The sequence below is a fragment of the Anopheles coluzzii genome, chromosome 3, assembly GCF_943734685.1.
Source record: "Anopheles coluzzii chromosome 3, AcolN3, whole genome shotgun sequence".
NCBI classification, from domain to species: domain Eukaryota; kingdom Metazoa; phylum Arthropoda; class Insecta; order Diptera; family Culicidae; genus Anopheles; species Anopheles coluzzii.
In genome coordinates, this window is record NC_064671.1 from 63,634,467 (window position 1) to 63,745,918 (window position 111,452).

At 43.6% G+C, this 111,452-nt stretch overlaps 1 protein-coding gene across 5 annotated transcripts; it reads left to right on the plus strand.

The window, feature by feature from the left end:
* The first annotated feature begins 21,243 nt into the window (after window positions 1–21,243).
* LOC120956355 (nephrin) lies at window positions 21,244–100,819 on the plus strand. Of its 5 annotated transcripts, none has more exons than XM_040377746.2 (25): window positions 21,244–21,468; window positions 23,825–24,567; window positions 29,575–29,633; window positions 64,332–64,481; window positions 64,602–64,781; window positions 82,452–82,604; window positions 87,179–87,352; window positions 87,452–87,742; window positions 87,836–88,003; window positions 88,089–88,220; window positions 88,812–88,948; window positions 90,252–90,405; window positions 90,507–90,644; window positions 90,810–90,974; window positions 91,079–91,225; window positions 91,384–91,518; window positions 92,527–92,607; window positions 92,960–93,160; window positions 93,297–93,887; window positions 94,028–94,222; window positions 96,761–96,831; window positions 97,030–97,144; window positions 97,303–97,478; window positions 97,573–98,206; window positions 98,645–100,819. In XM_040377746.2, exons 3-24 carry the CDS (start codon window positions 29,585–29,587, stop codon window positions 98,131–98,133), a joined length of 4,164 nt encoding a protein of 1,387 aa, XP_040233680.2. In that variant the 5' UTR covers window positions 21,244–21,468; window positions 23,825–24,567; window positions 29,575–29,584; the 3' UTR covers window positions 98,134–98,206; window positions 98,645–100,819. The 5 variants fall into 5 exon arrangements, with proteins under 5 accessions (XP_040233680.2, XP_049464369.1, XP_049464370.1 ...); XM_049608412.1 differs by having other exon boundaries at window positions 97,576–98,206; XM_049608413.1 differs by lacking the exon at window positions 94,028–94,222 and adding an exon at window positions 96,284–96,427.
* Window positions 100,820–111,452: the final 10,633 nt, after the last annotated feature.

Consider the following 111,452-nt stretch of genomic DNA (forward strand, 5'->3'; position numbering starts at 1 on the left):
TACAATTCTAAGCATGTTCGAACATTAGCGTATTTAAACAACGATGCTACAACGCAGCGATGCAGCATGCACACTCGACGTTTGAATAATTGAGATAAGATTCCAAGTGGGTGTGAGACGAGAGAAGGACAAAAAAACAGCAGAATTCTAACACGCCATCAGCAAACACACCATGCGTTAGTTATATTTCCTTTCCAATTGACGCATCCTAACGGGGTGCGCAAAACACATATACACACACACCGACCTCCTGAACCCTGTGTAGTGAGTATGTATGTGTGTGTGTGCGCGCGCGAATGTAAACATGATTTAGTAAATATTTAAACGCCGTATGATAAGTTGTCCGAATGCGAAGTCAGGGACGAAAACGGATACCCCCAGCAAAGCAAACCGACGGCAACACCAACAAGCACCAAGCCAACAGAAAAGAAACCTTGGAGAATTCGAAATCGGACACCAGCTTTCCATCCTGCGGGCGGCTGGTTGGAGTCGCGTGGCCTGCAGCTGGCGGCGCTGGGTTTTGGAACAGTGGCATGCCGGGTGGCATACCTATCCAAATGAGTTTTCGTGTGCCCGTTGTTCTTGTGCTGATAACACCGCACTGATGTGCTGTGGCTCATGTTGTTGTGTTCGGGGTGGGGAGGTCGAGTTTTTCGCCGTCAACTCAACGGTGCGAATGAAGAACATTGCATGCTCTTCTCTGTTCGCTGTGTTTCAATAAATTATGAACACAAGCGAGCTGAGCAGCAGCAGCAACAACAACAGAGGTAGCACATCCTCCAGAACGGCAGCGCCCCGTTTAGAGAAGAAGATAGAAGAAAAGGGCGCAAAGGCTAAAGGGGCACCATTTTCACACGAGCAAAGCTCAGGACCTTTGCGAACCCCGAAGAATGGCAGGTCGGGGCGTGTGGGCTTGGACGACTTTGGACCTCGGTAGAACGCAGCACACAGGCCATTGGGTAGGATTAGGATGTGCGTTCTACTCACCGATCCTTGGGTCCCGGGTTCATGAGCGATGAAAATGGGATGATATATTGTGCCTCATGCAAACAAATACACACACACACATGATTCGCTCGGTGGACATACGAAGGGAAGGTTTGCAAAAAAAAACACACCTCATGCCATCCCAAAAACTAAGTAAAGGATTACTGCGGGGCGAAAGTTTGCAGTGCTTAAGAAAGGCATCAAAGTTTCGCTTCATTGCGGAGATCCTCCCGGTACTGGGACTGGGTCCAAAATTTGTTTTCCCGCTCTGTTTGGAGTTGAGTAGGCAGAAGCCTCCGAACTCGTAGCGTGCTCCTGCGTATGAGGGCCGGGCCGGTGTGGCCGATGGAGCCAGAGGAACAGTGGTTTGAATGATTTATGCTCGAAATAAGAAGTTTGTTTGCTTTTTTGCATGCTTCGGGGGTGCCTTTCTTCATCGGCCTGTGCTGCTGGCAATTGTCTTCGAGTCTTTCCACTATCTTTGAGCTCGGTGTTCGCTCGAATGGAATGTTGTATTGGCACACGACCCAATCAGAATGTCTAAGAATAATATCTTGGACGACATTATTGTGAGCAGTGAGAGCAGGGGAGCAGCTTTTGTTGGTGTGTGTTTTTTTGTAGTTGTTTCGTACTCACACAAGATCACATAACGCAACCTGGATGCTGCTTTGAAGTGCACCGGTTTTCGGTGAAGCTGTCGATGCCTGTGCCTAGCATATGTGTAGCATCCAGCAATTGTATGGAACGGTGAAACGTGATCGGAAAATTTGCGTGTACTTGTGATCGGGTATGGGGCGATGAGAGTGAGGTAGAGAAGGAATTTTCCATTTCCTGAAATTTTCTCAACCACACACTCTTTCTACCACTCTCCCCTCTTGGGCCGCTTTGCTTCCCTCAGTATAGAGTGCATGTTTCCAATCGTCCATAGAATCTTTTGTCGTCCGTTCGATCACTTGCAATCAGATAATAAACGGATGATTGGGTAAAGCGAACAAGGAAAAGCGACAAAAAGGTCTTTCTCTACACACACAGAAAAAAATCTCTAACTGGAATGTGGACTACAGTTCGAGCATGATTGGTCGTGAGGCGAGGGCAAGAGGCTAGGTTCTCCGGTTGCGTTCCAAGATTTTAGCATGCTTGCCATCGCAACGCTCATTCTTCCTGTGCATTTCCGGAAGGTCCAGATTAATGCACCGAACGAGACAGAAGTGGCGTCGTGAGTGTTCTTCCATACACATGTGTTGTGTGTGTGGGTGTGAATGTGTGTCATGTGAGAAGAAGGATGTCAGCCATACCAGGATTGAGTGTATGGTGGTGTGAAAGTTTGATTGGATTTATCAATATTGATTGTGATAAGAAATGGAGCGTTCTGCATATTGGTCATTGTGTGTTGGTGTGCTTTTATGTGTGCAGTTCAAATCTGTATGATGGAGCTGGAGTGAAAGAGGAGCAATAGTTTAATCTCAATTTTTATATTTTGTTTATGGAGACGGTTCATTTGGAATGGAAAAAAAGGACGCATTGAGAAAATCTGTTTTTGAGGTGAATGAACGATGTTTTTTTATGAATAGTAGAATTGGATATTAACATTCAAAGCAGATTTTGTGTGAGAGCATTTGAGCATATTGAATTGAATAGATATGTTACATATTTAAGACAACATAAAATAACACTTTTCAATTGCTTAAATTCTTGCACTACTGTTATTTGTTTCATATTTTTTCTTTTTATAATAATGATTTATAATTGCGGTCTGGTGGTACAGTCGTCAACTCGTGCGACGTAACAACATGCCCGTCATGGGTTCAAGTCCCGAATAGACCGTGCCCCCATACGTAGGACTATCATATCCTGCTATGGTAACAATAAGTCATTGAAAGCCAACCTCACTTCATTAGCGGGTACAGGCAGGCCTTGACCGACAGCGGTTGTTGTGCCAAAGAAGAAGATAATAATGATATTAAATTAAATTAATTAATTAAATTTAGATTTCATTGAGGAATTTTTGTATTTGTAGTGTTCAAAAGAAGTGTATCACACATAATATACCATTAAAAAATATAATCATAACTGACTGTAAACAATGTCCTAATAAAGAAATGTAATCAAATCAACGAGCAAGCCAGCTGAAATTGAGTAAATATGACACAATACCGAGCGTTGTTTTAAGAAGCCCAGGTTGTAAACTCAGAAGCTCAGCACAAACTGTCTTCTATGAAGATCATTTAAGCATAATGTAACTTTGAGTTATCCAAACGAAGCTCTTTTTTTTGCTGCACAACAGTGAGATAGTCGCATAGCTCATGTAAATTGTCGTAGTATCGGCACCTCCATTGTCCTTTCACAGATACGGGGCCTTCTGAGGATCTTCTTCACGAACACGGCTAAGCGGGTTTCGTCATATTTGGACAATGATCCTTATCTCAGAGGCGTATGTGAATACGATGTAGCCTCAGTTTCGTCTGTCGCGACAGGTTCTTTAAGGTGAACTGCTTTACAAGGCTGTAGAATGCTCGGTTGGTTTTTTATATACTTACGCGCAACTCAGATTCCTTACTGTTGACCTTTGACCCGAAATAGGTGAAATGTGTGTTCATTTATCCCATATGGGAGAGTTGCCGGCCAATTATATCTCTATCATCAGCGTATACCATGAGCTGATTGACTTGGTTCCCGATATCTACAATCTCGCTTCCCTCTACAACCTTTGCCCAATTTACCTAATAAACTTATATTTACTAAATGTCAATGCGGTTTTTTAATGATTCAAAATCTAAATTTACGTAGAAAGCTGATCGGTAATGATTTCGCTTACATAATGACAGGAACTTTTAGTTATTCCAGCAACATTTACTGTTCCTCCTGCTTTAAAAAGTGATATTGAATGTTTCGTACAACGCAATTGGAATCTCAAAACTTGCATACGGTAGAGTGATATGTTTATGGTATTTAAACTCGAATATAATAAAATAATAAAGTATAAACAAATCGTACGATGTCCAGCTCTACATGGCTTGCCACGTCTACAATAAATTCTGATCTGATTGTGATCATTAAAATAATATTATTGTGTTTAGCTAAAGCTATTATTACATCTTTGATATTCTCTTATTCTTAACTATAAAACTTAAGATTTTTGGATTAAATACAAGCTTTTAATTTATTTACCTATCCTGAAACAACTCTTTTAAAATCTCTATAATAAAATTCTAGTAAAGTCTGATCAGTGTTACTTTAGAGCAATAAAAATAAAAAGGTTGGACGAATAAAAGAATGGCAGACGAAGCCGCGAGACCTTGAGCGTTTTTGGACACTTCTGAGGCAGACCAAGACCGCATAGCGGTTGTAGTGCCGGATAAGTAAGTAGGTATCTAAACATAATCATAAAAAAACTAAGCATAACAGTTTTTAATTTTTGAAACTGGTTTTATAATTTAATACGCACATAAAGTACCAAAAATCACAAAACATTTATTATTCATATTCTACTTCATAATGTTCACTATTGGGAAGGTAAGGGGCTGAGAAATGAAGATTGCCCGACTGTTGCAGGGGACCTCACATCTTTGCGCCTTTTTTTTTGTATATTTGAATAATTTACAATGATATTTCAAGATATCGGCGTATTTTTTACAGGAGCATATTCAACAAATATCATGTACGACGTGTAAAAAAATATTTTCCGATAAATTGTTCAAAAAACTGTGCATGAAATCTTAAGGTCAGAAGATAAGTAGAAATATGAGATATCCGGTTTTAGGTGGCAGCTAGTATAGATCCGGCTCTATGAAAAAGTCGCGGCAATCTTACTGCAATGGCAACATAAACAGAACTTTCTTTTTTCCTTTTGTATTTTAATGTGCATTTATTAGTCCACAAATCTTAGCTTTAGTAAGCGTCCCAATTTCCTGTTGCAAATAAACATACAGGAAAAAAATTTGCTAAATGGTCCATTCTAGGATTGAACCCACGAAGTGCATGTTGTTAGGATGTAGGAGTTGGCGACTGTACCACGGTATAGGCGCGTAATCTGTTCCAGGACTGTTATATAACAACGGGTTATAAAACGGGTTATTTAAAAGTTCTAGGATCTAATTTGTCTTAATATGGCTCTTGGATTTAAGAGACAACCTGTGATTGCGTTGTCTTTAAAAAAACCTTGACGCACATCCTGATAACACCCCAATTATATTGCATAGCTCTGAAACGGTGCAAAATTAACTAGTTCATTTAAAAATACTGGTTTAATGGTGTAATAACAAACCAAATTAATTTTTACTACAACCCACCATAACACCATACGAATCAGTACAGAATAGGGAAACCACATTCGGTACCATAGCAACGTGACCTGTGTCCCCTTGCCCATGATATTGCCATTTACACACCGCAAAAAGAAGCGGCAAAAAAGTGTGTGCAGTATTTTACCACCATAACCCATCATGTTGTATCGCCTGAACCATTAACCATTAACCACACTTTGTCCCTTTTTCTACGCTGGCTGGCGTTGGCTTGCTGTCTCGTCCCACTCCCAAGGCAAACTTCCAAATGTGTGCTATTTCGGGGTTGATTGAAATGATATTTATTCATCATTTCTGCCATTAGCAGTCAATGAGATGAGGCAGTAGAAGCCGGTAGTTTGCCGGGTTGGTTCGCATCGTTGCTACCGAACAAAAGGCGCGAAGAAAAGGAATCATCTTTTTTTTGTCGTGTGGTGTGGCGTACCGCTCTTCCTAGTGTCGCGCTTCTATGGATCCGGTGTTTTTTTGTGCATTTGACAGATCATTTGTACGCACATGAATTTTGGAGCGTCATGCCATGCAGTCGCATAAAGATAAGAAGCGTAGAGCATTGGATTGCTCGTGGGGAAGGAGACGCGAGCTCATCGTGAGCATGACGGAGGAGCTTTCTTTAATGTTCGGGCGATGCCTTGTACTGATGGGCGAACGGTGAACGGTGGTTGAAGGGACTGACTGGAGGTGGGTGTTATCTTTTAACCATGCGTCTTGTGCGCTGTTTGCCGTTCGCGTATGTTTGCGAAGCGAATATTAAAAGTCGAAAGCTGAAAGGATAATAGCGAACGACGCTTGACACACTGCACTGATGGGTGTCGTGCAATGTAGAGGGAAAACAATGATTATTTTGGCGTTCTTTGGTGGAATAAGATGAGGTGAAGGAAGACGCCTAAAGTATAGAGGGAAATCATTAGTAGGAATATTAAAAGATATGAACAAATAAAAGAGGTAAACTAAGAAAAAAACCAGTCACATATTGGAGCAATAATTAATAAACAAGACATAAAGATTAATGTTCAGGTCAAATGTCAAAATGTGTCAAAATTCGTATCCACCTCTGATGAGCCTGCTATCGCCCTGAGCTGTTAGATGTTGTATCTAACAGTGTTCTACCCCTGCACACACCAGCAGCACACATTCATCCGTGTATTTTCCACTTCACGAGCAACATAATAGAATAAACATAAAGAAAAGTGACGCAAAGTGTTAATGATGAGCCAGCAACTTCTGGCCGATGGCACAGAAGAAGGACTCGACTCCACCAGCCCTGTCCGGTCGGCATCTTCTGACGCTGAAACATCCAATCGATGGCAACCGAGTGTGACAGGAGTGTGCTGCTTTTGCTACTAAGCGCTCCCTTAGCAGCAGGAAAACGCAACATTTCGCCCGCATGCAGTACGGAGCAAACAGGGGATGGGGTGACACAGCCAAGCGGAAGTCATCCTCGGACGTCCTGCCTAGTGAAGAGAGTGCGCCGGGCGAAAGGAACGCGCCGAATCATTCCATACGCAAAGCGGCCACCCGCCACCATGATGGCTCGTGATATGGCAGCGTACAGCCACCGTTCGGGGTTGGGTTGGGAAGGAAGCACTGTGCGCTAGGAATGTGCTGGGTGTCATAGACCCTTTATAGCGTCCTTTGCAGTACAGGGTTTCGGGGTGTGTGCTTTTTCCACTTGGCATGGCATCGCACCAAATCGTGCGCATGAAAACGCGCAACTGGCAGTTCGTGTCATCTTCCCGGAGGTTGACTTTCACTGTGCAGTTTTACCACGCTGCCCTATCTATCGTACGAGCCCTTCAGCCCCGGTACGTGTGTCCTTATGAAGTGCCGCTTGTGTACGTGTGTGTATGATGCCGCATTGATGATGACTTTGATTTCTTATTCTCGGGCAAAAGCGACCGATTGGTCCTGCTGTTGGCATCGATACCGATGGGTTCCGGATTTCCCATTCCCGCACACACATACACACACATACAGGCATAAACACAGACCCTCTCTTGCACCTCTTCCGTGCGGTCTAATCGTGCACAATAACGTAAGGCAGTTGACCTACGACGTCCTAGTACACATTGATTTGCTTCCTTTCGCTAGGTGCGCTGTTGAAACCAATGGTTGAGCGAAACGGTGCGACGTGAAAGCTGCACGGCAAATACGGTGACTTCGTACGTGTATACTTGTAGGTGTGTGTGTGTGTGTGAGTGTGAGTGTAGCCGGCGAGATAAAGCTCCCTACTCTTCCACAAAACGCATACCTTTCATGCAAACAGCCCGCTCGCGCCCCGCCCGACTGTGTGCGCATCCCATTTGGGAGCGCTGGTGGTGAATGGTTCGAAAGATCGAAGAGAAAAGTTAATGTCTGATAATGATGCGTCTATTTTGCCATTCGATTAAACACAGCCTCCCCAGAGTGCCAGTTGCTTCGGCCCCGATCTGGAAGGTCGTACAATTCGAGACAGCATAATCATTTTCGGTTGACTCGAGCTTGTGTCCAAAGACGAAGCGGCGGTGCTTGTGTCGGGTGTGAGTGGTTGAGGATTGCGCGGCACGCTGCTTCCGATTGAATTCGCACGGAAGACAATCGCGTGATGATTGTCTGTCTTGGTTCACTGTTTCCCATCCCATCGTATTGGTTGAGAGCAGTATTAGTAGCTGTGTTCTATGAAGGGTATTTTCAGCTGTAGAATGATATTTTTTTTCAGTTTTTTTTAAGAAAGGAGTTGGTTTGCAGTTTGCGAAAGTTTAAGAAAAATAAATTATAGAAACGATGTGAAAACTCTGAATGATTAGAATAATACATTTAATGAAAATATTGCTTTTTAAGAAAATAAAACATATTTTTATTTATATTAGTTTATTTGGCCCATTTACAGGGATATGCAAGATAATTTCAAGAAATTTTGTAACTTTAAGGTGCGGGCAAAGGATTTTTAATAAGACAACGTCAATTTCTGGTGACTTTTAAGGCCCGGGTCTATGAAAATGTGGCGGGAACATTTGTTGCCAAATCGTGTGGACGAACTGTCAATGCGGGTCATGTTGCGGGAAGATTTATGTTGCAAGAGAAACAAATCGATTTGTTTCATGTTTATTTGTTGCAGGAACTTGTTTGCATACCAAAACGGATAAAAATATTTATTTAAGCAAAAACTAGCAAATTGTTTGAAAAAAAAAGGAAAATTCAGAAATGTTGGTATTGAAAAAATGTTGTCGCAACATGTTCATAGACCCGAGCCTCAGGGACACATACCGATTCAGAACCCATACCGTTCCTGGAATTTTACAGATCTTATACTAATGAAGGAAATTACTCCAATCCCATCTCAATTGAGATTGACTCTATACCGGTCCTGGACCTGCTTCTAAAGCCGCATCAGTTATGGAATTGATCCTGACCCTATACAGTTCCTGTAATATGTATCTACCGGTACTGGAGCTGATAACAAACACATACTGGCCCTTGAACTGATTAAGATTATATATCGGTCCTTCTGCAGGCCCTGTAACTGCTTCCTTTTTAATTTGGGTCCAAGAATAGTACCTACATCTTGCTCAGTTATGGAACAATCGAATCCAGTGGTTATCCTTTCTTGCATTGGGAGGTCCTGCAGTATTATCGTCAATTTGGCCTCTTAATAACATGCGTGTCCTGGGTATCCAAGCTGCAAATAAAAATTTTGATGAAACAATTTGATATGCAGTGGAGATCAGGCTCTCATATAAATTATTTTTTGCCTTAAAGACAAGAAACAAGTTATTTGCAAGCTTTTATTTTTATTTCATCGTAAAATGCTTGGATAAGGGAACATTTAATTCATTTCATTTATTCATTCACATTATTTAAGCCGTGAGGGTTGTACGTATGTTGAATCTTATTGGGAAATCTTACTTAACGGCCATTACAACTAAGAGAATGAGTGGCTAGAAAGCTATTGGGAAAGTTGCATGGGTTCAACGACATGATAAAATCTCAGCTTACCAGAATCATTAACGAACAGAAAGTGCAATTAAACAGATATAAAGCTAATAAATAACAAAAAAAGGTTTTCAATAGCATAATAATATGAGTTTATAGCTTGAATCAACAAAATCAATAAATAAATATATTATCAACAATAAACAACAAATAGAACTCTGATGGTAAAAAACATAAAAGATAAAATAATAGCCAGGCAAATCATTAAAAATTAAAATCCTCATATCGTTCATTGAATATATTTATGCAACGTTGCAAAGGATCATCAAATACAGATCGCCGGGGCTTTATATAGTATATAGGGCAGCTCAATAGGGCGCATAATTTCAGCCTATGTATTTAATTGTATTACTACGGAATATTCGGAGGAGTAGGAGCACAGACACACTGGGAATGGGGTCAAGCCCGGAATGGATCGTACCCTCGTAGTAAGGAATGACTATCCGGCTACGTGGTATTAAATAAAGTCTAGAAAGCCTGTATAGGCCGGCATGTCCGCGTAGGACGTTTACGCCAAATAGAAGAAGAAGAAAACAACAGGATCAGGCGTTTGTAAACAAATTTGATGGCAATTTCGATACGCTTCGGTATTTTGTCTATAATTTCGTAAAAAATGCTAGTCGTAGTGTTTCGTGTACGAAAAAATCACGAAATACTGAACCTTTATAGTTGATGGTTAAAATAAGATAACAATGAACGTTCTGTAAAATAAGTCTATATTCCCCGTATTTTTGGATACGTGGGCAACACTGGCTTTGGAGAGGATCTGCTAAGAAAAATGGCCACCAAGCGTGCCACGTGCTCTTCGAAACCATAGTTTACAGCGTATAGGGAACCGTGTGTTGTTCTCACATTCGACACACACATTCGTCACGGTTGTACTGAAATGTAATCGAGCCGAAACCTTCCCATTCGAAAGCTTTCCATCTTGTGGTCATGTTTCTTAGCTCAACCTATCCCCAAGAATGGTTCATGTAGACTTTTCGCTCGCACGGTGACCGATGTCGAAGCCATGTGTGGATATGCGTGTGTGTGTATTATTTTTGTACAGCGATAATACGACACTCCGTTGACCAATCTGTCCATTACTGGTTGGTCTTTTTTCCAAACGTTCTTGCTCGAGTTTTCCAACGGACGGGCACGACACATTGTGGCGGCATTCGAAATGGTGTGGAAAATTGTTCTCATGATGACCATTAGGAACCGATCATGCCGTAATAAATACACATTTTATTATGGTTTATGCTGGTGGCAAACAAATTTGTTATGGCGTTAGTGTTGCCCACCCGTGCGGGCAGTGTGTCGCTTTGCCCTTTCGCGCCATCGCTCACCCGGTGCGCTACGGTGCGGTATAGTGTCCGAGTGAAGAATTCTTTTATGTTCCGGGCTGGTGTTGTTTGTTGTGCTTCGGGTGGTGCTTTGTAAGGTACGGTTTTATAGTTACATTTTCCGAAACACATAAGAACCAGCGTTTTTTTGTATTGTGTTTACTTACCACCAACGTTAGCTTTTCTTTCTCGTCGACTTGCTTACCTTGATGGATTGAGTACGGGATTGTAGTTGGTTTTGTAGCTGGTGTTCCTGGAAGTTGTTGCAGCAGGAAGCTTTGCTTTGATTTTTTGTTCCCACTTGGGGATGTCGTTAGTCGATTGTGCTGTACGGTCTAGTTTCACCTCTTTTACAACAGACGGTAGTAGAGAGTGTGAAAAGTGTTTTGCACACTGTAGTACAAACACTACAAATTGGCCTTGTTGTTAAGGTGTCCAGTGAGGTAGTTTTTATGGATTAAATTCTACACAGACAAGTAGCGAAGTATTTAGCCAAAGGGGAAATTGTTTACACGTGTAGATGAAGGATAATTTGCTACTGGTATGTTTGTGTCTAATATTCCATACCTGATCGACGGTGAATATTTATTGAGGCGATTAAAAGTATTTTTGGTGTTATGGAGCTCACTAGAAACATATTAATATTTTGCTTCTTGTGTGAAACAAATTTACAGCGAGCAGCTTTCCTGGCAGCACAAATGGCAAAGAGGGGCCAAAGTGTACACTAAACACTCAAGGTTTGTTTTTCCGAAAAACTTGTACCAGTGAATATTTTAGATATCCTAATTGAAAATCCTATATTCTAAATAATCCATAATTAAGTTAGTTAATTATGTAAAAAAATATGTTTCATATAAATATTTAGTTTTTACTTATCCATAATCACAAATGAATGTTTGTATTTTTTAATATATTTTAAACCGATGAGTGGGTGGCGAACAATGGGGCCCTTTCTGTTTGAAGCTCGTAGGCTGAAATTTCAGCCTGTCAACTGTTTGCATTGTATAGCAGTTTTCGAGCAGCTATCTGAGGGAGTATAATATACAGGTGGGCTTATTCCAAGGTGTATGAATTTAGAAGACTGATTTTTATCGCTTCTGCTTCTGAATGCAGATTTTAAGAGTGTTTTGAATATTCGTCAAGCCTCCAGAATGCTCGTTGGAGCAAAAGTTTTCACTCGTTCTGTCAAAAAGTGATATTCAAATTTGATTATAAAAAAATGCTATGAGACCACCTGGACTTCATACACTTTGATTCCAGATTCGATCACCTGATTTCTTTAATGCACCTTGGGATTAATGTAAACAAAACCGTGTTTTCGAGCAGGTACTCGAATCTAATTCTAGCTTTTAGGCTAAAATTTTCTAGACTGAAAATCGCAGGCTAGTTTTTTGTGTGGTTTTGTATGGATTGTTTACATGATTTCAGCTTGCAACTGTCAAACTCCATACAAAAAACTAACTAGAATTGTGAAGGCCCCCAATGATAGTCATATTTGTTTTTTAAATGCATATTTGATACTTTATCTTTTTCGTGTGGAGGAAATAGTAAAGGGTAGGACAGAAAGTATAATAACGATTTTTAAAAAGTAGACAACAATTTAAAGAATTTTCAGAAACTGCATGATTATTTTATTACGATAAATTATCATATAACGGCAAATTTTGATCTGACACCGCCCATCAAGTTCAGCGCAGACTTGTCCCCGACGATTTTTGAAACTTTTGATTTACAGGAGTCCAGGTTTTCAACCTCTTTATTTTATTTAAAATTTAAAATAATGTACGATAATGTATTAATCGAGGGAGTCGTAACTCGGGGGACGCCTGTAGTTACAACTTATTCCTTATACAAGACATAATCGCCAATTCATCTGAGTTAGTATTAAAGTCTCCACAGATATTGCATGAGTAACATGAGTAATGAGGCATTCACAGTCGATTAAAAACAAAAAGAAACAAATAAAGAAATAATTAAACACACGATTTTAATAAAAAAAAAACTATATAATATAGTTTAATTATATTGCACTGTTTTATGGGTCAGTTTTCAAAGATAACATCAGTTTAGTGACATTTCAACAGCAAAACAGTATCTAATATATGATAGCTTGAGCATTGACTAATGCTGTTTGTAGTACTTTATACGCTAGCGAGAGATTATAACACCATATAAGACACCATAATTGCAGAAGTTTTCTTTAACATTATGTTCCATTCTAATCCTTGAGAGCACACGTTTGCCTCGCTTTCCATTTCCATTGTAAGCGACGCGTTGAATCTGTGCTCTCTCGCGAATCCACCCCAATAAACCCTTGTGCAGCTGGGTCACCTCGGCAGCGGCTACACATACCGTACACGTTCGATAAATAATGAAGTAATGGGTTTTATTTATGTTTTGCGATTGCTTAAATCTAGATTAACTGGATCTAATATTTGGCACGGATGCGTGAATAAGGGGAAACAGCAGCTCATGGATAGTAGGTTTCGCTGATTAGCTTTTTCTGCTCTGCTCAGCTCTGGTTCTGGTTTCTGGTCTGTAAGGAAAGGGATACAAAGCGAGCGGGCACTTCATCGACGGAAGAAACCACTTGGCATTGGTTGGCAGGCAATCCACTCGAGAGTTATTGCTGCACACCCGCTCCGCATCGTCCATTTGGCAAACCGGACGACCTCCTATCCTTAGCTCAGGAAGAAGGAAAAACAGGACTATGCTTTATTACCGCCCGCTAAACCTTGGGCCACACTGACTGGGGTAGTGGCGCGGAAGAGGGTGTTATTATAATGCTACCACACAGCCAATTGAACGTGTGTAGCTAACAGAAAGGAATCTATTTACTCACAGGCTGACAAGCACGTCGGAAGAGTTGCGCGTATCGTAATGGTATCAAGTGGTTGGCCACAAAAGGCAGACTGGGTCAAATGTAATGTAAAAGGGGTTCTGTGAAAATGGTCTTGGCTTCAAGGGGCCTCCACGACGCAATGCAAACGATTGTGATTGACTTCCGCATTGGCAGCCGGTACTTTTCCCTGTTTTTTTTTTGCTTTCATGGCATATCGATTCCTTTTTGCAGTGATATCGCGATAAGTGTTGAACTGTTGTGATTTTAGCTTTTGTATTTTTCACTCCTCCACCTTCACTGATCGGCTACCGATTTGAGTCCTTTGTACGCCTTTCATCTCGGGAGCTCTCTTGGATGCGAAGTGACGAATGCTTTATTTGAGCACGATTTTGTGCGGCGTGTAAGCTAACACCTGGAAAAATGGTTCCTTCTGCCTGGATTCACGTTCACGTCATCAACATCACGCTCTTCACAGCTGGCCGTACAGTCGGCTTGCGGTAAGTAGCTATTAGTGCCAACATGTGCGGACAACTTTCATCTTTTTCGATGTCAAAAGGTAGCTCAGCATCTGCTCGAGTTGCTTTTCATCCCAATTTCGTACGCACACGTACGTCCAGAAAGATGCAAATCGTCTCGTCGGTGCAACATTTTGTGTTGTGTTGTGTTGCGGTTTTGTGCAGCCGACTGCACCTTGGGTTGTGGACAATTATTGTTCGGCTCGGAGGCAGCTTTAAAGTACGGAACCGAGGAGGAGAGTGTCAAACTTTCCACAGCAGGTGATAGTGCGGCAAAAAATAATTTTCGGATTTTGTTTCTGGCTGCTGCAACGGGTGTGGTGTATAATATTGAACGTGAATATATTACAGATAATAGGATTGACCCGTTTTGTGTGTTGCGTTGAAATATAGGCGTATTACGATAGGTACCTTAATGAAAAAGCGTCTATAATTATTAAACTCTTTGTGGGTTTCAAAAGATAATTTTTTAAGAGCTTTGTTGTGCTGTTGTGCATAGAATTTGCATATTAAGAGTATTTGTACTGTCTGATAAGTTTGATCTGTTTATCAATGCTTTAAGTTTAAGTTCTTGTATATTTTAATTAATTATTGTAGTTAAAATTACATTTAAGTTCTTAAGTTTCTAATTTAAGTTCTTGTATATTTTATTGAAAATAGGGTGTTAAGCACGTACATGGCCAATTTTAGTAGAAACAAAAAATAATGAAGCCGAGGTAGTGAGGCATAAAATACATAAAATGTCCGATTAGATTTGGATTAAACATGATTTATTTCATTGTTCATTTTGTCGAAATGTTTTGATGTAAAACTCAGACTACGTTCCTTTTGACTCCTATTTTCATGAGTTTTTAGGAACTATTTTAGTCCAAAACAGGCATCTTTCGTTATTTAACTGTAGTCTGAGGCTGGCTGGTGAACTTTATATTACCATTAATTAATTTATTTATTTCGATGACTTATACATGAAGTCTAAGTGTCATACATTTTTTGACTTTGAAAATATTTTTGAAAACATTAGTCAAAATGCAATAGATAATGTTTGATGACTTTCCTGTTTTAGAATCAAATCAATGCACATAAAGATTATTTATCAAATGGAATATGTTTGGTCTTGCGTGAGAACTGGCCACGATATTTGCAAAAAAAAAAAAATGCGAACATTTTCAATCTCTCATACCTTTTAAGATATCACCGTATCCAAGCAGAAAATATAAGCGAAAAGGAATGAATAATGAAACTTCATTAAGAACACACTGATTTGTTGATATGTGTGTATTAGTTTAAATTATCATTACTGGCAAATATCAAAGTATTGTTAAGCAAAAGATACAGGGTAGTTAAAAGGTAATGAAATGACCTTACAAGGGAAATGGCTCTTCCATATATAACAGCTTTCTGAACCAAAACTGTACATTTGCGGAGGTAGAAAAAATGCACTGCATGATTAACAGGGATTTACAACAGTTGGCCTGGTATAACGTTGTTCGATGTCATAAACAGTGCTTTATGCCCGTCATGGGTTCAAGTCCCGAATAGACCGTGCCCCCATACGTAGGACTGACTATCCTGCTATGGTACCAATAAGTCACTGAAAGTCGAGCCCACTAGTGGTACAGACAGGCCTGGACGGACCACGGTTGTTGTGCCAAAAAAGAAGAAGAATTCTCCATTGAAGCTTGCTTTTCAGTGGTCATCATTTTGAAATCTGGCTTTTTTGTAAATTCATCTTAACTTTCCAGTTATTTAATGAAGGTTCCTAAAAAGATGACTCTTGACCATATTTAATCAGGTGCTGAAAACGGCGTTCAATAAATGAACTTATGAAAAACATCATCTTCAAAAATTTTAATGCCTAAATTATTTTGCAATTTTCTACTTTAATTAGATTTGTAATGTTTAAAAACTGTGTTCATCAAAATCATTATTCCAAAATAATCGTTTTAAAGCGCATACCATTAAAATTATAATTACTGTTCTATTGATCATTATTGTATCACGGAACAAAAAGTGCTTTACACTTGATTGACATATTTAAGCTCATCAGCCAATCTCTCTTTTACGGGCTGTCGCCACCAAGCTCAGACTTTAACGTTCCCCCCGAAATGCTCAATTTAAAGCTGTAAAATTATGATTAACAGCCCCGAACTCGTTTTAGCCATTTGGTTGAAATTGATTTCGAAACTCCGTGTTCCCGTAGTTTCAGCCTGTATTTTACGGAATCTTCTTTTCGAACAAAACAACTCTAACCCCATCCACAACCTTCTACCAGCTGCATCTGCCGTGTTGCATCCTTGCCCGATTGGCTCGTGCGTCCGAAGTCTCCGAAAAGAATGGAACAAGAGCGGGGAGGAGTAGGAGGACGAGCTGAAATGGGAAAAAGTTGGCTGTTTAATTGCGCACTCGTAAAACTTGCTCCATCGACCCACTGTCACCTGCACGACGATGTGCGCGCCAAAGTCCTCGAACTTGAGAGTTTTGGGCTCGTCGGCCCCGGCGGTTTGTTTTCACCTGCACGCTTTGGCAATGTGTGCACGATGGATGATAACAACAGCGAAAGGAGTAAGAGAAGATGGGAATGGAAAAAATAATAATAAAACACCACAGACGGCGAAGAGTTGTGTTTACAGTGCCGATCGATGACGCGGGCCTGCAAAATGGGTGCGATTATGCTCGACCACGGACACGCGCCACGCGTTCCAGTGCTGCACCTGCCGCGAGGTAAGTGACACTCGTGCAAGAAGGAAGCTTTTAGCTGTTTCTCAGCAGAAATACGATCGGAAAGGAAGACCGAAAGAGGAAAGGCAGCTTTTTTTGCTCATATTTTTGATAATCTGTCTTCTTCCTGCTCCTTCAATTGATGGACGGAAGTTTGGTTCGTTGCTATTTTTGACAGGTGAACTCCGGAAGACGCAAACGCTTGGCAGACGGGTATACGGAAGGAAATGGGAAGGAAGCGTTCCTTGCAGCCATCATCTGCGTGGTTGTTTCCCACGGTTTTGGAGATAAGTATGGGGTTTGGTATGGTGCTGGGAAGCAAATGTGCAAAAATGTGTACACGCACTCACTCCACACTCTCGAAAGCGTACCGGGGTCCACATGATTCAGGAGGCAATTTTTCGGCGGACCAATCTATCAAAATTCACATGGGCAACCGAGCAAACCCGGGGACTTTGTAATTGCTGGTGAGACTCGCTTCAAATGCGCTTACATCGGTGATCATTGGGTGTGTTGTTTCACTGGCCACTGGTTTGCCTTACCCTGTTCTGACGTCTTGTTATCATGCACACACAAACACAAACTGGGAAGAAAGCATGTGGACTGGAACGTAGCGCAATGTATCCTTCTGGGGGTACACGCAAAAATCAACGACGGCAAAAGGGACATGTTACGCTCGCCGTCTTGGGCAGCTTGTGCTGGATGAGAGCACACATTTGATGGTCGATTGTTTTCGGGACATGTCCCAGGGGTTCTCGATGGCGGTGCAGTTTTTCTTTCTTCTCTCTGGTCGATAAATATAGTGCGGTCGGATAGGTAATGTAATAATAACACGAGCGAAACGGGCAGCCATTTTTACTAAATAAGGTCAACGAGATGATGAAGTGAAATCACATCCGAAAACTGTGACTGTACAGTGGTAATGAGATGCATTATATGTAACGGAGATGTTAATTTTGGAAGCAATTGAAATTTGGGAAGCAAGCATGGGAAAATCATGCACCGTTGAATGGGAATTTCTGTCCAAGATGTTGCATTTTAGTTGATTAAATAATGAATTAATTGATATTTTAGGGGTTTCAAAACTGTAAAATCTAGTGGGGTAGCATTAATATAGCCGGGGCTCATAATATACTATTATACCTAACAGACGCAAACCTAGCTTACAGGATTTCTCTAGCTAGCTCGACATCGGAATCCCGTTAAATACATTTCAATATTAACAATGGAAATGCGAATGATCCATCATTAGTTGTTCGGTATAGGCTCGACATTCATTTGAAAATATTGAATAGAGATTTTACGGATTGGAAATGAATTTTACAATGTTGATCAGACTAGAGGAACACTGTATCGCTGTTCAGCACCAAAGTAATGAAACATTTGTAAAGAAAATGAATTATATGAATAAATATAAACTAGTACCACCGACAAACCGATGTGACACTTGCGTTACAAAACTGTCCCACATGAAAGTACTGTTTTTTGCAATGAAGGCGATCACTTTTGTCAAAATGAGCTCTGTTCGCAGCTGCTTAGATGGAAACAACTTTTCCAAGTACAAATGGCGGCGGAAGTGTTAGGCAAGATTTTATGAAAATAATTGGACAAAATACTCAGAAAAATCATTTGATGGGTTTTCAAATCAATAAAAATTATATGAGGAGTGGAGAAAATATTCTTCGTTGGAAGTTGGGGAGAGCAAGCAATCTAAATTAGTTAGTTGATTTGATTTCAACTGAAGATTAAAATTTTGTACCTTTTACATTTTAACCAAAAGGGAATTTATTTTGCTTTTAACATTTCATATGTCAAATCAGTACAATTTGCTCAAGGATGTTATAAGGTGATGGAATAACCCTTCTGATAGCTTGCCATTGGAGAACCCGCGTGTCACTTTTCCCAAGTTTGAATATGCAATTATTGAAATTACGTTCACTTTTCATTTATCTTACATTACATTAACATTATAAAATGATGTTTTTCATATAAATTAACCGTTTATTTCGTTAAATATATAAAAAATACAAACAAATGTTTTTACGAATTTTTAAGATGTATGGGATCTGACATAGCGACTCTTGCTGGATTGAGAACCCGCACTTCAAGAGGCGGTTTGTCAAATTGCTCTGTATTCTACCACCTGGTCTCTTTTAACATTCTTTTTTTTATTTGCTAAAAAAAAACTGTCAAATTAAAAAAATCGAGTTTGTCTGGGTATACCTGTATATCTTCTATATTGTAAATTGTTTTTTTTATTGAGAGCATTAAACTATTGGATATAGGATTGAACTATGATCTTGTAAGTATGACGTATGAGCGTGACATGGTAAGAATGGACGTATAAAAACCATTTCTGAACATAAATATCAAACAAATATTTCAAAGCATCGACTTAATTTGCGGGGTTTTTTTTTTTTAATTTTTCCCACGTTACTACTCAACATCAGAACAAAATCGAAAAATCCAGCAATTGCTACGCAGAAAACATTGATGAGGAAAGCTTAAGAGTCGAACCCATTATCGCAAGGAAAACTTGTAAAACATAATTACATTTAATGCTTCGAATTCAAATAAACTACTACTACTACTACTACTACAAAGCATCGACTCACAATTATTTACAAAATATACATGTTCTTTATTTTGAAAGTAAATCTATAATTGCTCTATTCTATGTATTTTTCTTTTTTTTTGTACTTTTTGTTGTTATTGTTACAATTACAGTGTTCGATCGTTGGCGTCTCTATAATAACTTCAAGTATAAAGAAAAAATGCAACGCCAAATATTTCCGATTTTATTTTATTACTACCAACCACACAAAGTTTATCAGCCATTCATAATCATCATAATCATGGCGATCATGGCGCAAGGTATGATACTTTTATGCCTTTTTAAATCATCCTTTTTTCATATTCATGGTGTCCCCGTTCGCTGCCCATGGTTAATGTTCTAAATAAACATTGTGTGCTACAAACGCTGTTTGTTTAATACTTTCACGTAAAATGCGTTACTTTAAAAATATAACTTGTATTTTTTGAATCTTGTTTCTTTGGGCTAGTTCAAGTAACTTATTAGGTCAAAATAATAACATCCATGTTTGTAGTTTGAAGAAGACAAGCCAAAACGTCCAGAAACTTTGTTCGAAGAATAATATCGTGAGAAGAGTACTTCATAATTGTATGTTCTTAGTTCTTTTTTGTAGACAACGTGATAAAAATAGAACACATTTCTAGGTAGCATAAAAAACATCCGTTTTTATCTTATCTTGCTTCACAAATTGAAATAAAAAAAGGTAATTTAATAACAGCTTGTAACATTCAATTTACGTCACACATTACATAATTTCAATCTCGTTACATTTAGCTAGCCGTAAAATTCATAGCTTTTTTCCTTCTCAAATTGATTGATCATATGAAAAAGTCAGGAAAAAGGGAACAATCTTGCAAACGGGGGGAAAGAAACGTTCAATCTTCATACAATACTGCCGCACACAAACCATCCCTCGGGCCGAATCAAACGTAATATTGTAAAGGCTACGGTGTGCTATGCGGACGCTTCCTGCAAGCTGTAGAAGTAGAGTGAAATCATTTTTCGACACACTTGACCTCCAATGTCAACGTACTCGCTCTTCCGGATGAGAAACCCGAACCCTCGGTTGAAGATGCGTACCTGCAGTAAGAAACCCTGGCTGCATCGAGGGAAGCAGAAAACGTATGGAAGGAACGCAGGCAACCAAAGAATTAACCGACCGGACCTTAAACGTCGGCAATCGCCTACCCTATCGCCGAAGGGATGAACCCTCCGCTTGTCCGCGTGGCAAATGTACGGTATTAATTATGATTCCGTTTCATTCAGCCCTCCTGTGGTGGAAGCCCTCGATTGTTGCGCTTCTTCGTCTGCTCTGCCTCAAACTGTTTCCCAATGCAATGCTGAATTGTAAAAGATGCGTAAAGGGCTGATAATAGTAATAATAATAACACACATAGCCACACCGCAAGGGGTGCATCACTTACGTTGGTGTTGGTGCAACGTAGCTGCTGCATTCACCACCGGTTGACCGGTTTTCTAATTGCTACCGAAAGCAGAAAACGCCTGAAGATGGAAAGAAAAGAAAGAAAAAAAAATACGCTCGGCCGGTGTTTGGCAGGTTGCATTCATAATAATTGCAGGTGGCCGGTGGTTTTCTGGATCTGTTTCGATGGTTCACGTTCCGGAGTTCATCGCTGTAGCGTTGCGTACAAGTTCATGCAACAACCGGGCATGGTAGCACCAGCTACAAGCCTTTAGCCTGTTTGCTGTATGGTGAGCCATCGACTGTTATACGGCGCTATGCTGCTATGCTTGCACCGGGCACAGCGAAGGAACGCACGATGAGAAGCGTAGTGAGACATCGGGCAGGGCTCGATTGCGCAAGCCCTCGCGAGTTCGACTTGCGTTCGCTCTGCTGAGTGCTCTCCGGATTGTCTTCCGCGCTCGCTCTCTCTCTCTCTCACCCAGTGTCTGAAGATTGAGACATCTCGCGCGGCAGCATAACGCAGTCGGCAGCATCGGCAGAGCAGCGAGTTCGCCCATCTCCGCCGAGACCGTGGTCGGGCAGTTAGTAAGAACTTCATCTCGGAACCGAACGGTTGGTCGTCGTGGAAGAATCGCCCGGGAACTGGGAAAACGCTTCCCACACTTCTGTATTCCTCTCGCCGCGAAGCAGTACGTGTGCGTGTGTGAGTACGCGTGTATGTGCCCGTGTGTGTGTTGTGTGCATCTACGTGCGTATGTGTCCCAACAGTGCGTGTGCGCTGCGGCAAATGTAAGCAAGCGAATCTCAAAGCAATAAAAGAAAAAGTCCACCGAATTAGTTTTTTAGGCTCTCTGGCCTATAAAACGACGCCAAACGTTGAAGGAAGGGAAGATACAAAAAAGTGACCAGTGCTTGATGTTTTTGTGACTCACCAGAGGCCCGCAGTTGACAGTGGAGTTGACGAAGTGTGCCTCCCCATATATCGGCCGTCTACGGCCCACGGTCTCTGCACGACCACGCAAAACAGCAGCACAAAACGAAACGCTGAATAATATGTGGAGTCTTTTCGGTCCGGTTTCGTTTTTTTTATTTCTTTGGTTCACCTTTTCGGGTGTCTGACAACTCATCCCAAGTGACCCGAGACCTCGGTAATACGGTTAAAGTGCTACAGCCATAAAATAGGTGAAACTCCAGGGGTTGAGTGCGTGAAGAAGCAAAGAAACAGGAAAGAATTTTGCGTCCCTTTTGCTACGGAAGCGAGGGAAGATCGACCGAGAAAAGGATACTGGGAAGAACGGGGAGTTAAAACGATCAGGTGTGTTTCAAAAAGCCTCTGGCCGTGCATCAGCCGTGCTGCAGGTGCTGGCGCAAGCGAATGCATCTAGTGCAGTAGAATAATGTTTGTGTGTGAGCTTTTTTTATTTTTTTCATTTGTTCCATTTCTGAAACTACTGTCTGGATATAACGAACGAAAGGCAATTCAACCAAACTGTGAATGTGAAGAACGCAATGATTCCAAGTTGAAGATGCCAGTGCCTAGCAACCGGACCAAGAGCTCAGCCTACGCCAATAACACGGAAGGACAAACTATCTCTGGCAAAATCCCAGCAAGCCGCCTACTATGCAAAAGGAAAAAAGTCATCCGAAACAGCCTCCCTGTTCGCTACGGACGGTGTCCTTTCATCGGCCTTTTCGCATTATTTCGAAGCGCTGTGTGCGTGCGGGAGCGTGTGTGTCTATGGTGTGAGTGCGTGTTTGTGTTGGTAGGTGTTTTTCCTTTGCTCCACGCGGTCACGAGGCCAGAAGCGAAAAAGTCGACGTTCCGTTTTCCGACATCTGTTCCAGATCCGTGGGGAGATTGAGGCTTAAAGCTTTCCAGAAAAAAAGACGATCAGTAATAAGCTGGCAGAAGTCTCAACGTTGCTATCAGGAACATTGTGTTCTCTACTTCAGATCAAAATATTACCAAAAACAAGGGTGGAAAACCTGACCGTGCTTGGATACCACCGTGTGGCCAAGTTACTGTGTGTGCGTACATCACTGCTTATTCGTCCCGTACCAACCCGTATCGTGATGTGTTAATGTCTGAGTCTGTGTGTGCGATTGATGCTTGCCAGTGTGCGTGTGTTTTCTGGGGGAGAAAAATCCTTTTTGCGGAGGAAAATCTAACAGCATCCCAATTTTTCCCGAACCAACCGAGGGCAGTTCTCCGAGGTTCGCGTCGTGTGTCGTGTGTTTACGGAGGATTCGGGTTTGGGTTCGTTCTCACGGAACGGAACGGCACTTTTCGTCCTCCGAACCTCGTGCTGGAGAGCATCGATTGGAGTGCAGTCTCTCTCTCTTGTGGTTTGTGTGAGCTTTTCGCAAATACAGAGGAAAAATTCCCCTTTTCGTGAGGAAATGCAGGCCACGAAAAACTAAAACGGTGATGAGAAAATCGGGCTGCGAATGAGCAACCATGTGAGTGTGCGAAAATGTTGACAGTGTTGCAAAAACAACAAAAAAAGAATGAGAAGAACGGAACGAACAAAAGTCGTGTGTGCCGTAGGTCCGGTGGAAAAATCCTAACCCATCCACCCAACTGTCCGGTGTGCGTGTGTATTGCTGAAGAGTGGTGCGAGGTGGAGCTCACACTCTTCCGCTGCAGCGTCCACGTTCGTCGTTGGGAGGAGGTTAGGATTTTTCGCTCTCGGAGGAACTCGGTGGACAGTGAAGGATGCTGTGCAGGAGACGTACAGCTAAAAGACCGTGCGTGGCAAACCGTTGGTGTGTGTTACCGCCAACCGCGATGTTCGGTGCTGGCTATAACACGGCCGCATCATAGTTACCGCCCCAGCCTACTCGAATGCCCTGGTGCCTGGTGGTTCGTTTGGCACACACAACCGCTGCGTTTGACAGCTGGAGGCTGGAAATACTGTCGATAGTGTTTTGTTTCCACTTATTTCGCTAGTCGTATTATCAATATCGTGGTGTGTGTTAGTGGGTGCGTTTTCAGCGTGTGATTTAGTTTGTTTTTGGAGTTACCCCCTGGAGTTAGCGAAACTTCATATCCATGACATGAGCTCCTTAGCTTCCACTTCAGCTCTTCAGTGCTTCCACATCTTCATCTTAAATTCTGTATTCCTTCCATTCCTTCTTTCGATAGGGGGTTGTTGCTGCGATGGATTGTTTAGCGAAGTGTAGAAAGTGAGTGAAAATTCCCTAGCGACCGCAACTTCATCTCCGGTGACACACAGACCCGGGTACATGGCGAGGAACAACAGCACTGCCTACCAACGCAGCACTAGCTAATGGGCAGCTGGCTCATATAAAAGTGTACCAGTATAGGGTGTGCGTGAGTGTGTATGTGTGTATATTGTTTTTCCCGGAGCAAAAGGTGTCGAATTTCATTATCACATCCCGGAAGGAAGGAACGACACCTCAATGGCTACTGCGTGGGGAATGCTTTTGCGGCAGTGTGAAAAGGTGCTTGTGGAGGCCGTGTGCTGAAAGAAACAGTGGAAAAGTCTCATCCGAAGCCCATTTATCTGCGTGTGCGGTGCGTTTGTGGAAGTGACATGAGATGGTGCAGTGTGAAATGATTTGCCTACAGAAGGAGGATGCCCGATAGCAACGTCCGTGCGGTGTGTTGATAGTTGCTTGGTCCCGGGAGGCCTAAACTGTGTGTTGTGTGTGAGTGTGTGTGTGTGTCGGTGGGTTGGTGTGTTTCTGCTGAACGAATCAATTGAAAAGGATAAAGAAAACGGGGGTCGAAAGTCCCCTGCATCATCGGGAAGTGTGTTTGTGTGCGTGTGTTTGTGTATATCGGGTGTGTTAATTTGTTTTACCTATCGTCAGGATATAGTCAATATTGCTTCTTCCGGTTGTAAACATCGAATTTTTAGATAGGTAAGTAGTGCACAGTTCGAAAAGGAGGATTCGCGTCGAAAAGCATTGAAAATAGTTGTATAAAAGTCCATTAGTGATTAAAAGGCGTTAAAATGTTCAATAAGAACAAGGCGTATTTTACAACTAATTGAATATAACTAAGGAACATTGTTGAAAATTTCTCATTAGTTTCCTTAATTTGGTAACTTTTTTTCTACCTTGGCATCGACCACGCAACAATGACAAGGAACGAAGCCTAGACTGCGCGGCGGCTGCATGCTTAAGCTAAGAAAACCTATAAAAATCTGACGCGACTGCGTTAGGTCGTTAAACCAACGGAGAAGTCCATTTGTATCTTCCCTTGTCATTAAAGACTGAATTTTTATCTCCAGCAAGGCTTTCGTGCGTCAGTGTTTTATTTCGATTGTGTTGATTTGTGTTGCGACGTGGATGTGCCCTCATGAATATTCTTTCACATATTTTCCGTCTCATCGAGCGGATCAAAATCAAACCATTGGTGTTGTGTAAAGTCATTGGGAAAATATCAAGATTTTCAAAACCGCGGGGAAGAAACTTAGCGTGACAACACAAAGAGATAGCAATTAATTCAAACATTTTGAGTTTTTAATGTTAGAGGATACAGGCAAAAATACATAAAATGGAAGTGAATGAATGAATGAATGAATAATCATTGGAATGATAACAAAATCGTAAAAGTAACTTGTAATTGTTTTGCAACAAGTTGTTCAATACAAATAGGCGAAAGAGAATCTTGAATTCTAAACAATTATGTACAATTGACAAGCACAAGAGCATATAAACAAGAGTTCAAAAGCTCAATTCATGTTGTTGTGAATGCTTGAAAGGAGGTAAATTAAACGAATGCTTTAACGAAATAGGTTGTCTATACAGAAGACTCATGGAAATGATAATTATGGCTTTAAATGGTTTTGATGTGCGTGAGATTCGAAAATTATTCAAATTATTAAAATATTTTTTTCCAGTTTTTAAATATTGCCTTTTTTAAATTCAGGCATTTGGAATACGTAGCCTGTGACACGAGTATTTTACAAGAAGGCATCGCCAAATGTAAAACCAGAAAATATTCTTATCTATTTGGCTACCTTTTTGTTACTGTACAAGAGAACGAGTGTGATTTACCGCAGCCTCTCATCAATTGTAGAAGCTGTCTGGCTTCTGGCCATCTCACGGTTACAGATACATGGTTTTTTTTACACCCATTGTGCAGATTAGGCCAAATATCCTTCAACCTTAATTACCACCAATCACGAGTTCATCAATTTTGCCGCACAGCATCGCAGCAAAACCATCGCTCATCCGCTCGCTGGTACCTTGGGAGGAGCCACTAACAACAGCAAAAAAAAAATGAAGAAAAACGAAAACTCTGAAAGGATATCCGTCCTCAACGTCCGCATTCGCCGTTGATTGGAGAGGCATGCAAGTTGATTTTCTGCTTTGCCGTTAACTCCTCGTTAGCGTATCGGGAGGCGTGTGCTTTCCCGGAAATGATTTATGGTAAGCAATGCTCACCATTTACACACCCACAGTGCCACGGCAATGCGGGGCAATGTGGCGGGCCAGACAGCACCGACATGTACCGTGTACATCTTTGGTGCTGTGTTCGCGTTGCCCCGTTTTTTCCCTCCACGTTCCATGCCGCTGTGTTGTTTGCCCGAATTGTTGCCTCCCTGACGAGATAAAATTATCCCATCCGATAGGGAGGTGTCCTTGGAAGTGTTCGAAAGATTCGCCATTCGCTCACTCCCAATTGGAAGACAAGCTCGGTAGGCGGCGAAGCTTCCGTACTTCCGTTGGTGCCTGGGCAAACAAACGGAAGCTGAAGTGAATAGATAATAGGAATGAATTTATCAAAAATAATTTTGACAATTCTTCGGGATCTCTCGCAGTCCTTGCTGGTGGCGGGATGATAATGTAGGCCAGGGCCGAGCTCGGGCTGAGTGACGGCTCCCTGCCAAAAAGGGCTTAGGAACTTCCTTAACGGCTCACACAGCTAGCAAGAGGAAAGTTCTAGAGACGTTAGCGGGGCTCAAACAGTAAAAAAATCGTAACAAATTAGATATAATTCTTATCAATCTAAAGCATCACTTAAACAAGCGTACTTCGCTTCGCATGTTTTGTACCTTTCCTTTGCGGGAGAGTGTTTCGGCAATCAACCGCTGCTTTGTCCTTGGTACATATTAGGGCGCTAGAAGCTACCGACCCTCCTTGGACCGAATTTTCCAAGATATACATTTTTTTCCATCTCAATGCGCTTCGAGGAGGCGAACTCATGGTACTGTGTTCGAGCGCGCGCGCGCGTATGTGTGTGTGTTTGCGTTATTTTTCTTTCACTCCGTGACCGTACTTATCGCTCGCTAGGTGGCACTGGAAGGCACGCAGGATGTTGTATGGAAGAAAAATGCCACGCGTTTCGAATTGGAGGGCAAAAAACGGGCGTGCCGCTGGGTGTAGATAGGTGAGGTGAATTGAAAATAGGAAAATAAGAAAGCAGCACACGCACAAAAGAACAGTAGAGAAATTATGAAGGCGAAGAATATACTGAGCTCTCCCACTGGCAACGACAACATACCCCTGGCTCCGACACAGAAGACGTCGACTGTTTATATTCTCCTGCTGCTGCTGCTGCTGCTGGCTGAGTGCGTTCGCGTTCATCTCCTGCCGAGCGTAAGCAAGCGTGTTAGACTCTGCTTTGCGGTGCACATGGTCCACTTATTAGTGTGTAGTGGTGTGTGCCTGGGTGGTGGGGGCCGCTTCTCGCTAGCTAATTTTACGCCTGTCGTTTTACTTTTCCAGCGGAATAATATTATGCCAAGCGTGGCGTGCATTTCTGCTCAAGCTTCGCCACGCTGCTGGGAAGAGCGTTTCGTAGGGAAGCGTTCCTATCCTGCTTAGGTTAAACTGGGTATCCAGTTGCTCGGCAGTGGCCAGTCAGCTCGAATTAGGTACGTTGCGTGCGTTAACTAAGTATGACAAATGCTGTGAACAGTTCAGTTCGGCAGTTTGCATAAATACATCCACCGGCGCTCATGTGTTGGCGAGAAAAGCCCCAAATAGCGAGTGCTGCGGTTTGAGGTTTTCGTTCCATTTTGCTTAAAATCAGTGTTGAAGGGCCACGATCGAATTGAGTTGTATGTTGCAAACACTCAGCACGAGCTTTATTTGTTCACGGACGGGTGAATTCTTCCCGACCTCCCCATACACAATTGGGATGTCGTGATTGCAGCCCATAAGCTATAGTATTGAGAACAATCGCCATTGGAAATGGAAATGGGATGGGGCGAAGGAAGGTAACAAAAATAGTTCTGATTGCCTTCCATTATTCATAACGCTCGGTTCGGCATATCGGCACGGTGTGTGAGTGTGTGTGTGAGAGAGAGAGAGAGGTGTGCTCATTATCTTGCAATGCTTATGCAGTTGCATGCACGCTCAACGGATTACGCCTTGCAACCCCAATTCCAGGAAACTAGGGCCTAGGTGCGGTGCGGTGCAGTCTCAATTCGATGCCGACCATTTGCAAGTGACCGGTCAACAGACTATGGCTTAATTGGGCAGGGCTGTTATAATAACCGTATCAGTCTTCTGCTTCTACCAAACCCACACACCGACACAAATAGTGCCAGCCACGATTGCCACAGGATACCAACCAAGGAGCCCTGCTGTCCCTATTGTCCGGATGGTGTGGTGTAAGAAAACATGATGTCATACGGATGTGTGGGACGAGTCGGGTCGGTTCTTCGTTTCCTTCCTGCTAGACCTCAGCTCTCGATCCGTCGGCTCTAACTGTTAAATCATGCTGATAAGGGTTGCTGCTGAATTAATTTCAATTATGTCTCCTTCAACCATTCCGATTGTTCTCGCTCTTGCTCAAACACAATCAATCTTGCTCTCTCCGTCTCTCGGCTTCCGGTTCCTTGGATTCAATTGGATCCGAATGACCTTCCCGGGGAAGGTGCAGGAGGCGAATCACTATCATCAGTGTGTGTGTGTGTGTGTGCGCGGTTGCTTGCATAACACATAATGCCGATGATACGGCAGTGCGTGAAGAACGATTGTGTGATGTCCAACCGTTGCAGGGCTGGGCAGAGCGCGTGGGCCAGCAATGCTTTTGCCCTAGTTAGTACCACTCTCACCCGCATGACACCTAGCGACATCAAATTCCCAGCGTTTGTGTGGTGGAAATATCTTCACAATCGCTCCAGCCAGTTCCGTGCTTCTCCGTGTCAAACACGTAGCTAACCCATGGTTTATACGGGCCGGGTGTATTTATACATGTGTGTTTGTATGTGCATTTAGTGCGCGAATCAATAGCTCACCACTATCGCTATCTTCGCACTTCATTGATGTTGGCGCGATTAGCCCTGCATGGGCAGCAAATCATGCAACGGTGCGCGCAAAGAAATACCACAAGTGTTTAAGCTGTTCCTGCAGGTCCTCGTGTGCGCACTTTCTCTCTTCTACCACGCATTCACACACACACACACACAGACACAAGTGGACTGGAAAATGGCGCGTGTAAATGTGATTGCTTTCGGGTAGGACAGCAGATTGGTTTTCGTGGTACTGTTTGTTGGGAAAATCCAAGGAAATCCAAGGGTAGGTGGCTGCAAATTTCTGTACGACCTCCCCTCCCAGAACGCTCGCTGGTGGGATCTGATTTCAATTGATTTGACGCAGCAAACGCTTTGATGTACCTTAGTACTTTTGCGTTGCCGGTACTGCTGGTAGTTTTGATGAAGATTGCCGGGGTTTGTTTGCTGGAATTGAGACTTTTGTTTATCGAACCGTTCGGGATTCGTATTAAATTGAAACCATGGTGAGCGTGACGTCGCAGCTCGTTCTTCTTTTCCCCTCAACCGATCCAGGACTCAGTTTCTTAATGATTAATCCTGAAGTAGTACTTGTGTAGGAATTATGGTCTAGGTGTAGGATATCTTTAGCAAGTGCTTCAGTGACTAATGTATTACCTCCTCTCTTTCTCTCTTCCAGGAATACCAAAATGAATCTACAAACGCTGTTGATAAGACTTTTAACACCAATTCTAACAGGTAAGTAACGTGTACCACTAGAAAGCTTAAGCACACTCCGCACCATTCAGACGCTACTTGAGCCGAAGCTCCCGGAACTTCCAGGGTGTTCAGCGTGTTTTGTACAGGTACACAGAGAGGGGTTGCGTAAAATTTACTTACCTTTAACGAGCGAGGTAAGAGCTTCGGCAAACTTTGCTACTGTGTGTTTGTATGCTCCGGGAGATGTCTCCTTACGTTTTGATCATTACGTTTGGAATCTTCCAAAGGAAGCGTTACAACTTTCCAATTTGGATTTCCATTCCGAAGGATTTGCCATCTCCTGCACCTAGAGCGCCGGTACCGGTCATGGGTAAATTGAAAGCGCTCCCGGTCCGGGACAGTTTGTAGCGCTGTGCTTTTCAGTATTCCATTTGCCAGCCGGAGACCGGAGCATTTAAGGGGCTGCCAGCTTCCGTTTGGTTTGGGGAGGTTTTCCCATGCAGCCGGATGCAGCATCGGACGAGAAAAGGCTGCAGGTCGAAGCGCAATAATTCTTGATTAAAATCAAATAAAACTATTTTATTAAATATCCTTTTCCCATTCCGAACTCGCTCGCCCTTTGATGTTCGGTCGGTGCAAAAGCTTTTGTGGTGCAGGGTTGCCTCGTTTGTGTGTCCCTTGTTTTCCGCGTTTACCTCCCTTGCGGCATTGTGAGCCTGTGTGTCTGTGGAAATGTGTAAAAACCCCCTCTTTTCGCACTGAACATCGCCTGCATTGTGTTACGGTGCAGTTGCAGATTTTCAGCTCTACCCAGTGGCACCCTGCCTATTGCTTCTGCTCCAGACTGCGTTGGAGCTCGTAGCCAATTTCCAAGTAGCTGTGAGAACGTGTGTTTTTACGTGACTGTGTGTGTCTGTGCTTCGAGCAGTTTCAACCGAGAAGGTTCCAGGGCTTCAAAGGATCAAAGAAGCAAGCCAGCAAGAAGCTGGCAGCAAATGGGCTCAAACACTCGTCCGTCCTCGCTCTCTCTCTCTCTCTCTCTCTCTCTCTCTCTCTCTCTCTCTCTCTCTCTCTCTCTCTCTTTATGTCCTTTGGTTTCCCCTGCGATCAGGGCAGACGCCATGGCACCGGAGCGCATCCGTTCGGTGGATGACTCTTGGTGAAGCAGTGTGTCGCAATGTTCTAGTTTTCTCACACCATTTCCAAACGATAAAAGGCGTCACTGCATTGACTGCAGGGGAGGGGGGATTGCAAAGACTAAACAGTTTTCACGATGTGCGGGGCTCACACAAAACGGGGCACACACAAAAGCGAACTAACAGAAAAGTGCTGACGGTGGCCCGATGCGGTACACGCAGACACACACAAAAAGCGTGGAAAGAATGAAATGAAATAGGAGGAAAGAGTTTATCCCACACCACTCGGGTGGGCTTCTCTTAAGATCGTTTGCAAAAAGTCACATGGACATGGTTTCGTCTTGAATCAACGTCGACATTTGCGCTTGGCAGCCGGCGGAGCAGCCGGGAAGCGGGTGCCTGAAGATAGTATCGGAGGTGGAATATCTTGTCTCGAAATCTTTTATGCGAAGATTTTATTCAAGATCTTCCCCTCACATACACACACATACACACGCGTACATACGGTCATGACCTTGTATGCTGGCGCTTATATTGCTTCGAATTGCTCGGGGTTGTGCTTGCGGAGGGAAATTCACACTGGGAACGGAAGATAGCAGTGGGGCAAAAATGTCCCTCCAAGGGAAGTTTCAAAAGAATACGAGCTCATCCTTAGAAACTGGCACACATCGAAACGCACACAACCATCGTAGATGAATTTCACGATCGAACATTTCCCCACTTGTATCCGCATCTATTGGAAAGCGCATATGTGTTTGTGTGTGGATGTGCGTTACTGTGCTGCTGAAGTACACGGTGACATAAATTTTCATCCTGCTCTTGAATTCAATTTCAACATTGTCTTGTTCTCCTCTGCGCGGCAGGGGCATCATTCGATGGCAACGGTTGTGGGACATTATTACCAGAGCGGCATACCTCTTAGAGCACGCGGTAGACACGCGGAAGCACACGCACCACTAGAGGTCGTGATCCTTCTAGGGCGCGACGCTTTAAGACACGCGACGGGCAAAGAAAATGCCACGCTGCCTGCCGCAGGGAAATATCGATAGAGTGTGCGTGTTTCGCCGGGGGAAAGGGCCGGCGATGGCAGCCTGCGGGGCAAGGCTTTTGAGCGCAAATTATGCTACCATTGGCAACAAATCGTCCCCAGATTGTGTAGGTACACGCGCGCGAGCTGCTCGTTTACTCACGCGCATAATGAGCTCGAGGCTCGGTTATCTCTGAGGTTGTCGAGGGGTTTCGGGCTGCATGGCAGAGAGGCCCTGGTGGTAATAGAATTATGGCTTTGGAAAGCATTTGCCTCGGCTTCGTAGCAGCTGGCGGAAAATGGCGGTTGATTTAGAGCGGGATGGGCCTTTTTTCTACAGTCAATGAGGTGTTTGCAGGAAATCCTTTGATAAGGTCGTCGTTGTGAACGTTCGGTGTTGTTAACTATATTGGAGGTGAAAAAGTATATGTTAAACCTTTGGGAAAGCTGGCACTGCGTTGTTTAAAAATGAAACAATCGTTTTATTTTTATTCCCCAACACAAGCGTATGGCTTCCGATTCTGAATTGTTTGCGGGCGTTGCGAAATATCGTATTCCATTTTGCGCTTTAAACCCATTCAATCCTTTCGGGAACGATGGCTTTAAAGTGTCTCCGCCGTTCGATGGTGGCGGTGGGCGAATGGATTGCAACGTACGCTGTACTTCCCAGCGCTCCGGAAGTGTATCATAAACGATTGCGAAAAGCTTTTCCGATTCATCCGAATTCTGATGAATAATTCACACCATCCTGGCAGCTCGACGCTCATCGTCACCGTCAACTCGGGTGGTTTTTGTGGAAGCAATGTGTCCGTGTGTATGTGTGTGTGTATTTGTCGGTAAAATCGGCAGCTGGAAGAACAACATTTCCCCAACTTCCCGTTTCCCGGAAACGAAGAGCTCTCAGTGGCCTCCACTCACCCGGTCGGTGATGTATGGAGCTGAACTGTGGCTTTATTTTCTGCAATGGATTCAAGCACGGTATGGAAAGTTGTAAGGCGCCGCGCTATCCTCCACTGACCGTGATAATGATCTGAAATTTATTTTCTTCTCCTCGGACGGCCGCCGGCGTGAATGCGGCGGAATCCCCAGAAACGTATGGGCCAGCCTGGCTACGGGGCACAGTGTTGTCGTGGCTGGAAAATCCTTCCATTCGCTTTCTCTCACTCCGTAAATGGTGTTGCGCTATTGCGTAGGCTTTAGCAAGATGGGTGGCTAGGGGATAGGAACAAAATCGCACCCATCCCCGTACACAAGGGTGTCGGGGAGGATTTCCCATGTGTGAGTGTGTGTTTTTTCGGATTTTACGTGGGATGGGGATGTGTGCATCCCGATCGTACTGGATCGATAGGATTTTATGAGGGAGAAAAAGTCGATGAGCTTTGAAGTATCTAGATTTACGGGTGAAAAATGATGTTCGACCATGTGTGTGTAGGAGAGAGAATAAACGAGACGGAGGATGGGTTTATGTGGGGTAAAGTGAAAATATCACTGTAAATAGGATTTGATGATGGAACGTCTATGTTTGTCGATAAAGAAAAGGTCAGAGAAAGTTCATCCATAACTTGAATCATTCAGAAGTGGCCTGGAACATTAAATAGGTTTACTTTCTTGTACATTAGTTCAAGTTTCGCCTTATTATTTGCCTAACTATATTATAGTGAAAAATAACAGTTTTATGATATTTCTTTTAAGAACCAATGTCATTATTTTACTGCCCTAATAGTTTAAGCCGGTCTCGTAGTACAGTCGTCAACTCGTACGACTTAACAACATGTCCGTCATGGGTTCAATCCCCAAATGGACCGTGCCGCCATACGTAGGACTGACTAGCCTGCTATGGGGGGAAATCCATTAGTCACTGAAAGCCAAGCCCACAAGTGGTACAGGCAGGCCTTGACCTGACCGACAACGGTTGTTGAGCCAAAGAAGAAAAAAAAATAGTTTTTAAAATACAAGTGAAACATCTTTTAACTTCTCCCGGATACAACACAATATAGTTGCTTTTAGTCTAAGCTAAGCTTTTAAAAGATTAGCCACATCTCCAAAGTTCAAGGTACAAGCCTTGCTTGGCAAACTGAATTTGCACTTGAATAACTTTATCTTATCCCACAACGCAAACTTCACTAAGTCTGCTCAGGTTCCATTTCCGTTTTTCCATCGTCGCGCTAGAGTCTAAAAACTTGAAATCTGCAACATTAAATAACGATCACCGCACACGCAAAATTGGACGGGTTTTTTGTTGTTGTTGTTGTGTGTGCCTCCGTTAGATCTAATTTCCATAATCGTGGCATTCTGATTTGGCCAGCTCTAGGGTTGTGCGTGCGTGTTTATTTAGTGTCAATCGCCCAGCCAAACGGCAATATGATGGACCAACTCGGTTAAGAAGCTTGGCGCACGAACGCGTCGGCAGGAATATTGCTCGATTGGCAGATGAATGAAGCTTATGGAGAATCTATGTGGTTGTGAAATGGGATTAGGTGGAGCGGTAGCTAGAGCATCATTTGTGCTAAAACGAGCAAGAAACCAAAAAAAAAGTGACACAAAAGATGAGCTGGGTTGCATTTGCATATTGATGATAATTTCAATTTGCCATTCCTTTAGCAGAAAAGTGGTCCCGTTTTGGGTAACATGTCCGTGTGCCCGAGCGTGTTGAGCAGCTAATAGAGGGCGTCGTTGTTCAATTTTCTTGGACCAGCGACGCGACACAGCGTGTCCGCTTATCATTTGCAACTGCTGTGCCCGTTTAACCGTTTAGCCAAGGTTTTGTTCCCTTTTTGTCCTGGTTGACCTTCTTCTGTTCGTTTTTTTTTGTGACGGCGGGCATTTGCCGCGGTGCTAAGATCCCGAACCGCTGATATGGAAACAGGCGTCTCCATTCCGCTAGATTGACGCTAGCGATAGTCATTTGCTCCCGGAGCTCTGACGAACGGCCAGCGCTTAATTGGGCCTATGGGATGTCGGCGTGGGGGAACAAAAAACTTTCACACAGCATCAACCGGCTCCATCCTGTTTTCGGATCCTTTCTACCGCTAGTAGGATTGTCCAGCAGGCGCGCGCGAAACCGAGTGCGGTGAAATAAAATTGCCCATCAAGCTCATCGTCCTGGGCAGTGGATGCGAGCGCGTGCTCATTGGTGTCCTTGGCGAAATTTGCTCCCTTCCCACTGGCATTAGAAGGGGACGGGGCGCGCAATTTTCACTTGCTTCTTGAGGTACGGGTAGAGGCAGTCATCATCAACCGCATTGATTGACAGCTAGCAAATGAGCGAAGATTAATAGGTTTTTTTGGTGTTATTGTTGTTGTTGCTGCGGGGTTAGAATCTCCACCGCACAGTACGAGACATTCTGGCAGCCGTGCTGCGTGTTCTTCGCAGAATGAGAGATGGAACAAATCTTCGGTTAGAAGTGAGAGAAAGAGCTCAGCATGGGGGTAGAAACGTGGACAGAATAAAGGAGAGCGCAGTGGCACACCCGAAGACGCGTATGATGTGAAAAAGCCGCGCCGAAACCTAAGGGCTCGATAGACGTGACTCAGGGGGATTTGAAATGGAAGCTTTCAGGGCAGAGGCAGCCCACAGCAGCTCGCGGCTCAAAATGACATCCCGCTCCTTCGGTCGAGGGCGAGGTAGGGTTGACGGGAGGCCACCACCACTTTCTCCGTACGACCGTGTCGTCCGACGGCCTGATGCCGATAACTTAACTGCGAACATCAGACCAGGGGCTGAAGTGGTGCAAATCGCACGCTGGCTTTTCCGCTTTTTCCGAAAATGACGCACAAACACTGTGACACAGAAACGAGCAGATCAGAACGTGGCACGCGGCTCCACAGCAGCTTTTCCTCTTTTTCCTACCCCCCTCCCAAGGGAGGAGTTGAAAAGGAGAGAAAATCCATCGACCGTCACAACAACCGCAATGCGGTAAAATTTTACAATAATGTTTTGAAAGCATCCGGCCAGCGCTCCATCCCCGGTGGCTGGTGGTTTTGGTCTGTGAGCGCAAGGCTTCTGGGTTCTAGGTGGTGTGGGGATGGATGTGACGCCGCTTATCTCTATCGCAGAATCACGGATCGAGCACTTATCTGACGCAAGAAGAAGGCTCTCCCCAGCACGCAGCATCGAGCGCAAGCATCGAAGCCAAGGGCCAAGATCGCGGTTGGCGTGTGTCGATGGTGGTGATTAGAAGAGAGGGAGAGACCGCAAAAGGAAAAAAAAAAATCCTAATGCCGGAAATGGTGTGACATGCGTGTGACAGACTGACAGACAGACTGTACAAATGGAAGGGAACCAGGTCTGTCAGTTCATATTGGAGCTTGGAAGTTTGGAGTTTTTGTTTTTATTGCAAGTGTAAACTGTGTCCTAATAAAAATCGAACAACGATTAATCGTGCGGAGCTGAAGACCCTCAAAAGTAAGGACGTGCATTGGAAAAGAAAAGTCCACGGAAGCTGATGGATGCTTTTGTTGGTTTAGTTTGAGTGGAATAAATTACCGGACGGGCTGTGGATGCTGGCGAATGAGCCACCGTCTCTTGCGGTAGCCAATGACGTCACCGCCCATGAAGGTTAATGTCTATTTTGGGGCTTTTCAGAGCTGGCATGTTTTGATTATACTCAAGTTGTTGTTTTTCCAAACGGTACATTCTCGGAACTTTTGTATCAGTTTCAGCAGTTCCCCGAAACCGGCTCTACAACGATGTGAATTTTGCGTGCTTTATAAGCATAAATACATATTCTGCTTGGGTGAATAATGCACGATAAGCTTACTTAAAACAAAAAAAGTTAAAAAAACACAAGCTTATTGTTATTGAATCTACCCATCAAAACCTCTGCCCGTGGCCTGATCTGATATGGAGCCGTAGATTTATTATTTCCAGTGCGCTGTTGCCCCTCGACTCCTTTCGAATTAAGACGCAGATGATGTCTCATAAATTATTTCCATATCATTTAAAAATTAACTTCTCGCTCTCTTTCACTCCACGCTTTTGCGTCGAGCACCGAAAACCGACCGAACAATGTGTCTGTAATGTACCATATGTTGTGAACATAAGAACCATGTAGCGGTTATGCTGCCGGGCCGACTTTTCTTCCCATGCGATGTAGGGTGAGTGGCTTTTTTTTGGTTCGGGGACACACTTGGGGTCCTCCTTTTGTTTTTTTTTTCTGGCTTCCACGGAGAAGAAGAACACATTCTGAATTAAAAAAAACCACATTCTCTTGCAGTGAGCAGGAGGCACACAATGTTTAAGCGTTGCTTCTTTGTGTATGTGTGCATGGGTACCCGTTTCAATTGACCGTTGTGCAAAACGGCGACTCCTAACACAATTGACTCTCGAGGTTTATTCTCGTGTGCGGGACAGTAGGACCCAAAACGGGAGAAAAACAGGATGCAAGGGCAGAAAATGAAGAGCGAAGAATCCTCACCGTACGAACACAACGGTAAAACAAGTGGTTGCCAAACATTGCTCGCTCGGTGCGGTACACCGCATGATGGTGGCATCCGGTTATTTTTGGAGTTTTTGCTTTTCGGTTGCATGTGGTCCTGTATCCCTCTCCACTTTGGGAAGGACGAGTTGGAGGGACGGGTATGCAAACATTTTTCCCAGGGAGTTGGTAACTTCGGGACCCGCAGTTCCCCGTATGGTTGTGTTTATTTGCTACACTAACGAAGAAGGTTAGCCGAAGTAAGAAGGTTGATTCGCACAAACCTAAACCCCCGTGGCCTGGACTAACTTCCTTGCAACTACTCGTGTGCGATCCCCCTTGGGAAGCGCACATACTACACACAGCCTGAAGTAATTTGGCTGAAATTTGTGTCTCATTTGCATCTTTTTCCGTTCCCCCGTCCACCCAGCCGTGTGGCGGGCATGTGTTGTTGTGTAACGTGTAGATATTTGCGATGATTGAAGCCATTCCTAACATGTGTGCTACACAGGTTCGTCGTCTGCTCGCTGGTGGTAGTACGAGGCAGAGTTTTGAAGGTCCAGCGCCTTTATGAGCTAGACATGAGTTGCCTCTCGAGGGGCTAGTGTTAGGAAATAAGACACGGTGGTGGGCTCGTATGGTGTGAATCGTAGAAATGGTTCGATGGCAAAATGAAATAATATCTCCCAAAACGGTGGAACCCCTTCGATTTTGCCTTTCGGCCGCATGTTCACTGGCGTATGGCGTACGCAACGCAAACAGATGGTAAATGGATCGAGAGAGGAATGAAGAGATGAGCTGGTGGCTGTTCATCTCAATCGAAATATAGCCGAATCGGAAAGGCGTAAAAAATTGGATGATATTATCATGTGGCCGATGATGGTGGCGTATGTGGCGTATGTGTGATGTGTTGCGGGTTAACACATTAAGCAAACGTGGTTGGCGCATCCGACAGCGATCTATAATTATAAAGATTTATTTCACATAAACAGCACCTAGCCTAGAAAAGGGCTATGGATGGGCAGGGGCTCTCTTTCTCTCTTTCTTCCTCTCTTCCTGCCTTCTTCTCTATCATTTATAAGTTCCCTTTGAGATAGACTTCAGTTAATGAGTGTGATATGTGTGCTATTAACGAAACACATTTATTTAGCGTAATTATAAGCCCCATTCGAGTGCAGACCATCATCAAAACCCCTTTCACAATAGGCCGCGATAAGGCAGTTAATGAAGTTGGTTCCGTCAAAAGAATGGTTTCAGCGTTCTGTATTTGGTTTTTTAAAGAGTTCATTTCGATTTTTGAATCGAGAGCCCGTGTGAGTCTGTGTAGACTTTTGGAAAAGCAAGAATATAACTTCGGTTGGCTCGGAGTACCAGCATGGCAGCAGTGTGTAACCAGCTAGCAGATGTTGGATCGCTTCCGGCGTGACCATATATTCAGACACTGTGTGCGTGTCTATCGTCTACCAACTCCGACAACTCCGAACTGTATCTGTCCGACCGTTCGGATACATCCGACACTGGGTGCCTTTGTTTTACCTCCCGGCACCGAGATACAGGACATTCTGGACGTACACTCACACTATGCCTATAGAGTATAGAAGGACTTGAACATTTGCAACCGGCATATTAGGCATAGAGACTGCCCGGAGGGTAGAAAGATTACAGACACGGACAACGCACGCCAACACAATGGTCCTGTGGCGAGAGGCGCTATCCTAATGAATGCCATGTTTCGGACACTCATTTTAGGCATGCGACACACATCCCGGTGATGGTGCGGGTCCGTGTCCTGCACTTGCCCAACGATGGTACGGCTGAAACGGGCGTAAAAGCCGCGGAACAGCTGTGAGCCGTTCGGTACAGCCTGCCCGGTGTTGCGGACAAATGACTCGAGATAGAGATGATTAGTTTGGGCAAAGATGCGTAGCCTGCGGACGATGGAATGATACAAGCATTTAGGTTTAAGCAAATGTTTGGAATATGTTCTACAATGGAGATAGGACAGGTGGAATAAGCAATGGAGGACTCATACGCATAAGCACATGAGTCGTGGGAGACGAATGAAATAAATTGGACATTGCTTGAAAGTATAAGTAAATAAGTCCATACTATAAAGTTGCCATAATTGTAACATTTTAGGTGTGTATCAAAAATAGAATTGCATGCAATTCTTATGAGTGTCTTATGAAATTTAAAAATGTATACCATAAACTTTATGAAGGTCATAGAAGTTCATGGACCTCCAGGATACAAAAGATTTCTGAATTTATTGGTTTCCCCTCCCCAAAACCAAACACCATTGAAAAACTTTTTATCGTCATTCCGTTGACAATCGCTTGTCACAAACACTCCTGTCCAGGACGACTCCAAAACGTCTTCCCTGTGTGCTTCCAAGTTCACAGAGTTTTGTGTTGCCGGAAGAATTTACGACACATGAAGCCGACAAAAGTCTCACGCTTCGCGAATAACGGCCAGGATCAAAACCAAACGATACGGATTGGCTCATCCAAACCTATCGGTGACCGAAAAGTTGTTTATTTATTTTACATCCCTTCCGATGCATTAAGCGCATCTTAAGAGCTTTCACGTTCGTTGGGAAGCGATTCCCGATTTTACGCCCGTAATACCCCGCGACAAACGTAATCTTCGTAAAAAGCGAAAGTTTTCCCGCTTCTCCACGCAACGAATGTTTTATGTCTGTTCCATTTCAAAGGACTCCCTCGCGCACTCTCGGAGTGACATTTGCCCTGAACATAGTTTTGTTTTTGCGTGATAAACAATTAAAACATTTGTTTGGATCAAAGTTTTGGTGGCGTTCGCTCGCGCCATAGCCCTCGCTTAGGAGCTGAACTTTTCGGTTTTCTGGATTTCGTCGTTGGATTGCTTCTGCTCACTCGAAACACTCAAAAGTCTGATTGTTTTTTATTGGTGTTTTTAACTTCTGCGACCGACTGGCTTTTCGGCTGGGCGGGCGAATTTGGCCGCGAGGGAAGTTTTTATTGCTTGGAAATTTTCAAGAATTTATACTTGCCATATAAAACCGAGGATATTATTGGGAGAAATTCGGGAGGGTTGTGGTGCCTGAACGGAGCGAGCCTCTAGAGGGCAAAGCAAGCGCTGTTCGTATGCACGTGAAAACGGGCCTTGTGAGGCAAGTCTTCGATTAAGATAAATTAATTACGATAATGACCGTTTGGCGTCGAATCGGCTGTTCTATTGCCGAGGGTGCCTTCCACTGGTTTTGAGGTGGCATGGGTATGTGTGTATTTGTCCATGAAACGACGAAGCAGTTGACCGAAGTCGCCGAAGTTGCCGATCGAATGTGCTGATAATGGTTCGCTGGTAGTAAAACAGTGCGACTCTATTTGTAGAACATGAAATCAAATGTCGTTTGCTTTTTGGAGGTATGAGTGCTCACAAAGCAATGCACACACACAGAAACATACCAGCACCAGCCAATAATTAGTCCCTTTTGTGAAAGGTTGCATAAAAGCGTCGGTTCCAATTATGATAACCTCGACGATTCGCTACTCTGTCATCGGGGCAAAGGAATTCATATTTTACCAGACGTTGAAATATGCCTTTTGCTTGCGTTTTCATGCTGTTGCATGATGCCGGAGAGGCACGGGTTTTGCTCTATTTAAAGCAGCTGTAAAAGACGCATCTTGTTTGCCGAACCAGCGTGTGTGACTTGGCCAAAGATGAAAGGAATTCAATTCCAAGACGATCCCGGGACGAAACTACAAGCTGATAGGTATTGATCCACCTTTGACGTGATGCCGGTTTCTCGGTCAATCGGACGAAATCGATCCCGGTCGGTTGGCGGAAAGGTTGTGGAAAGGAAAACGACACTTCAAAGTTATTTTGCCAACGTAAGAGTTCCCAAGGTTGGTGTGTGTGTTTGTGTGTTTATGGTATGCTAGAAATGAAGGAAAATTCAATTTCATCGCTCTCTGTTCTCTGGAGACGGGTCAAAGGGGGGGAAATCGAAAGCAAATGCGTCTCGGTCGGAACCCACCAAGGCCCAAATCAATCAATCAATAAAATTGTCCTTACCGTGTATAGGTGAGGTGTAGGTTTGTCAACGTGTGCGTGTGTCTGAAAGGGGTGTGTATCAATACATACATGTCTCAGGGAACAAACCAATAAAAGTATTGATCAGTCTCGGGAGGTTAATAATTCTGTCTCCCGTAGGCGAATGCAGAGTGTAATAAGTTTTAGCGCAGAAATAAAGTAATCGAAAATGAAACGTGACTTTTATGGATGTCTTGGTGTATATTTTTTGTGCTAACGAAGGGAAGGGCATAAACAAATGATACCGTAATAATTGTAATGCAGTTGGTTTACAAGTAATAAAAATAATTTTGGCTTCTAATGCATCATAAATTTATTATGCAGAACTACACATGTTCAGAAGTGTTTTATTCGTTTCATAAAGCTTAATAACATTCTTGGTCAATTGCTTATTGTTGTTAAAATTTTGTTTAAGAATTTTTATTACACATGGAAAACACTGGTTCTCTTGATGCCATCTTCACAAAAGAATAAAATCAATTCCCTTGACTTTGTGAATGGGTTCGTTATTATGGCTTTAATAAATAAAGATCCCAAACCTGTTGGAAAACTTTTCTCACGTTTCATAACTATCGGATTAAAAGCAGCAGAAGCGGCTGCAGCAGCCCAACTTCCAACTCGTGACCAAACCAGTTTGCATTTCAGGTCCGGTTCTCGAATTTTTGAACACGTCCAAAACCCATTCGCCGTCCCGGTCGTCCTGATGGAATGTAATTGTTTCTTAAAATAGAATTGCTTAACGAACCCGGGGCCTTAATCTTGGGATTAAATCGTGGCTCGGTGCACAACCTAACACACACCGCAAGACTTTGGAGCTCGAGTGCCACCTGCTTGCTACAGGTTAGGAAGTACACGGATTCACCGGGGTACACCGGTAAGAAGTTAGTTTCACTGCGGGCACCACCACAATTACCGCCACCACCACCGGTCGTCGCTGGTCTAGAGCGGAAATCCAATTAGAACTACCAGTGTGCAGTCGAAAACAAACTCGAATGGTTGGCGGAGCTCTGAGGTTCCCAACTATTGCCAGAAGTTTGAGAGCAAGGTCCGGTTTGGCAGTAGTTCCGCTAGTTTGACTGAAAATTTGCCACTTGCTTTAATGAGTTTGTAATTCCGAATTACTTCCTCGCTTACCTGACTGCTTTAGGTAGGTTGGTGGCTGTGATTTTCCCTCAACGCGTTTCATTCAAAACTTGGCGAACGTGATCTGGGCGGCAAATAAAGCTTACCTTAAAGCTCAAGTTCAAGACCCACCCCCTGTCGGGTATGAGTATTATGTCATGTCATCCTTCCAAAAAGTGTTGATCCAATACTCAAAAAAGCCTCCATCTTCATTTTTGGGAAATATCTTTGACAGCTCCAGGGGAGGATGGAGGAGGCCTCGTAAAGTCAAACGAATCACGTGCTAATGTTCTCACGAATGTCAAAAGGCTGTTCGCTGTTTACAGTGACAAAAAAAAAACAGTAAACGCCTCCAACGCGATCCGATTGGTTTGATATTGTGGCCGCAAGTTCGCATCAAATGTTGTCACTAGTGATGGGCGTTTCGGAGCGCACCAACGGCTCCGGAGCCGGCTCCGGACTAACGGCTCCGGAGCCGGCTCCGACTTTTTTCCGGAGCCGGCTCCGCTCCGACGGCTCCGGAGCCGGCTCCGCTCCGACGGCTCCGGAGCCGGCTCCGCTCCGACGGCTCCGGAGCCGGCTCCGCTCCGACGGCTCCGGAGCCGGCTCCGCTCCGACGGCTCCGGAGCCGGCTCCGCACCAACGGCTCCGGAGCCGGCTCCGCACCAACGGCTCCGGAGCCGGCTCTGCTCCGACGGCTCCGGAGCCGACTCCGCACCCACACCCACCTACGGCTCCGGAGCCGGCTCCGCACCAACGGCTCCGCACCAACGGCTCCGTAGCCGGCTCCGGACTAACGGCTCTACACTCACGCCTCCGTTCCATAAATGAATATATATTCTCGCACGTGTGGAAGCTAACACACGATATGATTGCAGTATTGGCATGCATGACGTTTTGTAGCATTCGTTAGTCTCGTCTTTCTTAACAATATTCAAAACTAATCGATATTTTTTTGATAAATTCTTTTAAACATGACCTACTCCGTTATTTACGGATTACCTCGATTGAAACTTCATTGAAAAAGTTTTTTTGGTCTTTTGTGTTAAAACCGGCTCCGTAGCCGTTGGAGCGGAGCCGTTGGTGCGGAGCCGGCTCCGGAGCCGTTGGAGCGGAGCCGTTGGTGCGGAGCCGGCTCCGGAGCCGTTGGTGCGGAGCCCGCTCCGGAGCCGTCGGAGCGGAGCCCGCTCCGGAGCCGTCGGAGCGGAGCCGGCTCCGGAGCCGTCGGAGTGGAGCCGGCTCCGGAGCCGTCGGAGTGGAGCCGGCTCCGGAGCCGTCGGAGTGGAGCCGGCTCCGGAGCCGTCGGAGCGGAGCCGGCTCCGGAGCCGTCGGAGCGGAGCCGGCTCCGGAGCCGTCGGAGCGGAGCCGGCTCCGGAGCCGGCTCCGAAATTGTTTGGAGCCGGTCGGAGCCGGCTCCGGCTTCGGAGCCGTTTTGCCCATCACTAGTTGTCACCTTTTACCAAAAATATCAACCACTCCTCCTCCCTCGCCTCTCCCGTCCCACAGAACCGCCTCCGGGTCGGGACGCACAATTTCCGAGTTGCCAAGCATCGAGCCATCGCGGAGACGGGGCAGGGTACAAAGTTTATCTCAAATATTACGACTATTGTGGCCTTTGCTGTCTTGTTCGCCGCGCTTATCGCGGGTGCCACGATCGGGCGCCGGAAAAACTGCCAACGGGGTGGAAAAACATCGAACACAGATACAAAAGTTCGGAAACGTTTCCCTCCAGCTGGAAAGTCATTGCCGTTTACGTTCAATGTCGACGCTGCCTGGCGAGGGCTGGCAGGCTGAAGTCAGTAGCGTCGGTTGCTTTTCTGGTGAACCTGTCGCATCAGCAATCAGAGGCCTTTAAAGATGAATGAAGTGGTAGCGGAGCGGCAGGAAGATGAAGAGTGGTGCAGAAGTTTTGGTGGCGTATTCGGAGGGAAAATCAAACAAGCGCTGCCAAACTCCGGCCTGCTTGCCTGCTTGTCTGTCGGAGTATGGGTGCCGGAAATAGGGGACCAGCAAAAAAATATATTTATATCCCCAAGGCGCGTCCTACGCGATGGAGTAGCGACAAGAGCTGTACAATGAAGACACTGGAAAGCCGATTGGACCCAGTAATGGTGGGAAATCTTCAACGGCTTCCGCTGCCACCACCACCTGTTCCCGATCCAAATCTGGATAAATGGTGGGAAAAAACTGTAACAATTAGCCATAAATTAAATGAAGAAAAATTAAGTCGTTAACGAGGCGCTGACCACACGCGGGAACTGGTGGATCTCTGGAAGTGCGGTGCGAACTCGCGACTTTATACCGTTTCACCTTGGCCGGACCGAATTCGGAAGGAATGCTCTGCAGGCGGGGGCTGTAGCCTGGGAAATTGCACAGCTTGTTGGTGGTGTGGATGTGTCTGTTTTACAGACGGCCCTTGTGTGGCGGTCCCGAGTTGATTGTAACGTTTGAAGATTTACGGTACGCATTGCCTCGGGTAGGTGTCCACCGGGGAAACGAGATTTTTTTCCAACTTCAAAACTATTGCACCATCAGCACACACAGCAACAGTAAGACGTGTTCTGATCCATCCCTATCCAAGGCTGGATGATGAAATGGTTGGCGGGGTGAATTAAATAAAACAAAAATGATGTTACGCCTCAGGTGGCGCTGGCAGCTGCGCGTTCATTTGTTTCTGCCATTCTGCCCTCTTCCCCGCTGCCAGTTTTGGGCCAGCGATGCATAACGAAAGCCGTCCGGTGGCACCGGAACCATTGCCGTACACACTCATGGTTGAGAAAGAAATGTAGATTAAAATAAAACACAATTACAAAAATAAAGCTACACTAGAAGCAGGTTCTTCGGGGTTCCGGTGGTTCTTATTTCATTTCATTTCATTTATTTCATACAATATCCGCCATCAAGGCTAAATATAATAGACTTAAAACTAATTTAATACTAACAAATAAACAAAATAATTCATGAAAAACTAAGCCTAACTAACCTAGTCTTGACCTAGCAAAAAAGAAAAGCAAAAAAAACAAGAGTAGAGCGTAGAGACTATCATAAACTTAACAAAAACAAAAAAAAGAGAGTAATAGAAAACTAAGGAGAATAATTAAAGGGAATTAGAAGAAAAAATACGGTTACGGAAAGAGTTAAGAGAGGAGTCGAAATCAAAGAGATAGTAAAAGTGGTTAAACAACCTGAAACAGGACAGAAGAGGGTCATTGAAAGTATAAAGAGTATGACGTGTTTCAATTGACAGAGGATCACGTGGACGAAGAGAACGAGAGGGAACATACAGCGAGATGGACGAGAGTAAATCAGGAGCATCAGTAGCAGAAAGTAATAAGCCACCAATAAAACAAGCCTGAAACACTTGGCGGCGGAAGCTTAAGGAGTGAAGATTGAATAACTGCAATCGCGTTTCATAGGGAGGTAGTGAGGCAGCACCGAACAAACGACGAAAGGCAATCCTGGTAAAGAGGCGCTGAATGCTTTCAATTCTCGAACAGCCATCAATAGTGGGAGGATTCCAGATGATACTTGCATATTCAAGAATAGGCCTTACCAAAGCACAATAAAGGATTCTTAGGATGCTTTGATCTCTAAAAATAGAGGTAAAACGTAAGATAAACCCAAGGGTTCGATTTGCTTTTAGTAGCACCTCATCAAGCTGCAGTTTAAAGTTAAGACGACAGTCAAGTATAATACCAAGGTCACGGATGGACATAACACGTTATTGGTGAGCTCATCCGCGAAACGAAAGAAAAAAAAATGCGAACGGAAAAAACAAACCGATTTGAGCAAAAAAAAAAACAGTTTTCAAAGGTTCACAATTGTGGGAGAATTGTGCGAGAGCTTTCAGAATCAGATATGAGCTTCATATTTTCAGCTCAAACCACTGTGGTGTGAACTCTCGCGGAGGTGCGTTTTAGGTTTCCCGGAGAGTTGCATGTATTCTGAAAGGGATCAACTGACGTGTGTTCACACAGTTTCTTTGGGGGAAAGGGGATAATGGCGAAGAAAGCAAAACTTTACACATTCACCCATTTTCAATGTTCAATGTGTTTGAATATTGTGCAGCATGGATGCTATAAATACGTGCCATAGGAAAACTTTTCTATTTAAAGGCAAAGGACTCAACGGAAATCTTTACCATTTTGGGTATGGTTTTTCATTGCCACATGGGTCGTGCTACGCTCCTGTCAAGCGTACCGAATCTCAGATTTTAAACAGTTCACGGTACATACGCTACGCCATTGCAAAACAGCTCTACCCTCATCTTCCTTTCCAATCGGGGCGTGGCCATTTGGTGTTTTTTTAGGATAAACTTTTTGCCTGTTGTCGTTGTCGTCATCATCGTTCGGCAGTTTGCTGAAAGCTGAAAGCAAAAGTTCATTAATTACAAAACATGTTACGATTTGCGCTTCCGTCGGTACCGGTACCGAGACCATCATGCGCACAGATTGGCCTTTAATTTACTTTAAAAGAGGTCTTCGGTTTGTGCAAAGTTTTGCACTTCGTAGAGATGACGCATTTCGGGTACGGCGCTCGTGATACTTGGAAGGTTTGGCAGGAGATTGTGATAAATATATATAAACCATACATGGGAGAAAATCGTACCGATCGAACAGAAGTCGTACGAGTGTTGAAAATTTCAAATGAAGAGACGTGAAACTAACTGGAAGCGATGATGATGATGCTGCATGGTGGGAGCTGTATTGTAAATGAAAACTTCACAGCCAGTGTGCGGTATGATGTGTATGGTTTTCTCATGTTTCGCACTCGAAAGTACCGGAAGCACCAAACAGGAGAAGGAATAGGGACGTTGTTTTTTTGTTTCAATCGAAATGATAGACGGGCTCTGAAAAGAATGTTGTTTTGAAACTCCAGCCCACCAATGTGCCCTCCAATGTTCCTAGTAGAATTTTCCATGTTTCACCACCACTACGAGGTTCTTGCCAGCTCGAACAGACTGAAAACCTTACAATTAATCAAAACACGGATGATAGAAGCCACTCGGGCGCACTCAGATCGAATGGAAGGAAAATAAATAAATGTATTCTTTTTTTTTATTTTCCTGCACGGGAAAAACAGCTCTCCCACCGGGGGTGAAAGCCTTTAGGGGGTTGGTGAGCAGTGAGCACTTGAGGCATGGAGACTTTGTGAAATTCGGCGGACCAATGCTGTGGACCTGCCAATGTGTTTCGCCAATGTGTACCTATTCCGGGGGGGTGGGAGAGCACCATTTACCAAAAAGCCAACGCGCCTAGCCGCAGGGAAAAACCGCAGCACTGTAATTGAGTCGGCGGCTGAGAAGAGGGCTCTTGAGGTGCGGCTGGAATTGCCTCGACTGGATGGAGTGCACTTGGAGAGTTGTGGGGAGCTGTTGTTTTCCGTTCCAAGCAGCACTCAGCTGTACAACGGCTCCTGGAGGGAAAATTTCTGTGTATATAAGGTCGTATCAAAATGGTTTCGTTTTATGATTTGAAAAATTTATCAAATGATAAATTGTGTGTTTAAATGATAAATGTTATTCGAGGTTTAATAGAACCATTTAATACAAAGGACACAGTACAATGAAATAAAACTGCTCGATGCATATTCTTAAACTTCATCATCAACCATTTTCGGTGATAATGGGCGTTCAACTGCTTTGATTGATACTTATAAAAGCCTGTGAGCTTGGGAAAAATGAAATTTGATGCGACTAGACCAGAGCGGTAGAGTGTGGATTGAATATCGCAGGTTAATTCTGTTACCAATTTGGTCCGATTTCGATTTAAATTTCGTGGCCCTCGTCCCATGCGTTCCCGTTTTGGTTGGGGTTTGTTTAACTCCCATCCCAAGAAAGCGGTGGGAGCAGTTGAATTTGATGAGTGTCATAAAAGAAAAGCCATTCGCATTTGCTGTACTGCAATGCTAGCTGAGGGTTTCACAGCTTAAGGTGCCTATCAACGATTACGGTACGAATGACATCGTCAAAGGCAGCAAGGTTTCAAAAGATGGTAATCTATTTTTTTTAATTTGAAAAATATATAGATGAGGTTGAAATTGATTTAGTCGAATTTTATCGAAAAAACAATCTGATTGAAATACTTTCTAGAATGATTCTGTAGCTTCTGAACTAAACAAATATTAGAAAAAAATCTTGAAGCTCATGTTAAGTGATAATTTATCAATTTTAAATAGTTTGTTAAGAGCAATTATTTAGCTTGGATAACTTAAAATAAAGAATTTTTCGTCAAATATTGTTGTTGAATTTTCCTATGCCATTTGGCTTCTTTTTTCTCTGAAATCCTAAATTCTCCCACTTTGGGCAACATATTTCCAACATGTACAGGCACCTTCAGCAGTAAAACTGCCATTTAATCGGTAAAACGTATCTTCCAGCAACCTGTAAACGAAAAATAAAATCCCAAAACAGTGAGGGAAAGCAAATCGCGATCACGTCTTTTTATTTTGCTTGCGTCTCCACTGCCCACCGACACTGAGCAGCAAGAAAGCACTGTGAAAGGAAATGAAAAGTACATATTCCCTCTTCCACCGTTCCTCATGCTCTAATGACGCTGAATTTACAAAGAAATACGAAACATAAACCTCCCGCAGGCCGAATGTTGATTGGGCGGGCGAGAGTCATCGATGCCATTTTGCCTTCACGGGTACTAGTGACCACGGTTTCGTCCTCGCTGTCTATCAAAATCCTTGGGGCATCACCATCGCTGTGAAGATCTTCATGACATGACAGAGCACGGGGAAAGATGGTGGAAGAGTGTCGGTTATGGTGTCGTTTAATTTTGTTGAAATTATTTTATGGGAATGCACTGGCTTGTTTGGGGGTTGTATGTCGATTACCCGCCTCACAAGCTGTCAGCGGGAACAATTTTCGCCAAACTTTTTCCCCTTAGTTTGGGAATGGTTGTGTTCTGGCAGTCTCTGAGAGTGTCCAGAGGAAAAAGGGCGAAAAGTAATAAGCTAAAAGAGTCCGCCACTCGGCGGGTGGGCCAACGGTGGGCTAGACGGATGTGAAACGGTAGCATAAAATTAAAGCTACGAGGGTATATTTGTATTGTTGGTAGCGTGGATTCCTTGTTTGGCATTATTATTCAAATGATTTCTTGTTACGATAAATAGGTACCGTATTTTAATATGAGACATTGAGGTGGGAATTAAAAATAGAAGCCAGTTGGTTAGAATTTAACTAAAAAAGACCCATTCAGTTATGTTGAGAGTAACTTATTGCAGAGAGGTTCAATTTTATATAACAATAGTGATTTATCAGCAATGTTTGCGATGTAACGTTTTTCCAAGAAATGCTGTGGTAACATTTTTCCATCCATTCAAAGCTTTCCTTCCTGGAAAGGCATCCTTGTTATTCGACCTTTACGGGCAATCTTTTATGCGCAGCCTCGCGTCATCGCTTGACTCTTCACAGCGCGATAGTACCAGACTGGAGGGGGAAATTGATCGTATCCGCGAGGCAAAACGCGCAACAATACTTTACCGATTTATTTTCCGATCTGCCAGGACCGCGAACGGAGCAGAACCTGGCACAGAGCCCGCACAAAAGCGGGCCAAAGTTTAATCGCCATAATGTTTCGGCCACCAGCCGCCGGCCCCTAGTCACGAGTTGTTGTGCAAGAGCAAACGTGGCAATGAATCTAATTGAAATCAATTTTCCGGAAGCATATCAGTCAGCCGACTTTCGGCCTTCTGACCCACCCCGGAGGTCATCCAGCAGGTGTGTGACCTCTATCTTTGTATTTAGAGAGAACAGACAGGGAAAGGGACGGTAAAACAGTCAACAGTGCGCTATGTCGCCGCTTCAAGCGAATCACACGGACACTGTGTTGTGTTCCCACACCCGTCGTATTAGAATTTATGGTACACGTTTGTACAGGCAAGTTGGTGTGTGTGTTTGTGTGTGCTGGCAAGTTTGTGCCGGAAAGTCCTCGGGGAAATTTTCTCAAATTGCGACCGTAACGGCGATTCTAAGTGAGCGCAACCGTTTTAGCTCGTAGCGGATGGTCCGGAGGTGTTGCAGATATTAAATTTGTTGAATCGTACCATCCGTTTTTCTCACACATCTCTCCCTTTCTTTCTCCCTTCATGTTTTTTTGCAGGTGAGTAACGACTTCCCATCAGGCCAACGATCGCCAACTGCGGAGTGGAACCATAGATGGAGTTTGCACCGGGACAAAACTCACTGAACAGCTGTACCATTAATCGGCCGCTTGGCGGTGATGAGTTTAGCCGGGGTTGAAAAATCACTTCAAACTGTGAAATAATTCAAACTGTGCGTGCTTGAAAGGACAAAACGGATCAGGACCCTGTGCCTTTCAGGTGTCCCAGTAGAGCGTGTTCCGTCAGTGTTTGCACAGTGTGTTGATTGTGCCGAGTTCAGTATCGAGCACAAAACTGAGGCGACCGGTACAGTGTGTGTTGTGCGAAAGGTGTCCATAGTTTTAACACAACGTCACCAAACACCGCGTTCAAGGGTGGGGGAGGGGTAGTTGAATTTTGGATGGCTTTTCCTTCCAAAGGCAATTGGGAAACATTAGTCGATTGCGGTGTACGGCGTAAAGCGTGGACGATCCAGCAACGCCTGCCAGAGCACCGGAGGAATAGAGCACCGGTGAACAATGTTTTATGGTGAACTATCACGACAACCCGTTGGTCGAGCATGTTTTATACCTTCCCGTGGTCCCCCCGTGGCACCGTCCGCACCTGAGGTTACCCATTACGGTTTGCCAAAGCCATGTTACGAGTGGAGTTTCCGGTTTGGAGAAGAGTACAAGGGGCGCATGTTAGCTAACAATTGGAAACACTTGTAAGCTCACACCGGCAGTCGAGCCGCGATCGCTAACTGCTGATTAGCATGGTCCGGGAGGAGAACCCACAAGAAATGGCACGTGAACACAGCGCTCCGGCTCCCCGAACATCGTAATCTGATTTGTGACAGTCGTTAAATGACGCTTACACTTACTTCCAACCACAATTACTTCAGAAGTGTTCTTCTGCTCGTACATCGAGCTGGAAAGCGTCTGGGAGGGTTTTGATTGGATTTTAAATACTACTCCTACCCCAAAGCCAATGGGCAACACAGTCATTGTGTCTGCACACACCAACACACTCCCACTTATACAAAGATATACTTATTAAGACATCATAATTTATGTCGCACGCACGAAGCACACGGTCTTAACGGCTAATCCCTTCTCGACTGCCAGGGACGGTGTTCTCCGTGTTGGAATAATAAATGCGTCTTCCGGAGAGTCTATCGCTTTTTCGATGTCCATTCATTGGCCGGGGGACGATATCATCTTTCTTCGATCAGCATAAAAAGATGGCAAACCAGGAGGGACCGGCTTGGAGCGCGTCGCTAGCATCTTCCGTGCGAAGAGACGGTCCGGTGCTTTGGGAAACACTTCAATCAATTTCCCAGCACCTGATCCAGTTAATCCGGCGATAAGTGGAGCGTGCTTAACTCGGACGAATATTGTAATGTTGTTCACCACTACACCCCATCACCATCACCACCACTACTACTACCACCACTGTGTTACGTTTAAGTGCGTCGATTGACCGACAAAACCGTAAAGGTGTTTTTATTTCTCTGGCTCAGAGCGGGATATGAGGACCCATTTTTGGCAAATCCAATCGAACCTATCGCCTATAGTTATTGGACGCCCGGGCGTGGGCTGAAACGGTGAGATACAGTCGGGGCTGCCGTTCCGTGCTTTCCATCAGTGACATTTCGTCTCCATTTTATTCACTGTCAGTCATCATTAGGGAAACGTCGTCTGTACATATGTGCGATTGGGAATGGAGAAAGAAATCGCCCACGCTATAAGTGGAAGATTTGGTTCCAATATGAAGATGGCACACGGCATGGTGTGGGGATTTATCGTGAACGAATATTCGAAGATTGTTATGTTAAATACAAAAGGCAATGAACTTGTGTTCGTTGTGCGTGTGCGTTTTTTGGAAAATCGAATCGACGCTTTGTCTGCTTCGGTCGATTTAGGCAAAGCAAATGGTAGAGTTTCCGAATTAATCATGAAGCGTGTTTGTGTGTGTGTATGTGTGTCTTTCTAGCACAAAAGGATCAAAGGCTGAGACATTGGTGATAGATGCGTATGCGTGTACATAAAAGGCTGTTTGCTTGAAGTCGAAAAGCTTGAAGCGCACACCACTTGGCAAATGTTCTGATGTGGGTTTAGGGGTTTCTTCACTCATCATTGCGCTTCAATTTTCGACCTGCCGAGATGATGAAATTGAAGATACACCCGATCATCGTAACGTCTCGCCAGAAAAATAAGCGCCCGTTTTCACCCATTTTGTGAGGGGGCGCTGGCCTGGAGCTTGCCGAGATCTCCGAAAGGATCGGCCCGGGACCGACTTCTCGGTTGGATGAAAACGTTGTTTACCACGCTTACGAACGCTTCATGTTCGTGAATACATGTGCAATCTCTGCGATACGATACACTTGCTGCTGCTGCTGTTCGGCAAATACACTTCACTAAACCTCTGGTGCCGCCGGTCGAGCCCTTGGTACATGAATGTGCAATCAAGGGTTTGATTAATTATTTACGGCTACCGAGAAGAACCTGCGCGCACCACTCGTTCGTCGAGTACGACCACGGACGAAGGCTGGCAGGAATGATGGAACATCCAGCACAACGTAATTATCGTACCACTTCTGGTACATCTTCTGACTCAGTTGGCTGGATTTAATAGGGAGTGTGTAGAGGTAGCATTGGTAAAAATCAGAACGTATCGAGAAGTGGCTCGACCTGTTTTCGTGCTGTGTGTTTTTTTTCTTCTCTCCCTACGCCCTGCTCTTTTTCTTTAGGCCTAACGTACCGTCGGTACGCTGTCGGTGCTCACGCCTAATGGTGTTTTGGACATTGGAGTCTGGCGCCCGTGATTGCCGACTCTTGGGAAGCCGTCCGGACTGGGGCAGTGGGAGATGTTTTGATGTGTTAGAAATATGAAAACCAATGATAGTGTGAAACATTTCAGTTCTTCTTTAACAATCTGATTTCCCACCGAAAATTGGTTTCGATAGGGTTTCTTACGCCAGTACGGAAATCGATGGTCAAGTTGTTGGTAACAATCATTCGTTTCATTTTGGCTACGAGTATATACCCGATGTGGAAAAAGAAATCATAATTCAATTTCTTGGAGCTTGTGTGCTTATTTTTTTACCTCTATCGGCCGTGGCATTCGCATGTCAACGTTTTCCGGTGGACAGGACAACATCCTGACAACTTACTGAAAGACCTAAGCTGATTCAATTCCGTACGCCAATTTCGAAGATATGCCACGAATAAGAGAGCATCGCTACGAAACAAAAAAACAACAGCACAAAAGCAAAAAAAAAAAACACAGCCCGAGGGCATCCCATACCACGGGATCCATGGTTGGTCGTGTGGCTGCAAACCCGCGCTGGTCCGAAAACCTGTATCTTTGCTGGGCGCGTGTGCCATCGTGCAGTGATCGTTCCCGTGGGGCCCGCGAGACCAATTCGCGTGGACGATGGACGGGCTACACGCTTCCATGTGGCAGCATCCCGCAGCCTTTTCAAATTCTAAGCGTCGACGGCAACGTCCAGAAAATTGAATGGATAGGGAAAGTGGAAGACCAGGGTACGCTTGGTGGATGAGTGATGCGGTGGATACGAGCGAAAATGAAATAGAAAGAGAAAAAAAGAGACACACCGAAAAGAGGCACAACGAAAAGGAAATCGAGGAGATGAAGTAAACCAATCAGGCGTATACGGTGGTGGTTTCAAACGGTGATGTGTGTCGGAAAGGGGTAGGGCAAAATGGGCTCTTGCGTTCCGACCGATCGGCAACCTGATCTGTCGACCTGAGCGCCGACCATACGTGGTGCTGCTGCCGCCGTGAAGTCCGGAGTTCAAGATCAACCGATTAATGACGTTAGAATCGAAGGGCAAAAGAGAATCGGCGAGAAAACGAAGGGTGTACAATGTAATAACACACCTGAGCGCACAAAACCTTTCCTTCCACTCGGAGCAGAGTGGTGCTGCGGTTACGCGTGTGTGAGGGCAGAGTGGGGCCTGAGAGCATCCGGGGCAGTCGCTGCCGGCTATGGAAGCGCTACGGTGAACGGAAGTCTCCCCCTTCCCCCCTTCTTGGACCGCATCGAACGGGCCTCCAGGCAGCGCCAGGGATGGGTGGCTTTTAAGGCTTCATCATCATCTTTCGGGCCCGGGATATAGAGCTTCGGGAGCGGCTCCCTACATGAGGCCCCTGTACGTATGCAGCGAAGATACGCGACGAGGGAGCAGGGAGCGTAGCGGGGGAAAAAGTTGTCTTCCTACCCTACCAGGTCCTCTCAACAAATATTAAACTTCCCAGTTGCTCGATGGGAAATGATAGCACCCAGTGGATAGGCGCAAAGACCACGCGGCAAAAGATATGGCAGAATCAGGCCATGTCCAGAGAGGACCCCTTACCATGGTGGAGCTATGAGAGAGGACAGAGATGGTGGCAGCAGAACAAGATAACTCGTTTTATATTACGCAGAAGAGAGGTTGGGGAAATACAAAAAAAAAACACACACACACACACACACCAAGACCTACTGGAGAACTAAAGTTGAAACAGATTTCTTTTGCTTGGCTCTGCCTCACCGACCCGGGACGAAGAGATCTGTCGGTATCGAAGCGCTTCTAAAGATGTGGGGTTATATACATGTATTGTGACTCACCATGGAGGGAGGGATGTATTTATATTCAAAATAACCGTGCAAACCACTCGGAGACACTGGAGCAGGTTTTGCGTTGGTCATTTCGCAGTGCGCTGTGTGTTTGAGCGTTTCGGCATCGCAACCCGTCATCTGTGTCCGGACCTGTTTTCGAGTGTCGTGTCGTGCCTTCGGTTACCTTTTCGGATGCTGAAACTCTTCACGCTCTAGATGTGGAGGTAGTTAAGGAGGGGTGACGTTTTTCTTACTTCTTTGCCCTGGCTGAGAGGGACTTGAAATACGGGCAAGGTGGGAAGGTGGGCCGAGTTGGTTGAACTGTTCGCTGCGGGGCACGGCTGGACTTATGAATGAAAATCACTACGCGCGCTCTGTATGTGAGTGGGTAGTCGCCGATGTAGTGTGGCCGGATGAAAGGGCTCTTGTACAGCTTCACCCTGGCGGGTGACTGGGTGTATAAACAACAACAACAACAACAAAAAACGACACTCTCAGAACTGGTTTCACTCCGTACATGGTGGGAAGGAAACGGAACCAGTTCTGGTAGGAAACAGAGGGGGAACTGGTTGGAAAGCTTGCACACAAGTGTGTGCGTTCGTGTGCTTGTTTTTTTTTCTCCCAGAGACGAAATGGAACGAAACCAAATGAGCCTCCGCCTCTTCACTTTGGGATCTCTGGTACACTCGCTCGCTGCCCCACCAGCAGCAGGACGACGTGTGTATGTAGCGTCACAATAGATACCGCCTGCCGTTGTTGTTGTGGTGTCCACCAAAATCTACCGATTGGTGCTGGAACGGAAGTGTTCCGTCGCCCTGTGAAAGCCCCTGCTTAGTATCCCGCGCTATTGTTCTAGTGTCGGCAGATGCGAAATAATTTATGAGTTGATTGCTGGCTTGATTTACGACAGTGGGCGCGCTCTCTCGCTCTCTCGCTTACGCACTTTGTGTCGTCTGCTCACCTTCCCCACGAATCCAGGGGGAGGGGGGTGGGGTGGCATCCATCCAGGGGGTGACGGGGTGTGGGTGCTCATCTTGACAAATTTATGAAGATTTATATTTACTTCCTCGGGGTGTGGGAGCCAGGTTCTAGGTCTGGCCACAGGAAGCCTCTCCAGGTCCGGCAGTCTCGTGATTGTGGTGTGCCAAAAAGTGGAGCAACCATTCCAGTGACCGCAAACGATGGTTTCTGTCCCTCCTCGGCGTTGCCACGCTGCAGCTGGAGCATATCCCGATGGCTCCCCGATGTTGTGGTCAGTGCACTGTAACCAGCCTGGGAAAAAGTGACCAAACCAAATGGGCACCCGAGGGCTTCCAAAGTTCCAGTTCGGTAAGCTTTGGGCTCGTATCGAACGATATAAATTTGAAACCCACTCAACTGTGCCTGCAGTTTGGGAGGGAGGGGCAAGGTAGGTGTTGGTGTGCACGATGCGAAACCCTATCGATGCGATTTTGGGACGGTAACTCCCCGCTTGGTAAACCCTCACAACGTTCCAAGGATCTCGTATCCGCCGATCCGTCGCCTTCGTCTTCGATCGATGCCACTGATGGATCGGACCGGAAATTAATAATCGCTGCTGCACACTGCAGCGCTCTCTGCCCGCTCGGTGGAATCATTTTTCTTACCTCGTGATGCCTCGTGCATTCGTTCTGGAGTTTCATTCCATTTCTGGTTCTGCTCGCCTGCTGCTGAGTTGCGGGTTTTCCTATTGTGTGCGAGGCGATAGAGATGTTCCCAGCTTTACTCCCGCGGTACGGGCGCTACTCACGATGATACAAGAAGCACAGCACAAAAAATAAACAGACAACGAACCCCGGACGAACACATCGAGGCGATTGCCCTCTATCGAAGAAGGCTCAATACCTGATGTCTTTATCGTGGTTTGATTGATTCCCGCTTTCTACGTTATTGGATTTGTGGGCTCATCGAATGGCATCAATCTTGCTTAAAACCCGGTGCTTCGCTTTCTCTGTTGATCATAATTTTGGAACTTCATCCGTCATTCAACTCGTTTTTTTGGTCAGAATTTATTGTTTGTGTGTTTCGTATTTTGAGAGGCTTAGAATAAAATATTTATAAATAGAGATTTCATTACATTGTACCAAATTTTTCCCTACAAGGAGTGTAGCGTCATTAAATGGCAATGCATAAAGTAGCAAATGAAGCAATAGGTTTTGCCTCTTACATCACATCCTGCATTAAAGTGGTACTTGCCTCCAACGCAACGTGTCAAAACAGTGTCCAGAGCTCTACTGGTCTAGGGTGTTGAAGGTGTTGGTGTGAAAAGATGAGGAGAGAGCGCTCGCGAAAGAGCGAAATAAACAACTTCAACCCAAAACCTTCGACCATTTACGATCGTTAGTTCGATTGACACTCGGGTCTATCCATCGTTTGGCTCGGCACAAAAAAAGCTCCGGTCATGACGACCACGCAAAGCACAACAGTGCGTCCTTACCAACGGGCAGCTGCTGCCGCTGCTGCTCAGGGCCACCCGTTCGGGTTCGGCTCGAGCATAAATCAGTGTCCGTTATGCGTGTGCCCGTGATGGCGTCATATGCATATTGAGTGGGATGGGAGTGGGACAACCACCGTGCGTTCGGGCATCTTGCGTAGGTGCACACCGACCCCATGCACGGGCTGGCTAGTCAAAACTCCGTACCAAACCCGGGCTGTTCCGCGGATGTTTAATACGCGCACAGTTACATCGAAATACAAGCTATTAATCCTTTGCCCATAAGGGAGCTGTTTTGTGCGCGACATCAGATTAACGGTCGGTGTGGCAGTTACGGCTGATTGGTGATTCGTGGTTGATTAAAACATTAGTATTTGTATAAGATGTAAAAAGTGTTTGGAGAAGGTAAAAATTAGTCAGGAACGGGTACGTGTCCGATGTTTGCGTTTAATACGAACGTGTGACACAGGGCTAACGCTTCGTAAGCTGTTAAACCCATCTGGCTAAGTACGCCGGCCTGATCTACATCCCGTTGCAGCCGGCACAAGTACGGTGCGCGTCCACTTTTACAGCCCCGTAAAACCAAATCAATTAGAAGCTTCCAATTAACGATCCAACGATACCGATCGAGCTGGTGGTTTAATGCTGGAGAAAAATTAGTTTTATGGCTGTTTAGAGATTTGTTCACCGGTCGTGCGAGCTGCTTGTTCTTTTATGTTTTCTTTCCTTATTCCATACAAACCGGAATCGAATGCCAAGCGCACGTGTGTGTGTGTGTGTGCCGGTTGTTTTGGAACGAGAACAAGTGCAGCAAATTAATACACTATATCACCTATCCCCCAAATCCGACAATGATGTAGTCAATGCGAGGTTTCCTGAACCACGCTCCGTGGCTCGTTTATGGCTGCCCCGTGTGCTTGCCGCCCATTTGGACAGGCGCACAAAAGGGAAGATGGAAGCCCTTTCCTAGCTTCCTAGCGACCGTGTAGTTTATTCACCGCTTCCTTAATGATCTATCCATAGAGACATGTTTGCTAGAAGCGTCTTGCTGTGCTAATGAGACGCAAACACACACACACACACACGCCATATAAACGTACGGTTCTCTCGTGTACCCAGCATGGGGCAGAGAGGGTGCTGGACGCATTAATGAAGAACGAGACCGTATCCCCTCCGTCTCCGGGGTTGGTGTAACATTTCGGGTGCGCTGCGATCGGTAAGTATCGGTATCGCAAGTAAGGATTTCGTCGAACTCTCGGCTTTCGGGGTCTAATGATGATTAGAGCGCGTGGAAAGTGTGAAATTTAACCGATTCAAACGGTTTTCCGAACCAGTTTTCCGTGAGAAACGATCGCTGCCGCTCATAAATTTATGTCTTGTTTGATTAAAGGCAAACTCGTGGTCCGTTCTAGCACTGGCAGCTTGAACTTGGGGCCCAGTTCGGTTTTGTGGTTCGTTATTTATGGGTTGGAAATAAGACGCAGGCAAGGTTTTGTTGGAAGACATCGTAAAACTTGGATAAAATGTTAAAATCATCACCTATTGTAGGGATTCCAGTTAGCGTTGGCAGGCAAATGGGCATGAAGGGTACCATGAACTATTTTCCTGAAAAATTGGGAAATAATTGCCTTTTAATGTCTTTGAAATCGGATTTGTCTAATATCCCAAGTTTCAATGTCTTTACAATTAGGATTTTCGATTTAGTCTTGAGTGTTTGAGTGGTGATTGAGCTGATAACTCTTATTGAAGGCAGCAGCCTTGATTAGATGAGTGAACAATGTATCAATGTTTTGTTCCTGTGATGAACGATTAAAGCTATTGTCCGCTTACAAGAAACATAAAAATAAATCTAGCCTTTTTAATTTCAACGTTAGTTTCTTTGTAAACGTCCTTTAATTGCAAATTTATTCATGAGGCGAAATTGATCACGCTCTCCTCATTTAAATTGGTTGCTCAATTACCCAAAGGAAACTCTCCTGCATCATCATCATCATCAACCTCGGCTCACAATAGCATATGATGGGAACAGATTCATATGTTGTTGTTTTTTTTTGTTTTTGCACCAACCCTCCGGAAATCTCTCTTTGCAATGTTCCAAATCAACCGTCACCCTTGCACCACGCGGAACGCGGACAGCAATAGCCCTATCATTATCGCTTACATTTTACGCAGGGCGTTGGTTCTCCCCGTCGGTGTACTCGCAGTTTCGATCGGAGATGAAGGAAAAATTGGAAACTTTCTCAGGCTAGTGGATGGTAGGCATGATATAAGACGAAGAAAAAAAACCTCTTCCGCCCAACCTGCCGATGGTCATCGATTTGCAAACTGTCAAACCAGAAACGGTGCACTTGGTGCTTCCTCTACGCTTTTGCAGCATCCTCTCGGTGCGCTTTTGCTGAAGTTTATCGCCGTGGGAAACGTCGCTGCTGATTGCACACTTGCTGCGTTGTGAGGATTCCTTCCTTACGCACCACACGTCTGGGTCCTGCCGGTGCCCGCTACGACTCACCTGTTTCCTTCCGCACGCAAACGCTTGGGTCCGTTACGCTCGTTTCCCGTGTTTCTGGTGTTTGGGTACGTCCTTTGGCAAACATAATTATCTCCCCGCCGGCCTCCCGTGTTCCGCATGTACGTTCTGGTGCTGTCCCCAAGATTGCGTATCAGGTCGCCGGTTCCATCTCGCGGTTTTACGTTCGATTTGCGGTTGCATATACTTTTTTCCTTTCGCACGGTGTTTTGTATTATAATTTCCTTTCCTTTTATGATTTTCTTATCGGTCCCATTCGTTGGTGGTAACACTTGTTCTCTGTATCGTGAAGATACGGGCCATTTATATTACATGTCGCTGAAGTGGCTTCTGGAATCGAAACAGTCCTGTTTGTTAAGAGAGGTGGAAACGTTACATTTTACGTTCATTCATGTACGAATGGCTTTATCTGAAGGAAAGAGAGCCGGTTCCGCTTGGGCCACTGTTTAAGAGTGTTCAAACAGGATCTTGATGGAAATAGTACCTTTCGGGCAGAGAGTCATAAAGATGGCATTTATTTATCTGCTCTTATCAGTTGAGTTTTTTTTAATCCTTTGAGAGTACATTACACACTCCATCATGCCATCGGTGGGAAAAGGTGACGAAGTTTTTCAATGTACCAAAACAAAAACAAAAACAATCCCCCAAAAACCACAAACAACACAATGCCCTACCACTTCCCTCACAGCATCGACCACAGCATCAGCCGTGCATATGAAAAGTTGCAATGATTAAATTACCGTCTGCCGAATGGATGCGTTCGAATCGGTCCTGGGAATCAAAACCGGAATCCCGAACGAGCGGCGCGAAGGGTTGGCGCATTTGGGTCGTAAAAATTAATACTCGCGCGACACTCCGATTACCAGCGCCAGGGTAGTTAGGTGGGGGTAAAGGAAACTCTCCCATACGTGATCAATATTTTTTGCTTTTTGGTTTTGTTCGAGCCCTGCACACTCAATTCAGAGTTTGATTTTATTTCACTTTTTTTGTTGCCACACCGGGATATTATTTACTCTACTTTTTGCGCTGTCCCCTTGGCAGAGTTGGGGGAATGGGTGGTTAATGTTAATTTAAGGGTGACGGAAGCACCGCAAACGTGGAAGTGGAAGAGATACAGCAACTCGAGCTCTGGGTTGTAGCTTCGGGCCTAATGTCTTTGCACATTTCCACTTATTACGGTTTCATTAGCGGGAAAACGACACACATACGCATGCGGGAAGCAGGGAATGTTCTGGGGCCGACATATTATTCTGATTACTTTGCCCACTACTGTGGGAGCGGGCTGACCGTGTCTGTGTGTCTGCTGCACAGTGCTTCGGGGGAGGAATACGATTTTGCTGTGCAAAAAAAAAAGGTAACACAGCACAGCACAGCGGACGCACTGATAGCATTGTTCTTGTGTAACGCTCCGTTCGCTGGGATGCAATGGATTAGAAAGTTCGCAGAAACTGTACGAGCGGGGGAGTAGTTACATTGCAGTTGCAGTCAGGTCGTATGTTAGCTGATACCTTCAGGCGGCACTCGCTGGGGAGTGTGTGTGTAAATGTAGGTTTGTTTTGTTGTTGTTATTTTGCTCTTCTGTATGTCATTTTAATGTTGAGTTTATTTTGCGATTTACACAAGAGCCCACATACATACACACAGACACACATGAAACAATGCCTTGCGGGATGTGTGCTGTGTAATGCAAAGCTGCTGGTGCAAAAGCTGGTAAACTTCTTTAACGTAAATCGGACTACGGTGTTCTGCAGCTGCGCTTGTTGTTGCCAGCTGCACGAGCTTAGAGAGTTGCGTGGAAGGGGATCGTGCTGATTAACTCATGAATAATTCGAAAAAAAAGTACGAGAAAATGAGCTATTTATGCAGATAGAGTTATTAAGCAGTTTTAAACGCCTAAAGGTATGCAATTCATTTACTCTTTTAAGGTTTTCTGTATATTTATGTAGCTTTTCTACAAATTCATTTACTTAATACTTCAGACATACTTCAGACACATCATTTGATAAAAAAAATCTGAAAAAAATAATGCTCTTTTCCATAATTGCAAATTTCAGCACAAATTGTGCCGGATGCAATGGGTAGAAGAAATTACGTCCAACCATTTCCGGTGTCGGATTATCTAGTCAGCGGGACATGGGTAATAAACATAAACTCTCTAGCTCAATGTCCCCACAAGGCACGGGATAATGATATGGTTTGTTTGTTACCATATAATCAATCCCCATATATTATGGCCTATTTAAGATTTTGGCTTCTTACCTACGGCCGTTCCGATAGTCGAGATTTTGAGAAACTATTGGCGCACCATATTTTGATAGCAACTTTATGGGACACAGCAAGAGTAACAATTCGAGAAGAATAAAAAACTCACATCTTTCCAAAACGCAAGGTAGAGCACACTTATTTTTGGATCACGAAACCGCGCCGCGTCGCGTTCTGGAGCGGCCAGGTTGGAACCGGTTTCCGGTCAGGCTGTTGCAAAAAACCGGATGTTAAACGAGAACGACACAGACCGCATAATGTGAAGATGAAATCGTCGTCATTCATTAATTGATATCACTTGACCGCTGCGGGTAGTGTTGGTCGTGGTGGTGGTTGGTGGAGAGATCCGTGAAGATGAGTTTTTGAGACGACATGAGACCTACCCTGGGTTTACATCTCTGTGCATTTTGTGTGTGTGTGTGTTGTGTGTTGAGTTTGCTGGAGATGCTCCTCCAAGACGCTTCCCGAAGCAGTGGTAGCGACTTTTGGAAACGGGCGCCCGGAGTAGGAAGGCAGCTGAATGCCCAAACGAATACTGGGCCGAGTGTACGTGACGACGGTCAAGCTGCTGTGGCTGCTGCTGAATTATAACTTCCGGTGCGCGTGGTTTGCGATGCGAAGTGACTGAAAAGATAATGAGCAGCGAACCGCACGCGGTAGGATACGGATCAAAACTTTACAGCAGAAAAAAGACCAAAGTTGGGTTTTGGGAAGGGCTAGTGGGAATGGTTGCAATGCGGGGAGGCTAAAAAAACGGGACGCTTTTGAACAGTTGTTTTTGGGCGAATGTAATAATTTACGAAATGGAGGTTTCCAAATACTGCTCTCGGAATTGCGCTCGGGTTGTTGTTGAGGTGAGTGGGGTTTGGTTTACTTTTTTATCTGGTATAGTTCCATGACCGAGTTTTCAAGTATAGGATCAAACGATGTTTTCAAAAGGTGTAATGAAGGCGTTCGCCTCATATCGCTATCATATGGAAGAGGAAAATGTAACATTACAAAGTAATGGTGAGATTGTGTTGCAGTAGCAAGAACACATTGTAACGTCATTAACAGATAACAGTCACTTGCAGGTCAGCTTAGTACTTCAGGTGGTCTGTTTGTGCTGTTCTCTGAACATCCTGCTCCACGTGAAAAGCATTCGCTACGGCTTTGTCAGGAGAAAAAACAGCTTTTCATGAGTGTGCCGCATTTGTTGTGAGAATATGTTGGTGATGTAGCAAAATCAAAACAAAAAATCAGACCGCAAAACTGCGTATAGCTATCCTATACTGTCAGCGACCGTTTCGAACGTTTACTAATTCTATCTCATCCAGTCTATATATTCTACGGATTCTGGGTAGTGATTGATTTGTTTTTTTTTTCGTTACTATCCACTGCTAGCCGGACACTGATTGACCTGTGTTACTTTTAGGTAGACAAATACACAATGTAAATAATGCTGTAGACTTCCAGAGCCCGTTTCCCTTTTTTTACATGCATCCCGATGAATCTCGATGGGAGAAATGTCTGAGGCATAGATTTATCGCTTACTGACCCAGATTGTGTCAGCTGATTTGATTATTCAATTTGTAGAGCGTTTTATTTTGTCCATAGACATCGGGATATACTTTTCAATGCAGCTGGATTACACATTTCACCTACAGACAGACGCACACATGATTGTACATATTGGTTTTGAATGCCCTTTTGATTCAATGTAACAAAATCCAATCCGATCATTGTACTGGATGATTCTGGGCTCCCTAGAAGAGTGTTTAAATATTTGTTCCTAATCCCATCTCCTCTGCGTGCATACTGCATACATACCTTCGGGGCTTCAAGTACGACACGCCCTTTAGTTGAACAAAGAAGCCACAAGATTCCTTACGGCATTGCAACAGTGCAGTTGGGGGTAGGTTGTGCTTTTGTGTGACTCTCGCCTTGAGGGTTGGGTGGCAGCGACATCCTTATCTTTCTAATCCTGGCCAGATAATTGTAACTGTACTGTGATTGTCTCTTTCCAGTAATCCCGATGCTGCTGTGCAATGCTCAGCAGAAGTTCCGCATCGTACCGAGGGATCTGCAGGTGCTGGAAGGTACGGAAGCGTTGCTGCGCTGCGAAATCTACAATCTGGTCGGTGCCGTCCAGTGGACAAAGGATGGTTTTGCGCTCGGTAAGTGTATTCGATAGAAATTTACCCTAACATGCCAATACAATAGTGCCCGACTGCTGACGCTGCCGTTCTGCTGTCGACCTGGTTCTTACACACCTTTTTTCTCTCTTTCTACGACAGGATTTTCCCACACCATACCGGGGTACCCGCGGTACTCGGTGCTGGCCGACCGGAATCTCGGCATCTACAATCTGCGAATATCGAACGCCTCGATCGAGGACGATGCCGAGTACCAGTGTCAGGTCGGACCGGCCAAATTCAACTCCGCCATCCGTGCCAACGCTCGGCTCACCGTGATATGTAAGTAGCGCTCCCAGCGTCAGCGTTTGCAATTTTCTGTTTCATTTTCAGCGATCAGTGGTATGGGTGATTGCAATTTTAGGAATAATATAACATGTTTAGTGTTCTGATTGGCAAAGGCTAGTGCAGGGATCGAAGGAATTGAAGCTTTTGTTTGTCCTTGGCAACGGCAACGTGTATGAATCAGAAGATCTTCATAATCAGCATTGTGCATACCATTAGGCGCTGTGCAACAAATGGCATGTATATCAAATAATCTTTTTCTTATCCTGAAAGCAATTGAATATATTCGATCATTACAACTACGTATAGCTTCAACAGCTTTTTTCTAAAAAAAATTACTTGTTATCATCATCATCATCATCATCATCACCAATAATCAAATTAATAATCATACTGAAATGCCTCTAGTAGCAGCAATGTGCTAGGAGCAATCTAATATAGGCACAGGTATGAAACCTTCCAATAAATGGGAAATTTATAGTTTCGTAAGAAAAACGTTGCACTTTTATGATTTTATATTTACCCGTGCCGAGTATTTCCTCTTGCCACATTCGTGTACGTTTTCCTACATCGTACTTTATATCGCTCGAAAAAAAATGAAATATTAAACAAGGAGTTTTCATTACAAAAAAACCCCTCACAGAAAGAGGCGCTCCAGAATGCCCATTATCCTATGGCACCACCGGTTGAATGCAGTTGAATATGCATTCTTTAACAAGATGGTGGGGCTGCACAAACGATGCAACGGCGCTTGCCACAGTTTTTCACCGGAATCCATCCAACTGTTTTGCGGAAGAATGATGAAATAGTTGCACTCACGCTACCGTGCACGTACCGTAGGGTGGTGAGAGCGCACTGGCAGAAGTTGTAAACTTATTGGTCTATTGTTTCGCTCGCTAGTCGCTGTACACCCTCTAGACACATAAAACTTGCCCTCCCTACTTGCTACACTTTGAATCGTGCACTTGGTCGCTTTCGTGCCGGTACTGCTTCACTGCAACACGGGCGTGGTGCGGGATAGCTTTAAGCGCCCAACACGCTGGGAAACGGAAGCCATCTACCACCAACGCGTACAAAAGCTCCGGGTCCTTGAAAGCTTGAGAAGATGATGCTGCTGCTGCTGCTGCTCCAGCTGCTATGAATGCATGCTTTCAATGAAAATTCCTTGAAATTATTTAATAACAAGTAAACTTTATCCTGTTCCTTCGGTTCGGAGGTACAGAGTCTCTCTCTTGCACTCACTCAGGTCGGCGTAATTTATCTTACGTGAAGTACGTGACGCGTTGTTGCGTCCCGTGTTGGGAATGGAGCGTCTACTACGAGACTGGCAGCCAGATTGGCCAGCTCGTAAGCGGACGTAAGAGGGCAGTAAAACCAGTCGCCGGTAGGTGACAGCCCTTGTGGAGCATATTTTTCACCAGCCTGCCACCTTGCTTGGAGAAAAAAATTTACAAGAAAGGGGTTGCAGTGGTTACATTTGAGACAGAGCAATATTTTTTTGTAACATACAACTGCATACTATCATTATACATGAAGTATACATGTAATAATAGTTAGAAGGAATGAAATCCTTTTGATGTTGGACCCATTATTTAAAGTATGTTTGGTTATCTTTTAATATAACCTTAAATTACTCTGTAAGTATGCTTTATACTTAATTATAGATTCTTTCTTTATCGAACAAGAGCTCCCTCTTCTAATTTTCTTGTGAGATTATAGAAATCATTGTATTTAAATAGTCTGTTTGATAAATAGTACGTTTCAAATTGACCCCAAAACCCCTGCAAATGGTTCGGTTACCTTCGCAAGCCTGGTCCCCGGTGGTATACCGGTGGGAATGTTGCCAAAGGTGGGTAGAACAGTTTTAGAAATTCTAGTGTCGTCGTCGCTCACACGAACACACACAAACATACACACTCGCATACACACGGGATGGTTCTTCCGGTCGCGCTAAAATTATGCATCATCCAAGAGGCTCATATGAGAAAATAGTGGGGTTCAAACTTTTGCACCCCTTAGCACCACTTACCTGCCACACGGCCTTCCGGGATGGGCGAATTCTATTTGAAATATGAAAAATACATGCTCTAAGTTATGTATGACGGTGTGTCGTGCAGCAGCAGCAGCAGGAGCAGGAGCAACAACAGGCAGGTAGCTAGTATTGTTATCCTGGTAGCAGCGGCCCAACCTTCCGGTGTAAGACACGAGCAGTTTTCCGCAGCATCGGAGCAGCGATGATCCATTTTTGCCGACCGAATTATGTACGACACGGTACTTTTGGGCCTTGGCTGTTGGGTACGAGATCTTGGGGTTAAACTTCCGTTTGACATGGTTCGCAAATAGTTACCAGGGAAGCATTTCTTGGAAGCGCCCGGATAGAAACTTTAGTGGCAAAACTATTCCTTGTACGGCGTGTAGCTGATGAGCAAACTTTAGCATCGCTGAAGGAGAGTAGCACGAGCAGAGGCGTATTGTTAGCTAGCTTTGTTCAAACGAATGTCGAAAGATCATAAAGGTGTTTTTTTAAAATATAAAGGAATAAGTAAAATATGTATCACACATTCCACTGCTCGTTTGTTATGTTTTCTACCAGAAAAAAAAACACAAAAAACAAAGCGATAACAAATAAAAATAGTCAGGAAACAGGATTAAATCGTTTTCGCATTCCGTGCCGTAAGATCAATTTCATGCTAAATTTCATTCCAAATGGTTTTCAATTACTTTTTCATCAATCTCTCACCGTCCTGCTGCTAGGGTGCCCTGGCCCGCACGCAATTTGACTTAATCCTGGCGGGAAGCTTGCCGTTGCGATGCGTTCGGTAGTTAGGTGAGGCTGGTGTCGGATCGGGATGGATTTTTATATTTGTATTTTTGTTCAATGTTTTGTCTGATTTTTTCTGTGTTTGGGTTGCAAAATGTGCCCGTTGCTGTTAAACCCTCCCCACCGCGCGTGCATTCGCTTTAATTGAGCAACACCAACAGGATGTGGGTTTGTTGATTACTGAACAGGAATCTTTTCCCCCTTTTTTATTGTCACACCAATATTTTTTTGTTTGGCATTTGCTACTGCTAGTTTTTGTTTGCAGTTTTTAACATTATTTTAAACGAACCCGCCAGAATGGGAAGGACAGACATGGGAAGGGGATGGCTGGAGGAGGTCTCATAAATTTCAATAACCAATTATTTTATGTAAATTTCTATTCAAACAAAAGAGTACGCTTTTTCCCCTACCCCATCGCACACCGTGGACAATCCGCATGGATTGCGGTGCTTTAGTTTAATGCTTTGGGTAGATTTGCGTCGATTTGCTGCGTAAAGTGTTTGCAGCGTCGGATTGATATATGCTGGAATTGGTGGACAGCATTTAAAAAAATGCCACAATTATTGGCAATCGTGCCATTTGCGCTGGTTTTGGATAAACAGTCGCGTGCCTTTTGTCAATCACGATCGGGCATTTATGTGGCTTGCTTTTGCACGCTCTTCACGTTGCTGACCGATAATGTGGCCATGTAATGTGCGTTTGAGTGTTTTCTGTGTAATATATGTTTAAATGTGGTAGCATGAGAAACATAGCAACAAACAGACCAAACATATTTTGCATAATTTTAATGACACGCCCGCACTGAGGTTGGAGTGCCAGATTACACACTTGTATGGAATGTTTGCATTTTGATGAAGGGGAAATATAGTAAATAATCGTGCCGTTGCGTAAATTCATCCCTGCATCGTAAGTGATTAATTGCGGACAAATGAGAAATAAACAATGTGTGCGTGTGTGTGTGTGTGTGTGAGCTTGGGGAGTTTTTCTTGCAAAAAAAAAATCAGTGCCCCATTTTTGAATAAATTATCTGGTTAATGGTGTTGCTGCGTGGAAAAAAGCGCAAAGGCATGTAGGAGTGTAAAACTTTTTCGCTCAACCATTTACCAATTTCGTATGATCCACTCATCGCATCATTTTGCATGGGTGAAAAGAGTGTAACAAATTGCGTAGTAAATCATGTAATGGGAAGACAGCGTGATAAGGAGCAGTATTTTATTTACTGGCCAGTTGTTCACTGCTTTTTTTGTTTGTTTGCTTTCTTCACCCTAAGGTGGCAAGAAAAGTTGAGCTATCTAGCAAACACACGAAGGAAGCATGTAAGTGACCGAATCAAATCCACACTTCCTGTGGTTCAAGGAGAGCGAGAGAGGGCATGGAAATCCTCCGCCCGCTACAGGTGAGATGTTTTAATTCGACTTTAATAACACTTCGAGTGTGCGTTACCGTCCCGGTCATGACACTCACCTGTTCCGGGGTGTGGTCCAGGCACAGGAACAGAACAGCCGGGAAGAAAGCTCTTTGACTTGTTTGATGACGGCTTTGTTGGCCTGCTGTGTCGGTAACAATTTCGTGAACGGTATGAACATTTTCTAATATTATGGTAATCACGTGTAGAGCAATTTCGGTGCCGGCTACCCACCCTTCCGGCACCCTGCCAGCTGTGCGGATGAGCTTGCGCCTTAGTGCGATCCGTCCGGGAGGTGTAAAAGTAGGCTAAAAACAAGGATTTTGTTTTGGCATTTTCTTTTGCCTCCCTACCCCGGCAGCTACTTGGTGGAGGCGCATGATGTCTTTCACCTTGCGTGTTGGATCCCTGTCGAATGTTCGTTTTATGTCTTCGTTTTCGGCTATGGCTACGGGTGTGGGCTGGTGGTAATACCGGTGAACAACAATGCCAAGTGATGCCGTACACCCCCACACACACACACAAACAAAGAAGGGGGAAACGAAAAACGGGCAGGAAAAACTTCAAACGATCGTCGAACACAGCACGGCACGGGGCAGAAAGAAAAAGTTGTAATGCTTTTTAAATATTCAAACGATTTTAACCGGTACCGGTGTTCGCTTTAAGACCGCTAGGGAAGCGATGGGTTGGCTGTTCTTTACACCAACTAACCGAGCCGAGGATTAGAGCTTATGGGAATTGGGGTGGGGGTTGTTTTAGGCTGGTTTTTACGTTGTTGTTTTTCTTTTCCTCCTTTTTGCTTACCCTTCGTTTTAAGCTTGAAACGGGGCAAAACAGTCCCACAGCAAAGTGCTTCGCCAAATAGTCTGCTGCACAGAGCGGTATGTGTGTGTCTTTTTGGTGGTGGTGGTGGTGCAAATTGAAATACAATCCCAGTGCGAATGATACATTCAGCCCTTCAATGCCACTCCCTCAGTACTAGCGAAATTTTGATAAATTTCTTTACCCAGAATCGTTGTACCACGTAAGCGAACCAGTGGAAAGTTTCGTGTTTATCTTCTCTCCGTAGTGGTGTCGTTGTGTTTTTGTTGTACTCCATTTGCTGTTTCATTTTTTTTCATCTTCCTTGGAACCAGTCAGAAGTTCGTTTGTGTTTGCAAGAAATATTTGGAAGTTTTCTGTCTCTATGTAAAGCTCGCAGCAAGGAAGCTGTTGTGCGGAATCGCAACATCCACTTCATTTCTTGGATGTTTTCGCTTACCTGTCACGACGCTCATAGACACTGTGATGCTGTGGGCAACTTTTGGGTGGGTGAATAATTCACCCGAAAACAACACAAGTTATTCGGAGGAGGCATAATTTGTCCCAGTGAGTAAAATGATGAAATTGCGGCATATTTGACGCACCTACAACACCTGTCTGGAAAGCGAGTGATTCGTGGAAAAAGGTATAAAAAGTGTGAAAGGAATTATTAATTGCTAGAATTGCAAGCCGGACAAAATGTGAGAACATTAAATTGATCTAATTCCATTTGTAGAGAAATAAAAGTGTATAATTGTTGTAGGATGACAGCTAAGAAACAATAGATTAGTGTTTGGAATTTATATACAAACTGATAACATTTTAACAGCTTTGAATAATATGTGTTGTATTTGCCTCGTTTGACAAACACATATTTACTTATACCTTGAACATCTCTCGAATATAGCTACAAAGTGCTTTTAAGGGAGCTTCTCATTCACCGTATTTATCGATCTGTTCTCGCGAGCATGGCATCATTAGGCTCGTGTTACTCGACACTCGAAGACAGCAAAGAAAAAAAAAACCTCCCCGAAACAATTGACAACGCACCAACAGAATTGAAAAGGAAAGAATCAACTCCCCTTAAACCCTCCACCCCATGTGCTCCTTTCCAACTGTCAGCTTCATTCGCGTGAGGCTTCCACAACCGTTTGGCAGCGACCTTGGAGCATCAGCCTGTGCAGGATGTGCGTATGATATGCTCTCCGGCATGGAGTGTAAATTTTCCGTCAACATACACTGATTTTGTTGGCAGCTGCTTTTGACTATACATGTTGCGAAAAGGGAAAAGGGTCTAACGCATGAAATGGGGAAATGGGGAAAAATAAAACACACGCACACGTGTATAGAAAGGAGAAGAAAGCAGTCAGAAATTTCCTCGCAAAATGACAGCAAAATCCCTTTTCACATCACTTTTCTTCGATAAAAAAAATCGAGCAAAAGTTGAGTCGACCGTGTGTACATCACGGTGGCGCTACAGCGCGCCTGGTGTTGATTTGGTTTTGTTTGTTTGTGGCGCACTCACCCGTCGGTGCTGGTGGTGGAATCACACGGAAGTGCAGGAGCAGAAGTGGTACGGATTTACGCACGAACGCATACTGACGTGACGTGGTGGCAGATTGAAATTAGGTGAAATTGTGATTCGATCAGCAGCCGGAGCCTGCTTCACGGCCCCCCGCACCATATGTGCCAGCCAACCATATGTGACGTGTGTATGTGGCGTTCACTGAGAACAATACACGGTCTTGCCGCCCGTGCACACGCCCGTATGCGAATCGAATTTTCAAACAAACAAAATCCTCCTTCCCATCGGTAGCATCTTGCCCCGTGAGCTGGTTGATGGTTTGTTGGCACTTCAAATTTTAATATGATTAAAGTGGAATATCACGAGCGCGCGTACGCCTTGTAGGCCCTTGTGAGCGGAGTGATTTTATATTTTTGATAACATTTTTGCTGCCCTTTACGGATAGTGTGTGTGTGTGTGTTTGTTTTTTTTCAACGGTACCAGTTGTGTGATTCTGACAGTGCGACTGACGTTTTGGAGAATGATATCGGAAAAAGCACAAAGTCATGCTACAGGTAAGTGTGGAAAAATACTGATGCCCAAAATTACATTTTTTTGAGTGGAATTATTTATTCATGGTGCTTTGTTTTGAAGCGTGTCCGCTCGGGGCGTAATGTTGTAGCCCGTGAGGCCTTGAATTGTACTGCCTGATGCTGGAAACATTATAAAATACATTTTTTTAAATTAATGTAGCAAAAAAGCCCATTTTATTAGGGAAAGCAAAATAAGACTTTTAGCAATTTTTCATTAACATCGTTACCCATTGATTTACCAGCCATCACTTTTTCCCTATATATTTGCGGCATCCACTTTGAAGCTCTCTCCCATTCACAGACTACTCGCAACTAACGATTAAATAACCGACCAGTCGAACGCGTTGACGCTACAGTTAAATAATTAAAACTATGCCTAACAAGCGATAACGGGGGCGCGTTGCGTTGCATTTGCGAGATTTGCAGCGGTCCAGTGCGCTCGGCCTGCGTACCGGAATAGTAGGAACAGACTATAGGAAAAGCTTTCCTTCCTTTGCCATCCCGTCTCCCACTCTATCCCCCATTAACACACCGCAAAATCCATTACCAACTCTTTTCCGATTGCGAAATTCGAGCACGCGAGTGCGGCAAACACAGGACTCATGCAGGATGTTCGGTGGACCAGAAATGCATCCTTATTCAATCGAATCTCGCCACTAAATACAGGCTTCTGCTGTGCTGCGCTGTGCTCTGCTTAGAGCCAGGGTCAGGCTGGGTATGCTGAGAAGAAAGGAAAAAAGGAAAATTAAAGCAAAGAACTGGAGGCAACAAAACAAGAACACTCTTTGTACGATCGGCGGGCATACGAGGCAGGCGGGCCTGGGTGAGTGTGGTGCGGCTCATCACCGGGTTTTTTTTCTTGTTGTTGTTCAGCAGTATGATCAGCATCATTTCACCATCGCCACACATTTGGGTAGACGGCTGTTTGGATGTGTCTATGCTTATGTGTTTGTGTGAGAAGCATTGAAAAATCCACTGCGCTATGTAGACGTGTTTTGCATATGCGAACAGATCGACCAAGAGTTCCACTGTGCATAGATTTTTCGGCCCGCTTCGGTTGAGCGCTTTGAGCCGTGGTGGTGCAAAAATCCTCTGCCTACATTTGCATCCCAACTGTATGTATGTGTGTGTGTATGTAGATTTAAAATTTCGTAGCTAGAGCCGAATACAAATTTCCAATTCGCGTCACATCGCCACGTTAGTTATGGGCCAGAAACTATTTCCTCCCTACCCACACCCCACCTCATTTGCGCGTTTTTGGCCCATCACAACGATGTTAATCCTGCGCTCTTGTTTTTACTTCAAAATGTATCGTTCAACGATAAGCTCGGCACAAGAGTGTTATCGCAGCCTGTTCAACTAATAACGCGTGCGGTACAGACACACGCACACAAAAAAAGCCCTCGTCCACCGGACGGACGGACTGGATCTAGCCTCATTCTCTGCCACGTTGGCAGTAGGGGCGCCAGTGATTGAACACACCTTGCTTCTAGCCCCCCCCCCCGAAACCCACTTGGTTCATTTGTATGTGGACTGGAGGAGATCTTTATGTATGTGGGGTGTGTGTGTGTATTGATTACAATCTAAATTAAAAATGTGCATCGGTGTCGCGCACGTGTGTGTTTTGTGCGTGTCCGATACTCACCGCCCCGAGGTCAGGTTTCGATAGCGATCTGTATATGTGAATGTGTGGTACGCTTCCGACCCATCCGAGTCCGCTGACAAGGGAAGATAAATTTCGAACCACCCGACAAATAGTTTCAACATACATTCCAGCCCCCCATCGTGCCTCGTTCCACCGTGTAGGAAATTGGAAAAATTTTAATTCATGAATATTTCATGCCAACCCGTGTAGCGGGCAGGACCTATCGGACACGCGGACTGTTATACACACCGGATACACGGTTGCTTGCAAGTTTGGGGACGATCGCCTCTTTACTTCCAATGACCGCACAGCTAGCTTTCGCTCGGATATCCGGTACACGATCCGGCTTCCAGTGAAGAATCCGTCGATGGGAAGGATATTCCATCCATGGGTGGTTTTCGGCCACTATGCGATGCGCTGATTAGGCCGTGCACGGGTCGTTGCTCCAACATGAGCGGAACAAACCACTGTTGGAAAAGGTAACGGACCATCCGACGAGGGTGATTAGCGCCAAAAAGGGATTCGGTGCGCCGGATCAAAACAAGTTATATTGCCGCGGGACCTGCCAATGTCAGAGAAGCTCCAGCAGCGCAGGCAATGCTGCTTAATAATGTTGAAAATGTTGAAAGGCTTCGAAATGGAAATGAGCGATATGTTATTGCGATCGGACGATTAGTTTACTCTAATGAACGCAATTCTCAGAACTGTGAATCGGCGGACATGCAGCTATCGGTGAGCAGGAGGAAGGTTAACTATTTTGGTGGACTTTGATGGCTTAACCAGGGAGGATGCGCGATCACTACGGGTTACGGATATGCAATAAATGGCACTGCTCATTTGGGATAGTAGTAATGACTACTTACTGCTCGGAACTGATAGCTTGTGAAATAGATACATCGTTCAAATTGTGGTCTAGAATATAATTTAGAATTTTGGAGTATCAATCGTAGAGTCCTACTAGGCAACTGCGATGATAGGCCTAGCGTGAGCTAACTGGTCGTTGGTGTTACGCACGTATTTACGTATTTTAACGTTCATATTTAAAAAATAAGGTACTATGCTTGGTTGGTTTCTAATTAGGGTAAATGTACCAGTATTGGGCAGGTTAGTGCAGCAGTTTCACAAAAACTGCTTGTACACTTACAATTTTTATTACTTTTCATGAAAGTGACGTTATGTTGAACGATAAACTATCGAATTATGTTGTGCTATTTTTTATTTGTCGTTTCAAATGCATTTTCTAGCGATACTCATGAAAATGCAAACACTGTTTTTGTTCCTATTTTCGGAAGTTAGGTCCTATTTTCGGCAGGCTGTGCTCCTATTTTCGGCAACGCGAATACGGGTCGGTAAATGTTTTAATTAATGCCAATACGTAGACAAAAATGTTTAAAACAATTTTACACTCTCACTTTCCTAAGAATAGTGTTAAAAGTACTTAAATTATTAATTTTATGTTCCCCATTTTGGGCATTTTGCTGGCAATTTTTACAGTCGCTTTGATGTGAGTTGCAAACTAAGTAGGCGTTGAAAAATAGAGACAGTCTGGCGGCTGCAGAGTACGGCTCCGACTGCCTCACAAATTATTATTTTTCTCTCAAGTTATTGGATAATTTATAGTGAAATTGGTGATATTTGATACAAAAAATGTGGTTTTATGTGTCGACATACGCATTACAGTTTTCTGATCAAGTTTTAAATGAATATTCAACGAAATCAAAAGTTTGTTTTTGTTTAAAGTTTCGGCAGTAGCCCAAAGCATTGATCTGTCAATAATCAACATTTACCGTGTATCAATTTTCGGCAGCATTTAAAGTGATTAATTACTTGTTTTTAGTGATTTTAAAATTTCAAGCGGGCTAGTATAAAATCTGCAACCATAGAATCTTTCATAAAAACCATACTTTTATTGTTTCGCTGCTCTAAATCTGTTAATAATGAAACCTGCCGAACTATTGGCTAACAGCAAATCTGCCGAAATATGTTGAACTCCGCACATTTTGCTTGGTATTTTGAAAAATATGCATGGAAATGATGTGAATCTTCGTGTATGAATAACAAATGAGCATATCTCTATGTAAAACATAAATGTTGATACAATTTTCAACGCGTTTTTGCGTAATTACACGTTTTTAGTTACTCTGCCGAAAACAGGTACACTGCCGAATACTGGTACAGTTACCCTATATTTTTTTTAAATGGCATATCAACAATGTTCAGAATATTAAAATATTTTTTTATTATTCAAAACCATGCAAAAGTGAAAAATTTAGCTGACTTTTTCTGAAATGAAAACAACTACGTATGTATATTTTTTACTGTTGGGAATTTAAATAGTTCGAGTTACATTTGTCGTCCATTTAAAAAGATTGGGAAATGATTAGTAATTCAAGTAAGTAAACACATTTTGATTAGACTTTGTAAGCAATCCAAAACATGTGACTGCATAGAGGTTTTGATAAATTTAAAAATAATCTATATACATACCTTTAATTTCTTGCTTGAATGCTAACCATCCGTTTCCAAAACCATTACTACAGTGTTCTGTCGCTGCGCGCTCCATTTCATTCGGCTTCGGGGATGCAGTGTCGCGATATGTGGGAAATTGAATTCCACTGCCGGCTACACTACAAAAGCTAATTGAAATCGATCAGCCAATACCGAGCTCAAGCGGGCGCGCTCAATTTCCATTCTAATCCCGTTGTGCAATGGCACTTTGATTCGCGTTGCCAGGCCAGGCATGCAAGCAATGCACGTGGCCGTTTCCGTAACACACGCGGGGTCATCGAAGGCATTCGCGCTTCATTGGCGCTGCCCTTATTCACTGCACAGGGCAGCAGGGTAAATTTGATTACCCCGACATTACCGGGCTCGGAATCGAATTAGTATCGAATTTCCGTGTCTGCGAGTGTGTATGTGTGTGTGTGGGGCGTCTATTGACATGTGGATCGCTTGAGCAAGAACTTCTCCACCTCACCCCTGGTGGGACGACCAAGATAAGCAAATGAAGCGTTAAACAAGAAAGTCAATAGGTAACATCCTGCCAGCGTGTTGCACCGTGGTTGTTGTAATGAAATGAAGTGCAGGAGAGCGTGCATCACTGGCAGCACAATTACAGTGCTGCACTTTGCGCTCACGGGCGAGAAAAACAAAGCGTCCGAAAGTGGGATGTGAACGCGAGCATCCCGGCATCGCATCTTTACATTGTTGGTTTACGTAAGCTAAAGGAAGGATGGTTGACTTCATTGAAGAATTAATTTCAGTAGTGTGCATTGTGTGCAATTCCGATTCCCATCTGTCAGTTTAAGCGGCAGCCAGTGTGTCCTTTCACTTATCGTGGTGCCAATTTCTTCGGATGCTTCGGGGCAATGGCAACATGTTTCAGCCGTAGTATTTTGCAGCCAAGCAATCTTTTATGAATGAATCTACAAAAAAAACCGGTTTCATGCTGCTGGCTTTGTTTTTTGGTCAAGGATAGCAATCGTTATTGCAGACATATGAATGAAACGAATGGGCTTCTTTAACCCTGTGCGTGGAGCGAGAGGAAATATTAATGAAGCTCTGGGATAGTTTACCGGTTTTTTCTTTGTTTGCCTGGTTCGGGTGTTATTTTTTCTCCACTGTCCTCTGATGCGCATTAAAACACAGACACATTCAATTTCGCCCGCGATTGACGGATCCTGCAAGGGGTGGGGGGAAGAGAAATGAAGGAAATTAATTGGCTGCATTGATTATAAATCCCACGGTAAAGGAGAATAACAACAGCGAGGTGCACAGTGTCTGGGTTTATGCGAACCTCGAAAAACTGCTGCTTACGTATGTGTTTCGTAAAGGTTCGAAAATAGTAGGTTTTTTTTTTGTTGAATCTCAAAATTATACCGGTCGTGAAGCATAAATTAATGCTGCCTCGCATGCGACATGGACGAGCCGATGTGTGGTGATTATAGACGCGCTCTCTCTCTCTCTCTCTCTCTCTCTCTCTCTCTTTCTCTTTTACTCTGTCCGGATCAGATGAGACTTTGTACGTTGTTGACATCATTCATTCATTATCGAAATCGCTAAGCTTGGCGGGCGAAGTCGTCGATTGGACAAGTGCTGTGGGAGGTTGAGCGATAAGATGCTTAAGCGTTTTTTACCCCTTTTCAAACGTTAGGCTCGCTTTGGCTAATATGCATATCGCAATGTCACACTACGATAGTGATGGAGAATAGGAAAAATATTTTTTACTTATATATTCATCAGCACGAACTATTAACTAATCTTGATCAGTTAATTAAAGAAAATCATTTCTAATATTTTTAATAAATTTAGAATCATTTCTAATATTTTTAATAAATTTAGAATTGATCTTTAAGGGCATACTGATATTAGTATTTACATAAAAAAATTGGTAGTGGCATTTTTCCTACTTTTTACAACCATCCAGTACAGAAATTTCGTGTTCAAGTTTTCGATTGTGTAGTAATATAAACTATGACCATCATGGCCTTAACATGGCCAGCAAATATAAGTATATTTGAAATTTTCTCATTCGCTATTAAATCGCAAAACAATAACAATCATTTTTGACAAGCTCACCTTAATCAATGTCGGTTTCTATTTCTGATTGACTACAAGATAGATTTTCAGACGAATGGCTGTTGCATTTTTTATAATAGAGGCTGAGAAACAACATAATATATAGTGTTCCTTCAACAGAAATCAATGACTTAATAGTGAAAATATGATAAAGTTTTCCTAGAACTAGAGGTAGAAGTGAACTAGAGAATAAAAAAACTGATTTATGCTTATTTGTGTTATTTATACTCTTCCGCTCATTCCTTTTTTTCAAAGAAAACCACTGCTTTGATTCGCCTTCAACTCCGACGTCATTTGCATGCAATCGTTTGACGTTACAATCTGCAGCGCAGCAGAGTTTTCTTCCCCTGTCCGTCCGGGGTCCGTGCGAAATGTCATTTCACATTTCATAGCGTATCAATTTTCATTGTGATAAATCTATAAATATTGGATCATCGGACAATATTGATGACACTTTTCTGCACCAGCGCGCGGGTGCGCGCTCGTTTCATTTTATGCAAAACACCCGACACGGACAGCGGAAATCTTAAACCGAACCGATCGCGCTGAAACTGTGTCGCACTGGGTTCGCTGAGACGGAGGGTTTTTGGTGAATGCAAGAGCATTAGAGCAGGAGTAGAAAAATAAAACCGTTCCTGCAATAAAATGGTACAGCCTGCTGTGGAGCATCAAAAATTCTCCTTGGACTTGCAACTTGAACTCACACAGGTCCAATCGGTTGGGTCAGGGAAGGAAACTGTCTGGTAAAGGTAGAAGGAAAATGCTTGAGCGGTAGTTTTTTTTTGCATATCTATAAACGAAACCAAAAAAAGAACATTTATATACACTCACATAGGAAGGATTCGTGGGATAGAGTGTTCGCGGTAGTATGCAATAGGGGAGAAAAAAATAAATTTAACCCGAGATCGGAAACGAGAAATGAATCCAAATCCATTTTGTATCGCTTTCCTGCTTCAATTTATCATATATTGGACCAAACGGTTCGTTTCTTTTCTACTCGTTTTTTGTCATTCACTTCATTTTGCGCTGAAATCGAGCGAGAGAGATCGAGAGAGTATTGGGCTCGGGTTTTCACTTCCAACTTTTTTCCGCCCTTTCTACCGAACGCAGCGTGTCAGTTTCATTCAGCTTCAGTTTTATCTGTTCCGAGTTTTCTATTATGGAAAAAATATTCGTTTTTTCCGAGGCTAAAAAACTCATTCGTCCACCGTTGTCGAGGTTGGTGGCATTCGTCTCCCCACCGGGTTCACCACTTGGAACGTGAGTTTTGATTTTTTGCCTTCCAAACCACCAAACCGGACCAAAAAGGATAAGGACACTGGGTGGAAGTGTTTGGGTGCTTTTTACGACCGTGTGCATCACATCTCTCAGTGTTTTTGCTCGTTTTGTTCATTTTGGTTATTTTGGAGAGCTTAGTGCTTTTTAGTGCTGTGTGTTTGATGCCATTTTTAGAGTTTTCCTCCATAACGCGTGGACGATGCTGTCCGGGTTTCCCCCGTTTAAGTTGGGTTGAGTGTTTGGGTTGTTTTGTTTTATTTACAATTCCGGGTCTTCTTTTTTCAACTTCAGCTCGACCACTTTACGCATCTCATGCACGGCTGGAACCGTCAGGTCGGTAAAGTTTTGTCCCTATTTAGCAACGGGGTATGATTTTTGAAAAGTGTTTTCTTTGCTGTGGTGAGCTCCACTGTTGTATTATGCCGTCCCCAGCAAGGTCACCACCGAGCTTGTCTTTCCCACTTTGCGTAAGTCGAAATATAAACCATTTCCTTCGTTTATTGCAACACGGAAGAAGCGACAACGTGGTAGAAAGATCAACTGTGCGCACCAGTAACCGAAGGAATCGAATAATTTCGAAACACTCCACCACATCCCGAATAAAACACCCGAACCGTTACGAATGCAAATTGAAAGCGTTCTTAGCGTCCGAAAGCTTTCGCCGTTGCTTTCGAACCCCGTGTACCGGCTGTGTGTCCTTGCGGTCGCGCACAGATTGCAGCATTTTGCAATCCGCTTTGCGCTGCCTTGCCTTTGGATTATTTTCATAAGTATCTTCTTCGCTTTCAGTTTTCCCCATTTTAATATTCATTCAGGCAGGCGAGTACGAAAAGTCGCTCCAGTATTCAAATGTGTTGGATGAACGTTGGGAGAGGATACTAGCTGGAAGTTTTTTTTCTTCTTTCTACCATCTTCCTTATCTAGTGTCACTTTCTAGAGTGCAGCAGTCGCACACGAAAGATGGATTGTGTAAAAGCTTATGAGAAAACGGGCAAAGAAGGTGTGGAATTTAACCGATTTTTTGTTGGCTTCTAATTTTGGCATATTCTGCAAGAAACTCGTTTGCACTTTTGTCTTTACTATCACTTCAATTCCAGCCCAGGAGCGCTGTACCTCGCTTACGCTTATCTAGTTTAAAAGCGAGCAAAAGAGCGAAAGGTGCAAGCAGATTCACAACGACACGTACCTTAACAAAAAAAAAAATCAGTTAAAATCCGTTCCTCTCTAGCTGAATTTTCGAAACCTACATTCGTGGGAAATACTTTTGTGCAGAAAATCCTTGGAAGGATAGAAAGCAATTTTCAGATAATTGTGAACTCGTTATTCGCTTTGACATGGTTTTATTTTCTTTCTTTAGTCAAATCGACAATCCACGCCCTTTTTCGCAGCTTGCTCTCTCTTTCTTTCTCGAACGGTGGAACCACTTCTTTTCACCACTTCGTGTTAGTGCATATTCTTCCAGCTCCAATAGATCGAAGGAAAATGAGCGTAGAAAAAGTCTGAAAGTGAAAAAACCCGATTATAGAAAAAACGGTTTACCGATTTCATACATTTCGATTTTGCTTTCCCTGGTGTGTGTGTGCATTTTTTGCCCTTTTTTACATACTCAGCTCTACATTCTTTTGACAGTTCCGGGAAACGGCGTAGCATGGTGTCATTCGGCACAGAAGCGTCCTGATAAAGTGATGGCAAGAAGTCCGCACCGGCATGAAGAGCAGGTGGTGGAAATGCGAACGATTCGGAGAAGGATTTTTTTTGTGTCATCTATCCCTTTAAATTTTCCCCATTTTCGTACCACGCTTTCGTGCAGATGTCGCACTGCCGTTGCTGCCGATGAGTGCGATACCGCTTGTGGAAGAATGTCACCGTTTTGGGAGCAACGGGAGAGAAAACGGGATAAGATAAAACCCCTTTCTCGAGGTGTGCCGGGCAGGCGTTTGGAGAGGAAGATGGAGGCGAGTGGTTTCGGGAAAGAATGATGAGAAATTTGTGGGAGGATCAACATGCTCCCGGGATAAAGGATTTTCCAATCGATTTCTAATGATTATTTAAGTACTGGTCGGGATTGTCGTGCCGAGAGATATCCTATCCATCCCATGGTCGTGTCGGTACGATAGAGATGTGGTGCAGAAATAGTGAAGCATGTTAGGGATCTGTTTTTCTTTTCCGTTTTGGAAAGGTAGCATGAAAAAACTCTCTCTCTCACACACAAACACACATATATTTACCATTCTTTACATGCAGCGATCTAATCAGCAGCGAGTGGATGCGATCGAACAATACCGTCTGGGGTTTGGCAATTACCGTGGAAAGAAAATTACACACCAATTACACGCTTCTCTGCTGAATGCAGAGCAGAATAGGGGATGAAATCTAGACCGGGGAGCATTTGATATGAATTTCAAGCTTACGAAGGATTTTATGCAACGGATCAAGTGAAGCTTTTAATTTATTACTCTCTGAAGAGGACATCTATGAACATTTGATGAACATTTCGATTCTGTTTTGTCGGAATGATGATTACAGTGAAATTGAGAATATCATCAATATCAGATATTAATATTTGCTGCATAATACTTTTTTGTGTTCTACATAATCAGATATAAAGTTTAAAAGAACAAACAAATTTTCCAGACCCCAATTACTTAAATTAGCATGCATAATTCTGTCGCCTGAGGATTCTATAAAGCACGACTCGAATGTGAGTCGAAAATGGTTAGGATTTGTTGAATCGAAGATCTGTCATGAGTATTTTTCAATGAAGATCTTGCCACTCTAAAGTCAGTCGAATTGAATCATGCATGAATATTTGCATGAAGTATTATAATAATAACAAACCATTTGAAAGTAATTTAATAGAGCTTTTCCAACAAATCACGAATATCCAAAGAGTCTGATAACTGATAACCTACAAAGAGAGAATAAATAACCACAGTTTGTTTGTCCTGAAAATATAGCACACTTAGTTAACATACTACCGTTCAACAACACCCTGTCTAACGTATATTTCATTCTTTTCCCTCCCTTTTCTTTTTTCCCCAGCGCCACCATCGTCAATCGAGATACAGGGCCACAGTCGCAACGCCAAGGTGGAGGTTCGCGAGGGCCAGGACCTGACGCTGACCTGCGTAGTGTCGAATGCAAAACCGGTCGCCCAGATCGTATGGTACCGGGGCAAAACGGAGTACAAATCGGGTAAGCACATCTCACATACCTCTAGCAGGTTTCCTGCAGCCGTTTCCGCGTGTCCTCGTCGGTATGTTCTCGAGCTTGCGGTTTCAAAATGGGTCAGCAGCATCCACATTGCCAAAGTGTGGAAAGTGTTATCTACCGAGCGAATGGTTTCCTTTCGTGTGGCAGTGTGGTGTGGTTTATCGAAAATATTATCTCCAACGACAGGCACTATTTACTGTTAATGTGTGAGAGAGTAATAGAGAGATAGCGAGAAAGAGAGATAGAGCGACCCCCGGTCCACGAAAAGTGTATTGATCAACATCTCAGGCCAGAACCGAAAAATATTTGCAACACTTCCTGCGGTCCGCCGCGTGTGCCTTGTTGCCATTACGCTGTTAGCCTTCGAACCGATCGACAGGTTTCACCCGCGGGGTCGGCGGTGGGCTTGCGAATGCCTTCGCTAAACAACTTCTCGCTTTGTTGTTCTTTTTCGGGCAGTTGTTGTTGTTGCCGGCAGGGCCCAGAGTGCCATTGTGGAACAGTAGAATGTTCTGCGTTTCGCCGGGAATAAATGGGATTCAACTTTAACAGCTTCCACAGCTTTATTTACGGGAGCACCTCTAACCTCCGGCATCGGGAACGTTGCCCCGGAACCGTTACACCGATTCAGAATGGGGTTGGTTGATCAGTGGTGTTTATGGAAATTTTTTAGACCACACCAGGACTGGACTCGGTTGGGCTCGTGTTGCAGAGCACTCCACTCCGCACGGAGTACACATTCCGATCATGGGAAAGAAACCGTCGGGAAAACGGGGAGCCCCTGTGTGCGGTCGAGCAGTACACACTTCATTCGAGCGATGGCTGGACTCGGGCCGGTACGGCTCCCGCCACAGCACACCGTGGTGCCGTAGGTTTCGAAGTGATACGAATGATCAAAATCATCCTCGACAATCGGTTGTGTTTAGGTTTCGGTTGCTTCGAAGGCCGGTGGCTAAGGGAGGGCTGGGCGAGGAGGAAAATGCGGTCAGCATCGCCATAAATAACGGTAATATATTCGGAGGAAATGGCACCAGGAAACACGGCAGTCCCGGGTCCACCCGGATCTGGCAGGCGGAATAAGATGTTCCATTTCGTGGTGAACCGTTTGCGCCCGTTTTTTTTTTTCTTTCGGGGGTAGTTTGCGGTCGATGAAGTTGGTAAATGTCACTAAATAAATTATACAACCTTTTTTTTCCTTCTCCAAGCTCCTCCAAAAACCTCTTCCTTAACCTTACGCAGGAAATGTTATTTGGTGCCCGGGTGTGTGTTTATGTGTGCTGGTTATTGTTTGCCGGCAGATGTGAAGGATGCTTGCTCGGGGATAAGGGCGCCAGCGCACGATGGCCAAGACAACACCTTGACAATGATTGTCTAGCGGCGTTGTGCCAACGCGTTTGACTTGATGCTTTGATGGGGTAGTGTTTTCTGGAGAAAATCTATCATATGATGTGAAAATTGTTTACCGTCCTCCGCGTGTGTCACTGTCACTGGCTGGAGAGCGCCTAACGAAATGTGGTGTCCCATCTGGGCACCGCAACAAAAAAACACCGCTATGAAGATGGTGACAGTGCGTTTGTAGTACCAGAACTCCAGATCTCTGACCCTTCATTCGTTGGAGCATCCTTTCGTGTCTTTAGCAGCCACCTCTTGTGTTGGCTCACGGTTTAGTGAGGAAAAAAAACCACCCCACCCCAACCGCTATCGTATCCCTCTTCAAAGGGACATTTTTCAAGGATTTCGCGCTGTGTGCTGTTTTACTTTCCCTCTTTTTCCGCTCTATCTCTAACCACCGCGGTGGACATAAGCTTCTGTGTTTGTGCTGTGTTTTTTATGTGTGTGTGTGTGCATCTTTTTGAAACGCTTCCCATCGTTGGTTTGCACGGCTCACGGCAAAACCTGCCATGAAGCGCTCGGAAAGGTATACTTCTTTCTCCCGTTGCTGCAACGCTTCCGCACGAAATGAGCAAACAAAATAAATTGAAGTCCCGCTCGGTACATTTTTCATCATTTTTTGACATTCCCAGTGTCCGTGCGCCCTTTGCGCGAGGGTGTCTATATATATATTTTGCACCTTTTCTGCCGGCCCTTTACAGAGAAAGTCTGAAAGCTGCGCAAACCGTTTTGAGCGCCAATGAAGCTTTGCAGTGGGTGAAAAACGAAAGACATCAGGCACAACCATTTTGTTCGGGCAGCATTAAAAGGATTTTCTTTCACTAAACTGCCATAAGCTTTCCTTAATCGTTTAAAGACAGCGCTGGGGCTCCGTGTTGGAAGCAGGGTGGCATCAGGTTTGCTCTTTTGGTGCACTACGTCACGAAACGTTGATGGAGAATTTGAGTTCATTTTTGTGTGTGTGTGCTGCCGCCATTGCCAAACTTTTTGGCTCGTGTTGAAACAAAAACTAAAAGGGCTGTTTCTCGTTTTTGGGAGGGGTAAAAAGTAATAGTTGCGAGTGTTTTCGCCCCCTTCCCTCCCTCTGCAACAATCATGAGCTATTGTCGGATGAGGAGCTGCACAAAACGTATGCCCGGAGGATAGATAGTACTCAAGCAGCCGACTCCACACGACGTCGGATGAATTGTTTGCCGAAAAGTCATCTTGAAGCGAGGATCTTGCCTGGGGTTGAAATGAAAAAAACACTTCACACTTGTGGACATTGTGGAAATGGTTCGTAAGCACGGAGGACGGAGATAAAGAACCTCAACCCCCCTCACCGTACGCTTCAATCGAATCAGGCAAAGTGTGACGACATCGGTTGCCAGTACTCGAGGTGACAATCCTGTTACTCGTTTGCGAACATCCCACGTCGCCGTCCCAAGTTGATAGATGTCCGCACTTAAAAGGGTTCAAGCGTGGTTTCAATTTCTTTGAACGTACTGGTACATAAAACGAGGGAGCGTCTTCCTCGTAAGCGTTTCGAGACGCTTCAATATTTTCTTGAAACAACCGAGCCTGGTTGTTCCGTTTGTCGGTCGTTCTGGTCGACCTTACAAGGCCACCCTTAAATGATCAAAAATGGTCACACATTTTCAATCTTTCGGTCGCCGCACGGTCCGAAATTTGACGATGCCGATGAAATTCTTTCCATCCAAATGTGGAACTGCGAGGACATGCACGTTACCCGTACGGACCATTCCTTCTTTTGTCATTCTTCTTCATTTCATCCTTCCCTCAAATTTCTCCACGCCTGAAGCAAATGGTTGGAATGTTTTCCCCACTCGCCCGTTCGCTTATATGGTGATGACAAATTGCTATCCACACGTCCGGACCAATCCATCCCGCCGAGGGATCACCGCCCTGTCTGTGTCCGAACGCCCTGTCTGTGACGAATGGGAAGGAATGATGCAAAAAAAATCCTATTTTCATAAACAAATTTGTCACGGAATTGTCCAGTTGCTGGTGCTCCGGCTGAAGCGTGCAATCGAGACGCAAAACATTTCACAACCATTCTACACACGCACGCAGCGAGAGATTTGGATGAGAAAACGTTTGTTGTATATGTGTCCTTTTTCCCATGAGTCTCTCGCTCTATCTATGTCTCTTTCTCTCTTTCTATCTATAGAGTGTGGTGCCAGATGTGGACTTGCTAGGTTTTGGTTTCATTTTTTCATTTGTTGTTTTGTGGATGGTCGCTTCATGACACTTTCATTGCTGAATGGAAATTGCTAATGGATTCTCCCTTCGAGCGACTTTGTTATGTGTCTCGTACAATAGAGCTTTACCCCAGTGCATGTACGCCATTTCGGGGAAGTGGAGAATAAATTAGACCACGCGGAATGGAAGGGCATTCGGCAGAGGTTAGGACTATCGCTTTTGTGGGGCATGGAAATAGGACAGAATTTCTTTTTTTGTCGTCTTTGTTGTATTTGTATCAATCATTCAGCATGAACAAATTGTGTAGATGTACCGAAACACACACACACACATTGAGAATATGGTAAAAGCTTTGGCAAGCGAGGAAAACTTTGGCAAGCGAGGGTCACATAATTGTAATAGCAGTTGAATGGACAATAAAGCCCAAAAGTTCAAATATTGAGTAGAATTCATGTTTGTTGCAAAAGAAAAAAGAACTCCAATGTCCCAATGGGCGCCAGTCTATTGTAATTGTATCTCAAAAGTTCAAGAGTCCCATGAAAGTTGAATAGAGGTGTAACGCTGCTTGTCTGTGCTAAATTGAGCATCATTATTCTTCGCCCTGGTGACGAAGTGCGCCAAAGTGACGGCCAGCACCATCACAACCCTACCTGGCAGCGCGTGGACAGGCGTCCCACGAAGGTACAAAAGTTATCGCACTATCTCTCGACAAGAGATATTAAATTATCCCCCCCCCCCCCCTCTCGCGTAATGAACCAACGAAACGAGCTTTGGTTGGTGGAAAAGAAATCAACATGGCGTAGTTGGTGTTCACGTGTCGTTTCACCAAAACCCATGGGAGGATTTTTCCAAAAGTCGATGAACTTACGTAAATTTTTTCGTCTCGTTTTGCACTATTCGCCACTGTGTAATATACATTGTAACCCATTTTTGTGTCTTTATTTTGGTGTGATTTTTTCCAGATACGATCGAGAATAAGGTCACCGAGACGGAGGGTAAGCGATACACCGTGTCGTCGCAGCTCCGCATCAAGCCAACGTCCGACGACGACTACATGGAGTACACCTGCCAGGCGAAGCACAAAGCCCTGCAACCGGATCGTCCGATGCAGACGAAGGTTCAGCTTTCGGTGCTGTGTAAGTAGCATGCGGAGCTATGCTCCTATAATCAGTTTCATTAGGACTGCAAAAAAAGGTAACGTAACGGCAACGTCTGTATCCTGTGCTCCAAAACAGATCCACCGGGCGAACCACAAATTGAAGGGTTTACGGCGGGCGAGGTGTTGCGGCGCGGTCAAAACGTGGAGCTTATCTGCCGGAGCCGCGGCGGCAACCCGCCGGCCCAGCTGATCTGGTACAACAACGATGTCCAGGTGCGGATGGCGTACCGGACGACGGATCGGCTGTCGGAAAACATCTACTCGTTCGTGGCGGAGGAAGGCGACAATAAGGCTCGGTTACGGTGCGAAGCTAATAATATAATGATAGCCGCACCGCTCAAGACCGAAATTACGCTCAGCGTTTTGTGTAAGTATTGGCTGGGTGGGTGGTGTGACAGGTGAAAGGTATGACGATTGACACCAACACACTTTGGCTTGGTTGTTTATTCCACACAAACAGTCGCTCCAACTCAGGTTACCATTTCGGGTGCATCGGAAGCACGCACCGGCGATGTGGTGTCGCTACAGTGCCAGACGGCTCCGTCGAACCCGCCGGCCGAGATCAAGTGGAGTGTGAGTGGACATCACGTGAAGAACACCACGTCTAGGACTATCGAAAATCCTGATGGTAAGTAGAAGCTGAGCAAAAGAGCATTGCGGGATTAATTGGACACCAGTGCATCAATTTTTGACAACTTTTGATAACCCCACAGGAGGATGGATTACGCTTTCCAACATCTCAGTGCCGGTGGAGGCCAACAAACGATCGCTGGTAGTGATCTGTCACGGGCTCAACATGCAGCTGACGGAGAACGTTATTGCCACGCATACGGTTAATGTTTTGTGTAAGTACATTGAAATGCTTTCTGAGCTGTTGCTACATTATTAGAGAAGGAAGGTTTCGTTCTGTTCGTACCACATGGCTGCTTTCCGTTCGAACGAGTACACTTCATTATTATGCACCTTTACCAGTTTAAAACAGTACTTGCGTTACAAAGCATTCTTTCTTTCGCCACCCGTTTAGTTGGTGGGTAAAGTGAACCGGTAAATTAGTTTATCTGTAATGTACTGTAGCGCTGCGATTCTACGGCAGCTTCATCGCCGTGTCGTTGATGCATAGCGAAGGTACTTGCTCGCTCATGAGATTATGGTTTTCCGTAACAAATTGAATTATTCATGCTGTCATAGCTTTAGTAGAGCAAAAACCACCTTTAACTAGCTGATATGCGTATACTAATGAGGAACAGCAGCTGGTAACATGAGTGAAAATTGAACGGAGTACAAAGTAATTCTTCATTCTGTAATGCATAACGAAATCCCATCAGCTTTTGAGAACGAAACAATTTGGCTACAGTGGCTTTGTTTTGCTGTAGCATTAAACATACACAGATATATTAAATTTCATCCACGTTTTTCCTTACCATTTACTTTAACAGTGCCACCGAGTCAACCCGTCATTACGGGATACACCGAGGGAACGATCATTGCGGCTGGTTCGGTGCAGCGGCTCCAGTGCACGTCATCTGGCGGCAATCCGTTGGCAACGCTGACCTGGTACAAAAACGATAAAAAGGTAAGTCGAAAGGGAGTTCAAGTCGGTTTGCCAAATCACGCATACTTGCTTTCAACTGAAAATGGACTGTTTTGTCTGGGCGGGCGGGGCGAGGTCGATAATATGTTACCCACTTTTGAAGCAGTTAACGCAACCATCCTCCCAAACTCAATCCACGTGTTGTTTTTTGTTTTGGTATACGAAGTGTGTTCCCCATGTGTTTGCGTGGTTGCGTTTGTCCATGTGGGAATGTGTTGTGTTAACATAGTTTACATCATTCATCACCAGGACACAGGCCCTGGTGTGTGTCTGTATGTGTGTGTCCCCGTTTGTTTAGTGTTTCGCAACACCAATCGCAACAAAACCCCCACTGCAACGGATGGCAAGCGCTTTGGCCGCTGTGTGGTGTGTGTGTGCGGGGGCAGGTGGCAGGTGGCGATAGGGCAAACGGTTTGATCACGACCAAAAGACCACGTGTTGAGCCTGTGGACCGTCGGGAAATGTCCCAGAATGGGCCGAGAGTAGTCCAAGCAGTAGCAGCACTCGGTAGCAGCCCGCGTGGGAGATTTAATTAATTTCCGCAAACTTTGCACAAGCGCCCGGACCCAGTGTGCCCTCCGTCAGTAAATATTTGCCACCCGGCATCTCCGGCGCCACCCTCCGGAAAGCTGACCAACACCCGGTTGGGTGTGTGTGTGCCACAGTCGCCACTCTACAGCCAGGCCGTTGTTGTCCGGTCCGGTTCTGGGTGCTGTTGTTTTTGTGCTGCGCTGTTGTGCCGTAGCTGCTTGGGACAGTCTGGCCCAGGCCCTGTGGGGATTCTTTGCGCTGGAGGAAAGTGGTTCTGGTTTGCAGATGCTTTCGGTTTCGGTGAGTGTGTGCATGAGTGTGCTTGTGTGCCATGTTTCGATTACCATCCGTCATTTCGCACCGATCCCGCAGGGGGAAAAAGCGAACGGGACCGTTTTGTGTGATGTGTGCGTCCTGGCTGATGCTCAACGTTCCATTCAAAACCTATTGTGTGCAGTGTCGTGGTGCTTTGGTGCCAACGTGACACCGAGATGAGCTTAGCTTTGGCGATAGATCTTGTGAGGACGGACAGGAAACGTAGAAGCACAGGGGACGTTAAGCATAGAAATGGATTATTTGCGCAAATGGAACAGTGTGAAAGTTGTTGAATTCAATTATGCTGCAAAACAACAAAAAACAGACCACGAATGGTTGGTTACGCCTTAAATCATTCAACGCAAGACATTGCTATCATCATAAAGCGTATGAAGAATGTAAATAGAAAGTGAAACCAATTTCTCGTTCCACTCCACAGCTCAATACACCCACCAAAACGACGGACAAGTCGGTGTCGTCCGAAATTTCGATCCTGGTCAACGCGACGGATAATCAGGCCAAGTATCGCTGCGAAGCGCACAACTCGGCCACCGAAATTCCAATGTCGGCCAGCCGTACCCTTGCCGTGAACTGTAAGTACTTCTTGCGAGAGCATTTTATTTGATCCGGGCTGGCCAAGCGCAGCGGCAAACACGATTTAACCGTTTCCTACTTCCTTCGCCCTTTGTTCCAGTCCCACCGGAGACGGTAAAAATCAAAATCATTCCACCGGAGCTGAAGCCCGGCATCGAGGCGACGCTGATCTGTGACTCGAGCTCGAGCAATCCGCCCGCCACAATTTCGTGGTGGCGCGATGGCATCGCTGTGGACGGTAAGTGCTGCTGGCCCGATACGCTGGGCATGGGGATGCCTTTGCGGGGATGGGGATACCTGCTGAATTGCTGCAAAATCGTTGGCAGAAGCTTTCTTTACCGTCTGTTTTATGGGTTGTGTTTTTTTTTGTTTGTTTGTTGCTTCTATCGCCCATGCTATACAGGAATGAACAATTCGTCGAAACCGGGTCTATGGGGCGGTACCGTATCGTCGCTCGAGCTAAAGGTGAACATCAGCCAGGACATGGACGGCAACGTGTACACGTGCCAGAGCGCCAACGAAGCGCTGCAGCGCAATGTACACGAAGCCATCAAGCTGCAGGTGCTATGTACGTGTCTCCGAGCTTCTCGGAAAAGGCTCACCGATCCTCTTTGAAAGTTTTCTGCATCTCTTAAGTCGGTTTTATTTGCATCTTTTCCCCGTCCCCTCCAGATCCGCCCAAGTTTAAGCCACCGCCATCGTCGACCGTCGTCGGGGCGGAAGGTGAACCGCTGACCGTGGCCATGGTTGCTACCGGGAATCCGATGTCGATATCGTACACCTGGACAAAGGATGGCCTACCGATCCTTTCATCTGCCGGTACGTATAAGGAAATGGGGATGGGAAAAACAGCTTTTTACACGCGAGTGTGTGTGTGTGTGTGTGGCCTTGGCTACCCATTCCTCTAATCAGCGAAATTAATCTGAGCGCAACTGTTTTTCATCCCCCTTTCTCCCGCAAAACCCGTTCGTCGATAGGTGCCCAGCGAATCGTCTCCGAGGGACCGATCCTCAACATTACCCGGCTCAACCGTAACGATACCGGCATCTACACTTGCGAAGCTGTCAACTCCCAAGGGTCGGCGATGATTAATATTTCCGTCGTAGTTGAGTGTAAGTACATGAATCAAACTTTGTCCAACTCGTGCTGTCGGGTTCGCCGTCCCGGTGCGGACATTCTGCCAGCCTCGCTCGGCGCTTTTCACTCTCCCAGACAACCGTGACACATGAGTTTTCTTTGGCCGATTTGCCGAATGTAGACCTGGGGAAAGTGGACGGGCAGCAACGGGCGTGGTACTTACACACGTACGCATTTGTCATCCGCTTTGGTTTGCGTTGTGCCCGTGTTCCACTGCGCCGCACTTCTGTTTCCGGCACAGTTCGAGAGGCAGTTTTTCCTCCCCGGGCACACTTTTCGCAAACCGGCACGTCCTGGCTTCTGGTAGCCGCTTTTGCCATTCTGCTACCCGTTACACGGATCAATGCCTGGGGACACCGGCCATTCTTCCCCTTGCGTCTCAGGCTTCTGCCGTTTGCAAACGGCTTACCGGCGTATGCGTGTGTGTGTCTTGTATGGCAACGGTCAGTAGCGGCGTGTATTGGGCGTGAAAGACAAATGGTTTTCATTTTGCTTCTAGGGAGAGGGAGAAAGATTTCCAGCCTTTTTCTCCACCATTTGGGTGCGCCATGGTGCGTGTACGGGTGTGCCGGTGTGTGTGTCACACATACAGTATGCGCAGGAACACCGTACCGGTGTCCGGAAGCATTTATACGTCAACGGTGCAAATAAAAATTTATTACATTTTATGGATTAATGCATCGGGCCCGTGGACATTAATCTGGATGAAATTGTCTACCGGAATATGGTTGGAGTTTTCGTTTTGGAAAATAAAAGCACACTGAGAACACCGAGAGAACCCTTGCGCGTGCGGTTAGAAGACGGGAGCAGGATGCGGGTGTGCGTGTGTTGATTAGTTACAGCCTTCCAGGAACAAATCTTTTACACCAACAGCAGACGGTTATTTTCTCAACGGTTTTGGACAGCACGGATGCTTTTTTGTGTGTGTGTTTTGGGCAACGTATATTTATTTTTATTCTTTGCTTTGCTACATTTTCCAACAGATGGCGCATCGATACAGTCAATATCGGAGAACGTTACGGTCAATCCGGGCGAGGAAGCGATGCTGTCGTGCACCGTTGAAGGTAGGTTGAGATGTAATTGCACAGTTTAGTACGTAGCTGATATAAACATGACTTATTATCATGAATGATCATTACAATAAAAACAAATGAGTTTAACGAATGAAGGGGAAAAAGGATTTAATTGCAGATAATAGCTTTTATCGGACAAGAGCTCAAATAATAATGATAAAATTCTACTTAAAAACGCTCATGTTTCAAAATCGAACGCAATATTCAGAGAGTAGTATTTGATTTTTTTTAATTTCATAGACTAAAATAATTCTTCTGACAGGATCAATAAGCAACGTTTAAGAAAATAATCCCTCGTTGCTGAATTAATTGAATGAGCCGCTTCGATATTGTCACCCAACAGGAAAACCGCTTACGGAAGAACACATACGGTGGGAGCGTATCGGGTACGATATGACCATCAAAACGTCCACCACGTTCGCGAACGGAACCAGCTATCTGCACGTGAAAAACGCTCGCCGCGAGGATGTGGGCAATTTCCGCTGCATCGCCGATAATCGCGTTGCCAATCCGACCAGCCGGGACGTTCTGTTAATTGTGAAGTGTAAGTGTCTGACACCATAATTGCAAAGTTTTTGTAATGATTGTTTCCAATTCGCTGCTTCATATTGACTTTGGAAAGCGTTTAAACTACACTGTGTAATCTTATTTTACACTCTTCATCCAATCCCGCCAAACAGTTGCACCGGAAATTGACAAATCGCCCGTAATGTTGCGTGCGGCGGCCGGATTCGGGGAGCGAGCGCGACTGCCCTGTCGGGCACAGGCGGCCCCACGGCCCAAATTCTACTGGTCCCGGTCGGGCCAGGTGCTGAACGTAAATCAGTCGGCCAAATTCTACGTCGAGCACAAGCAGATCGATGCGCTGACGTACGAATCGATCCTGGTGGTGGAGCGTGTCGCTTCGAACGATTACGGCCTGTACGAGTGCATCGCGCGGAACGAGCTGGGCAATGTGAAGGAGAAGGTACGACTAGACGTTACCTCACCGCCCGATCCACCCGTCAGCCTGAACGTGCTGAACGTCACGCACGACTCGGTAACGCTCGCGTGGACGCCCGGCTTTGACGGTGGCATGAAGGCAAACTACCGCATCCGTTATCGGGAGCTGAACAGCGACCGGTACTGGTACGAGGACAGCCAGCCCAACTCGTACAAGCTGACGATCGGTGGACTGCGGATGAACACGCTGTACGTCTTCTCGATAATGGCATCGAACGGGCTCGGTTCCAGCCGCTACCTGCCCGATGTAACGCGTGCCCACACGAAAGGTAAGGAGCGACAGGCTCGTTTATTTGTTGTGTACAACCTACATTAACCCCTACAATCTTAATGCTAACTTTCGAATTTTGTGATGTTAAATAACTGCATTTGTGGCGGCAAACTTTTGGCAAACCCGCACACTCAACAGATACGCCACCATCCCAGCCAGCCTCTTCGTTGGGCAGCAAAACGGCCACCTCGCAGTCGACCGGCGGCACAATCGGTGCTTCCGGTATCGTGCTGCTAATCGGTGTCGCTGCCGGAATCTGTCTCGTGCTGCTCAACATCATTCTGATTGGATGCTGCATCCATCGGCGCACCGTCCACAAGCGCATCAAGCGGGGTAACGTGTCCTTATGGTGCCGCAAACGGCTTGCTGGATTTCGTTGTTGTTTTAGCCGTGGACGACGAGGAAGCGTTCTTTTCCGTACCCTGCGTGTTTGCTCTGTGTGGTTCCCTTAGCGCCTCACTGCATGGTGGGCAATTCGCTTGTGAAACTGGGGTAGGAAAGACTTTTTCCAAGGGATTCTGAAACGAATAATGAGAATAAGAAGAAGTTTTGTTTTTGCAGAAATTTTAATGACTTTGTTGTTGTTAAACCATGTTGTTAAGTTTAATAACAACATATAAAAAATATATCAGTTTTGCTACTATTTATTGATACGATACAAACATATTTGTTTCTGCAATTCAAATTATATAATTTCAACGATAAAGTATTATTCACAAAAAATTGCATTGTGATTGTGACACAGGTTTTTGTGAAGGTTTTTGCCCTCCATTCTTCGATTTCTCTCAATGGAGACGCCCAGTACTTTTCGAAGTACAAGCAAAATTACCCAGGCTGCTTGGTTTTCTGCAAATAATTGCTCATGAATTCGCTATTTTTATGTTTTAATAATCAAATTCATCTTATTTTGCATATTTGCTAAATTATTTCTTAAAATTCCTTCAATACTCAATAAATTATCTCTGAATCGAATAAATAGTTATAACTGATTATGTGGACATTTTTCCTCGCCAAGCGCCCACTGTGCGCTGGATGAACTCATTTGTATAAGCTCGTCTGCTCGATTTCCCCCGAGACGTTTGACAACTTGTCTCGAAGAATGTAGGGTGAAGGGTGTGCAGTTGGTTCGACAAGTAAATGCGTCACATCGTTGTCGTCGTCTTCGATGCATTGACTCTACGCCGGCTTGAGATTGTCCCTCAACCGGGTAGATGCTGTATCGATCCATCAATCATCTTCATCATTGCCATCCATTTGACACAACTCTATCTCTTTGCGCTCTACACTCACTCATACTGCACATTCACACACAAACACATACGTATATAGACGCTAGGACAGCTAATGATAGTTGCTCGACCCTCGACGATGCTCGTTGCGTGTTGGGCGACGGATCGATACATTTGCTTCCGATTTCTCCGGCTAAACGCACCATTAGCCACTTGTTACGGGTGCATTCAGTGGGAAACGATAACGATGTAAATTGCAGTTGCAGTTGTAAGGAAGAGAGCGATCAGTAGTTTGTACGTACTAGCAAGAAAATCGGTTTCACAGCAAAAAGGACTTGGGATAATGATTTCCGACTACTGGTTTATTTATTTATTTTTCTTTGGAAACGTTGTCATCGATTGATTCATGACGGTTTGAAGTTGGAAAGCAAAAATGGCTGTTTTAATCTTGTACAGTTGTTGCTTTTACATTGTATGCCATAAAAAATGCAATAACAGCGTATAAAGCTATTTCAAACATTGTTCACATTGAGCGGATTTTCATGCGATAAAAAACATAACTTTTTTTGATAACCTCCACTCCACTGTACATTTTGAAGCACGCTTTGTTTTCTACACAACAAATAGTTTCCATTTTGTACACATGCGCTTGATTGCTTGATATAATAAAGTAATCACAGAATGGCAGAAATATGTTTTCCTTCATCGAACATGCTAGGATTAGGTCGTGTTGTGCGCTAGAGAGTCAATTTAATATTGCTACACAAAAAAGGCCTGCATTGTTTCTGCGATGTTGTCAAAACAAGCTAACTGACATGGATTTTTGAAGTTTTTGTTTGCGAGCATTGGCATCATGTTTTGTTCCAGGAAAAGAATGATTATTTGTGTGTTGCAGTCTGTCTATTCATATTTATAACTTTTTGTCGTGAAAGAGTGCTACTTTAACGTTGTACTTTAGTTCAGAAGCTTATGTCAAAAATATTTTTGACATGCTTGCAGTCTTTCAATGAAAATGGATTTAAGATAGTATTATGTTCACTTATGATATTTTTTGTACTATTGATACTAATTATTTTATTCAGTTTTTTTGCATATTTATTTATTAATTTGGTTTATTTATTATTTTTATTTCTTTTCATGTTACTCACAAAACTCTTACACTCAGGCCCTGCTGTCGACGTTCCCGAGATGGTACAGAGTGCCGAAATTCCTAGTTTTGTTATTTTCTGTATTGCTCTGGCCGCTCTATGCCTGCTGGCAGTGAATGCTGGGCTTGTAATTTGGTGTATTATACGCAAACGAGCAAAAGGTAAGTGTAACCATCCAACTTGATAGGCTAACACGATCTCCTGCGAGATGAGCAATTGGAAATAAGTTCATTCATTTGGTCGCTGAATTTTGTCTAGAACTGCTAACTCGATGGCTTGTTTTTTTGTAACCTTACGCTGAAACTAAATTCAAAATCTTCTACTAATACCCTATATGTCGGCTACGAGCTGCAACATTGTTTAGCAGTGTCGTGGAAAAGAACGCACCTCGTCGCACCATCGAAATCGTAGACAGCAAAGCAGTCGTGTGCCAACCCTTTTTTTTCTTCTTGTTCCACCATTCCTCGTACTAAACATTCGTCATTTTGTTACAGGCGAAACGCTGTCTAGTGTCTCGGAAAAGAGTGACGCTTACTCGACCGACGCTAATCGTCCTGACTACACGGTAGGTGCCTTTTAACCCTTGGAAACAAGCAAGCAGCTTCATTCATACCGTTGCCAGCTCTCATGTTCATCACGAGGAGCTGCGTGTGTGTGTTGGTGCCAAGGTCTAACTAGTTCTCTTTCTTCCACGTTATGTTTTCATCTGCCTTCTTTCCCCATCGACCATAACTCTCATCGCACACAAACGAACAATTAACAGGATGACACTACCAGCAAATCTGCTTCGACATATCTGGTGGAGAATGGGGATATGCCACCGCCGCGCTATCAAAAGGAGGGCACGCTTCCCCCGTACCCTAACAATATCAATGGAGGTGGGTTTACGATTTCTCTTCTTCCGATTCTAGACTCTAACGAGCGTTATTATTAATTGTGAGAATGGTCGCAGTGGTTCCATTCTGAAGGAGTCAAAAATGCAACATTAATCTTTAATCTTTCAACTTTTATGTATTCTGACGCTTGTGATATATAGCTTACGCACGTACCTTGCCCCATCCCCGGCACAACCCAGTGAACTATCAGCAGCGCAGCCACGACGATCAGATGATCGAGCGCAGCAGCTACGTAACTGCTCCGTCCCCTGGACCACCGTTCGACGGGTCCTACTACAACATGAACAGCGACCGCTACCTATCCTACCCTCCAATGGTATGTGTCTTTTTTGCTATAGCTTCTTAACGTCTGCCAAACCTCGATGCTTAGTATCTCTCTTGCACGTTCTCTCCCGTTTCCCAAAACTCAGCAGCAGGATTATTCGGCAATGGAAATGTCCACCCCGCCACCACCGGTAATACCGGCACTGCCCAAGAATACTGGCACGCTCACGCGCACATCCCGTCCGATGGTTCCACCGCCGGACGTTACCTACCACGCCCAGTCGGTAGTGAACGAAAGCTCCTCCTCGCCGCAGCACATGAGTAGCAGCCTGAGCAACACGGTCCTCGGTCCGTCGCAAGCGCCCGTCCCGGCACCAAAACCGCTGCAGGGCATACTGAAGGATCCGAAGCGTAACAGCAGCGCCAGCAACAGCAGCCAGCACCAGCAGCTCCAGCACGGTGCACAGCTGATTGCGGTCCAGAACCCATCACCGGTACCGCTGGTAGGCGGTGTGCCCGGGCTGCCGCTCGTTGGCAGCACTTTCCTGGGCGCGGCAGTGGCGGGTAATGGCCCGAACGGAGGCACCGGTGGGACTAGCAGCTTGGGCAACAGTTTACTGATCGGTACGTACGATCCAAGCAGTACCAACCTGAGCTCGTTCAATGCGTCGTTTGGCTTCACGGATGCGGATGGACATCTGGTGTAAAGTGTGGTATTCGGTTAGCTATTCCACAACTGCCAAATAGCGGCGTGGATGTAATTTTCTCAAGAATAAGAAGGTAAGTTGGTTTAAACATTATATAAAGTACCTGTCCGGTCGTTTAGCTATCACATTTTATCAGACATGCTTACATGAGTCAGTATTCCGATATGAATATTGCATTGAATAACTGATAGGTGAATTAGTTAAAAGTGTAGAGTTTGATAAACTATATTTTGAAATCTTGTATTTAACGCGAAGAATAAATTTGAATTTTGTAATTTTAGTCGTTTACTTTTTGCATTTAACTATAATTTGATTTAAATATAGAATGATCCCGATCATAATTGACCATGAATGGGTGGGTAATCAAATTTCATATTTAATTTTGCCAGGACAGTCAACGATCGGACAGTTATGTACCCTTTTTTTTTTATTAAATACAGTTATTGTAATGTATTTTTCTGCTTTTATTTTTCTTTCTTCCTCACTTTTTCTTTAATATTCTGATAATTAGCGTGTTTGAACGCTGTGTTGACTGTGATAAAACTTTGCTAGCATAATGTGTAATTACGGTGTCGAGGTGTCTGAAGTTGTCGTGATGAGATGAGACGAGACCGCAAGCTGTTTAGAACGCCGCTCACTATGCCACTCATGTTGTCAAGTGTTTGAAATGAGCTGCAAGTAAGCGCGATTTTATTGACAAAGTTCTAGAGCAGCGTGAACTGGAGCGTACTGGACCGAACAGCCCTTGGCGTTCTATTCCCCCGTCTGTCTAGTGATCACATCTACGTTGCCCGGTTGTGAGAAAGTGTGAGAAAGTGAGACAGAGAAGTAGCACATGGATATGGACAGAGCGAAGAAGGTTCTTAAAACCCAATGTAAGTACATTAATTAAAAAAAACAAATAAACATTTAAAAGAAGGTTTAAAACAAAATGCAAAACAAATCAAGAATCTCAAATGCTACAATCACTCGCGGGTTGCAGCGCTAAATATACATACATCTATAAATATTACTATATATATACTTATACATATTCAAACTTTCAAAAGTTCATATTCATATATAATGTAAATTCGACAGAAAAAAAAAAACAAAAATGAAGGCGAGCTTGCAAGAGCAGCTTAAGACAGTTTGCAGGAAAAGTTAAAGGGAATTAAAAAAGCTAGGTGGCCAATTGTTTGAAAATCAAAACGGTGCAGATAAACGTGTTGTTAAAATGAAAATGATAAAACAAAAAAAAAAAACAATTCACATCAAAACGAAAGCATCTTTAACTGATTAATTTACCTTCAGATTCATCAATCAAGCTTTCGGGAAAGTAATGCTTGTGTAAAACGTGTAATCAAAACTGCAGCAAAAACACAAACGCAAAACAAGAGCTAGAACATCCAAAACTGAATAAATCAATGAAACAAGATAGTGAAACAAACATTACAATCGAAATGTAAGCAGCTACAAATAATAAAGCCAGCCAAATACATGAAACAGCGAGAGCAGAACAGAAAAAGTGACAAAATAACGCAGTGTACAAAGGAAACATAAATCAAATTAAACAGGTTAAGGGGTTCATGGGGTGTACAGATAGGACGCAAGCAGGCAACAAACAAACAAAACAAAACAGCAACAAAAAAGGAAGGCTCGTTTTGAGTGAGCGGAACATAAACGGAAGCAAATAAGTATGGAAATAAATAGAGAGAGAGAGAGAGCTAGCTAGCGTTTAAGATGTAAGGTGCAGAAAAGGAAGAGAAAAACTCTTTAAAAAACACAAACACAACATCACAGTACTGATTAATACTTATGAAGCTAAGTCTAATTTTTAAATTAAAACAGTAAACACTACTGAGCTAGTAAAATTGCAAAACGAGAAAGAGGGAAATAGAGGAAGAGAGAGAGAGAGAGAGAGAGAGAGAGAGAGAGAGAGAGGAAGAAAGGGGAAGGAAGAGAGAAAACAAAAACATGTAAAAAGAACGAAGTAAACACAAACGAATCTCTGATACCGAATTAAATACTCACATCGTTATAATGGCTCCCGGGACGATGGGACCAAGGTGGACAGAGAAGGAGTAGAAGCATTAAACAAGGCTTGTAAAAATATTGTCCACTTCTTCTGTCTGTACCCGTCGTTGCACACCCGGGGCCGATTCGCTAACGAATACTTATAATTTATTTCACACTCCGTATCGTTGTACAATAACTAGCTACTATAAATACGTGCTCTACGTTCGTTTTCTGTTCGTTCGTTAATAGTGAATAATTTTACCTAGTGTGTCAAAATGAAAAAGGAAAAAAAACAAAACCATTGCTGTAATTATTATCGAAACAATCGCAACACAAGCCCCCTTTTTACCGCTCTGATCTGATCTGAATGAATTCATAACCAAAGGTAAAACCAGTGTACAGCGTCTGTCTGAGCGTGTGTATGTGGGTGTGTGAGTGTGTGTGTGTCTGAACGTGCTAGCCAATTGGTGGCCAAATCGGACCACCCAACAGCCAAAACACACCCGACACAAATCTTCTTTATGTCTAAGGCATGTTTAGAATTATCTGTTCACGGTTACGAATGCGACGCATTGCGGCGATGGTCAGTCTGAGGGTGAGTTTAGTGGAATAGTTTTATTTTCTACTTCAGGTAGTAATGATTAAGCATTTAAAATAAGTTAATAAACTTCGAGATTTTATAATTAAACATCAGCATGATTATTAATTTGGAGCACTTGTGTCCTTGTTGCGTAAAAATAGAAAACATGCAAATATCACATTTTTATGAATCTAGCGGAACTTAACAACATCAAACGATTATTTTTCCTCAAACTCATCATTTCTAACGTATTTGTTAGGAATTTTGTGGTTGAGTCGTGTGACGACTTCTAAGGCGTGATTGTCGTTTTGCATAAGGTAAGCTAAATATACCAACGTTTCCATTTTGCAATCGAATAATCAATATAATTCGTGGGAAAGATTCATTTGTATCTATATTATGTTTTGTATTAGTATTTGTATTATGCTGAATAGGTGTTTAGCATTCGTGAACCATTCTTTTGTATTTCTTCCATATAGACTGTTATTGAAGTCATATTTTACATTAATCCGTTTCAATTATTGGATTGTATAGCTTCAGTTTACGAATAACTGTTCAGTTTACAAATAATGTTATTTGCTCTATTTATATGTAGTTTTTGTATTGTTTTGTGTAAATATGTGATGTTTTTTCTGTGTTTTTTTCTACCTATTTTTTTGTTTCATCATTAACAGCAATATTGATAATTCAAGCATTCCATCCTTGCCTAGTGCTTGATTGATTTTAATTTTATTTTGTTTTTTATTGAGGTTATTCCAGGTTTAGTTTCTTTTGATGTTTGTTGTATTTTTTGTGAGCATTGTTCATATGTTTTATGTGGTGTTTGTTTTTAATTAAAAATGTGGTATTTATTAGAAATACTTCATAATATTTTTTAAATAATTTAACAATTCTCTTTACTTTTATCAATTTTTTGAATGTGTGTTGTCTTCTCTTTAAATCTATTTTGATTCCGTAATCTTGTTTTTCATTACGTATTTGCAAATCTTATGTTCTTGAATATCTAAATAAGTCCATGAATTGTGCATGCCTTAATTCTATTTATAATTTTAGTGAAAGTGCATTTTTAAGAAGGCACTTTATTTTAAATTCGGTTAAAATTCATTTATGGCGCTTAAGCAATCGTATGCGTGCAACAAAATCAGCATAAGACATTATTCCATCAGGACACTCTGCTCCTAATGAGTTGCACAATGTTGCTCTATAATTAATAATTCTTCACTCTTCCTCTACTAAACTAAGGTTGCACACGAGCACGAAGCCCTTCAACACAACTCAAAACACCATCCGTTTGCACTTCTGGTCCGAAAATAAATCACTCACAGTGAACGCAAATTCTGTTTTTACTTACTTTGCATAAATTGTGATGGGTTCGGGGTGGTTGTACACGAGAGACGGTTTGCGCGTTCGTACTTGAACAACCAGAGTGACCTGTTCCTAGGGACGTGGAGCTTGTTGTTCATAATAATTTTTACCGTTCGAACAACATTGCATAATAAATTTGAGAACGCGTTGCGTTGGTCGCGTGAACCCTGGTGATTGGTTCCATTTACATCCAGCCGTTGTTCATTTGTCGCACCGGAGTTGCTCGTTGTTTGATCCGGAGCCATGGTAACACACTTTAAAAGCAGCGTCATCTCATACCACCGTTGCTTGTTGTTTTTAAAGGTGAAAATGAATTATAGTCTAGTGGCGAAGGCGAAAGGGAGAAGGCCTCCCGGAGACGCCCAAGCACTCCCGGGGATCAACATGGTTGTGCATAATTTAGCTAAAATCGTAACCCTTGGTCGTGATCGACTTACGTGATGTGGCGGGGGCCATCACATTTGTCAAACCTCCGGGCGTTGGGTTCGTGAGGCCTCACAGGGGTGTGAGGTTAGGCACCAAGGAGTTAAAATGCAAAGTAGCATTTTCGAGGCGAGCACACAGGAACAGCAATGATGGAAGTTAATGTACCTTCCAGATGTGTCCATATTGCGCGGATGCTGACCCCTCGCTGCCAACCAAGTCAGTCAATTAAGTTCATTCCAATTCGCGCGAAAGGGCCTTCGAAGGGTCTAAAATTTCCTTCAAATCAAAGCACAGCCGAACGGATGCCGGCCTATTTCTGGCTCCCCGTGCCCGCACCCTTAATTGAGCTTGGACAGTCGCGATCGCAAATCGTGATTATGACGCCGCGGCACGTCGCGGTACGGTCGGGCACGATTCAACCGCCAGCTGACAGCCGACAGCAGGAACAACAAATTCATAAAATTATATAGCATGAATATTAATCAGCTCCTATAGGAAAATGATAATACCTGCTGCACATTAATAATGATAATTCAATTTATTATTTATGACCGCTGATAGTCTGTTGGTTTTCCGCGTTTTCCTTCCTGCCGGGTTTGTGTGCAGCGTGGCTTAAACGCGCAATACGCGGATGTGCGTGGATGAGTGTGTGTGTGCATGTGTGTGTGTGTGTGTGTATGTTTGTGTGTACATTGCTTTGGATACCGTAGGCTTGGGTAAGACTAGCTCCGACACTCCAAACACCTGGAACGGTGGAACGTTTCGCGCCGGCTCAAATCCTCACCGGAAACCCACACTGTCAACGGGGACCGTACCGGAATCGACAGCTTCCGGTTTGTGTTCCTATCGCTTATCCGGCCATCGTAGGCCTCTGCGATGCCATTGCTCGAGGGATAACAGTGACCTTTCACGCTAGTGGTGGTAGGATGGTGGGGGGGGGGGGGGGAGGAGGGGTGAAATGAATGGGTACGGGCGAAATGCAAATCAGCTCCTTCTTGTGGGGGGCTTTAATGATGACTTCATTATTACTTGTGATTTTGGATAGTATTTTACCTGTAAAATTATGAAATAAATTAAATAAACAATAAAGTGAACTTTAAGAAACGTTTCGAAAACAAGATGTTTTACTTAGAAGCATATATAAATAAAAATAGTTATTCAAAATACTTAACATATGTAGCGACCTTAGCCGCAACAAGTTCTCTACACAACCGGCTACGTGTAGATGGAGCTGAAGGCGGCATCGGCGGCATGTTCGGGCGGCTGACACTCAGCGAGAACATTTTATGAGAAGAGAGTGAGAAGCGATCGAGACGAGCGAAGCGATGGCGAAAAAAGGCCATTCTGGTGTCGGTGATCGCGGGATACGGTGTTAAAGTAGCGGGATTATAAAAATAAATTAAATTAGTTATAGTCAAATAAATGAAAAGTTAGTTTTATTTAGTAGTTAGAAATAGTTTTTATCGGTCATTTAGTGCTAGTTGTTTCATCTGGTGACAGCGGTAAAGCGCTTACTTAGTAGCGCAAATAACGCTAATTCTGGCTGGTGTATGAATCAGGTATAGTGGTGAAGGAAAAAAAAATTTTTTGGGTAAGTGGTGAAGGGAAAATTGTAGCTTGTTAGTGATTAAGTGATAATTAGTGAAATAAGTGTAAATTTTAATTTTTTTTTCTCAACAAGTTTCCTTAAAAGTATCAACTTAGTAATAATAAGCAGTAAGAGGTAGTTGGTACAGTAGTTTAAGTATCATTTTTATTAATCCTTCATTCTTTACGCTTACGTAGAGGGTAATGAACCCAAGGGTGTTGGCACTTAGGAACAGATCTGTTCAGGTTCATTCAAAAAGTGTAAATAATATTAATCCATCATTACCGCAACTAAACTCCACGGCAAATAGTGAAAGTTGTCTAAACACACAATATAATTACCAAAAACGCCTCCAAGTTCTCAAAGGAGAATTATTAAATCAAAGCCTTGAAATCGATAGAGCGTTGAACGCGTCATTTTCAAAAATGGCTTACGAATTCCCAACGGAAAAGGCAATGCTATGCATTCCTGAATATCACGGAGCTGCAAAGGAATTAGATGGATTTTTATTTCAAGTGGAATATTTTGCGAATCAGATACCAAGAGGCGAATCGGAAGAGGATTTAATTAGAACGGTAATGTTCAAATTAAAAGGAAATGCTGCTGGATTTTTCAGTCGCATATTAGATGATACGTGGGCGAATGTTAAATTAAATTTAATAAAGCTTTTTGGAGAAAAAATGAGTGTAGAAGCCATTTTCCAACAAGTGGAAACTTTGCAGCAAGGAGTCAATGAACCATTCACTCAATATAAAGAAAGGGTGGCAAGGTTAAAACAAAATATAATGAACATCGATACGAAAAACAGTGAAGATTCTTACGCACAAAAAAAATTAAAAATTCACTTTTTAGCCGGATTAAGAAACCCAGAATTGCAAACTTTAGCCAGAACCAATAAACACTTGGAATTTGATGACTTGTTGGAATATCTGGAAGATGAAGTTGTTCAAATCGAACATATTCGGCAAATTGAGGCTAGACTAAATCGCTCGCAAACACCGGTACTAAATAATGAATATGATGAGACCTACAATGCGAGTCAAAACAATAGTTTTAATAATCGTTCAATGGGCCACAACACAACGTATGGAGGAAACCAGCCCCATACACTAATGAATAATAGTAGTGCCTCACGCTGCGATCATAACAACACTAACAATTTAGATACCTGTGATTTTGGTCAACCACAACATAATAGCACTACACATAACCAAAATAACACTAACTTCAATTATGATGGTCAACCACAACATAATAGCACTACACATAACCAAAATAACACTTACTTCAACAGTAGTTTAGCTCAGCCAAATAGATATTTTGCATCTTATAAAAATAATTATACACAACATCCACGAAAACACTATTACCAAAATAGAAATCAGTACACACAATCACCACAACACCATTATGAAAACACCTGTCCACCATCATCACAAAACTATTATGCACATAAATTTTCACAAGGGCCTTCTCAATATACTTACCAAAAGCAAGCATATCAAAACATGCATACAAAAAACTGATACAAGGAACACTAGTTGATTTTAACACTAAAACTAGTGTTCCCTTAAAACAAAATAACATGTTTTCTGTTGGTTTACAAACAGAGACGTGTAAGGAGACGAAGCAAACACTACACAGTACTCCCATCGATGAATGTGAATCGCTTAATATTGAATGCACTAGAGACGGTAGGTTAATGGCTAAAATTTTGTCGCAAAATGTAAATAAGAAAATGGTGAATTTTTTAATTGATTCAGGAGCCTGTTTCAACGCCTTGAGTTTGGATATAGCAAAAGAGCTAGGTTTAGATTTTATGAATCACAATGATAAAGTAACTTTATCAAGTTTCGATGGATCCTTATCAAATACTGAAGGGTCCATGTTTTTAAAACTACATATTGGCAATTTTGTATACCCTATAAAATTTTATATAATAGAAAAACTTAGCGTTCCAGCTATAATTGGAGCAGATTTTTTAAAAAAATATACAATGTGCATTGGATCGAATTTTCAAATAATTTATCTGAAGAAGCCATTAAATACTGAACCATTAAATACCGCAGACGAGAATATAAAAAAAATATGGATGAATTAGAGCAAATAGACGGTACCCTTTTTGAAAACAGTGATAACACTCAAAAAGAAAATTTCGAATTGCTCCCACACATAGAGAAGCAACTCGCAGATTGCGACGTAGTTAAAACGAGCAAAGATAGGGAATTAGTAGGTTCAGAAAGGTATAAGGAATTGATGGATAAAATCAATTTAAATCATTTAAATAATGCAACAAAAATCAGCACAAACAAAATTATTGCTGACTTCAGTGATATATTCTACCTCCCGGGAGATAAATTAACATACACTTAAGCAGCGACACATGAAATCGAAACTAGTTCCAATATCCCGATATTTAAAAGGCAATACAGGTTCCCAACAGCATTAAACATGATCATGGAAGAACAAATAGAAGAAATGTTAAAGCAGCATATAATCAGGCCTAGCAAAAGCCCGTGGAATGCGCCGGTAATGTGCATACCAAAAAAATCCGAAAACGATCAAAAGAAATATCGGATTGTCGTTGATTTCCGTGCGCTAAATATTATCACTAAACCATTCATATATCCGATTCCTAGAATTGATGATATAATGGACAATATTGGTAACAGCAAAATATTTTCAACAATTGACTTAAAGTCAGGGTTTTTTCAAATACCTATAGCGCCAAAAGATGCTGAAAAAACCGCCTTTTCAACATCTAAGGGGCATTATGAATTCTTAAGGATGCCAATGGGGCTCAAAAATAGCCCGGCTACGTTTCAAAAACTTATGAACACGGTGCTCTACACAATTCAACCCATTAAAGCCTTTGTCTATTTAGATGACATCGTTGTATTTGGGGATACAGTAGAGGAGCATAACAATACTTTAACTAAAGTATTAGAAGCATTGAAATGCCATAATTTAAAAATTGAACCGGTAAAATGTAAACTGCTTCACACAGAGATTACTTATTTAGGTCACACAATCAATGAAAAAGGCATCAAACCAACACAATTAAATGTAAAGGCAATTTTAAATATGCAAACGCCAAAAAATCTTAAAGAAGTACGTTCATTTTTAGGAACTATTAATTTTTATGGAAAATTCATCCCGAACGTCTCTGATATACGTAAACCATTACATGAATTATTGAAGAAAAATGTGAAATTTATATGGAACGAAAGATGTGATGAGGCATTTACAAAATTAAAAAGTTTACTTATTTCTGAGCCTTTGTTAGTACGTCCTGATTTTGGAGATGTTTTTGTTATAACTACTGATGCCAGCGATTATGCTCTAGGAGCAGTATTAACAAATGAAAAAACAATAGAACGCCCAATTGCATATGCCAGTCGTACTCTGGTAGGAGCAGAAAAGCGGTATCACCCGATTGAAAAGGAGCTTCTAGCTATTGTTTGGGCAGTTGACCATTTTAAACATTATATTTATGGTCAAAAATTTATTATTTATTCCGACCACAGGCCATTAGTATCCATTTGGCGTCTCAAGGAAAATTCTCCAGTTTTGTCTAGACTGAGATTGAGACTGCAAGGGTTGGAGTGTGAAATTCGGTATAAGAAAGGTAAAGAGAATATAGTTGCCGATTTCCTATCACGGCTTCCCGAGGTTAAAGAGAACGAACATGATGAGGAAGTAAATAATACGGTTGCAGTGGTAACACGCGGGCAAACGAAAAAAAAGTAGTTCTCGAACTTAACAATGATAACGGGGAAGAGAGAATAGAAGCAAGTAAGAGTACTACTTTACAAGATGATCACTGGGAAAACTTAATGAAAATTGATTTGGAAAAGGAAACAAGCGAAAAAGAAGCTAAGAGAAAAGAGCAATTAGAAAAAGTTGAACAAACTGTCGTAACCAAATTCCAGAACTACAACCCATTTTCTGATAAGATTGAAATTGAGAGAAGCGAAATAAATACTGTGCTTCATGAATTTCATGATGCCCCATTGGGAGGACATGTGGGAGTGAGACGGATGAAGAAGAGGATCAAGGAGTTGTTTTTCTGGAAGGGAATGGACAGAGACATTGAGGGACACGTTAAAGGTTGCAAGTCGTGTCAATTGAATAAAATTGGCCGGTTCAATAAAATTCCCATGCAGATAACAACAACGTCAAAACAGGCATTTGAAAAAATGTTCATGGATATTGTTGTTCTGCCGGAATCAGAGAGAGGGAACAAGTATGGATTAGTCATTCAAGACGATCTTAGTAGATATTTAATAGTAACAGCCCTGGAAAACCAAGAAGCAACAACGGTGGCCAAAGCGTTTGTTGAGGAGGTTATTTGCCGTTATGGAGCTCCAGTAGAGATAGTAACGGACCAAGGCACAAATTTCATGAGTCAGATTATGAAAGAAACATGCAAGATCTTAAAAATAAAAAAAATAAATACATCAGCATACCACCCACAGGCAAATTTAGTAGAAAGGGCCAACAGGGAACTCAAAATATATTTGAGACAATTTGTGGGCAAAAATTATCAACAGTGGGACAGTGTGTTGCCATATTTTGCAATGGAATACAACACAAGTATAAATTCGTCTACGGGATTTACTCCTTATGAATTAGTATTCGGGAGAAAAGCTAGACTTCCAACTTCAATTTATAAAGAAAAGAATAGGAAAAAATTATATAGTGATTTTTGCGAAGAGCTTATTACAAAACTAACAGAGATTCATTCAATAGCAAGAAATAATTTGATAAATTCAAAAGAGAAACGCAAGGAGAAATATGATAGGAATGCGATTGATTGGCAACCCATGTGGGGAGAAATGGTATTAGTTAGGAATAATCAGACGGGGGTTGGACAAAAATTGCAGGGTATCTGGAAAGGGCCTTATGAAGTGGTAGGAATACCGAGCGAGCAAACTTGCGAAATAAGGAACGGAAGAAAAATAGAAAAGGTTCATAATAATAGGTTAAAAAAGTTTAACGAGTAACATAAGGCATTCAAAAAAAAAAAAATAATAATAACCTAGGTTAAGTTAGTCTAACAAACAACAAGTAGATTTGTAAATAGATATATATGAACACCTTATAATTAGCAAAATTTTCAATCGTAGTATCATAAATTCGCGAATAAGTTTAGTTATAGAGTTTTCATATATATCTATACATAGAGATTTTTGTAAATAGAAATAAGGATTTAAAAAAAAAAAAAAAAAAAAAAAAAAAAAAAAAAAAAAAAAAAAAAGATAAAGGCGACTATAGCTAACATTCCCGTGAGCAATCGATACACATTCCCTAGCGATACACACTATAAGCGCAAACACATATCAACACTGAAGGCACCAACGAAAAGCACACGGTATAAAAGGCATGTTAAAACAACACCTAAACTAAACAAGGCACGCGAAATGAAAGGTTGAGCTGGCGAGGTTGAGCGGATGAGGTTGAATGATTGATAGAAACCGAATTGCTCCCCCAGCGTTTGTTATAAGCGATAAGTCCCCAAGCCAGAACAGAACATCTGAAATATGAAATAGGTCAAATTAGTAAAATTTAGGGTACGATAATATTACATTCAAACCCCAAACGACACTATTTACGTATATTGCGAGTACGAGTAACTTCAGATGATTAATAGCGAGACTGCACCACGAGGGTCGTTCAGGCGGAAATGATGCGAAAACCAGAGATATCAATTGATAAGGCGATATCGATTTGCATGAAAAAAACGGCACTATAAAAAATTTTCTTGCAGCACTTTCGTAAAAAAAAAGTGTAATGATATGTAGCGACCTTAGCCGCAACAAGTTCTCTACACAACCGGCTACGTGTAGATGGAGCTGAAGGCGGCATCGGCGGCATGTTCGGGCGGCTGACACTCAGCGAGAACATTTTATGAGAAGAGAGTGAGAAGCGATCGAGACGAGCGAAGCGATGGCGAAAAAAGGCCATTCTGGTGTCGGTGATCGCGGGATACGGTGTTAAAGTAGCGGGATTATAAAAATAAATTAAATTAGTTATAGTCAAATAAATGAAAAGTTAGTTTTATTTAGTAGTTAGAAATAGTTTTTATCGGTCATTTAGTGCTAGTTGTTTCACATATATAGCTATAGTATTTATCAAGTATAAGATATCAAATTTGCTACTCGCTGTAATTAAAGATTTGTAAGCGTTTAGTTAATATTATCTACAATCAGAAGTTACTAAACAATGAGACGTTTGTTTACCATAATCATATGATTCTTAATCATTCAATAACTCTTACCACAGTAATTAATGACGTTTTAAAACAAAAATATGTAAAATAATCCTAATTTATGTATCAACGCATTTACATCGTTTCAATATTCAAAATTGCTTGTCGCAAAACCATATTTAAGTGACAACGCTATGATCACATTTCCTTTAAAATTAACAGAAAAATGAAAAGAAATAAAAAATCCATTGCTACACACAAAATCGACAAAAAGCAACCGATTTTTTCTAGCTTGCCTCGCAATTTGCACGTTGTAATTTTTCGCGAGAATTACGAGTAAATTTGAAGTTCCACAGCAAACTTTCAGAAAGGTGACGTTGATTTATGATTTTTTGTCAATACGTTTTATTTCACATCATTAAGAATCCAGAAAATAAGCCAATTGCATTTAAGTCACTAAAAACCGTTTATTGCTTGGATGTGACGTTAGTGCTCGTAAAACAAAAAAAAGTAATAGAATGTAAGAAATCGAATACTCAAAGACGTCTTATTATTTAAATTTAAAGTTTTTAATTTAAACTGTTTTTGTTGTATTTATAGAAAATAGCAAATAAGATTGTCTATACATTTATGGTAAGCATTTTATTATAATCCGTACGTGGCTTTTTCCATTGAATTTTCAATACAATACAGATAGTACAGATCAATAGAATACAGATATACTGTTTTTCTAAATAATATAGCATATTCAACAGTAGTTTAGGAAATTGAAACTATTCGTATGACACTACCATTCCAAACGAGTTCCGATTACTCGTTCAAAGCAATAAGATCATCTCTATGTCATACTGATCGGACCACAAACGTTTCATTTACATTTACACCTCACCAACCGTCCTCGAATCGTTTTCGATTGACTCGAACCGTTGATGCAATGTGGGGTAGCGAGTGTGAAAAATGGTACGATAATGATTTGCAAAAATGTTCCACTTTTACCCGCTCGTAAGGGTTGTTTGTTCGCTGGACGTAACGTTGTGCGTTCCATCATCTCCGGGATATACTTTGCCAACGTGTCAGGTTGCTACGTGCGTACAGGTGTGGCCGTAGAGCGCAACAGTTCGCAACAGCGTATGGAAGCAGAGGTGGAGCAG

Coding starts and splice junctions, on each gene's coding strand:
- LOC120956355 (XM_040377746.2), top strand. CDS start 29,585: ATGAATCTACAAACGCTGTTGATAAGACTTTTAACACCAATTCTAACA. Junction 91,519..92,526: donor TATTTCCGTCGTAGTTGAGT/GTAAGTACATGA, acceptor ATTTTCCAACAG/ATGGCGCATCGATACAGTCA. Junction 96,832..97,029: donor CTAATCGTCCTGACTACACG/GTAGGTGCCTTT, acceptor AACAATTAACAG/GATGACACTACCAGCAAATC.